Raw genomic sequence first — 144,179 nt, 5'->3', positions numbered from 1 at the left:
TTGTCATTAATTCCCCTCAAAAAATTCTCCCCTCGCTCCAAACACACTTATCCCATCGTTCTTGCCACTTTCTGAAGCAGTTCTGGAAGTCCTCTTTCATGAGTGTCTTTAGTTGTGCTGTCGTGGCTGCCTCAGTGTCCTAAATCAATTCAAAACATTTACCTTTCATTGTCATTTTCACTTTGGGGAAGAGCTAGAAATCGCATGGTGCCAGATTAGGTGAATAAGGTGGATGAGGACACACTGTAATGCTTTTATTTGATAGAAATTGCCGTACCAGAAGCGATGTGTGACACGGGGCCTTTTCATTGTGATCAACAAATATGGTGAATGCTGCTGCCAAGTTCCATCCAATGGAAAGGCAAGAATCTTCCATATGAAAAGCGGCGCATCAAACCATAGTAAGTGTGTGACAAGTTTCAACTTGTTCGGTGCAGTCAGTCAGGTGTGAGCTATGTTGACAGAAGGTGTGTTTTAAAGTGTACCATAAATCATGGATCACAAACAACGCATTAACATGAATTGGGCAAACGGTTTCATCCTCCATCATGACAACGCTCATGGGTTTTACTGTAATAAAATTTTTTTATTTACACATTTACCATATTGTTCGATCAAACCTCGTACTCTTCATGGAAAGACTCACCTGATCTCCAGGGTGATTCCATGGGTTTAGGAGGGCAGATGGTGGGGGTTGCCTGCTTCTTCTTGCTCCCAGCAGTTCCAATGACAATGCACCTGGATGTTGGATACCTATGAAAACCTGAACATGCCATCTCACACTGATGAGAACATTTGTAATCCACCGCTTCCTATAAGAGACATTTAGGCAATTGAGCCAATTGTCTAACACAGGCTAACCTTGGGACACCCGACACTGGGCAGCTTGCCGAAATTACTCCTCATTGAGGAAAAGCAGCAAATTGGTTCTGCAAAGCCACCAAGACTATTCTACCCTGGTGCTGTGACAGGGAATTATGACAAGGAAGAAAAGGCACAGAGTCACCTGCATTAGTTCAAGTAAGCCACTGGGTGCTCTAATGCATCATCTCATTAGAAATTGGTGCTGTTATCCCCATATTAGAAATGAGAAACTGAGGCTTTAAAAGCTCGGAGAGCTTGTCCAAAGTTACTCAGCCCAAATGGAGTGGAGCTGAGAGGCAAATATGACATTCCGTGTCCGCTGCACTCTGTTTGCTAGAAGGGCCACTAGATTCCACATACAATTGTGTTCTTACTTTTGGAAAGCAGCTCTTTGCCTGTAGTTGAGCATGTGGTACGCCTGTTCCAATGACACCCGATTGGTCAATTGAGTATGTATTACAGTAAAATAGGTCCCACGGAAGGCGCCAGAAATCACGGGTGTGGCACTCCCTTCAATGTGCACATTTGCTCCACCCCTTTCCCCCTTCCTTAATCTCTTTATTTTTCCTCGGACTTCCTGTCCCTTTCTCTCTCTATCTCGGGCTTGCAATGACAGCACTATTACCCTCAAAGCTAAATCCTGTGCCAAGTCCTGGCACTAACCAGCTTAATTTAATTAAGTCCTGGGACAGCCAAGTTCACTGCTGACATCATTTCTCAGAATCCGCAGGGCCTAGCCTTATTGGTCGTGATGCCTCAGGACACGATGTGAAGTCCAGGTGTACAGAGGCTGGCAGCTGGGCAAGTTAAGAAAACCTGGACTTGGGTGAGAGTTTCAGGCATCAGAAGTAGCTCTCGGGCTAGAGACCACATCTAGGGCCTCTGCTGTTAGGTTTTTCCTCACATCAATTAATTCCCCAATTCTCTAACACGAACTGAGGGTCCTACAATTCAATTTAATTCAATTCTGACACTACCTGGAGTCAGCGTCAGACTCCACAAGTTAAGGGCTCAGTCCCACAAGACTGCCCTCAGTTCAGAAACCAGTTGCAAGAATCAGGTCCCCAGGTTACCCACACTTCTGTCTGATGTGGCTGCAAAGTCAAGGGCTCCTACAATCCCCTCCTGCTCGCTTTTGATAATTTCCTAGAATGATTCACAGAACTCGAGAAAATGCTATATTTAATTACACAGTTGTAAAGAAAGAATGAAAATTAGAGAGAGAGAGAGACAGAAGAAGGAGAAGGAGAAGGAGAAAGAAAGGAAGGAAGGAAGGAAGGAAGGAAGGAAGGAAGGAAGGAAGGAAGGAAGGAAGAAAAGAAGGAAGGAAGGAAGGAAAGAAAGGCCAAAATGGAGTCCCTTTTGCTAAGCTACCTCACCAAACCAAAAGTTAATAACTAACCTAATTGCAGCTTCAGCTTCTCCCAGGAATGGAATTTTAAACCAATTAATCTGGAATCTCCTGATCAACACTAGCAAAATAATCTGCATGATAAAACCCCTGCCATTCCCTTCCACAAAAAAAGACCTGGATAAAAATAATCCTTTCTTTTATTTTACTAATACGTCCTCTGACACAACTTCTGCCTATAAAAACCTTCCATTTTGAACAACCCCCAGGATTGCTGGTTGCTAGATGGGATGCTGCATAATTCATGAATCGTTTAATAAAGCCTATTAGATCTTCAAACTTATTCAGTTGAATTTTGTTCTTTAACACAATTTATTATAAAAGATACAAATGAAGCCAAATGAAGAGATATATAGGGTGACATCCAGAAGAATTCAGAGGATAGGAGCTTCTGTTCTTGTGGAATTGGGGTGCACCATGCTCCCAGCATGTGGATGTGTTTGCCAACTCAGAAGCTCCCCAAACCCCATCATTTACAGGTTATTTTAGAGGTTTCTTTACGTAGGCATGGTGTGACCACTGGTGACTAACTCAGTCTCCAGCCTCTCTCTTTCTCCAGACGTGGGTCTGAAAATTCCAAGTTTCTAATCACGGCCGACTTCTCTAGCAAACAGCCCCCATCCGAAAGCTAGCAGCCCCTCAGACAAGAGCCATATCAGTAGCACACCAAAGACACTTATCACTCAGGAGATTCCAGGGATTTTAGGAGCTGTGTGTCAGCAACGAGACAAAGACCAAATATTTTTTATTCTACCACAGAGGCAAGTGTCCCGCTATCAGAATACAGGTCAGAACCACACTGGTGGCAAGGGTGATTTATAGCCATATGCTCCACTTGGGGCAGAGCCTCAGAAATCCCCATAGTCGAGAGAGTCAGGACCAGCTCTAGAGAAAAGGACAGAGGTGAGCCTCTAACACTAACACCGAGAGAATGTGGGAAAGAAAGATGCAGGTGCTTGACCAGCGATGAGAGACCAAGAAGAGGTACCTGGGAATGCCCTGTGCTGCTCTTTTTGCTTCTGAGCTCCTGCAGAGTTTTGATGGTCACCATGGCTTCTCTGCTTTCCCCAGATACTTTTTAAAAATCAACTTTAAAAAAGTTTAACTCACAGAAACAGAGAATAGAATAATGGTTGACAGGGCCTGAGGGTTGGGGGAAATAGAGAGAGGTTGGAAAAAGGATATAAACTTGCATCTATCAGATGAATACGGTCTGACGATGCAGTGTGTAACATGGTGACTATAGTTGACAACACTGGACTGTAGAATTGAAATTTGCTAAGAAAGTAGAACTTAAATGTTTCCACACACACACTCACACAAAAAGGTACATGTGTGAGGTGATGGATGTGTTTAACTAGGCAGGGGAATCCTTTCACAATGTGTATATATATCAAATCATCACTTTGTACACTTTAAGTATCTTTCAATTCTGTTGGTCAATTATACTTCAATAAAGCTGAAAAAAATCAACAATAATTATTTAGTTCCTTTAATTATGTGCTGGAATTATGGAGGATTAACTCTTAGAAGTAGTCCTTGCTTTCAAAGATTTTTTTATCCTATGAAACTAACATACATGAAATAGAGAATCGTAATACTTTGGTTCTAGTAGGAAATCCTCGATTTATTCTGGTTTCCTACTGCTGCTGGAATAAAGTACCACAAACTTTGTGGCTTAAAACCATCCAAATTTATCATTTTACAGTTCTGGAGGTCTGAAGTCTGAAACGGTTCTTACGGCCTAAAATCAAGGTGTTGGCACAGCTGCCTTTCTTCTGGAAGCTCCAGGGGAGAATCCGTTTCCTTTCCAGCTTCAAGAGGCCACCTGCATTCCTTGGCTCAAAGCCCCTTTTTCCATCTTCAAAGGACATCACTTCAACTTCTGCTTCCGTCCTCACATCTACTTCTGGTTCTGATTCTCCTGCCTCCCTCCTGGAAGGCCTCTTGTGATTACACAAGGCCCACCCACATAATCCAGGATAATCTCCACCTCTCAGGATTCCTAATTTAATCACATCTGCAAAATCCCTTTTGTCATGTACAGTAACATATTCACAGGCTTCAGGGATTAGGACTTTGAACATCTTTTGGGGGGCATCATTTTGCCTATCACGTAGCTCTTCTAATGTAGCTACCCTCCTTTTTCAGATGAGGACATTTAAGCACAGGGAGATAAATGACTGGCCTAGGGCCATGAATTTAGTTAGAACCCAGGATGTTTGATTCTGATTTTAGTTCCTAGGCAAGTGTCCTTTCTGCTACCTTAAACTGCCACAAAAATGAACAATATAAATCAGTATAATGGTAAGTGCAAAATACATTATGTATGTATAAATACACAGAATTACAGGGTCAGAGAGTTAGTGCTCAGAGGATCTCAGGAGTCTTCATGTCCAGCCAGTCTGATCCTGGCTACATCCATATATTTCATATCTCTACCTAGAAGAAACCCCACACCTGCCAAAGCAACGCACAGCCCATTTCTGAAAGTCCCCATTGTTAGCAAAGTGTTCCTTGAATAACTGCATTGCCCGGCTTCTGACTTTGGACTATCCACACTGTATTCCAGCCTCCCAGGAATGACAACCCTGGAAATCCCACAAGCCCAGATGGGCCAGAAGTCCAGGCCCCTTCCCTGGGAACTCCATCCTCTGATTCAGGCAACAAAACCGCTGGGACTTATCCCACCTCAAGGGCCTATCCAAGGTCCCTGCTAGCAAACACTGCTAGACATGTGTCCAAACACATGCTCTCCTTCCCAATTGACAGGATTGTAACAGACACATGATTAGACTACAGTTCTCAGACTCCCTTGCAGTTACTAGTTTTCACCAACAGAATATGAGTAGAAATAATGTGTACCACTTCATGGCCAGGCTTTATAAAATAGGTGTTTCTCCTTTGTTCTTTCTTTCCCCTTCTTCTACCTGAATATAAATGTCTCCAAGGGTCTAGATACAACACATTTTGATTTCTGAATCACTGCATGAAAGAGACACACCCACTGACCAGGTGTGGTCACTTTCGACTGCTATGTGAGCAAGAAATGAAGTTCTATAGCATTTGAGCCATTATATAATTTGGAGTCTAATTTGTTACAGCAGCTTAGCTTACCATAACTGAGATAATACCTCTTAAGACAGGAGTATTATGTACCTGCTACCTGCCCAGAGTCATTGCCACTGGTGATCACCAAAGGCAAGTTCGGATTTTTCCTGCCAGCCAGGAAACTATTGTTCTAGTATTGGAAGCCTTGGTAAGTGGGATGGGAAACACTGAGCGACCCCATAATCCCCATCCAAACCCCCATGCTTTGATAGAGACTACAGACATTTTCTTAATGTCATATAAGGTACTACACAATCCCACACACACTCTACTTTTCAATGATATGGTTGCCCAAAGCCACTTCCATGTGGAAATTCTGGACCCAGCACTGGTCACAACTGGTACTCAATTAGTCTGTAAAGGAATTTCTACTCACCATCACTGCCACTTGCATCACGTCATCAGCTCTGGTCACTTCGGAGCCATGTTGGTCATCTCTCCCACACCAGCATAGATCTCGGCTCAGTCATCAGAAGTTCTGCAAGCTATGAGTGCCAAGGGGCACCCCACTAAGTCATGATGCGGCTCTTCCCCACCCACAGGTATGAGCCTGATAGCAGAATGGCCAGTACAGGACAGGTCCAACTGGCCACCCCTCAGGAACCCAGAGGCACCGCTCCCTTTGGAACACCAGATACTATGCACAGGTCCGCCCTCTGACTTCATCTCTTCCGGTCATCACAGTGAGTTTATTGTAGACATCTCACGGTGGGCTTTCCTGCCACTGGGTCTATCTCAGAGCCACCTTTTCCACCCTGACAGCTTTCAACTGGAAAAGTTCCCAAGGTCAAACTTCTCTATCAAAAAAAAAAAAGAAAAGTTCCACCTCATTAGACATCCCACTACCCTCACTTGCACCTTCTGCCTTTTGGTAACTTCACCCATGGAATCCTGGTTTCACACAGGACTCTGGTCTGGAGCTATCCAGAACAAGAATGTCTCCACATGATAGTCCTCATAAAAACGAAGGATAACTTTCATAACCCCAAACAAAGTCACGTTTAGTTTGGGCCAACTATTTCTTTAACCAGAGAAATTAAGAAAAAATTGAGAAACTAAATAAGAAAAACCAACAAAAATAAAATGTAAGAGGAGTCACTTTGTGATCCCTTGAGCTCCCAACAAATGCTGGTCAACATTGAGGCTGCTGTTTGTAATCTTGGTTCCACTCACTGCCCTTGTCTCCCTCTGAACGCCCCACAGGAAGGGAGAACATGGAGGGGTGTGTTAGGGAGCAAAGGACCTCCTGCAGGAGGAGGAATTTGAGCTGGATTTTGAGGATGTATGTCATTTGGTTGCATGTGAGGAAGAGAACATGAGTAAAGGCAGAAGCAGGGAAGGTTCTGAGGGATGGTTAAGAGAGTTCTGCACTCAGTTCCACAGTTGGTACAGAGGGGGGTTCCCCACACACTAACAAGCAATACTCTGACACCAGCTGTGTGTCCTACAGTTCAGCTTAATTCTGACACTATCTGATGCTATCTACCTGGAGTTAGCATCAGATCCCACGGGTTAAGGGTTCAGTCCTACAAGATTGTCTCTCCCCCAGCTTCAGACACCAATCTCAAATCCAGGTTGTCACCTGTGCTTCTGACCAACAACGCCTTCCTTTTGTTCAATTAATTAGCTAGAGTGGCTCGCAGAACTCAGAGAAACATTTTACTTAGTAGATCACAGGTTTATTATAAAAGAATATAACTCAGGAACAGCCAGGTGGAAGAGATGTATAGGACAACCCCCATTTTCCTTATTTTTCTCACGCGTTTGATTTTAGCTAATGTTCTTAAATTCCTTTAAAAAAAAAAGAAGAAAAAGAATTACCTTTAAAGAAATGTCTTTTCAGAGGAGTACACATTTAGAATTAAAGCAATTGTAGATACATATATCCCAGCTCTCACATTTCTCCTCTCTCTCCTGCTTGAGCTCTGTGTGTGTGTGTGTGTCAGGGACTCCCCACTGAGCAATTTTGTGTGGGGAGTCAAGGGGCAGGAAGCCATTCCCTGCTGAGGATGGGAGCAGACAAGTCAGAAAATTGTGAGAACTTGGCCTTTGGACTTCGAGTGGGAAAGAAAAGACGAAAACAAAAAGAAAAAACCCAGCACTCAGTCTCCATAGATTTTTATTTATTTATTAACATTCTCTTTGTACAAATTACAGAGACATGAAAGGGGAGAATCGTTTTCACCTTGGTGGTGATTCTGCTGCAGAAAAGGTTGCTTTTTATCCTCCGGAGTTTGGATTCCAGTTTAGCAAGCGGTCAGCATTCTGCACAGTCAGCTGTTTGAGTCCTTCACACTCTTTCTACTTGTTACAGAAAAACAGGACTTGTTGGATCACTGCTGTGGTGATAACATCCCTGAGAAATTCCTGGCAATAGCATTAGCACTCATATTAAAGAGATCCGTATTCTGATTCACATTTTTCAAAAAGTCAATGAAAAAATGGTTTTGAAAACAGAAAGACTAGTCCTTGAGTTTTTCTCTCTCACAAAAAGAGTCCCTGGGATTTTTCAAGAGGCCATTATTATTGCATTCTCAATGAAATCCTTAGTAATCCACAATATACTTCAGTTAAGGTGATATGTTCTTCCATGACCAATCACAATTCTGAGTTTGTTTAAAGATATAAGAGGTTTCAATAATCATCACCATGAGTATCTATTTGGACTTTTTCCATTGAACATAATTTTTATGGATGAATTGTCTAGGCAAGAGTTCAGTTAAGGCACTGAAAACAAAATTTGTTTTTTACTCAGTGTTGCCTTTGCCCATTAAAAGAAAGATGTTCTTTCATCAAAACAGTGTCTCTCTACTAGAATGAAGACAGAACACGATTAGGAGGAATTATTGAATCTTAGATCCTACAACAGTGCTAGAAAGTATCCATCCACAAATTATAACTGGTCTGTTACAAGAAATTAAGAACGAGAGCCTAAATGCTTTTATCACAATTTGACATTGACACACAACATCCCAGCAATTTGTCTCGTTGAACAAGGCAGAGGCCCGCTTGAATGTCATCTCTCTGGTATGAAGAGTCACATGTGGTGTGAGCCACATAGTGGCAGTGGTCTGTGATGGACTGGAAATTTAAAAAATAATTATAGTACAGGACAGAAAGAAAGATAAAAAAAGAACTGGTCCTTCTCCACAGAGACTTTGAAAAGCACTGGCCTACAAAGATGTTGGTTAGATGTTCCTACTCTGATAGAGTCTGGAGCTTCCAGAATTTCAAAATACCTGAGTGAAACATTCAGAAAAGTTCAAAACCAAAAAAATAATTTGATGAAATATTTATTTCCTGGGAAACTGAGAAGCTGAAATTTTTAAAACCAAAAGAGTGAAAATAGTTGCTCCAGTGTTTTATTTGCGGAAATTTTTAGGGGATATAGATATTGTATTTTTGTATTACACTGCATGTAAAATAAGGGGAAATAAGTTATGTGCAGGGCAAAACAATGTATTCCCAAAGGAACTCATGGCAGCCTTGGTTTTAACAACATAAGACTGGAAATAACCTAAATGCCATCAATAAAGGACTGGTTAAACCAACTATGACAACATTATGCAACAAAACATTTTGTGGTTGTTAGAAAGATTGAGACATCTCTACGTGTCCAGAAGTGGCAAGATTCTAAGACACGTTATTAAGTTAAAAAAAAAAAAAAACGACAACAACAGAGAGAAGAACATCATATATGGTATGATACCTTCTGTATAAAAGTCAGAATACACACACATGTATGGATTACATTGAGAAGGAGAGGGTCCTTGCCTCCAGGGAAGTGAATAAGGAGAAGAAAGTTGTCTTACTTTTCACCTTTACCCTTTTTTTTGTGTGTCCTTAGATTTTTGTACTATGTGCAAGAAAAGCTAGTCCCAACAATATATTAAAAATATCAAAAACAAAAATGAGAAATAAATTATTCATGCTCAACCATATCCATAAACTGAAATGACATCTGCCCTTAAATCTCCATTGCAGGGTCTGGCACAATGCCCTTCATTCAATATTTGTTAAATTGTTGAACTAAAAGTAATAGCTCATACAGAATTTAACAACATACCAAAAAAAAAAAAAAAGGAAAAGATCATTCAATATTTATCACCTAAACTTGGTATGTTCTCAAAGAACTAAATCATTTTAGCCAAAATGAACAAACAGCATATTATGGAAACAGTTTAAACCTCCAAAACTGCTGAGAAATTCCAAAAATCAACTTTAGAATCAAAAGCTTCCTACAATGGGATAATTTACCTTAATAGATTTAATCAATAAATTAAGAAAATCGTGCATTTAAAACTACATTGTAATTTGACTGGGGAATATAGGAATTAGATGCCATCCAAGGATTGCTGTTCAATCTTTCATTAATTTGAGATAATTCCACAGATGTGGCAAGGCTATGACCTGTTTGTTTAGATTGAATCTGAAAAAAACAACATTATTTTGGGTGAAAATGAAGATAACAGTAAGAAATAAGGGAAATAGTAAGAAATCAGTATTAGGAGCTCCCTGAGGGAAGTGCAGGACTATGGTATTCAGAATCTAAAACGTCACTAATAACATAGAAACTGTTACAAGGTAACAAAATAAATACTAGACTGAACTTATTTCTCTGTTTTTTTCTTCCAGGTACATAGCTTGGCACATTTCGTTACACAATAATCAATTGTGATCTTACTATATTTGTGTTTGTTCTTTGTTAATTCTGTTCAGTCACACATCCCTCAAACAAGTTTGCATCCTCATTAGATATTTTCAAGATTCTCCTGAGAGGCTCAACTTTTCTCCCAGCAAAACTGCTTATTTATCCAGTCGTTCCATTTAGGGAATAGTAAAAGTGTTCAGCAAAAGTCTTCACGCAATTCTCCATCCCGACTCCCAAATCCACATGTGTTGCTATGGGTCATTCAATTCCCTTAATGAGGAAATAACATTAGGTCACTCTCAAAAGAATGAAGTGAGGGGTTATTTTAATTTAAAAATTACTACCCTTCACATAAAGACAAGGTTTTAAAACAGATTAAATAACCCTAAGCATGTGATGTCAACCCCAACACAAATACCTTAAGAGAAGTTCAAAATTTTAATGGAGAAAATTCACTCTTTATTCATGGAAACTCACTGTGCTCTTTTTCTAATCCAGAAAGCCCTTCCAGCATAGTAGAAACTTGCTACAGGATCTCACAGATTATATCATTTGACAGAGAAATATATACTAATCTGGCCAAGTCTCCCAATTCCCAGGTACCCAGGGAAGTGACAGAAATAAGGAACGCACTCATTTCAAACAATAAAAAAAAAAAAAATCCTTGAGGTTTATATGCATACAATCCATTCACAATATTAATACCCTCAAGAGAAAATCAGTGCCAGCCCCATGGGAAGGGTTTTTTTGCCCCCTTCACTTCTCATATGTCCCTCCCATAGCTCTTAATGAATGATCATTTTAACTTGATTTCACTCACGTAAAAATACTTGGTGTACCATTTAGCTGTCTCTGTGCAACAAACCACCAAAAACTCAGTGGCTTCAAACCACTCCAAAAAGTTCAGTGGCTTAAAATAATACCACTTATCATGGCTTAGGAGTCTACTGGCCAGCTGACCTTGGCTCATGCATCTGTGGTCAACTGGGGGTTGGAGGGTCTGGCTGGTTTTTTCACAATGGCAGTCTGAGAAAGGAAAAGGAAATACACAAGTGCCTCTTCAAGCTTCTACTTGTGTTGTTTGTTTTGTCCCATTGGCTAATGTCGCATCACCAGGCCCAGAATCAGAGTGGAAGGCTACTACCAAAGGGCTTGGATACAGGGGGATGCACAACATTGGGTCCATTTATGCAATCAATATACTATGCCTGGAGATAAGCAACACAGGGCAGGGTGCTTAGAAAGCCCTCAAAATGACCCCAGCCTTAAACCTTCTACTCCCATCACTTACCACTACGGTGTGGGGAAGTGGTTGAGTTGGCCACCAAGTGAGAACAAGTGCCAGCCTTGTTTAGCTGCAGTATGATTGGCTAGGGGTATAGGAGGGACAACCCCCTGCCACACCAAGGCTGGTAACTGGAGTCCAGGGGCAAGACCTTCCTCCCAGCAGATGGCGAGAGAAGCTCACTGCTCAATCTAGGAAACAATGAGCCAAATGGAGAGGAAAGATACACCCCAAGGGAGGAAAGCCACGGGGGTCAAGCTGCAAAGAAAGCTAGGAAGATAGCTTTGAGTTCTGTACAGCGTAGTGAAATTCAAAGTCCTTCTGATCCAGAGCCTGGGGAACCTGTCGAGTTTCCCAAGCTGAGGGTAGCTGCGACGAACTGAGTAAAAGCTTTACCTCTAGAAGCTGTACCGTGGAGGGAACAGAAAAATTACACTTAAGGAGCAAGTCACAGAGTCCCAAGGGTGGGACAGCTTATCCCTGGTGATGATCAGGACAGGGAAGAGGAACTCCTGCAGCAAACAAAAGAGGAGATCAAGGGACAATGACAGACACGTCGTGAAGTAACAACAGCACAGCGGAGGGGAAGAATGGGAGGAGGTGGTCAGAGGACAGTGTGTGAGCACACGTGAGATGCCCCTCGATGTTCTCTGAACGATGATCCTGGAGGCATTAGGGGGCTGAGTTTTAATTCAGCTGGTGAGGAATGAGCTAGACCAGTGCTTCTCAAACAATCTGTGCAAAACAATGAGTTTCTTCAGTTTCCAAACTGTTGTGGACTCAGATTTTTATAAATACTATAAAAACAAATTACCCTCCCCCAAAAAAAACTTAAAAAATGCATACATACAAACAAGACCAACCATTTTATCACTGATTCAACAGACATTAAATTGCTCTGTCAAATTGTCGAAGTTTCTAAACACTCAATTTCAATCCTTATGTCATTGGGGACTGGTAACAAACACCTAGCCAGCTGGCACAGATCCGTGGACTACACTTAGGGTAGCGTTGAGCTAGACAGCTGTCAGCTTTTATTTGATATGCAAAAATAATGGCTACCAAGTTTGGAACATCTATTGTGTTTCGAGCTCTGTACTCGGTTCTTCACATTTGTTATCTTTATTCTTTCAATGTTATTCTCATTTTAAAGAAAGGGGAACCAACGCCAGTGAGGCTAGGGACTTGCTCTAGACTCTAGAGCCAGTGTCAGTGACTGAGGTGAGCTTTTCTTTTGTTGATGGCCCGGTCCATAGAGTCTGAGTAAAGATGGGTACTGATTGGAGCACATACAGCACTCTGCACTCTCTAAGACTCAAGAAAGTGGAGGGGGTGCCCAGGAAAACCTTCAGAGTAACTGACTCTAAATTGTCTCTGACATTGGCTCATTTTTACAGCTGCCAATTTTTTTCCTCCCCAATGGCAGAGACAAGTTTTGCTGGATTCACAAGTCATCATCTCAGCTCAGGAGCCCATTCTGCTCTTACTCTTTACTGCAGTGTTGCCTCACAAATGCAGACGAGTGCCTCTGGCGCTGGGGAGTTTCAGGTCTTCTGGCTGGAATTGGCTTTGTGACCTTTGAAGTAGGTAGGATTAAACACAAGACCATCATATTAAGCTTTCCTCGCAGCTGTGACAGTCTGACACTGTTGCTTTAAGTTTAATGGAGGTATTCCAGCTACGTTCTGTTGTGTTCGTTTTCATTTATCTACTCAGCTGAGTAAGAGTGAGTCGGGTCTCATCAATTTAGCTCAGCCTGTCTACAAACTCAAGTTCTAGGATGCAGGGGGGAGTTGGGCTGGGGGAGTCTGGGCCTTGGACTTCCCCAAGGAGCACCTCGGTAGCAGAACCCTCCCCCTCAGTCTGCCCACTGGGGTTACAATAGCAGAAGGGGTTCTCAACACCAAGCCAGAGGAGAGCTAGTTCCGAGGGCTAGAGCCCACCACGAGATGAGGAAGTGGAGAACGGAACCACAGTTGGTGATTATATGGGTGGAGATAGACAAGACAGGAGATGCTGTCAGGTGCTCTACAATGCCTTTCTGACCCCCTCTACTAAGCGGCCCCTCCCCCATTGTGTTACTACCACAGCTTCAGTGTACCACCATGGAGTTTTTCTCAACGTGCAAGGCAACTGTGTATTTATATATTCAGCTTTCACATGAGTCTTTTACAGCCCGGGACTTCTCACTCCTTTGTGTGTCCTGTACTATGTCTGGCAAACTAGAGGCACTAAATAAGTGAGCTAAAGTGAACCCATGCCTGCTGAGTCTTATGAACACTAACCAGGGAGGTCCTCACTTGGGCAAAACAAGTTAAGAGTGCTATGGAAATCTGAATTCCATTTTAAGACCTAAAAGTAGAAATCAAGAGTTTAGGAAGCCTCTAAACTCTACATGTCAAAGGGATCTTGTCCCAGGAGTTCTTTTATGAGCTCAACAAAATAAACCTACATGGCTAGGATCCTCAATAAATCCCTCTTTCTGCTTCCATTGACTTGGAGTGGGTCTCTGTTACTTTCAATCATAGGGAACACGAACAAGTCACGAGTCCACCAACAAATCCATGGGTGTGTTCAAGGATCCAAAATCAAATAGGCTCTTGGTTCGTGGGAGAATGTTCAGATTGTTTTGGAGAAGGAAGTGATCTCACATCTGGAATTTTCACCAGACTTATTTCTGCATTATTCCAAAAGGACTGAGTTAAGGGCAAAGACAACTTCTTTCCACAAGAGACTTTAGTCTAGAAAATTACTAGACCAGATTACTAATTACTTTAGTCTGAGTAATTAGTCTAGAAAATTATGTATATGTTTAAATGCAAGTTTTACCCAAATATATCTGAAGTACCCAAAATAGGTACCAGACTTTTTTCTTAACCTAATACTAAAGTCATATGAGCAATCATTAATTTGACTTACTAAAATATATTGTTTGGGTTTGGGTTTTTTTTCATCATTATTATTTCTGGAGGGTCTCTTTTATTGTGATGGAGGAAACTTCACACCAACCTGTAATTCTAGTTCATCTCGTATCAGAAAAGGAAAGGCCAGTATAACTTGAGCATCAGTCTAACATGTATTAAAATTTTATTATAGGTTAGCTTTAGTTTTACATACCTGAGCAATAGGTAGTTCTTTTTTTTTTTAATTAAGGTCTAGTTGCCATATAATATTATATTAGTGTGTACAACATAACGATTTGATATTTGTATATGTTGTGAAATGATCATCACAGTAAGTCTAGTTAACATCGGTCACCATACAGTTACAAATTTTTTTACTTGTGATGAGAAAACTTTCTACTCCTTTGGCAACTTTCAAATATGCAATACAGTATTTTTAACTATAGATGGGTCTTGATGGCATGCATTTAGCTTGTTGATAATATAACCGGAAATTTATATCTTAGCACTTAAAAATGCTGTGTCTTTTTAGATCTCAATCTGCTTTTGCTTTTTGTTGTTGCTTTCTTTCCCGGACATTGGTGTTTCAGCTGGAATAGATTTGATTAGATGCTTCCTCCCATCTTTTGCTCACATGCTTTCTTTTAAGTGATGGCCATCCTGACCTCTTTAAAAGTCAAAAGTCTTTCTAAGGGGCCTCAGCTAAAAGTATGGATCTCTTAGGTCAGCAAAAACTCTTTCTCCCCCAAACTCCATATGGCTCTGCCCCATTAAGCTATTACGAGGCCATCTAGAGGTTGTATTCTTAACATCCTTAAGTAGAATGTACACGTGAAAAGTCAGGAGAGAGAATTGATATTGATTCTTCCTATTCTAATTTACAAAACATTCCTGAGTTTACAAAGACCCAGGCAGACACTGGCTTCCAAATACACCATTAGTCCTAAAAATTAATATTATGCCCTAAGTATTATCTTTGCATAGAGCTGCTACTGATTTATACAGTTAAGTGCAAATTAGAAAAAGTGTATTTGTGCAAATTAGAAAAGGCGCCACTGTAGGCAGACACTGCCCTCAGGTGCTGAGCTTGGCAAGTGGCCCAGGGACTGGATTCCAGCCTCCACTCTCCCTCTCAGCCACTTTATGGAGTGGATAAATAGCACAGCCATTGGCAATGAGTGACCTACCTTTGTGGTTTAAGAGCTATCTCTACCTATTTTTCAATGATGCACTTAAGAGAAATGCTGTAATACAAGTATACAATTGTTGCTAACCTGTGAACTTTGGAAAATAAAAAAGTTATGAACTTTTGAGATCATCAACTTTAAAGTTCTTTTCCAATGGACGCCTGGGAATAAGCACAGAAGACAAATAAGCAAGGAGCTGTATTATTAGCAGTTCTCTTTTGGGGACAGTTTTATACATACAGTAAAATGCAAAAAGTGTACTAATCCTAAGTCACACCTGGACAATTTTTTACATGTGTATACACTCAATAACAACAGCTCTGTTCAAGATACAGAACACATCTCGCAGCCTGCAAGGATTCGTCTTGCAGCTTCCCAGAAAATCACCCCCGCCCCACAACAATCACTTTCTGACTTTCATCACCTTTGATTTGTCTTATCTGTTCTTAGACTTGATGTATTACGTTGGTGCAAATGTAATTGCGGTTTAAAACATTAAAAAAAAAAAAATTCCAGAAACCGCAATTACTTTTGCACCAACCTAATAAATGGGTCATACAGTATGTACTCTTTTGTGTATAGGTGCTTCTACTCAACATGATGTTTGTGGGTCTTTCCCTGTTGTAGGATGTATCAGCAGTTTGATCTTTTTTGTTGCTGCGTAAAATTCTTTCATGATGATACCACAATTTATTAACTCTCTTCTTGGTGGATATTTGGGCTGTTTCTAATTTGGAACTATTATAAATACAAATTCAGTAGTTCTTTGAATCCAAGGAGTAGAAATTCATACTTTCACACATTTTACGCCACGAAAAGTTTATACAATAAAATAATGGTAAATAGAGAAACACAGAAAATTAAAATAAGGATCAAATATCAACGCCTGAGCAAATAAGCACAGTATGCTATCTGTCAGGTTTTTATAGTTGCAATAACTGGGTTTCAAGTTCAACTCTGAGCTTCCTGGAAGCCAAAACAAAAAGGGAAATATGGTGAGTTACGTAACTTTTATAATAGGAAAAAATCAGTTAGGAAAAGCAAAACTTCTATAGCCACTAAGTTCCAAAAAAAGTACTTCGCATGGAGCTTCATGGTAGGAATTATTGAGATGTAATAAATATCCTCAAAGCAGCTCTACAAGAAATACATGTACAGATTTTTAGATCACTATTTCTTATAGTGCCCATAAGATGTGACCCCAACCCAGCAGGTTATAAAATAGAATCATATTTTATGTGCATTGTATGTGGGTATGTGTTTTTTTAAGGGAAGAGTATATTAGAATATCATATATCCTAAGAGAGTGGTTGGCAAACTACAGCCCTACTGACCAAATGTGGCTTGCCACCTGTTCTTGTAAATAGCTTTATTGGAACAGCCACACCCTGTTTCACATTATCTGTGGCAGCTTTCCTGTGACAACAGCAGGGTTGAATGGCTGTGACAAAGACCATCTGGCCCACAAAGCCTAAAATATTTACTATCAGGCCCTTTACAGAAAAAGTTGGCCAACTCCTGTGAATTAGCAATAGGATAGGATGCCAGGTATTACATTCTGCTTGGTAATCATTCACGCCTTTATGTAGTCTCTACCCCATTAGTACAGGTGGGACCTGTGACTTGCTTCTAGCCAATAGAATATGGCAAAAGTGAAGGGATTTCTGCATATGTGATTAAAGTGCCAAATCAGTTGATTTTTATTTGATCAAAAGAGATTATCCTGATGGGCCTGACTTAATCAGGTGAAAGTCCTTAAAAGAGGGAAGGAGCCCTCACCACCATCAGAGACTCCTCTCCTTTACTGGCTTGAAAAATCACGTTGCATGTTGTGAGAGGCTCTCTGGAGAGGGCCATGTGGCAGGGAGCTGTGGGCGGCTTCTAGGAGCTGAGGGTCTCAGTTTCACAACCCACAAGGAACTGAATTCTGCCATAACCAAGTGAGCTTAAAAGAGGACCCTGAGCATGGGGTAAGATCACGGCCCTAGCCAACACCTTGATTACAGCCTGGTGAGACCCTACAGCAAAGAATCCATCTAAGCCATGCCTGGACTCCTGACCCATGGAAATAGTGAGATTTAAAAAAAAAAAAAAAAATTTCATGTGGTTTACACCCACTAAAGTTGTGGTAATTTGCTACACGGCAACTTACAAAGCTTATACAGATAGTCTCCCCAATTTTGTCTATAATATTCATATAATTCAAACATGAGAGGCAACCACAATTTTTATAAAGAATTCTTATTTTTTAGAAGCATGCTCTGAATTATCTAAGGATAAAATGATATGATGTCTGGGAATTGCTTCAAAAATATAGGGATGGGACAATGGACTGTTAGAGATGGGATGAGATTGGCCACACATTATTGGTAATTGTTAAAGCTGAATTGATAGATTCATGGGGGTTTATTATACTAATCCTTCCATTTCTGTATATGTTTGAGATTTTCCATAATAAAAAAAGTTTTTAAAAATTAGACTTGTACATACAGAATTAGCTAAAAGGATACAGGAGAACTAAACAATTTAAATGTCTACACAGGGAACTGGTTAAATTAATCACTGTAGATACACAGTATGTTTACATGCATCTTTAAAATTGATTGCATAGAATAATGACTTTGTTAACATTTTTCTGTGGTCTTATAATTTGATGTAAAATAAAAATATTTGTAAGCAACAAAAAAAACCACAAAGCTTATGTATTTGTAAGGAGTACATCTAAGTAAATTCTGTTCTGTCGGACAGTGATTGGATCCAGTCTAAGTGCGCTGGTGGCTGCCCTTGGTGGAAGGAGCGTAGTAGGGTTATCTACAGGAGGGGGGCACCTGTGAAACCACCCACTGACCCCCCTGCCCGTCACTGATCCCTCAGTCTTCTGCTGGGTAAGGTGCTCGTGGCCATATTGTGTTGAGGGTCTTCAATCCTTTGAACATCCAGAGGTGGGGAGGCAAGGAAGAGGGTGAAGTCACACGAGGAATTCGGAGTCTTAGTGCATCTTGAATAAATATAATCATGATTCTCAGGAAACACTTGGGCTACGACTACCATTAAGGACTCCCATTTTTTGCTCCCATTTTTACTTCAGCCCATATAGCCTCAAATTTGTATGACCACTGAGAGTGTTCTTCATTTTCCTAAAAACCGTAAGTTCCTCAGTACTGCCTGCTCTTATTTCTCCCAAATCCCTTTGTCAGTAAGATTAAGGGACAAGCTATATTGACCCAAAACGACTCTTGGACCCATTTTTTACAATCACTATTCCAGATCACTATAGGGCGGAATATTCAAAAGTCAGTGAAAATATGGTAAGTATTCTGCCACAATACAATCGTAAAATGCCAGAGATGAAAGTGCCCTTATAAATCATTTAAAGTTTCTTTATTTTACCAACCAGAGAGAGAGACAGAGAGAGAGAGAGAGGCCCAGAGACATAATGCAACCATGACCAAGGTTATAAGCACAGGCAGAGTATCTGAGAGTAGAACCCAGATATGCTAACTCTCAGGCCAGTACTTTCCTACTAGTGCTGGGTTCCCCTCTCTGACTTAGTTCTTTTCAACCTTAGTAAACAGCCTAAGTTCAGGCTAATACGTAGACTTACAGAGCAGTAGCACAAAACCTGAAATATGAGTGGCCAATGAGCATAGGAAGGAGAGAGACAGGGAGGAATGGAGAAAGAAGGAAAAAGAAAGATAGAAAATCCAAACGGCCAATAAACAATTAAAAGGTGCTCAAGCTCATTAGGCATCAGGGAACCACAAATCAAAATCACAGGAAGACAACACTCCCTACCCATCAGGGCAGCTAAAATTAAAAAGACTGACTGTATCAAGTGTGACACGCACACAGTGCAACAGGAGCTCTCATACATCGCATGTAGGGGTACAAGCATGGTACACTGCATGGTGCAATCACTGGAAAGCTGTTCAGCAGTCTCCACTAATATTAAAATTGTGTGCCTGCCTACCTGCTACGTCAGCAATTCCACCCCAAGGTCGAGTCCCGACAGACACGTATGTACATGTTCACCAAAAGAGATATACTAAAATGTTCATAGCAGCACTGTTTTTAATAGGCAAAACTAGAAAGTACCAACATATCCGTCAACAGTGGATGGATAAATAACGGTGGTTTATTCATATAACGGAATACAATGCAGAAATATGAATGAAGCACTGCTATAAGCAACAACATGGATGAATCTCAAAAAGAACGTGGAGTGAAAGAAGCCAGTCACCAAAGAATATATTTCCATTTACATGAGGTTCAAAAGCAGGCAAAACTAATTAACGGTGTCAGAAGTCAGGATCATTATCATCTGAGGGAGAAAAAAGTGGGGGTGATTAGGTGATGAAGACCATGAGTGGGGTCTCTGAAGGGCTGGTAGAGATCTGCATCTTTATCTGAGTGGGAATTACACACAAGTAGTCACATGCTGATCAGTTACTGGGCTGTATACTGAAAATTTGTGCACTTTCCTGAGCATATACTACCTTTCAATAAAATGGTTTGTTTATGAAGACATATTTAAAAAGAAAGTAGGAGGAGCTGTTATTGTAGAATTCTAAGGATCTTAAGATTCTTGATCAATGCAACCGTTTTGAACTTCCTAACACCACTGAAGGACGCGTGTTCACTGCGATCTCAAATGTCAGCTCCATTTTCATATAAAAAGAGACGTCTGCTAGACGGTGATACCAAGTAAATACCACAGATATCATATTAGATCACTAATAATCTCAAAATAAGAGAAGGGTAAAAAAAGAACTAATACTAAGCAACAGAGAAGTTACGAGCGGTACCCTGTACCTCACAGATGTTATCTCCAGTGATTCAGCAACCCCTCGCGCGAGTATCGTTATTAATGCTATTTTATAAAAGGAGGAACAAAGACTCGGTGGGCTTAAGCATGTTCCCAAGGTTGCTTTGCTCCAAACACCCAGAATTGTTCCATCACACCCCCCCATACGCTGAGTTATTAGTTATTGACTCGTACCAATAAAGCAACTTCATAAAACTTGTGCCCTCATAAATATCTCATATAAACAAAGTAGCCTGAGGTGATTTCCTAGGAATATGATTACATTATGCGCTGTTACCATTTATAACCCAGAAAATGTCCCACAGCCTTTACTCCTAATAAGGAAAAAAATGGAGGTTCAGGTGCCCTGGTTCCCGAGGAACATTTAACTGCCCAGGACACAGCCAGAGCAGAGCCACACGCTCCCTCCCACCCCCACGTAAAAGCCCTTCTGCAGAGGCGGAGCCACCTAGGCCAAGGTATTCTTTTAAAGCTGTTCTTATTGGAGCTGTTTTATTATTCATATACTTTTAATAGCATCTCCATGATTGTTTTATAGGCCTGCTATAGCTTAAGTTAATGCTAAAGACATTACAAGTAGCTCCTTTTAAATTTTTAACCAGAATTAAAGTTTACAAAAAGCACATATGTTCCTGAAACAGTAAGAGCTTGTATCCAAACAGAAATTGAGACAGTTTTACAAGGCAGCTTACAGATTTTACGGGGCCCCGCTGGTACTTGATGCCCATTAGAACTACAAAACTAAAGTCTCGGTGACGATCTACAGCCAAGTTTGTGATGTTTTCTGACTTAAAGGCCATTTCAGGAAGTCTCACAGAAGAAAAGGAAGAAAGAAAACATTCTAGTTTTCTCCGTTTCATTAGACGAGAAAACCAAATGTTTCCACAGCTGGGTGGGGGAGGCACTAAACAGGAGGACACGAGAAGTATCCACATTATGCAACTATTGAACCAATCTACTTAAACCTCCAAAGTTGATGGGTTTAGTTTAGAAGCAGTTAATGGTTGTCTTTTAGTGAAGGGGAAGGAGTTTTGTTAAATGTGTCTATAGTGCTAACCTATTAATAATTGAAGCGTAAATCTTTCCAGCTGTCCCATTGGACATATTCTATCATATACACAATGATGAAGTTAATGCTTCTGCTTTTATATATAGACGCCAATAGTGGAATCCCTCCCAAATCTAGATGATTGGGTTCCTGAAGAATTTTCCTCGTAGGACAATTCCCAGCTATAGAACAGTAACTTTATGAGAAAAGCAGGGTTGATGGAGTAAGATGCTGAATGAATCTTCGACAAATATTTTTATATTTACTAATATGCTATGATAAAGCCAGCACACTGTAGTCAATAATGACATTTTTATACATCTTAAATTAGCAATAATGACCTTTATATAATTCGTCTTCATTGCCTGTCTCTTGACTCCGTGGATAGTTATTAAGATCTCTTTCCGTCAAGTTTCAAAGGGATGCTAGTAAATTCATTGTATCTTTACAGTTAAACTACAGGCTAAGTGGCAGCTTTTCCTGTCTTTAGTTTTCCAGCTAAATGTCATCTTACCATTCAGATTTTACAACTCAGAGCTATGGCCACCCCCCCACCTTCCTACCTACCTGCTCCACCCAACTGAAATGACTACCAGCCTTGCGCTCAACAACGCACAAATTTGTTTTCAATAGAAAACATCACGTGATACTTGAATTGACCTAGGCATCCCAGCTGAGGAAAGTGTCCTTCATTCCTTCCCAATCGCGGAACGACGGCGCTGAGATCAGAAGACTCACTTCCCCTCCTGCATCCTCACCATACACAGTAATCCACCTCCAGATCGAGTTTTTCTTTCTCTCTGCCTGGCTGCAGACTCCAGCTTTACTTACTGTGATGGTTAGTTTTATGTATCCACTTGGCCAGGCTATAATACCCAGTTGGTCATTCAAACATGAATCTAGGTGTTGCACTGGAGGAGTTTTGCACATGTGGTTAACATCCACCATCAGTCGGCTTAAGGAGATTACCTGTGATAATGTGGGTGGTCCTCGTCGAATCAGTTGAAGATCTTAAGGGCGAAAACTAAAGCTTCCCAGAGAAGAAAACATTCTGCTTCAAGACTACAGCATCAGTTCCCAGCTGCATTTCCAGTCTGCCAGGCTGGACTGCAGATTTCACATTGCAACCTCACTAGCTCCCATCCCACAATTGTGTGAGCCAATTCCTTAAAATCAATCTGAGAGAGAAATGAGATAGAGAGAGAGAGAGAGAGACAGAGAGAATAGAAAATTGCTTCTATTTCTCTGGAAAGCCCTGACGGATACACCTGCCTTCCTACCTTCTCTGTCCCTGCTACTGCTAACCATCCCAAAAAAAGGGACTCATGAGTCACTCATCTTAGAAGTAGAATCGCAAGCTATTCCATAGTAAATTTTATATACTAGCATTTCATGGAAGAGGAACTTTAAGTTATGTAGAAGTTGCTATAATTTTCAAGCTGTCCTCTGACAAAGAGTCTTTGCTTGACCCAACTTCAGTCAGGCTCCTGAAACTTCTCCTAGGCCTATCTGGACACTTCCTTATAAAATCTGGTTCTGTCAAGAACCCTGCTAAGTCGATTTAACCAGAACCCGGCACCCTCCACCTCTGCTCACCCTCCACATCTGATCGGGTTCCTCGCCCTCTGCCATCCCCCAGGGCTGCCTGATCACCCCGGCCTGCTTTCAGCGAAGAATCTGGTAGGTCAGGTTAGCCAGAATCCCCCTTGTCCCTAACGTCGCCTCATAGTGATTTTCCACCCGTTGACCCCCACCTGCTCCTTAGCTGTGACGCCCCACTTGCCCACACTGTATTCGGAGTTGAGCCCAAACCCTCTCCTCTCCTGCAAAATCCCAGTATAGTGGTCCTTAGCCCTATTGCGATGGTCCTGAATAAAGGCCTCCTTTCCATCTTTAACAAGTGTCATTGAATATGTTTTCTTCAACCTTTCCAATTAGAACAAATTGCCTCATTAGTTCATTGTAAGCCAACATTGAGAAGACGTGTGTTACTCAGTGTAGAACGTGTGGCATTCAGCCAGAAACCTGTTTTCTCCCTCCAAAGCTCAGCACATCTGGGGACTCCAAACCAGCTTCCTCGACACAAAGAATAGTAGGAAAACCAGGCATAGCTCCAGGGCAGCCTGGCACAGGCCTGACTACACTGACAGTGAGGCATTACCTCTGGACCTTTGCCCCACACTCCGACCTTTGCAACAGAACTACCTCAGTACTCCTGAAAATCTTCCACGTGTTAGCCTAGGACCAGGTCACACGTGTGGGGCTATGTCCTACAAGAAAGGGCAGTTGCCAAGCACATCTTCAACTTACTCTCAGAAATCTACGTAACATATGGCTGGGCAAGTAAAGGCCTTATTTTCTTAGCCTTTGAAGGGGGGAAAAATTATAGATCTTTGAAACCTAAACCCCCAAAAAGCCTAAAGCCTTACTCAGAAGTTAAAGTATATCCTGTAGAGAAGAAAGAAAATAACCCAGAAATCTTATACTGCTTGAGATTCAAGCATTTATGGAACAGTTATTTTATTCCTAAGAAAGTCATTTTCTTCAAAATGGTTATGGCTGCTGATTGGAAGAGAAAGGACAACCAGAAAACTTGGCTTATTTCCAACAGAATAATGCTTACAAATAATCATTATTACCATGTCATTGGGATGGGTGGTTATTGATTTGAAAACTTACCAGTAAGAAATATTACTAATGAGACCACTTCCGCTACCACAGGACTTGTCAGGACTTGCAACCAGAAACTGTCATGAGTGTCCTTCTTGGGAAGAACCACCGGCCAACCCCAGTTGACTAAAGGATCCTTTGTGGAACAGGCCCAATTGAACCCTGGTGCCATTAATCGATGAATAATGAAGTGGACATTTTTAAAGTTCCTCAGATCCTTGGTAAGAACAAAATACCACAGAGAAACGGGGCAGAGGTGAAGGTCCTATAAACTTTCAGTCCCCTGAGAAAAGGACTGTCCATATCACTTACCAGCCACTCCTTTACCACAGCCTCACCAGCACCAAAAACTCCAACGCCATCCCACTTGAGATCACTCACCTTTACAGGTCCTTGACAAGTGGTATTTCTTGGCCCACAGCTGATGCCATTCCTGCCATCCTCTGACTATTGTGGCTACTACAGGAAAAGGAAGCACAACACTCCAACAGATGCTGACCTGTGAGTGCTAAGTCTCGGGTCTCGTGCAGCATTTACCTCCATCATTTATCACTGACTGGAAGACTCTCAATTAGGAACAGCTGAAGAATCAAACTGACTTGTGTGGGGCTGAAGAAACCACCCAGCAGGGATTAAATGCAATCTCATGTTTGCAAAGCCCTGGGCTTTTTGCAGTGCATGTAGAATGATTTATTTGAATAATTACTTTGAGTGAAATATTATGCTTTATTATATAAACATGAATGAGTGAAGGTCCCCAACCTCAGGGAGCTTATATCTGGTGGAGAAAACTGGCAGGTTCAGAGCTAAAAGATGAACGGTGAAATTTGCTTAATTGAGGGAGACAATCCTATAGAAATCCACAGGTGGAAACAATTAATTTTAACTAGGAAAATTGATATAGGCTGTCTAATAAATTAGCAGGAATTTGGGTGGTTTCCCCCAGAAGCTCAAAAGGAAGGAAATTTAGGGGATACTTGGAACTGAGGGAAGAAATAGACTGAAGTGACATAGAAAGAATGAACCCCAACAACATGGCAGCAGGAAGAGCCCCCAGGAAAATGAAAATACTTTTTCTGGGCTTATAGATTGACCTGTGTTCCCCTTCTGTTTTTCTTAAGTATTCAGTAGAAGTCTATAACACACAAGAATCCTTTATAGAGTGCTTGGGGACAAAGAAAGGGAATGCTTGGGGTCAGCAAGACAAACACAGCCCCTTCTCCTCCAGGACATGTAAATCTTGGAAACTGCATTTAGAAGATCGTGCTTGAATATTAAAGAAACAGAGACCAGAAGACTTGGCAACATTTGGGTTTCACACATAAAAATGGTAAAGAAATAAATTTTAAAATGACAGTGGGAGTGCAAAGGAAGGAAGTGATTTCACATTTTACAGCACTGAGCTAGTCAAATAACCCAATATTCATGCTTAACGTGCTCCCTTAACGTGCCTCCTTTTGGAAAAAAATTCTGATTCGTTTGGGCCAACTTAGGTACTCCTCCTATGCTCTCACACACTACCTCAATTAATTCCATTATCCAACTGTCTTACTTATTATTGGACAGTCTCCCCACTAAATGGTAAACTAGACTCAAGAATAAGAGCTGTTTGTCTTTTTATCTGTGTAGTTTTCAGTGCCTAACACATAAGCCAGCACATAGTTGGTGCTTAGTTAAAGTTTCTGTAACTAAAGGGAGGAAAGAAGAGATTTCAGGTAGACCGTCAGAATGGTTATAATATGATTAAACATAGACGAGGATCAAAGACTTTCTAAGCAAGGGGATCACAAGAAAGAGACAAAAGAGGGGTGGCCTGGTTAAACACGGTGGCCTGAATAAATGCATTTACTGCTATTCTCCTCTTCAATGCCCCTGAAATGCAAGAAATTTAAGGAAATTTTAAAAGAAAAAAAATTTAAACTATGAAGTCACAGGGCAAATAACATTACAATGTGAGCATATTTGGGGTAAATAGGAACTAGATGAGGAGTTACCATAGCTGAAAAGGATGAAGACCAAGTGCCTAGAGAGGGAGAAGCCAAAAAGCAACAGAAATGTATGCTTACCTGGGAAATGCTTACCTGGAAGAAGCATGATTGGGAGAGCCTGGATCGGAGGCCTGAGAACAGGGAGGTGAGTCAAATCTGAATACAAAGATTCCAGGCTTAGATCCCGCCTCCATCCAGTTCCATCAAGGTGCCACCATGGCAGACCACTAGAGGGTTGTTCTGTGGAGATTTTGAAGCAGCTCCTCCAGACCCTCAGTGGACATGCTGTCTTTCTTTGATATTCTTTGATGTGCTACATAGCAAATATACATGTGCCATATACGTCCAGCCCCTTGATACCAGACGCTTCAACAACTCTGACCTCAGATCCTAAGGTTCCCTCAGTGGAAAAGTGCAGTTTGGGGCCTGATCACCAGTAGAACCCACTGGTTGGCAGGTCCATTCTGGATAGAGAACTTTTAAATCACCTTTTTAGTGACTCATTATTAAAATTTTTGAAAGCCAATACTCTCACTTTATTTTCCCTTTTAGTACAATCTAACTTATGTATACCCTGCAGATGCCTAGTGTACGTTTAAAAAAATAATAATTTAAAGACTATAGCCAAACAGAGAAGATGTCTAGAGGAAACAAAGAAGCCAAATCCAAAACAATGTATTATGGGTCAAGCATCCCCAGAGAGGAACACAGAACTAGAGTCCCAGTTAGAGCAGAAGAGAGCTGAGTTTGTAATAGGAAATTATTGTAATTAAAAACCAGAGTTTACTTTCTAAATAGACTGAGATAACCTCTACAGAGACGACAAAGTGACTTCTGGGTAAAGATGTCAGACTGAGGCTGGATCAAAGATTTGTCCTTCTCTAATTCTAATAAAATAATATAGAAAATAGAAAAATAAAATAATTTTTTAATAAAAACAAAGTTTTACCCAAATTCGAATCAAGGAAAAGTGATATGATGTTCTGCCCTAAATTTCAAAAGTGGAAGCAAATGAAAGAAACTGAAGATTCTCAAAAGACCTAGGGAGTCTCTAAGATCAATGGAAAAAGATTCCTAGTTTTTTACTTCCTCCCATTGATAGACTTTGACATGCTTGTCCTTCACCATGCGATGTTGCTGGAGTTAGATTTGGCCATGTGACTTTTTTGGGTTTATAGGATGTGTTAGCGGTCATAATGCAAACAGAGGTTTGAAATGTACTTGTGTGACTCGACTTGGTTTTTGAGTCTGTTGGAGCACCCCTGAAAGAGGCTGGAAGCCTGGAGTCCAGCCTAGCACAGCCAAACCCACCCTAGATTAGACAAACCAGAGCTTCCTTGCAGATTCCTGAGCATAAAAATAAATATTTGTCATAAGCCACTGAGATTTTGAGATTAATTGTTGCACAGGAAAAAGAAAACTATTATGGGCTCCTAACTTAACCTCCATCTCTTAGAAGCCACTACAACAGGTCAGGACTCAAAAGATGCAAAAAAAATTAAAAAAGTACCAGGGCTAAATCAGGGATCTCTAAAGCCTGGGTCTTCCATGCCCTATGGGAGCAGAACAGGCCTGGGCAGAGTGATTCCTGGTGTAGGATAAAGCCAAGGGCTCCAAGAAAAGCTTCACACAGCCCAGCAGAACGTTCCTACACCGCTCCAGGCACACAGCTCCAACTCCACAGGTTCTGGTTATATAAAAGTAACAAGAGTGCACAGAAAGCAGTATTCAGTCTTCACACTGCGAGTCAGACAGAAAAACAAACTGTCTTAGATAAAGCAGAGTTTGGGAGAATTCATTATACATTATGTTGGCTAGAAAGTAAGCAGAGCAGTTCATGCCAAGCTGGATCAAGATAAAAAGAAATGGCATGGCAGCTAAGCAAACACTAAAGCACGAGAAAAAAAAATAAAAAGAAAGAGAGAGAGGGACAGAGGGAAAGAGGAAGAAAGGGAGGAGAGGCAGATAAAGGATACAATCAGAAAGAAGGAAAGATAATATAATCCAAGGAAGAGGAGACAAATCCCTGGTGAGTGCTTCTTGCTACAAAAGAATCTAAGCAAAACATGAATTTAATAAAGCAATAATTCAAAGTCCAAATGAATAAGTAATGGAGTAAAATGAAAGGGAGAATGAAATAAGAAAACAAAATAGGGATCAAAACATCACTATAGAAATAAGTAGAAATTATGAGAACAACAAAGTGTCAGATGGTGGCTAGACTTACCATGGTGATCACTTCTTTAGGTATATAAATGTTGAATAACTATGATGTGTACCTGAAACTAATATAATATTGTATGTTAGCTATATTTTTAATAAAAACCTTAAAATTTTTTTGAAAACTGGAGTTTTAAAGGCAAAAGGATCCCCAGGCTTTGCATCATCTTTCTTCCCCTTAATTTCAGAGGAACTATTTTAGGAATTTTCATCATCTGTGGTAAAAAACTGTTTATCTAGAGTCCAACAACTTCTGCAGTCTCCTTTCAATTCATTTCTTCTGTTAAATTGAATTGAATTTTTTTTATAAGAGTTTATTTGAGCCAAAATTGACAACATATGCTGGGGAGCAAGATCTTAAATGCTCTGAATTCTTTTTTTTAAACATAGCTTTCATTTTTGTAAAAGTGCTTCCATTTATATAACATTAGTTCTCTCTTTTTTCCTCTGTGGATATATTCACAAAGACACATGTAAGAAGGAATAAAAATGGTTTGGGAAATGATGTGCCGCTAATATAAATGAGAATTAATCTAGATGAGGGGTTAGTACAGCCCACAGGCCAGATCTGGCCCTAAATAAAGTTTTATTGGAACACAGTCACATATGGTCATTTACATATTTTCTATGGCTGTTTCCCTGCAACAATAGCAGAATTCAGCTGTAGTGACAGAGACCACTGAGCCTCCAAAGGTGAAAATATTTGCTGTCTAGACATTTGCAGAAAGTTTGGTGACACACGTACATAGATGGTGGAATTTGGGGATATGGAGTGTTTGGGTTTGGGTTTTTATTTTCTTTTTTGCTATTTGTTGTATTGAACAGAATTTTTAATGAATATTTTTTAATAAAGCAATGAAACCACTTTGTATTTAAAAAAAAAAAAGGACCACCCTTCACTTAGGATTTAGGCTAAGTGACCTTCTGGCTCAACTAGAGCTCCATCCGCCTTTTCTAGAGCAATGCACTTCCATCTGAGAGGCAGGCATTTCTATGGAGAAGACTCAACACAAAGTTGGTTGGCGGCCAGTTTGTCAGGTGCCCATCTGAAGAAGGCAGTTGTGTCACTGGTTTTGGCAAACAATTTGAGAACACTGTCCAAATAAGAAGAAGATGGGTAGGAGAAGGCAGAGGAGGAGAAATTTTTTTCTATTTAGCATTTGCCAAAATCATAACCTTCAGCAAATATCACATAACTCATTAAAAAAAATCCTCATTTACTGAAACTAAAATGGAAGTGGCCCAAGAATCAAAAGAAAAGCTAATCAGTCCTGCTCATGTGTTTAAAATCTCATTCTCAACTGCATGCTAATTTTCCTATTCCTAAATAAAGGCCTTTTCTCAAGGATTCGAATTATAAAATGTTTCAGAGTCCACACAAGCCAAAGAAGGGCGGTTAGAATCTGCAAAACACCATCTGATCAACTGGTGAGAGACGTTGTCATACCAACAGCTGCCAGAAGAAGGAAGAAGCTGCCCTTGACCTTCACTCTCTGGGCCACTTCTCTACAAAGCTTTTCCACTAGGAAAACCTCCCAGACGATTTAAGCAGCCAAAGCAATCCCAGCATGGGATGAATACCCGTTCCTGTTCTGTGTATCACTTCTCCCAGCATAAATTATTAATTAATCACAGAGCATTCCAAGGGCACAGAGGCATAATTCTGCAGGATGAGCTATCAGCCATTACCGTAGAAACAAGGAGAAAGATTAAGACCCATGAATTAGAGGTTTTATGATTCAAAATGTTGTCTCTCAAAATAATTAATAATGTTGATTTTATTCCCTCATTGAATAAATGTGCTTATTCTAAGAACAGTAAATCTCCCCAAGTTCAACAGCAACCAGGAAAAAAAAGGTCTCCAACAGAAACTTTCTGCTTCCTTCCTGATTAAAAAGCAACTTTATTTTTTTAGGGAAAGGAAAAATCTATTTTAAAGGCTGTTTTTACTAAAAATGCTAACGGGTCAAGTAACTATATCTAAAAACAGAAACTGCAGAAATTTTTCTTCAAACTTCTTCAGGTTTCATGCACAAGCAAAAGGTTTAAAAATCAGTTTCTATAGGTAAAAATTTAATTCGTTGGGAGTGCCACACAAGTTTTAGTTCGTTGTCTAAGAAAAATACTTATAAATTCTTGTTACAAATCAAAAAGCTAGAGGATGTTTTTCTTCTGGAGATTTTATAACTTTTGCTCAGATTTTACAGTTCCTCCCTATTTTATTATCAGTTTATCCAGATGCTCGGTAAAATCTAGGATACTCTCCCAAATATACATAAAATTCTCTGCCCTGTGTTGCCTCCACTACCATTCCCAATCCCCCCAAATCCCTCCTGGAAAAAAAAAAAAAAAAACCCTGAAAAACGTGACCATTCTTTTTAAAGAAGAAAGAAAGGTAACTCTTAGATATGTTTCAAAATCCCTCAACTGAGCCGCAATATGCTGAGGTTCACTTAGAAAGGCAGTCTACCCCCTGAGGCACATGTCTTCACAGCTGGGCAGGGCAGCCATCAGCCAAGACATTAAAAACAATTCGTAAGGGGGTTGGGGGTGGGAGATGAGGGTAAGGGGGATCAAATATGTGGTGATGGAAGGAGAACTGACTCTGGGTGGTGAACACACAATGGGATTTATAGATGATGTAATACAGAATTGTACCCCTGAAATCTATGTAATTTTACTAACAATCGTCACCCCAATAAATTTTTAAAAAAAAAAGCAATTCAAATACAAACAATGTGTGATTCTAGATGAGAAATCCAATCACAAGGGAAAGCCCAGACCTTGTATGCTCCATTAATCATTTAAGTTAAACTGAAATCATTTAAGTTAAACTGTAAGAGACTCTGAAGTTAAAGACTCTCTTTGGGGTATCAAATTATAAGGAAGGTCTGCATATTTAACTTTGCGTATCTAGACATCTTTCATTATATGCTGAACATTTTGAATGATATGTTGTATCATTCAAATTGTGTTGTCTTCTCCTAAGAAGTGTGACATTTTGTCCTGACAGGCATTTAAATTACTAACAGTTCATCTTCATCCTGCTGAGTCTTGGTTTGGCCTTGTTAAGGCAGATCTATTTTACCTTTGCTCTCAATCCTATGACATGTCCCTTATTCCTGGGACATAGTACTTCCTCCTGAGCCTTCGTGGAGTCTCAAACACGTGTCCAGCGCTACTTGGGCTGTATCAGAACTCCAACATCTCCTTAACATGTGCAATTTCTAAAATCACGCTCACCTCTCATTCCTCTAGAAGCTGTTCTCAGCTGACTTTGCAAAGTCTCCCTCAGTGCATACACAGCTAAAGACTTGGCAAAGAAGTTGAAGGAAACACCTACACAGATTTCTGAGGCTATTTCTCTTCAGCTGTCTCTGGTACCCACACCTGGCCACCCTGACCTTCTATCTTCATTTCCTCCACCCAGTCAGATTGCCTCTCTCTGCTTGGGCTCCACTTCCCTACAGTTCGACGAATGCCTCAGGTGAAAAGTCAGCATGAACGTGGACCTCATTCTGCGTGATTCCCTTCTCTCAGGAGCCACAGCCCTGTGACTCCCACTGCCTGATGCCTGACAATAGTTTTTCATATATTTTGCTCAGTTTTATAGCTGTTAATGGTAGAAAAGTAAACCTGTTACACTGTCGTGGCAAGAACTAGAACACCTATGTATTTTAACACATCAGTAATTTTTATTATTCTAAGAATAACGAAGACCTCTAAGCTAAACTCACCAACAACCAGTTTAAAATAAGCCCTGGGCTGGGAGTGAGGAGACCAGGTACTCCAGCAGTTCCTTCACTGCCTACGTGTCCTTTAAGCTCCCTAAACTCCAGTTTTCAATTCTGTAAAACAAGCTAAGCTACATGATCACTGATGTCTCTTTCAGCTCGAGCACATTATGCCCCTTCTACTCTCACTATGCACATTAGATTAATGAGATGTACTACTTCAGGAACCAAACCAACAGTTCTTTGTAAACGGAAAGTCCTTTCGGAAGCTCTTGGCTCATGAGAAACTCGCTGGGCCTCCAAGCTCTCCAGCTTCCTCTCTCTGTTTGAACGATGGTGCAGGGAGGTGCAGGTCAACACAGAGGACGCCAGCCTGTATGCACCGTGCAGTGAACCAAGTCACACTTCAGAGCCCAGTGACCCAACTGCCAAACTCCTTTACAGTGAGGCCCTGTCACTGCACAGTTCTCTGCACCTATTTCCTCCTCTGCAAGATGACTAAAATGACGCTACCTTGCAGAGCTATTCTGGGAATCAAATGAGATGATGTATATTTTTGGGAGGTAATCCACAGAAGAATTTTTTCACTGATAGGTTCCCAATGGCCTCTGAGAAATGGCAACTCATACATTAAGTTTTGAAATTTCTTCCCCACCACCCCGCTTTCAGTACTGCCGCTAACACTGCTGTCCCTATGCTGCACGCACAGGAAGCTATTAGTGGTCAGCAGCAACCCCCGACGAAGTGGCACCTTATCACCTATCCCTTTTCTGAGGAAGTAATCAGGTTGTTTTTTTCACTTTAGATGAAGAAGAATTGGGAAGGCTTTGATTGATTAACATTTTTTTCAAGAAGGGAATGGAATACATTTTTTTAGATTTTGAGGACTGCAAAGGAAAAGCATTCCAACCCTGGTCTCTTTTCAGGTCCTAGGAGAGGTCCCCTGAACCACTCATGGAGCATGGACCCCAAAGAATGACTGAGAACTAAGAACTGCTCCCCCAGCCCGAGAACCCACTGAGTAGCACTGTGGACTGAGTGAGGCCCAGGAGGAGGAAAAGCACATTCCTTTGAAGGGCACCCACTTCTTGGACTGGGTAATGGTGTAGACATCACAGGGACAAATGGATGGGGCACAATATGTGTTCAGCAGTGCCCCCACGTGGCAAGAAATAGTCACTACTGAGGACTGGAAAACAGGAATTATCCCCACTTGAAAATGCAAGTTGGGAGAAATTTCCTTTTAGACTGCAAATGTTTCCAAAGGTTCATAGACTACCTAGAAAGAAGAGGGAACCGCAAGACTGTGATAATGAGCTTTTTGCCAATCTAGTGAGTGGACATCTGAGCTTATGTGTTTGTTCTGTATCAGTTCACACCTATTACATGCATGAAGACCAGAACACATAACTATGCAATAAATTATTATTATGAATAAACGTGAGCTGAATTAAATAAGGACAAAGACATATATATGATGGAGGCAGGACTTATTAGCCAAAGTGATGGTCACTAAAACGTAAGCATCATAAAGATGGAATTGTTTGTTTCGTCTACTGCTGTATCCCCAGTATTTAGACCGTGCCTAGTGTGTACAGCTTAGTAAATATTTGTTAAACTGGATGTTAAATGAATCGAGGAGAGAGTGAGACATCTTGTAACATGTCACATGGCTGTGTCCCACTTCCTTTACTCTCCAGTATATTTACCAGCAGCTTGAGGAAAGACCTAGAAGACCTGCTTACCAAACTAGTCGACAACACCAAGCTGGGAAAAATGCTGATATGCCAATGATTTGGATCATATTACCGTGTCGAAATACCCAAAAAAAAAAAGATTCAAGCTAGAAAACTGGGCTGAAACCAAGATAAAATATAATTCATACACATAGAGGCTGAATAATCCCACAGAGAGACTGAAAAAAAGCAAATGTACAATTTCAGGGTGGAGAAGGTTTGGCTTCACAGCAGTCCCTAAGGAAAAGACTTGACAGTTTTAGTTGGCAGCAAGGCCTGTATTAGCAACATTCGACACTGTCAAAACACTCATGCAGTGACAGATGGCCTCCTTGGACGGGAGTATCCAGAATCAGGGCAGAGTAGTTCAATGGTGCCATGTATAGAATGTCACATTATTGTGGGGTATAACACAGGCCATGTGGAGGGGCCCACACAGGATAAATGGATAAAGTAATGACTGGGGAAGTGTGAAATGTATCATCTGAAGGACAACTGGAAACAAAAGAATGAGGGTTGGTTATAGAGAAGAAAAATCTCCTGGAAGATCCAGATAAGTTGTGTTGAAATACATGTAGAACTGCCCTTGGTTCTGTGTACCCCCAAAAGACAAAACTAGGGATAAGGGAAAGAAATTATAAAGAAGTTTCAGAAGAGCTTCTCATAATCTAGAGCTGTTTGGAAATGGAATCTTGTCCCTTGGGAAGTTGTGGCTCCTTATCATCGGAAGGGAAGAGAGGAGAATGAGAATTTATATTTATTGAGCACCTGCTATGTACCAGACACTAGACTAGAAGATTTATGTGATCTCATTTCTTCCCGTCTTCTAGGACAAGCATTTATTATTAATACAAAATCCTTATATCCAGCACTGTCTGCACTTGTAGATGGGTGATTAATTGAAAAAAAAATAAAGATTAAAGCAGGGAATCTTAAAGATGATACGTACACACCTTAAATATCTCATTTTAACTTAATATATATGAATGTTCTTTCATTCTCCAACCATAGTATTGACCCAAGGCCTTTCTCTGAGGATAGATCTGCTGATTGGACCCACGTTGATTTTCTTTCACAAACTCCACCTCTGTGTGTTGATTTCTAATTTTCATTTCTATAAAGTGGAGTAAGAACTTATACTCTCTTAAGAAGCAATCTGCAGTGAAGACTTTTTCCATTTTTTTATAATTTTCCCCAAGCCTTTACACCTGTCTCCTCTATACCTAATTCAAATGCCAGTTTCACCACTGGAATCCAGAAATTCTACTCCTGTGTATATACTCAAAAGAAATGAAATCACTACCTCGAAAAGATATCTGCATCCCCATGTTCACTGCATTATTACAATAGCCAAGACATGGAAACAACCTGTTTTGAGAGATAAATGGATAAAGAAAAGTAGTATACACATACACAATGGAATATTATTATTCGGCCATGGAAAAGGAAAATTCTGCCATGTGCAACAACATGGATGAGACTTAAGCGCATTATGCTAAGTGAAATGAGTCAGACAGAGATAGACAAATACTATATAATCTCATATATATGTGGAATCTAAAAAGCTGAACTCACAAAAGCAGAGAATATAATGGTGGTTGCCGGGGGGCTAGGGAATGGAGGGTACAAAGGGTTCAAACTTCCAGTCATAAGATGAATAGGTTCTGGGGAGATAATGTGCAGCCTGATGGCAACAGTTACCATACTGTATTGCATATTTGAAAGTGGCTATAAGAAGAGACCTTAAAAGCTCTCACCGCAAAAAAAAAAAAAAAAAAAAAAAAAAGTGACTATGTGAGGTGACGGATGTTAACTAAATTTATTGTGGTAATCATTTAAGAATATATACATAAATCATCATGTGGCACATCTTAAATGTAAACAGTGTTATATGTCAATTATATATCAATAAAGCTGGCGGTGGGGGGGAGCCAGCTTTTTTTCAAGTCTCCTGCTGCAAGTCTTTATATTGCATTCAATGGTTTCAGAGAAGGTGGACTCAATTCTGTTTCTTTTTGACATCCCTATTTCATCAATTTACACAATGTTTGACTAAATTATGTGAATATAATATTGAGTAGAGCTGGCATGGACAGATTTTATATTATGTTATATAAGACCTGGTCTTACATTATAGTAAAATAAGACCGGGTCTTATATTAATTTTTACTCCGAAAGACGCATTAGAGCTGATGGTTCAGCTAGGTCTTATTTGCAGGAAAACACGGTCTTAGGAAATAACATCAGAAATTTGGGTATGGACCAGGAATTAGATAATACCTAGAAGTTATTATTAACATATGATAATAGCATAGAAATTATGGAAAAAATTCCCCATACAGGGGATAAATGACTAGCTGCTTGGATTTTTCTTGAAAATATTTTATCGAAGACAAAGGCAAAAAAATATATATGAGTAGGTAAAACAACTATAGCAAAATTGTAATCATTGTTGAATCTAGGTAATGGATAAATAAGGACTCATGGTAGTCTTTACTTCTGTACTTGTTTACATTTTTTTCATAATAAAAAGCATTTAAATTCTAAACCTGATATCTGCATGGTTAAGAGGTGAGAACCCAAAGGCCCTCCTGGGGGCCATCACCCTACAAACGTAGTGGGAAAGTCTGGACTGGAGGAAGGACAAGCTTTACCAGACATCAAATCTGCTTCCTGCCCCAAGGAGGTCCTACATCTTGAGGAAATGAATGCAGACAAATCTCAGTAGTTTAAAGGAGTGGATTCCAGGGCCGTGTGTTTCACACAGAGTTATCACTTCCACAATCACACATTTCTCACGGGAAGGAACCAAAGAAAGCATTGCCAGATATTGGACTCTGGGTCCCCATGGGTTCTCCTGGGAGCTTATTAAACACTAGACTCCTGGGCTCCTGCCAGACCCACACAACAGACTGAGCAGCAGCAGGGCCCCAGAATCTGTTTAATTCACTTACGCAGTGATCCTGGGACAGCCCTGAACTGGGGCCCTGGAACCTCCAAAGTAGATCAGCATCCAATCTCACCAAAGAGGAACTTGACCTAAAAGGGTCCTAACACCTACCCAAGGTCATCACCCCTGAGACTTCCCCTCCCTTTTCACAGCCTTGACTTCTGTAAGTCTTGTGTGGGAGAAGTTGCCCTCTGAAAGACCCCCCACCCCCCCAAAAAAGAATGAGTTCTGGGGCTCTAGCTAGTAGGTGGAAGGCAAATTCCAAGCTCTGCATCAAAGCCAGTCACGATCTTAGGTTCTGGGAGGGTTTGCACTGTCCCGGCACCCTTGCCTGGTTAACTCGAACTCACTCTGCCTCCCCACCCTCACTTTTCAGTTAGGTCCAGATCAGCCCAGCTTCTCCCTCTGATTCTGTCTCTTGTCATATTGACCCCTTGCCTGCAGCTAAGGGACTGTTAGCCCAGAGATGTTCTAATAGAAAGAAGACAGGGAGGAGCCAGAGGATATCTGTTACAGCCACTATTTTCCACTCAGGATCCTATTTTGCATCTTTACTTGAGGCCCAGAAGTTGAATGTAGATGGAGGCCCTCCACGTCCCATCCCCCCACCCCACCCCCCGAAATTCGCAGTGGGGAGTTCATTTAAACGGAGACGGGCTGCCTTGGGCGGATCAAAGTGAAACACTGCCACCTCGTGGGTACTCTGAGTCATCACAGGCTGCCGCCCCCTTCCCTAGCGCCGCTTCCACCGTTCTAACCCAAGTTGGAATGAAGGAACATGTGGGTGCACACATCCCTTCCCCTCTTCTCATTAAAACAATGCTAATAGAAACACATTCACATGGTACACAACTCATAAGGTCCACAGGCTCTACAATGGAATGTAAATCTCTCCACCCTTGGCCCTCTAGGCATAACTGAGGACTTGTTGTGTAGCTTGCCGGACATACTCTAAGCACACACACACATATACAGAGGGTGCCAAAAAAAATATACACATTTTAGGAAAGGAAAAATGTATTAAAATTGTAATACACAATATATACCCATAACAAAAGATGAATACAAGTCACATTTGACTTCTGCAATTACAAGAGGTGCTCAAAGTGGTTTACCATCAGCGTCCAGACACTTCTGATTAAGGTGAACTACTGCTTGAGCAACGTTGACCAAAGTGTCCACTTGTATACGTTTTTTTTGGCTCTCCAGTATATTCTCATCATCTCTACACCAATGGGGAACTCTTGCCTGTGTGTTCACTGCTGTATCCCTGGCACATTGGAGACACTCTGACTGAATATAGGCCCTGTCGGTGCATTGATTTTTTTCACATTCTATATCTCACGCACAGTACCTTTCTCTTGTAATTCACAATATCCCATCTCTCACAGATACAGCAGGAGAAACCAGCAGATAACAGATAAGACACATGATTTTAGCCAAATTGCATTCCTGCCCACACAAAAATCAACTCACACCCATAGTACAATAACTCTTAGAAACTCCCTAGTCCAACCTTGTCATTTGACAGATAAGAAATCAGAGAGAAGGAATGCGACTTTCCGAGGTCACACAGCAGTTACCTCCTGGGCTTCTACAAGATTCAGCGGAATACTTCGTTGGGGATCTGTACCTCATCATTAACCCGATGCTTGCCTTCTCACCAGCATTGCCCCCTGTTCCCTGTCTTCAGGGTCCCAGTTCCCAAGTGACTTTCTTCCCATGGTTTACTAGAAATCTGAGTTGATTCCGCAGCATCCAAGGCCTGCTGCTAAATTCTGCAACTCCAAGGACGCTTCCTGGTCCTCAACAGCTCTGGGCACCAGCCCCTGGGTTGAGCCAGACTGAATTACCCTCTGAGAGCCCAGATGGTCCTGCAGCATGAGAAAGTTAGGCTGGGTGGACACAAAGACTTTCTAATGGGCAAAATTGTTACCACTCTGAAATGAGTGGCCAAGGAAACTAATAGAATCTCTTCTAAAGATCTTTACAATTGAATTAAGTTACAGAAGAATGCTGTGTAATAATGGATCTATAATGCCATAAAACACAAGAGAAAACACGAGAGCCCAAGGACTGCCTTGTATTTGAAAATCTCTTTCCAACATGCATTTTGCTATGAATATTTTATGAAATCATAAAAGATAGGCATACTACACACTAGTTTGGTGAACTAGTACCACACTTCACACTGCTTTTAACACAACGTTAACTCAAAGATTATCAAGCAAAATGTTTACATTTCCATCTCATGAAGAAAGGAACCCAATTATTAGTAGTTTTTTGCTTAATTGATTATTTCATAATTAATTGGGTACATGGCAAGTTTTAATATTTTGGCTTGTTAGAAATCACAGGAAATCATGTACTCTCTCTAAGCCTCAGTTTCCCCATCAGTAAAATAAGAAGGTTGGATGAGAGGACATCTATGATGCAACACTTTTCGCCAAATCCCCTCCCATACTCATAAAACTAAACGTTAAAGATGCATGAATCAGCGCACACATATTTGCAACATCATCTGTAAAGCAGAAACTAGCCACAGGCTCACAGCGTTTGTTGTCAGCAGGGACCCTCTCATCCACCACACTCTGTATTTCTCATTAATCAGGCTGCAGCTGTAATGCAATTTCCTCCACAGCTGTGCCTGACCCCACACCTCCTTCCCACCAGTGGGTCCAGGTTAGTAGTAAGAGGCACCGTTCTCAGTAGCGGGCTGAGTCACCCTTCCCAAATAATTTGCTTCTGGAGATATTTTGGAAATGCATTCCGGAGCACCTGCACTCAAATAGAATGACCCATAGTGTGGAATACAGCTGCCTCTGGGGAGGGGGAGAGTCAGGGCAGAGCCCATGCTGCCTTCCCACGGCCCACGAATGAACTCAAAGGTGAAGGCATGCCACTGGGTGGGTCCCAGTTCCCACTGGGTCAATGCCATCTTTTCTACAGTGACGACAGCCAGAGATATTTGGGGCAAGTTTAACCTCTGCCTAAGCCAGTCTGGCTGTGACATGGATACCTGGTAGGCTCCCAAGAAGAGACCAGTGGGTGTTTTACCAGCTTCCTGGCCCGCTACATATAAGCAAACACCCCTAAGTAATTCTGAGAGAGCCTGTTCCTTCTCACTCTCAGCATTTGAAGTAGACATCCTCCAAACTGCCACCACCTCCCCCTTGCCACTTTCCTCCCAGGTCCGCTACACACACACACACACACACACACACACACACACGCTCCTATGAGCCAGTGACTGAATGACGTGTTTATGGAAGCAACTGGCAAAGATGAAACACAGGAACAGGATGCTTTGGGAGGAGCCCTCTTTCTGCCATCAGAGGCAGGGTTATCGAAGGCCTCCAGTTTCTCTGCGGGAACAGGTATGTCAAGGTGAGTGCTCCCCAAGTTCTGATCAAGCCCAGAATAACACCTGAGTGCACCTATAGTCCCGCCCCACACGGAACAGGTCCCACCTTCTGGCAGACTTTTGCCATAAGTGGGGTGGGCAGTCTGGAGGTGGAAAACAGGAGAAAAGTGTACCACCCAGCCTGGGCGGGCGTGCAGAGGGTGAGGGTGTGCAACCAGCCACCACTCAGCTCCAATCCTTGGGACCTGGACAGGAGAGTGCACCTTTCAGCGAAGCAGCAACTTGGCTCTGCACAAAAGTGACTTCTGCTCCAAAGTTGTATATCCCAGGGCTGCAGTCACCTTTTCAAAATTTATCCATCAGGAAAGGGCATTTTCTCCCAAAATTTAAACACAGAGGCCCGCAGGGGCCTTCACTCTCTGGAGCGCTTCTTCCTCAAAACCCCAGATGTGTTCTACTCCGTTCTCCCTGTGAGCCTCACCGGAGCACTTTCTATGGAGTTTTTCTTGCAGGCTATGCAGGGCAAGGATTACTCCCCACTCTTCTTGAAGACCAGGGACACGGAACTGGAAGGAAAGTACACTGACGTGACAGCCCTGACCTTGAAGGACAGAGGGATATCTATATAGAACCACTGGGAAAAGGAAGTCCCAGAAAGGAGAAGTCGGAAGCACGAAAGGAAAAGTGAGGAGAGGCAATGGCTTTGCCTCAGCAGGACATGAGAATAGATGGGGGTTGAGAAGATGGGGGTGGAAAGACTGAGAGCAGGTCAGCCAGAATGTGCAGGGTGTGGAGTGCCAGACTCAGAAAGGCGTCTCCGGTCAGTGGGTAGAACTCAAGTGGTGATTAGGGGATAGAGAGAATTACAATCAGCTGTACTGTGATGATCAATTTTATGTGCCGATTTGACTGGGCCATAGGGTACTCAAACATTTGGTCTAACGTTATTCTGGGGTTTTCTGCTACAGTGTTTTTGGATGAGAGTAACATTTTAATAGGAACAATAAAGGAGATTGCCGTCCTTGATGTGTGTGGGCCTCATCCAATCAGTTGAAGGCCTGAATAGAACTAAAAGACTAACACTCCCCTGAGTAAGAAAAAAATTCTCCAGGGCACTGGCTCTGGACTTCATCTGTACCATCCACTCTCCTGGGGCTCAAGCCTGCCAGCCCACACTGCAAATCTGGACTTTCCAGCCTCCATAATCCCTTGAGCCAATTCCATACACACACACACACACGCACGCACGCACACACGCACGCACCCTGTTGGTTCTGTTTCTCTGGAGAACCCTGACTGTTATACATAACTCATGGTGTGGTTGCCTAGCACATACTCATACTAAGTATTAGTCTAAGGGATATAGATATGGATAAATTAAAAACATTTTTCATCTAAGAAGGTTGGTCATCATTTGAAGACCCCTCATCAGGAATCCACATACCAGAGATGTTCAGTTAGCAATAATCAGAAGACAATAATCATAAATCTATACATGGATGGATCTTGAGATTATAATGGTAAGTGAAATAAGTCAGAAAAAGTCAAGAACCATATGATTTCACTGATATGTGGGATATAAAACTGAAAACAACAAAGGAACAAGACAAACAAATGAGAAACAAAAACTCATAGACACAGGCAATAGTTTAGTGGTTACCAGAGGGTAAGGGGGGAGGGGAGTGGGAGATGAGGGTAAGGGGGTCAAATATATGGTGATGGAAGGAGAACTGACTGGGTGGTGAACACACAATGTGATATACAGATGATGTATTACAGAATTGTACACCTGAAACCAATGTAACTTTAAAGTAACAATTGTCACCCCAATAAACTTTAATTTAAAGAGAGAGAGAGAGAGAGAGAGAGAAGAGAGAGAAGAGAGAGAGAGAGAGAGAGAGAGAGAGAGAGAGAGAGAGAGAGAGAGAGAGAAAGAAAGAAAGAAAGAAAGAAAGAAAGAAAGAAAGAAAGAAAGAAAGAAAGAAAGAAAGAAAGAAAGAAAGAAAGAAAGAAAGAAAGAAAGAAAGAAAGAAAGAAAGAAAGAAAGAAAAGAAAGGGAGAAAGAAAAGCCAGTCACCACCTCATGAAAGGTAGACAGGTCATTGTTTCATGTTTTATATCATGCTAGAGCATTTCCCAATAAGCCTGCCTGACCCTTACCTGACACCCCCAGGGTTTGTCACAGCATATTTGGCTAACAATCCACAATACGACTTCAGGTAGTTTTTAGCCCTATAAGGTTAGAAGTTAACCTGCAGAAATTGATAAGTTGTTTTGACTGCATGACCCGGTAGGAAAGTGAGCCCTAGAACTATTGCAATTTCCCTGCACTGTACAAAATTAAAGTCATATATCTGACCTGGTCATCTGAGTGGGCGGGGACCCACTTCCCTAAGGACTCCACAAATCCTTCTCTTTCAAATGCTCTGAACCAGCACTTTGGTCTCTCTGTTAGTTCCCCCATTAAAGAATTAAATCAAACCTTGATGCTTGGCTGCTATCTTTTTGAAGGAGAATTATGTTTTTAACGCTTCAGAGGGAGGCAAATCTACACAGGGTTGGGGAGTCATGATTTCACATAAGAGATTTTGAAATAATGTCTTCATGGATGAAAAAGTGCTGTCAAGAACTGTGATTGGTACATTGTTTCTCAAACTTTTTTGTATTATTGTACCCCTTACGGAGACTTTTTAGACATTTTTGCCCCAATTACTCCCATCTCATGAAACTTTAGTACAACAGATACATCTGTTTATATACTGTGGCCCCTTGGAGAGCCCCAAACCACTGTAATATTTTTTCACACACCCCTCTAAGAACCCATGTGTTATAAGTGGGACGATATGGCCCCCAAAAGGGATTTAAAGCTAGCTCTGTGCCAACACCCATTTGATCTTGAGGAATTGACTTCCTCTCTCCTAGGGCAGTTGTGGGGTGCAGGGGCGAGGAAAGGGGGGAGAATCACTCTTCCCGGATGTATCTGTCAGGGCAAAGTCACTGGATTCAAGCCCCCTTTCATCCATCACTACTCCATTCTCCTACATATAGACACACCCATCCCACCCTGCTTTAGTGTTTGGGGGTCTTTTATTTGGGAGGTTTGGGGTGAGGTTTTGGGGGTGTTGTTTTATTGGCCCTTCAAGTCACAATGTATTGGAGCTCTCCTTTTTTTCTCTATTAAAAATATTGCCAACTATAAATTGTTTGTTGTTTATTTCAGTTTAACTCTGCTCCTTACAAAAAAACCAGCCAGCCTGTTTGGTTTCCCAGCTTCTGTGTCTGCTCCCTTTAACCCACTCTGTGAGCAATAACTTCTGTGCGGGACACCGTTTCTGTCCCACAAGGGAATATGCTAGAAAGATAGGAAGACCTACTAAAATAATACTTCTATCCCATACTTCCACTAAAATGATAATGGTAGTGATGAAGTCACAGGATTAAGGATAATCCTCATATAACTTAGTCAAAGTTATGTAAAAGTCATATGATTTTCAGACAACAGGTTAGTGGTTACCAGAGTGCAAGGGGGCAAAAGGGGTGGTAGAAGAGGAAAAGGGGGGGTCAAATATATGGTGACGGGAGGAGAATTGACTCTGGGTGAACACACAATGCAATATGCAGATAATTTTTTATATAAATGTACACTTGAAACCTATATAATTTTACTAACCAATATCACCCCAATAAATTTAATAATAAATAAATAAATAATATTGTGATTTTTTTTTTTTTTTTTTTTTTTTTTGTCCTTGGCATGTAAAACTTTTTCTCACTCCAGATTTAGAACCTCTGGCTTCACATGGCTGGAAGGACAAGATCCCTGCTAGATCCAGGCCTGCCATTCTGTGGAAACCCTGCTAGGACAAAGGTGATACCATCTCAGAGAAGGCAACTTGCCCGGAAATGGAAGAGCAAGAGGAAAATGAGCCCAGGGTGGCATCTGCAGAACAAAGGAAGGATGCAGGAGAGAACTCCTTTCTTATCCCAAGGTCATGAAAGAGATGCCCTTTCTCTTACTAGAGATCAAATCTCAAAAGTTTGGTCAAGAAAAACAAGGGAAAGTTTCAAATAGGGCATGAGTCAGTCAATTATTCAACCGGAAAGAAGCAAGAGTGTGACTAGTATAGCCAGCAGGGAGGTTTATATGACACTGAAAGGGAAAAAGTGGGGGAAATATCTTTTCTTGAAGTTTCAATCTAATCCAAGAAATAAAGGACAAAGAAGTTAATCCTCAGTTTCTCAGGCCAACCTACTCGGTTTTCTTCCCATTTCCGCAGTCCTTCACACCCAGGTGCCTTCTAAATGCTTTCACCATCTATTTGTTTCCTCCACATGATTGAATTTAAATCAGATCCACTTTAATACAGGGAATTTTCTTGAGCACCTAAGTCCACCAGTAATTTACATGCATTTCCAGCAAGAATTGGAAACTGGAACCAGATTTCTACAATCAGTAGAATTCTCTCCTTAGTATGAACAAAAGAAAATGCATAATGAGTGAAAAATTACAACAACTAACTGGGATCCAATGAAATAAAACCTTCCTGATATCCCAAAAAATAAACATTTTCTAAGTCATCTAGTGTAACAAAGTAGTTATTCCTGCATATTTATTACACTCACAAAGATGCATCAAATTCGTCAGCACACTTTCCCCAGAGCACAGCACATTTTGTAAGCTTCCTCCTACTGTCACCAAAAATGTATATTTTTCAGCTTAAGGTTAAATACAGTCAATTCTTGTTATGCATGGTAGATATGTTCTCTACATTCACAAACACTGAATTAGTGAATATTAAACCATTGCTTCTACAGGAAATACAGTTCTGTTCCTGTGAACCTCTGGTCAGAACATTTTGGTCAACCTATCAATACATAACTTTGTTTTATATGTGTTTCTGTTTAAAGATCCCTCATTTAATATACCAGAGGTGCCAAAAAATGTATACAAGTGGACACTTTGGTCAACGTTGCCCAAGCAGTAGTTCGCCGTAATCAGAAGTGTCTAGATGCTGATGGCAACCACTCTGATCACCTCTTGTAATTGCAGAAGTCAAACGTGACTTGTATTTATCTTTTTGTTATCGGTATATATTGAGTACTACAATTTTAATAGTTTTCATTTCTTAAAATGTGTATACATTTTTTTGGCACCATCCATGTATTGTTGATTCATTAATGTTAAACATACAGCCAACAGCACTATAACTCATGCCTGAAAACAACTTATCTAACACATATTTTCTCGGTAAAATGCCTCATCGCCTGTTCACCCTTGGCAACACTATGGTTGAGGGCAATTTTAAATAGTGAAATCATCAACAAAAAACACAAAAATGCAAACTGCGGCCCTAAAAAGACCAGGAAAAGGACACTTGTTTACAGTATGAGAGCTGAAACCAGGAGGCAGAGCGTCACCTTGTTTGACCTCAGCTGGGAACCTTGTACTCAAAGTTTTCTCCAATCCTCACATGTCCACAAATGACCAGAAAAGCATCATGAGTATTGATTTGGGGATTACAAATAAACTTTAGTGAGTAGATGAATTTTCAAATACAGAATCTGGGAATGATGAGGGTCTACTATATCTTTCTGTCTTCAGTTTGTATAGATTATATATAGATTATCAGGGCTGAGCGTGGGGAGTCTTCCAAATACATACAAATGTACTTTATACCCAATACAAGAACCCTTTCAATTCCATTCTGACTTTCTGCTTGCAACAGTCTAGTTCTCTTGGCCGTAAAGGGGAGCAGAATATGCTACTCCCAAATATGCCACTTTGGTATGTTGATTATTTTGAATTAAAGGTACTCAAGAAACAGCCAGTGCAAGAAGGACACTTTGACCCTCCTTTGACCCCCTGGAAATAGGAAATAAATCTCCCATGTGAAAGGTACCCTCCCTATACCAGGAGGACAGAAGGCATCCTCATCGCCAGACATAGGGAACGTAGAGAAGGCTGTGGAAACAAACCTAGTTACTTCTTCACCAATTTACTACCCCAAGCCCAAACCCCTTTGTCTTATCAATTCTTCACAACTTTATTGTTTGTCTAAAAAGTATAAGAGCTTCCTACTTCGGTCATTTCTTTGAGTCTCACTCATATTTTTATGGGGTTCCCATCATACACAATTAAATTTGTTTTTCTCCCTTTAATCTGTCTGGTATCAATTTAATTATTAGACCAGCCAAAGAACCTAGAAGGGAAGAAGAAAAAAATTTTCCACTTCTATAGCAGCGAATTTTACCTGTTAGAAAGTTCTTCCTCCCCTGGTAGGCCACTGAATCTAATGAATAGTTAAGAGTGGCCTCTGGAGCCTGACATCTGAATTTGTACCCCAGATCATCATTTATAAGGCTTGGCCTTCGGCACCTCAACCTCACTAAGCCCCAGGTTCCCTATCTTTAAAATGGGAATGATAAGAGTACTTATCTCATTGGGTTGTTGCAACGATGAAATTATACAATTAAGTTTAAAGCACTTAGCTCCATTCGGCATGCTCATTAGTCTTCAATAAGTGACTATTACATTAAGTTGAACACAACACACTTCCCACCGTAGTCACATAGAAAGTGATGCATGAAACACTACTTTCCTTCTGTTTTCCGAAGCTGTGAGCTGCACCGTCAACACTATGAGAGAGAAAATAAAATAGTGTCCTTAATAAATTCATTTTAATAGGATTCCCCCCTTTAATTCTTCAAGTGGATTTAATCTCAGAAAAAGGAGAAAAAGTGGATGCAAGGAACCAGTCCTAGACAAAAGACATTCCATGCGAGTTCTCCAGTGTTTTCCAGATCACAAGCTCTGCCTTGGTGAACAGTCTGCCTCTCTATAAAGCGAAGTTTCCTCAGTTTCCTTTTGTATAAAGTGATCATTTAATCAATGATCTCCAAAGACCAGAACAGAAATGTTGCAGCCCAGCCTAAGTTAGAACCACTTTTCCACTCCTCGTACCCTTGTCTCTCCAAGATGCTCCAGCTAAAACAGTCTTCCCAGTAACAAAACTGAAAGCAAAATTTCATAAGATGCTATTGTATCTTGAGTCTTTGTGACTGCAGTTGTTCTCAACCAGGAGCAATTTTGCCTCTCATGGGACATTTGGCAATGTCTGGAGACATTTCTGATTGTCACAAGGTGGGACAGGGGAGGTATTACTGGCATTTGGTGGGAGAAGCCACAGATGCTCCTAACACCTTACAATGCACAGGACACCCCAATGACACAGAATTAGCCAGCCCAAAATGTCACTGGTGCCAAAGCTGAGAAAGCCTGGTTTCTCTTAAAAGCTCAATGGATGATGATTTCACTGGGTTTGGAGATCCAAGAAAGTAGGAGCAAAGGGACTGCTTTGCATGTTGTTCTGGTCACCACCTGTGACTTCTTGCCAACTCTGAGAGGGTGTGCTCTGTAGCATTACTGGCTACTTGTACCCCCCACAAAGCTTAATCCTGCCCTAAACCTATGTTCCAATGGTCTGACTTTTTCCTACAGTAAGATCCGATTAAACTATTTTTAAAACCTGCAACTAAAACCTAGAAACATTTTTGAATTTGGTTAAGTCACAGACCTTCAATCTCAGTGGAAATAATTACACGGGACTACTTATCCTGATAAAGAGACAGCAGGTGGGAATGCTGGCAGCTGGAGTGGCTTTAATATGAATAACAGCTTCTCACTCCATCTCACTTACGCTTTCATGCTTCTGACATGGGGAGTGGGAAAGGAACCATTTTTAAATACAATAAAGCACTGTGTTCTTCTTACCAAGGCCTGCCCACAGGAGAAACTATTTTACCAGAGCCTAACCTGCTGGGGTTTTTAACAGAACCTAACTGACCTAACTCCAGCGCCCTCTAGTATTTCACGTGGAGCAAATGAAATCCATAACTCCAATTCATTCTAATCATCCTGTCCCACCTAAAGGGAGGAAAACTGAGAAGCACTTGTGAAGTTCACAGTCCAGGGGCACAGGATCATCAAAAGACTGAGACCTAATCAGAAGTCAACAGAATTCTTCCCCTCCTCACACCTTCCTACCAAATTACTGAACGTCGTTTATAACAGTTCCTCGTACCCAGTACATCATGTGTGGCTATCAAGAGAAAACACGGTTTGAAGAGACAGACCAAGTATTGTTAGCATAGACGCAACGGGTCTGGTTGCCTGCACGCATTTAAGCCAGCAAGGTCAGGAGCAGGAGTTCGCAGCAATGTACAGGTTTATTTAAGGAGTTGGCGTCAAGCCCAGAGACACAGTGTGTTGGTGCTCTCGGAAACCTGGCTCTCCGATGACCTCTAGTAGCTAGGTTACATACGGGAAATATCATTAATCATGGTTACTGTGGAAGTTGGGGTCGTGGGTTCAACTGACTGGTCGGGACGAAGGCAGGGAACAATTGATCATGGCTTCATGTCCTGGTGTCGGTCATGGCATTATTTGGTCTGGTTTCCAAGGGATGCGGTCTGTGGGGCAGTTCTGCTTTCATGAGTCTGGAGCTGAAACGTAACTGAGGCCAAGGTGTTATCTTTGTTTGAGCAAAACTTTATTCTAGTTTGAGGCTTAGTTATTATATCCTAGTCATGGTTGATAAACCTGAAGCTTTAGTCTTAAGTGAGTTTGACGCTGACCAGAAGCTAATGTCCTAAGGGCTTAATGATTAAAAGGAGTGGACGTACAGTATATGCACAGGTAGAAGGACCTGGGGAAAGAGTGCAAGTTGAGCCATAGTTCTATCGGCTACACAAAGCTAGCTTGGATTACAGCAGAACGCATGCTAAAGACATGAAGTTCATGTGCGGTTACAGTACCAGAACAAGACTCTGATATGGCAGGGACGTTAGAATTATCAGATCAGAACTTAAAACAACTATGATTAATATGCAAAGGACTCTAATAGATAAAGTAGACAGCGTGCAAGAACACGTAGACAATGTAAGCAGAGAGATTGAAAATCAAAGGAAAAAACAGAGAAATGCTAAAGCAAAAAACATTGTAACAGAAATGAGGAAAGCCTTTGATGGGCTTATTTATAGACTGGATATGGCTGAGGAAAGAATCCAAGCTTAAGGATATGTCAGTAAAAACCTCCAAAACTGAAAAGCAAAGAGAAAAAAAAAAGACTGGGTGGTGGGGGAAGCAGGACCAAATACCCAGGGACAATAGGAAAAATACCAAAAGGTATAATATAATATATACAAATGGAATGCCAGAAGGAGGAGAAAGAGAAAGGAACAAAATATTTGAAACAATGATACCTGGGATTTTCCCCAAATTAATGTCAGACACCAAATCACAAACCCAGAAAGCTCAGAGAACACCAGGCAGTATAAATGTTAAAAAAAAAAAAAAAAAAAAAAAAAAGCCTACAACTAAACACATTATATTCAAACTATGGAAAATCAAAGATAAAGAAAAAAATCCTGAAAGATGCCAGGGGTGGGGAAAACAACTTATCTATAGAGAAGCAATGATAAAAATTATGTCTGACTTCTCCTCAAGCCATGCAAGCAAGAAGAAAGCAAAATGAAATATTTAAAATCTTGAGAGAAAAAAATCACCAATCTGGAATTCTGTATCCCATGAAATTATTCTTCAAAACTGAAGGAGAGGGGTGTAAATGTCTAACTGTTATGTTGCTTTGTACACCTGAAACTAATAAAAAAAAAAGCGAAGGAGAAATTAAGACATTCTCAAACAAACAAAAATTGAGGGACTGTGTTGCCAGTACAACCACCTTGCAAATAATGTTAGAAGTTTTTTAGAGAGAAGGGAAATTATGTAGGTTATAAAACTCAGATCTACATAAGAAAGAAAAAAGCAATAGAGAAGGAATAAGTGAAAATAAAATGGAAACTTTTATTTTACTTACGCTTAATCTAATAGATAACAATTTGGGAAGCATTTGAGATTTTACAAATTTGTTTTAAATTGTTCCTGGCAATTATTGTCAGTTTTGGTTCAAATAAACTATTATTAATATTTAAAAAAAAAACACATAACAAAATAATAATAGCAACAACGTATTGAATTATGTATGTTTATGTGTATACATATATTTATATATATGCTTAATTATAAGTGAAATAAATGACAGCAATGAAATAAGAGCTGACAGGGAGGAAAGAAAGAATTGATAAACTGGACTTCATTAAAATTTAGTATTTCTACTCTATGGAAGACAATGTCAAGAGAATGAAAAGACAAGCCACAGACTCGAAGATAACATTTGCAAAAGACACATATGATAAAAGACTATGATACAAAACATTCAAAGAATTCTTAAAATTCAATAATAAAAAACAACCAACCTGATTAAAAAGTGGGCCAAAGACCTTAACAGACACCTCACCAAAGAGGAAAAACAGATGGCAAATAAGCATAAAAAATGACATAAGATGCTCCACATCATATGTCATCAGAGAAATACAAATTAAAACAATGAGACACCACTACACACCTATTAAAATGGCAAAAATCCAGAACACTGACAACATCAAATGCTGATGAGGATGTGATGGAACAGGAACCTCTTTGCTGGTGGAAATGCCAAATAGTACAGCCACCTTGGAAGACACTTCGGCAATTTCTTACAAAACTAAGCATACTCTTACCATTTGGTCCAGCAAACAGACTCCTTGTCCTTTATCTCTAATTTTCTAAAAGTTACTTTAACATATTTCTAGAGTTTGTGTAAAACACCACCAATAAAATTACTTGTGAGCATTGACTCCAAAGCGACATGAAGCATATTGTTGTTTTCCTCTATAGCTCTATACATTTGTGTTCTCATGAAACGTTAGGCTATATCATAAGCAGAGACATAATCCAGGCAGAATATGTGTCCAATAAGTGTTCATAAATAAAAGGTTTTAAATGAAAAAACAATTTATGTGCACACAGAAACCTGCACACAGATGATTATAATAGCAGCTTTATTCATTAACACAAAAACTTGGAAGAAACAAAATGTCTTTCAGTAGATGACTAAATAAACAAACTGTGGTATATCCAGACAGTGGAATATTATTTAGTGCTAAGAAGAAATAAGTTATCAAACTATGAAGAGACATGGAGGAACCTTAAATGCATATTACTAAGTGAAAAAGCCAATCTGTATGATTCCCCCATATGACATTCTGAAAGGGCAAAGTTATGGAGACAGTAAAAAGATCAGTAGTTGCCAAGGGTTAGAAGGAAAGAAGGAATGAATAGACAGAGCACAAAGGATGTTTAGGTCAGTGAAACTACTCTGATGGCTGCATGTCAATATACATTTGTCCAAACCCATAAACTGTAAAACACCCAGAGTGAACCCTAACACAAACTATGGATTCTAGGTGATAATGCTGTGTCATTGGAGGTTTCACCAAGGGTAACAGCTGTCTCACTCTGGTGGGGGATGTCGATCATGGGGGAGGTTGTGAATGTGTCGGGGCAGAGTACATATGGGAAATCTCTGAACGTTCCACTCAATTTTGCTGTGAACCTAAAACTGCTCTAAAAATAAAGTCTGTATTTTAAAAAAGAAAATTCCGCTCCTCCCCAGGCTATTCCCAGGGGACTCCCCCACCCCTCCAACAATGGCCCCTGTGACAGCCATGTTTGGAAACCATTGGTTTATGTGCCATTTAATAGCTCTGTAACCCTTTGACCTTGGGCAAATTCTTTCACCTCTGCTTTCAGTTTATTACCCATTAAATGGGGATAATCACTTCCTCATGGGATTGTCACGGGATTAAGTGAGGATTCTATGTAGGAAAAGTACCGACATTGTAATTCCTTTCCCTATGCCTAAGAAATTTGGGTTTTGGTCTAAGGGCATTTAGAAACTCACTTAATAATTTTAAGGAGGGGAGTGATGTGATTAGCTTTGTTTAGAAAAATCTCTGATTTAGAAACAAAGAAAACATTTAGTCAACACTGCGGAGATGGAAGGGAAGACGAGAGGACAGACCTGAGGCCCCAGGAAGAGTTAGTTGACAGATTCTTGCAGGGTTCAAGGTGAGACATAATAAGATCTGCGATAGTGGAATGGTAAAAGAAAGGCTACATACATTCAAGAAGTTGGGAGGTAGATTGGACAAGCTTTGGGGACCAGAGTCAGCCTTGACACTTGTCTTTCCTTCACATCTGCTCCAACAGCAAGTCTTACCTTCTCTACCACAGAGTAACCAGATCCTCTAGCCTCTCTACCGTACGCTGCTACTACTACCATCCACACTGCTCAGTCCCGTGTCTTGTATTGTTACAAAAGGCTCCTAGCGTTCTTCCTGTTTCCAACCCCAATCCATTCCCTATAGAACAGCCAGAAGGTTGTTTAGAAATGTCAATCAATTCTCATCCAGTCCCCACCTTAAATCCCTCTAGTTGGGTCCCACTACATTGAATAAAACAAAATTCTTTAACCTGCCTTTAGAATCTGGCAGGTTTCCCCTCCCACTTCACTGACCATTTCCCCTCCCTCACTGTGCTCCAGCCTTTCTGTTTTCCACCAGCTAAGCTCAAGCCCACCTTAGAGTGTCTGCAACTAACTGTTTCCTCTGCCTAGAAGTTCCCCCTGCCCTCCTATCTACTCACCCCACCTCATCCCTTTCCCCAACTTCCCACCTCACTCCCTCCATATTTGCTGGCTGGCTCTCAATGCAGATCTAAGCTGCAACGTGACCTTTTCAGAGAGGCCTTCCCTTTGTATGTTACTTTACACCTAGCACTTATCACCAGCTGCTATTTTCTCTTTTTCCTCTGTTGGTTAGTCATTTGCATTGTCTAACTGTCCTGACTGAAATGTTACCACTCCAAGAGCAGACACTGTCTGTCTTGTTCCTTACACTTTGGCCTGTAATAAATTTACAATAAAGACTGGTGAATAAGTGAGTCATGGTGAGTAGTCCCGTCCCAAGCCTATAACTTCTTTAGTGAGAGGTTTTAAGCCAGCCCTGTCCACTGTTCTTGTGCATCTACTTTAACACACCTTTGCAATGCCAGAAGTAATACCCCTGGAAGGGGTGGTAACCCTCAAGAGAGCACATAAGCTTGCTAACTGTCCTGTAATCCAATCCCTGCCTTGCTTTCTCCCACCTCCATCTAATCTTCCTTTTGTTCCCTCAAATGCCTAAAAGAAACTGCAACACTGTTCTTCTTGGGAGCATTTGGGTCTTGCTCCCTCGCGTATGTCATCAGTTCGATTCAAATAAACTCTTATAAAAATTCTCTACAGGTTTGGATGTTTCTTACATCAACAAATGAATGAATAAATACTTCTAAATTGAGGTTTTACTTCTTGTTGAGCGACCTTTTATTTCTTATGTAATAGCTTTCTGAATTCTTCCTCCTGGCATGGCTTTAAACTTTCTCTCTCTTCCTTCTACTTCCAGTTGAGACCCACTCACATTCAGCATTCAGCTGTCCTCATGTTTACTTGCCCCCCAAACTTTTCTCTCTTTCACTATATAATTTCTCTGAATTCTCTCACTTGTCTCTCCTCCACTCTTGTCCACTTTTACCTCTCCAGTGCTCCCCCATGCACCCTCTGAAGCAATGTTTCTCCAAGAATGGTCAGAATTAACTTCATTGTTCAAAACCATATTGCTGTGTCCCATCTCAGACCTAATGTATTGGACTTTCTAGAGTTGAGGTCAGAAAATATACATTTTTAAACTTTCCAAATGATTCTGAAGGAAACCAGAATATATCACCCCAAATCAAGCCTCTTGGACATAAAAATTATTTTGAGCTAAAGGCAATTAAGAAGCATTAAATACAGAAAAAGCTCCCTCTTTTCTGCCTAACAGCCAGAAATAAATTCTCCTTTGATTGGAGACAGACTCTTATCAGCCTAGAGCCAGCACCAGAGGAATCTGCCAATAAACTTTGGCAAGGTGACCCTTTCTAGCTAAGAAAGGGAAGGACTACCTAGCTTTAGGTGGACTACCCCTAGTCCAAACTCCTTGGTCTTGTCAATTCTTCACAAATGTATTGTTTATCTAAAAGGTATAAAAGTTTCCTGTTCTGGTCACTTCTTCATGTCTTCATTCTCTTATGAAAGCTCCCATGTACCTGTAAAAATTCGATAAATTTGTATGATTTTCTCTGTTAGTCTGTCTTTGTCAGTTTAATTTAGATTTAAAGTCATTCTTCTGTGTACAGAGAGATAGACACCTTTACAAGCGCAGATTTCTCTTATTCAATCATGTGCCACTTAACAACCAGGATACGTTCTGAGAAATTCATCATTGTGTGATTTCATCATTGTGTAATTTCGGGATGGCCAGTTAGCTCTGTTGGTTAGAGCATGATGCCAGTTCGATCCGCGCATGCGCCACTGTGAGCTGCACCCTCCTTAAAGAAAAAAAAAAAGAATCATTGTGCAATTTCATCATAGAGTGCTCTTACACAAACCTGGATGACGTAGCCTAATATTGTGATTGTATATGCTGTACTTTTATACGACTGGCAGGCCAGTAGGTGTGTTTTTGTTTACACCAGCATCATCACAAACACGTGAGTAATGCATTGTACTATGACTTCAGACTTTACAACATAACTAGGCAGTGGGAATTTTCAGCTGCATTACAATCTTTTGGGACCACCATCGTATATTCGGTCAGTCATAGACCAAAATGTCATTATGCAGCACATGACTGTAAATGTGAATGTCCCTTGCAGAAGGGGAACTTCTATTCTGTTTTCAGAGCTTCTCCTGTGTCTGCTGTTTCTCAAAAACAATCAGCCCTAAGAGACATATTTGGGGTGGCATATTCTGCTACACTTTGGAGGAGAAAAAGTAAATTAACAAGTTGTAAAAGAATACACACAGTAGGATACCATATTTGTAAATTTCCAAAAATCTGTAAAGGAAGGCAAATGTAGGAGTCACCTTAAAGGATGGGGTCGGACGGGAGGCAGGGTAATCGGACAGAGAGCTGTCCACAGAGAACATCAAGAGCAGCCTAATGCTGAGTAACTGGCTCAGAGGTGTTTATTTTGTATTATGTTTCATAACTTACACATAAATTTTATGTATTCTTTTGGAAGTATAAAACGTTTTATTGTTTTCAAATAAGGATAAAGGACGTAAATGATTTAGAGTAGAAAGCCTATCCCTTCTGCCCATCCCCAATCCCCAAAGGACACCATGTTTCTAGTAAATCCTTCCAGAGACATTCTAAGCATATACAATTATGGATGCATACACAGATGACCCTAAAATAATGCAGGGGTTAGGGGCGCCAACTCCCTGCAGTCAAAAATCTAAGTATAACTTATGATTCCCCCACAACTTACAACTCCAGTCCCTCGGTATTCACAGGGGAATGGTTTCAGGGTCACCTCAGCCCCCACCTCCCGCAGATAACAAAATCCTCGGATGCTCTAGTCCCTTATATAAAATGGCATAGAACGAGTCTTCATCTACAGGTTCCTAACTGTGGATGGAAAATATTGTTTTCCATCCACAGTTGGTTGAATCTGCAGATGCGAAACCCAGAGATTCAGAGGACCGACTGTATATTTATTGAAAAAAAAATCCACATATAAGTGGACCTATGCAATTCAAACCCATGTTGTTCAAGGGTCAATTATACACACCTTTTCCACAAATGGTCTTGTAATACACAGAGTTCTGTATTCTGTTTTGGATTGTTGCATTATATTAGACTGTCTCATTCTATATCCATCTCATTTTCCTATTGAGTTGTTGAGCTTTTCTCATTTATTTGTAGGAGCTCCTTTTATTTCTTTAAATAGCTCTTTTTCGTATGCAAATACATTTTCCTTGGTCTATTATCTTTTGATTTTTTTATGGTACTTTTCCAAGCAAAATTTTTAAGTTTTAATATTGCAAATTTATCAAACTTTTTGTATGTTATGGTTTTCTTCATGCTTACAAAGGTCTTTCCCATTCTAAGATTTTTAAAAATATGCCCATATTTTCCACTAATACTTTAATGGATTCATTTTTAATATGTAATGTTTTTATCCTTCTGCAATTTCTTTTGGCATATGAAATGAAATTGGGATCCCTTTTTTTTTCTAGATGGTCATGAGTTTTTCCAGCACTATGCAGTATGTAAGCCACATTTTCCCTGCAGATTTGATATGCCACCTTTTATGTAATAAATTCCTGTATAGAGAGGGTGCCAAAAAAGTGTATACACATTTTAAGAAAGGAAAAAACTATTAAAATTGTAATACTCAATATATAGTGATAACAAAAGATGAATGCAAGTCACGTTTGACTTCTGCAATTACAAGAGGTGCTCATCAGCGTCCAGACACTTCTGATTACGGCGAACTACTGCTTGAGCAACGTTGACCATAGTGTCCACTTGTATACATTTTTTTTGGCACCCCCGGTATATCTGGGTCTGATGAATCCATGCTTTCTCACCTGCTGAATTTCACCTGCTGTCAAAGGCAACCTATAGCTTTGGAACACAAAGCAAAGAAAACCTGTCCACTTTACTCCTCATCAGCTCTTTAATGTCACTGCTAAGGGAGCAAGTTAAAAGTGTTTGTAAATGTTAATGCAAAAGCCACCTAGAGATGGCCCAACCTTCTCTGGGTCCAGTCCATGATGATCAGAAAGCCCTTCCCACGTTGAGTTTCAATGATGTACAGCACAGACTGATCCTGGATTAACACAACACATCATCTCCAGACAACCAACGTGTTGTGGCTCGCCAGCATTTAGCAGCATTTTCATCTGTAAATGGGGATTTTGGTCTCATTACGCAAAGAACTCTGCTTCGAACCAGATGTAAGAGAACCCCGTCCTGATGTATCTTCACCTACAGGAGAATTTCTTTCTTCCCTTCCCGTGTGACTTAGCCTCGGAACAAATCCGAAAACTTTTTCAGATTTTCTGAGCAAATTTTGTTTTCAGTTAAATTCCATCACAATTATTATTAAAATAGCCTTCTCCTCGGCCAAAGGATGCAAGTAACCTTGAGACGTCAGTGCCAATGTCAGGCGTTCTGAGTATCATTGATGCCATCACACAGTTAGTCCATCCCTACTATGTATTAGGGGTTCTGCCAGGAACTATGGAGAAAATAAAGACAAATGTGGTTTTGTCTTATTACTCAAGGAGGTTATAACCCACCCAGTCAACAAATAACAAGAGTACAAATCATTACCTGATCAGAAACATTCATGCAGGGATGAGAAGCTTGGCCGGAGAGTCTTTGTGTATAAACTTTGGCATGTTAATTCTGGGTCACCCTTTTCTCATCTGAAAAATGGAATACAACCCATACATATATTGTCAATGAAAGGAATGAATGAAGCATACATGTAGAGAGTCTGCTATAGTGCCCGCTCTGTGGGCATTTGACAGCGTGAACCATTCCTAGCATTACAAAGTGCTATGAGAGTACGCTGAAGGGACCCATTCATTACATCGTGGGCCTTCAAGACGAATCAATTTCACAAAATTGGGGAGACTTAGAATTCAGTTAAAGGCAACAATTTGGAGACAGTATAGAGGCCAGTTAAGGGAATTCCAAGATGCGTGAAGGGTGCACTGCCTTCTTGAGATCAGTCTACAAAGGCAGTAGAGGACCAGAGAGGACCAAGAAGGACATGGTTAGGAATTCAGCCCTGATTCCATGTGCAAGGCGTCAGCTCCTGGATCCAGCCAGAGAACTCAGCAACCAGCCTGTGCCGAGTAAGGGCAACCAATCTTTTTCTAACCTAACCTTTTCCTTCTGACACTTTATCCCTTATATTTGAAATAGGAGCATCTCCAGGGCTCTGCCAGTCACTCCCCTACCTTCCCAGGCACACGATGCTAACCAGGTTCTCATTAGAAGACCATTTACCATCTTTCCATTTTTTTCAATAAGTACTAATACCCTCCTCTAGTCTGACATAATAAACAATTCAGTGCCACCTTGTTCTTCCAGCCACATAAATTCTATTTTGCTTCCTCTTTGAGTGACGGGGGTTAAGAAAATACAAATGAAAGTATGCCTTAATTATGCTGTCAGAATGCACATTTTCTAAGGTATTTATCAGGCCTACAGGGGTGGAAGAGAATAAACATGGGGGAAAGCTATGTGTTCAGATTGAAAGGTGCACAAAATTCATAATAAGAAACAGATGTACTGTAACTAATTAGAATGAAAGTTTTCTGAAAACCACAGTCCTAACTGGAACATCAAGTTTAAAGCTGAGGGCGACATGGGCCAAAAAATGAAGGTAAATGGGGGCTACTGGGGGAAAATAGGGATCTGACATCATCTATAACCACGTAGGACATGGCCAGTGTTTAGAATTCATTAGGTTTGCTTACCTTAATCAAAAGCAGAAGGTGGCCCTAGAAGCACATCAACTCAGAGGAGATGGCTTCAGTTAGTCTACTCTCAAAGGACAGCCAGTGATGCTTTGAAAATGTAAGTCAGATCATGTCATGCCCTATAGATCCTTCCCCAACTGCCTCTTCACCTTTCTGATCTCATCTTCAACCCCCTTTCCACCACACTGGGCAGCCTGCTTTTCTCCTAACACACCTTCACACTCCTACATTAGGGCACTTATTACAGCTTTTCTCAGTCCATTGACCAAACTTCTGCCAGGACACTGCTTGCACTGTTCTCAGTGAGGCCGGTCACTGAACACGCCTCCCCAGTGAGGCTGAATTGATACTGAAGCCGCCCTCCAGTCCCGTTACCACAAAGCCCCTTGCTCTGTTCAACTGTTTCCTTTTTTCCATAGCACTTACCACTTTCTCACATAATATAAGGAACATATTTCCTCTATTTGCTGTTTCTGTTCCATCTGTACCTCTTAGAATATAAGAACAGAAGGACAGGAATAGGTGGTGGAAGTGGTGGTTTACCCCAGAACAGTGTATAGCACATGGTTCGTGCTCAATAAATGTTGTGGGATCAATAGACGGCTTAGGTATTTCGATCGGTAAAGGTGTTGCTGTTTTTTTGTTTGTTTATTTCTAAACAGGAAACAAATGAAAACCCTGGTGTATTTTTATCACTTTGAAAACTATAGTTCAGCAGTTTGAGAAGTCTTGTGTCCATATCTCCAAGTTTGGGGAGCTAAGGGGAGGAGATAAACGTTGTATCTCTTATTTGTTAAAAGGAGAAGTCAAAAAGTTTGAGAATGGCATTCTTTGAGGCTACTAGAGGGGCATTTTGCCCTGGCTTTTCATTCACAAGTGGCAAAAGCGTCTGCAAAGAGAATGTTTCTTAGGACAGTTAAGAAATTCCTGAGTTTGAGGTTAACAGGGAGAAAAAAGAAAAAAGAAAAAAAATTCCCTTTGGACAACTACACTGACATTTGGAATTCATTTCATTTTGTTTTTTATGTAAAAAAAAAAAGTCACCCTTCATAAAGATTAGAAGAATACTACAATGCATACTTATATACCCTTCACCTAGATTCACCAACTATTAGCATTTTGCTACCTTTGCTTTTCTCTCTCTTGGAATTCTTCATTTGAGAATTTATTGTGGACATCAAGACTTCACCTCTAAATACTACAGTATGTGTCAGAATCCATTGCAATGAGCTTAAGGAGACAGCAAAATCAGTTGACCTTCTTGACTGCAGTGTGAATGGAAAGTGGCTACTAAGTGAATAGTGCAGAGAGCTGCAGAAAGCTGCAACTAAAAGGGAACTAACTAAAGGATCATCAGGTCCATACCTTCAGTTCATAGGCAAAAGCAAGAAGACCCCAAAGTCAAGGGTATCACATGACTCATTATGGGAGAGCCAGTAGGACCAAAGCCAGTCTGCAGGTGGTAAGATATGTCGGAAGCTGCAGAGGTGGGGAGAATGCATTTCAGGCATCATTAGCCCTTGATCTGGTTAAAGAAGATACAGAACTTATTGTAGACAACAGTTAATCACACAAGCTCTGTGCTTTTGTATGCTTGAAGACCTGAGACACTGGGTTTGAGGGTCATAGAAGGAAAAGAAGTATCAGAAAGGTGAAGACCGCACATATTTGAGGGTGTGTGTGATGTGTGTGACATACTAATGTTTGAATACTTTGCAAAATAATCATAATTTAAAGGGGCAGAGTTTGCAAAAGCTATGTTCTGGTTTGTTTTTTCCAAGATGAAAGTTAAGCATAGGAAATCAAAGCGAAGTCACTTAAAAACACTTTTATTTAGCCAAGGTTGAGGCATGTTGGCAGAGATCAGGTGCAAATGATCAGCCAGTTTTTATCCAAAAAGCCCCACTCCAGAGCTGTCTTGGCTACACAGAGCGCGTTCAATCCACCAGGGTTGGTGGATTAACATAATGAATGTCACAAATGGATTTTCATTGATAGAAAAAAGCAGTAGGCTTGTTAATCAGCCTAAGAGTTGTGAAAATGAGCTCTTATTTAAGGAAATTTATAGGACTCATGATAAGTGGGTTGGTTCAAATATTTCAGAGACTCTACCCAACCATTGCGCAAACAGAATGAACGAATCCAGTAAGATCTGTTGCCTGCAGTCTTAGGAACGATGGCAGGGCTCAACCCTAAGTGGCCCTGTGTGCCATCATGATCTCAGAATGTGCTGGTTGCCTGATATCAGTTTAATAAAATCCTACCTCGAGAACATGCTTTCTTAACTTAGGCACTATTGATATTTGGCCCAGATAATTCTTTTTTGTGGGGGACAGTCCTACACACTGTAGGATGTTTAGCAGCATCCCTGGCCTCTACCCACCAAATGCCAACAGCACCCAACTCTTTCTTTTGACAACCAAAAACAACCCCAGATGTTACAAAATATTCCCCAGGGAGCAACGTTACTCTTAAGGACGATTGTTCAACAGAACTTCCTGCGATGATGAAGATGTCCTGCATCTGCATGGGTCCATCACACGTAGCCACTAGCCACGTGTGCTTTAGTGACCCTTGAAAAGTGGTTCATGTGCCTGAGCAAGTGAATTTTAAATCTGATTTCATTTTAACTAAAGTTTAAATCTAAATAGCCACACCCAGCTAATGGTTAACACATTGGACAACACAGCTGGAGAATATTATCATATCTGCCCTGAGTAAACTCTTCATAGAAGGTGGTGATTAGATCACAAAAAAGGAGAGATCTGGGACTTCATTAAGGTGCCAAAATAAGTTGCATGAACTGTGTTTATGGCAGCTTGCTAACAAAATGCCTGTTTCATGGATTGAGAGGAAGAAAAGAAACACTCCAACCAGATCTGTCCATGGCAGTTTCTTCCCCTGTGTTTAGAAACAAGCTTATTATTTATGCACCTGTTTCCATCTAGTCACACCCCACACATAATCAAAATCCTGCAGAGATTTTTCCTTACACACAGGGGAAAAATGGAGCAAAAGGAGATAAGCACAAACTTTTTGAGATTTGTCAGACTTTTTACTTGGAAATAAATTTAAATCTTGCTTTTCTCTCATGTTCGTATTTTTTTCGATTCACATTTCTCTACTCCTTATTATCTAGGCTTGCAAAGTCTGTGCCTCAAAGCAATAAAACTATGGTCTAGCCTCTCATCTTTTATCAAAATCATCTTTCAGTATATTCAAATAATTATGCCAGATAAGCATAGGTATCAAAACAGTGTCTTGGATAAAGATTCTGACTCCTGCAGAGATAGAAACTAATGGGAACATTTACAGCAGTCATTCTGGAACTTTCAAAAAAATGGTTTTAAGGGGGAAGGTGGAAGTAGGCCAACAGAACAATGAATCATGTCTAGACAAGGATTATGACAATCCTCATATTGTGGATGAGACAAAGCTGAAGTCTAAAAAGGTTAAATGACTTGCCCAGGACTGGAAAATCACATCTGTAGAATGGACTTGAACTTGAGACTTCCCACCCCAGATTCAGTGTTGCTGCTGCTTCTGTTTTTAGACATATGATGGAAACAAGGGAATTTATGATTGGTTTTTTGGAATGTGCACTTTCCTGCATCCTTGGTAACTCAGCTGAAATCACAGAAATAATTTCATTTTAGAAATGAGATTATCATAACATTCAATTATGACATTTTATAAACGGGAATATCATAACATCCAAAATCTGAAAAGAGCACTTTGTTGATTTTATTACAATTGATCTTTGAAAAAGCAATTTTTAAAATCCTGGATAGTGCTAGGTTTCAAACTTTGGTCTGTGCCAAAATTACTTGTGCCATTTATTTAAAACACAGTGGGACATGGGTACCCCGAGCTTCCATTCTGAGTCAGAATGTCGGGGGTGGGGCCCATTCATCTATTTTTTTCTTTGTCAACAAAACACATAATTCTGATGCAGCTCAAAGTTTGAGAATTATTATACATATAGTGTAGAGGTGACAGACAAAGAGCAGCGCGGTAGGACAACGGTGGGTCATAGAAGCCAAAACAAAGTGATTCAAAAAGTGGAAAGGAGGTTGAGAGAGAGAGAAGAGATACAAAGAAGTAGCCACTGGACTTGGCAACATGGAGGCCATGCAGATTTTGACAAGAGCAGCTTCAGAGGAGAGGGGATGTAAGAATGTGTTTGGTACAGGATGGCAGGAGAATGAGGGGACTCAGAGGAGACAGAGTGACACTAGGCAAACAATTTTTTCGAGAGGTTGAGTTGTGAAAAGAGCAGAGAAATAGGGTTGAAATAGAGAGATAGGGAGGTGGTGGGTTAGGGAAAAATTTTAATTTATTTATTTTTTTATTTTCCAATTACAGTTGACATACGATATTATATTAGTTTCAGGTGTACAATATAGTGATTAGATATTTATATAACTTACAAAGTGATCACCCCGATAAGTCTAGTACCCATCTGACACCATACATAGTTATTACAATATTATTGACTATATTCCCTATGCTGTCCTTTACATCCCCATGACTATATTTATAACTGGTAATTTGTATTTCTTAATCGGGTCAGGGAGAATTTGAAATTTTTTATTTTTATTTTTTATGGAAGTAAGGTACTGGAGGATTCACTGATATACTGACTCACTAACAATATAAACCACAAGAGAGCAGGGCCTTTATTATATTTAAGATCTAGGGCTCAGGAGAAATAAACCCAAGCATATACCATCAGCTAATATTTGACAAGGGAGCCAAGAATACTCAATGGGGAAAGGACAGTCTCTTCAATAAATGGTGCTGGAAACTGGATATTCACATACGAAAAAAGGAAACTGGATTCCTATCTTATACTTACTCACAAAAATTAATTCAAAATGGATTGAAAGACTTAAATGTAAGACATGAAATTGTAAAACTCCTAGAAGAAAACAAAGGGAAAAAGATCTTAGATATTGGTATTGGCAATGATTTTATGGATATGATACAAAAAGCATAAGCAACAAAATCACAAGTAAACAAGTTGCACTACATAAAATTAAAATATTTCTGTACAGCAAAAGAAACAATCGACAAAATGAAAAGGCAGCCTAGGAATGGGAGAAAATATTTGCAAACTATGTATCTGATAAGGGGTTAATGTTGGAAATATATAAGAAACTCATGTATTTCAATAACCCCTCAAAAAAATCCAATTAAAAAATAGGCAAAGGACTTGGAACAGTTCTTGAATTTTTCCAAAAAGACATACAAATGACCAACAAGTACATGAAAAGGTGCTCAACATCACTAATCAAGGAAATGTAAATCAAAACCACAATGAGATATCATCTGTTAAGATGGCTATTATCAGAAAGACAACAGATAACAAATGCTGGGGATGATGTAGAGAAAAAACAACCCTTGTGCACTGTTGGTATGAGTAAATTAGTATCGCCATTGTGGAAAACAGTATGGAGGTTTCCCAAAAAAATTAAAAATAAGACTACCATATAATCCAGCAATCCTACTTCTGGGATATTTATGCGCTCCCCCCCCAAAAAAAAAAAGTGAAACCAGTATCTTGAAGAGATATCTGCACCCCCATGTTAAATGCAGCATTATTCACAATAGCCAAGACATGAAAATAACCTAAGTGTCACGGACAAAAGAATGGATAAAGAAAATGTAACGTACTATAAACTTGTATAAAATGGAATGTTATTCAGCCATAAAAAAGAAAGGAGTACTGCTTTTTGTGACAACACAGATAAACCTCGAAGGCATTATGCTAACAAGCAGAAAGACAACAGGATATCACTTATATGTGGAACCTAAAAAGGTTGAATTCATAGAAACAGAGAGTAGCCAGGGGATGGAGGGTGGGGAAAATGGGGAGATGTTGGACAAAGGGTACAAACTTTCAATTATAAGATAAGTAACTTCTAGGGAACTTCTACAGCATGGCACTATGGTTAACAATACATACTGTCTACTTGAAATTTGCTAAGATTAGATTCTTAATGTTCTTAACACACACACACACACACACACACACACACACACTGTAACTATGTGAAGTGATGGATATGTTAACTAACTTTATTATGGCAACATTTCACAACATATACATTTATTAAATCGTTACATTGTACACCTTAAACTTACACAATATTACATGTCAATTATATCTTAATAAAGCAGGAAACAAACAAAATTAAAAGAGAGAATTATAGACAACGTTTCAGACCTGAAAAAAAAAAAGGTCTAGGGCTCAGGAGCTAGGTCCAAATCCAGGCTCCATCCTTTCCATTGGATAAGCTATTTAACCTTTTCTGCCTTGATTTCATCTACTGAGTGGGAGTTATAATAAAAGAGTTGTTGTGAAAAGCAAATTCATGAAACTGAGTTGCTGTCACAAAGTAACTGGCCAAAAAAATTAAAAAATTAAAACAAAGTAACTGGCCATTATTGCTTTATTCCCAGACTTAGAACACTTTGCTTGATATACTGTTGGAGTTGGAAAAACATGAATGAATAAATGAATGAACAGTGGGAATGTCCCAGTATAGAGGAGCATAAAATGGTGTATATAGTAGGTCTCTGGAGAGACTATAGACAGTACAGATCCTTGGGTCCTGCCCCAGAGACATTTTCTTCTCTTGGCTTCTTGACTCTCCCCTCTCCTGGTTCCTCTCCTATCTCACCATCTGCACCTTCTCAATCTTTATGAGCCCCTCCTCCTTTGCTCAACCTCTTAACATCGGGACATACCTAGCAGACATTAGTCCTAAGAACCTGGTTCTTTTCCATATATACTCAATGATTTTATTGTGTTCTGTGGCTTTTAATACCATTCAGGGGACCCATGAACTCGGATGGGAAGAAACAACCTATTTTCACCACTCTCTACCTGAAATTTAATATTTCTTTCATTCATGAATAAAGGGATTTAAGTAGTATAGTAGTACCTGTGGTTTTGTCACCAATAGAAATCACAAACATTTCCATCTAAAGATATTTTTTTTATTACTTCGAAATTATGGTCACTAATTTCTCAGATCTGAAGTCATTTATTTAATAGATCTACGTACTAGATCTGTTATATAATGTTATTAATACCCGAGCATATTAGATTACTGTATTATAATTTTTTAAGCTTAATTATATTTTAATATGGTTTCCTTTGTAACCTTACGTATTTTATTTTAGGCATTTAGAAACATCATTCTGAAAAGGAGGTCTAGTGGCTTCACCAGACTGCCAAAGGGGTCCAGGACTTAAAAAAAATAATCACTCTTGATTTAAATGATGACAAGTCCTGAATTTCTATGTTCAGCTCTGACTTCGTTTGAGCTCCAGCCTCATAAATTCAGTGGTCTCTTTGACCCCCACCACCTGGGCATCCAGGAGGCAGCTCAATACCAACAAACAGCTCCGGGGTTCCACACTTGCTCCTCTCCCAGTCTTCTCAAATCTCCCCCCACTTGTTTAAGCCCAAATTCTAGGACCAATTTCGTGTACGGCACTTCCACTCATCTTGCAGAACAGCATCTGAAGTTCTCTAGTCAATAAGCTTCAGTACCACAGAAAGTACCACTAATACACCAGATGCCCCTCGGAAAAGGGAAACTGATTCTAATGTCGTGGTCAGAAATGTCCAAACCTGTGGAGAATTTTTATAAGAGTTTATTTGAGCCAAACTGACAGCATATGCCGAGGAGCAAGATATCAAATGACCCCAGAATAACAGTCTTGCAGCTTGTTTTATGCACTGGAGATTAAGGAAGGAACATAAGGAAGATTAGGGAAAGCAAGGCGGGGACAGTTAACAAGATTATGTGCTCTCTTGAGGGTTACCATCCCTTCCAGGGGTGTTACTTCTGGCATTGCAAAGGAGTGTTACAGTAGATGCACAAAACAAATGGACAGGGCTGGCTTAAAACCTCTCACTAAAGAAGTTATAGGCCTGGGGCGTGACTACTCACCATGACCTGCCCAGTTAGAAATTTATGATCAGATCAGCCTGTGAGGTTCCTTTCCAGAGAACTCCTTTTTTTTAGTCCATAAGGGGCATAATAGGACTGGAATAGCTAGAATTCAGCTCTACAGCAAATTTCCAAGCTAGAAATTTCCCTTAGTAGTTACTAGGGCTTAATATTTTTTTGCCCCTGGAGATGAAAATTAATAAGTTCATATTGTTTATCCTTTTGAGGTCTACCCTAGGGTAAGACAGATCAAGGTGAGGCAGAGCAGGTAGTGGAAACAAAAGATCCTTTAAAATGGGTTTATCCACGCCCAGACAGCAGGAGCTCAGAGGGCATTCTCCCAGGTGGGCTGGGGAGCGAACCGGTGCCTGGCCTTCCATCACACCCACCAGAGATGCCAGATCAGTGAATGTGGAGACTGTTCGCGGCTCCCATGTGAGTATAGAGCACAGAATTTCCTTCCTGAAATGCTTTGCTTTGTGTAACTCAACAAAGATGTGACGGCTTATATTCTGAAATAGCCCTGTGACCCTATTTGCATGTTTATCCTTAAAGCTAAGTCTGTTTGGGGGTTAAGTGTCGACACTCAGCTCATTTAACAAGTATTTCTTGAGTTGGAGGAAACTAACATTTAAAATATGTGACCTTATTTAATCCTCATAAAAAATGAGCTCTTGGGATTAATCCAGGACCGTTTCCTTATGTTCACCCTACCTGTATACCTGCTGTCTACTCACATTTCTAGCTACAGCTTGGCTTCTGAGGGCCACATTGGAACTAACTCAAATGTCTTTCACCACTTCTCTGCTTGGATGCCCCAAGAAAATCTCTAGCACTTCCAGGACTCTCCAGGCGTTGCTAAGCCACTCCACCCCTCCAAACTGCTATTCTAAACTTTCTCTCAACTCAGTAAAAATCTTTATCTTATCTCAGTAAATACCAGCCTAATTATCTTTAAAGGGGCCATAACTTTTCCAAATTTGCCATTACCCACAAGTTCTCCTTTACTCAAATCCTCCCGGAGGCTTCTCATAGTTCTTAGAATGCAGATGTTTTAAGGAGACACCTCCAAGATTTCTGCTTTGTTTCCTGCCACTTTCGCCACAAAGACCTTGCAGATTCCCGGTCCCTACCCACTTCAGAATCTTTATCTCCTCCACATCCTTAGAGATTGAACACGAGATTAGCCTTTAAATTGCTTATAATTTAATAATTTAAAGTGAGGCCCTATTATTTTTGTTTAGACATTGATACTTCTCAATAACTTTCAGCTTAGTCCAAGAAGCGTTTTTAATTTGGACACCCTGGTTTAAACCTTGATTTACATTTATATGCATGCTTCCTCTCAAACACACCCATAAACGGGATAACGGCACAAATATTGTTCAGCAACTTACTTTTTTTTTTTCTTTTACAGACTTTACAGAATCCTTTTCTATCAGTTTTTATGTGCCTTATTCTTCTAACTTCTTTATTCTCTCATGGTATGAATGTATCATAATTCATCATTTCCCTTATAAGTTGTTCTAATGTTTTTCATTTATTAAGCTCAAATGAATATCTTTGTACATTCATCCCTGAGAATGTGTGTATTTCTGTAAGATAGATTCCCAAAAGTGGAATGTGGGATCATATGAAAAGTGCATTGTTAAAGGTTCATCTGTTTTGTCTGGCTGCCCTAAACCAAGGAAAGGGTGGCAGATGTGCAGGGTGACTGCAGCTAAGGAGGGCCGAAATTCAGCATAAGGACAGCCCAGGGCTTGTGGTTTTGCAAGGAAAGGAGCTGCTGGTGATTTCAGTGGGTGGGAATTCTATAGGGTGATCAAGCACAGAGAATGGGGGGAAGTGACCTGCAGATGATGAAGTGGCTTTAGCAAGTATAGCCCCTTCTCTCACCCAGGGTCTCCTTAGGTCTGAGGTCATTCTTCACAGGTTGGCGCTGAGTGCCCTGCACACCGTACCTGCTTCTACCAGTGACAAACAGCCAGAAACGAATATTTCTTTAGACAGTTAAAGTCTCTTTAGAAATGAAAGTCAGTTTTAAGAATAGAAGACTTTGAAGAAAGAGTGAGGAGAGCTGAGAGGACAGTGAGTGGAGAAGAAAAACTAAAGGTACAAACAGAGAGATCTGAGTTACAAAGAATTATGACTTGGTCTATGTGGATTCATGAACTTCTTTTTTTCCTTTAAAGACTAAAATCTGAGTTGTTTTCCTATTTTACAGGTGTAATCAGAAGTTAATAAACTGGTTGGGGGGGAGTAATTTCAGTTAGAGGCAATATACAAATAAGATAATTTCCTCTCAGCAAAGAGAGCAGAAGTACATTTGGTTTACAAACTAATTAAAGGAGAAAATAACTATTCCTTTAAAAATATGCATGCATTTAAATAATCCACATCTGCAGTGAGGCTAATCCAGGGCACATGCAGGCAGCAAGAGTAATAATTGAAAGCTGGATGATAAGGGCAGCGAGGAAATATAATAATTTAAAAGAGAAAGGAAATAAAAAGTCATATTGTATGGAAAGATGTGAGAACAGCCTTGTGTCTTACTTCTTGGAATTTATGCTTCCTGTATATAAATTACTAATTCTTCCTAGAACCACACAAAAGGGCCCTTTTTATTTCCTGGGATGGAATCAAGGAAATGTTCTGGACGTTGTGGCTTCAGGGCTTCCTTCCACTTCTTGCTCATGGTCTGGGTGTCGAGGAAGTCTCCGGGCCTTAGCAGAACATCTTTGATCAAGATTGCAAGATTTCTAAGCAGTTAGAAAATCCCGTAAGTCCTTTTTGTTGGTTGATTTACAATGACTTATAAGTATATTCTTAGTCATAAGAACAGTAACAGCTACTGCTTCAATAGTTCTTACTACGCACCAAGCGTTAGCCTAAATGCTTTCTATATAAACTCACTCGATCTTCAAAACAGGAGAAAAAGGAGGTTGGCTGATTCATTGCCCAGGGCCACGCAAGTAACGAGTGACAGAGCTGGAACTGAACCCAAGTAATCTGTTCTCACCCACTATTACGCGTTCTAATCTATATACTCACCATACTCTAATCTATACACTCACTCCAGAAAATCCAGGAATGAAATAATAAACAATCGTGCTCCCACCAATCAGAACTGACCATTAACATTCAATCCAATTTGCTTTATAACATTTTTTTTAAAGAATCAAAATAATACATACAGATAAACAGCTCTGTCATGAAGGAACCCTGGGCCCCTGACCCAGCCTTCCTTCTCTTGCTCTAAGGAGGCACTCACGGTCACAAATTTAATGTATATTCTTCCAATCTGATCTGTAGTGATGCCATAGGGACTTCCAGGTAAAATGGTCCCCTTTATTGTTACTTGATTGCTACCTGTGCCCTGTCTGTTTAAGGGGCACTAGACCTCCTTCTCCTCAAAAACCCTACACTTGCTTACTGTGCTTGAAATACCATCTTTGAACCAGGGATTGAAATAAAACCTGCACTGAGGAGCAAGGACTCAAGGCTCCATTTGCAGAACAGGTTTCAATGCTGAGGCAAGGTTGTGTGGAAGAATATTCAGGTGGGGCAGGGAAGAAGCAAGAAGTGCTCCTAAAGAAGTTGAAAGAACTGGATTTCTTGTCTCTGCCTCCCAAGACTGCCCACCATACAGTCCCCATCTCAGGAGACAGCAACTCCATCCAAGAGCTCAGTGCAAAACATTTTATTTGATCTTCAAAGTTTTCCAGTCCTGTAGATCAGGTCAAGGATCTTTGTTCATTCACCGATGACGTCCAGGTGTCTAGCGTAGTGCCTGGCTCCTGACAGGCTCTCAGTAACTATTTGTGTGGAAGCTGGAGATGCCAAAAGCAGACAGGGGAACAGCAGGGAAAGCCCAAGCCTTCAAGGCAGACAGACTGGGAGGGGTTGTCTGGTTCTAGCAGGTTCTAGCTGTGGGACCCAGGGCACAGTGTTTAACTTCTGAGGCTCATGGTTTATTTGGGGCCCAGAGAGGGCAGGTGCTCCATCATGGTTCACTGAGTGGCACAACACTTTTTATCAGGCAATTCTGCCTGGGGTACACCCTACCCCATCTCTTACCAAGGTTTGTGCTAAGCATAGTCTCCACCCCACTGCTGGGAACTTGAGCCTCTCAGCATAGATAGGCTCCTTTGTGGTCAGCCAGGACCATTGAGCAGAAACAGAGAGGCAGGACTGGAAATCAGAATTCCTTCTCACTGTGTGACAAACACAGCAGAGGGAGGGTTTGGGGGAAACTCCAACATGCTGTGTAGAGTGCCACATATTCCACATACTTACTGCAGACCTCTCACCCGAGCTCTTAAACAGCTATGGCATTTCCCTGACTCCCAGCAGTCTTGGATGGAGACAAGTGAATATACACATTTTACAGGCTGTAGAATTAAGCCCCATATTTTATAAGAGCAATCAGTATCCAAGCTGATAATTTTGGCTCGATATGATGTCCAGCCCCCACCAACTGTTCGCCCAGTAATTTAAAACCAATTAATCATCTTAGCTCAAGAGGTCTCCAGATCATGCTTTTATGCAATCCTATCATTCTTTTTATATTTGCCGCTGGTATTATGTAAAGTTTCTCATCAACTGGGGCTATTTGGTTTCCTTGAAATACAATTCCTACTGGATGATATACAAATGCTTACTTTTCCCCGTAATTTTCACAGTAAGGAATTGAACCTCCTTAAGCGACAACAAATATTAGGGGATTTTTCTGGAGTTTTTTTAAGAATCATTATGGACTCATGACTTTTCATAATTTGATGTGTTTCAATCCACTGTGCACATTGTTCTATTTGATGCTAAAATTGTCTTGAGTGACTACTTTTGAAGCCTTCTTCAGATCACTCCTTTAGATAGAGCCTCGGGTTTGAAAATCTTAGGTGCACCTTTTCTGGTTCCTTTTGGAGGGATGGTATTTAGAAGCCAAGAACCAGGCCTTCAGAGTCCTACACAGCTATTCTTTCTGTGTGACTTTCAGGATTCTACGGCGCACAAGACAGTCCTCAACTAGAGATGGGCTGGTAGGAGAATTGAGTGGTCTGGGAACAAGCAATGAGAAAGAACTAGTCCAGGGGCCAGTCCAAGTTCAAGTGAAGATGCTCCAACACCAGAGTAGAGTCTGGAAGGCCGGGAAGAAGATTAGTGAGCAAGGAAGAGAGTAGAGCAGGGTGAGGTAAGGGCGGAGCCATCTGTCCTGTTCTTCTACTGGCAGAGAACAATGGTACACAATCTCTCAGTACATATAACCCTCAGAAGAGGAAGCTGGGAACAGGATGTTTTTTTCTTTTAGTAATGAAAATCTGGATTGAGTGAATGAATGGAAGTTACCCAAAGAATGATTAGTTTGGGTAAGTTTTGAATCACGTTAATGAATGCTAACAAAGCACATGATAAGTAACAAACTAATGTTAACAGAAAACTCAGAAACTGAGGTCACCTTGCTTAATCTTACATAGCTTTGTATATTATTTTATGGTAATTGTTACGTTGTATATGTAGGACGTAATCCTTTTCTGCTCATGAATTGATTCTAGCATAGTAGATTGAATACAATTAAATAGCAGTATTTCCCAATGTGCCCAAATAATACCACAACTTCCAGATGTTCTACCACCCAGTTCAAGAGCCCTGGCATTATCTCAGGCGTCCACCAGTATGTGAAATAACTGGGTAGAGATGGATGAGGCTGAAAATGTAAGCGAGCTCAAGACGTGGTTTAAACATGTACTTTCTTAAAGCAGCTTTTAAGGACAACTTATAACATTTGGGGTACATTCTTAAGTTCTTTAAATTTAATGTCACTGATAATTACATGGCATCTCTATAATTCTGAGCCTTAGTAGTATGACCTACTATTGGCAAAGCTTACTGTTTTATGGATATGTGAGAGGAAGCACCTATACCAAAAATCCTAACCCCCATCAATAGCAGAATTGTTTTTAATAAATCCACCCCAACTCTGAATTGAAATAATAAACTTTGTATGGAATCTTTATTTAACTGCATGGTGGGGGGAGGGGAGAATATGTGGGATAATGTATAGTTTCAGAGACTTAAAAAATATAAAATAGAGTTTCTGGGGCAGTGAGTGGCCTGGCCAGGTTGGGCACTGAGTGTACAGGGCGGCACTGGGCTGTGTCTGGTAGCCCCAGTCTTAAAAGTCTACTTCCTCCAAGGGGAATATGAGAGCTTCTGCTCAGAATATCCTGTTGCATGGATATAAAACCCATTTCACAAGAGAAGGTTGAAACCAAGAGAGCCATCACTAGCCAGTGTGGGACACCAGTACTCCGCAGCAGCCCTAGGCTGGCTTCTGAGCAGCGCGGCCCAGTTGCAATCCTCCCATTCCTCAACCTGGGAAGAGATTACCTTGCATGCAAGTGCGAGGTTCTCACCAACCTGCCCGTCACAGTCCTGCTGAATGTCTCAGTGGGACCTATGAGGCCTGTCCCGCCCACTTACACTACAAATGGATCCTCGCAGCTGACATTAGCTCCCACTTTCAAGAAACAATAGACTTTGTCAATGATATATCACATAAGGGGTTAATATCCAAAATTTATTAAAAAACTCATTCAACTCAACACCAAAAAAACAAACAACCCAATTGAAAAATGGGCAGAGGACATGAGGAGACATTTTTCTAAAAAGAACATACAGATGGCAAACAGACATATGAAAAAATGGTCAACCTCACTCATCATTAGAGAAATGTAAATAAAAACCACAACGAGATGCCACCTCACATCAGTCAGAATGACTATCATCAATAAATCAACAAACAACAAGTGCTGGCAAGGATGTAGAGAAATGGGAACCCTCGTGTGCTGCTGGTGGGATTGCAGATTGGTGCAGCCACTATGGAAATCAGTATGGAGGTTTCTCAAAAAACTGGTAATTGAACTACCTTATGACCCAGCAATTCCACTCCTAGGTATCTATCCAGAAAAATCCAAAACACTAATTCAAAAAAATTTATGCACCCCTAGGTTTATTGCAGCACTAATCACAATAGCCAAGACATGGAAACAACAGAAATGCCCATCAGTAGATGACTGGATTAAGAAACTGTGGTACATTTATACAATGGAGTATTATGCAGCCATAAAGAAGAATGAAATCTTAACAGTTTGCAACGATACGGATGGGACTAGAGAACATTATGCTAACTGAAATAAATCAGACAGAGAAAGACAAATACCGTATAATCTCATTTATATGCGAAATCTAAAGAATAAAATAAATGAACACACTAATCAGAAACAGTCTCAGAGATATAGAGGAAAAACTGAGGGGTGCTAGATGGGAGGGGGTGAGGATGAGGGAGAAGGTGAGGGGATTAGAAAGCACAGTCGGTAACCACAAGATGGCCACGGGGAGACGAAAGTCAGTTTGGGGAATAGAATCAATAACGTTGTAAAGATTTTGTAGGGTATCCGATGGACACTTGTCTTGTTAGAGAGACCACTTCATGGATGGTGTAGGTGCCTGATCACTGCACTGTACACCTGAAGCTGAAGCTGAAGCTGAATAATAATGAATGTCAACTATAATGTAATATATATATTTTATATATATATATATATATATATATATATATATATATAGAGAGAGAGAGAGAGAGAGAGAGAGAGAGAGAGAGAGAGAGAGAGAGAGTTACAAGAAGTGGAGTACAGCATAAGGAATAGAGACAGTGGAAATGTAACAGCTGTATGCAATGTCAGAGGGGTAGTAGATTGGGGGAGACTTTGTGAGGGGTGTAAATGATAAATGTCTAACTATTACATTGTTTTGTACACCTGAAACTAATTTAAAAAAAAGAAAGAAAGAAAGAAAGAAAGAAACAATAAGACTTACTTCACTGACTGCGTCAGGGAAAAAGAAGCAAGGACCTAGTCCGCTGTGAGGCTGGGATCTCCCGTTCGCCCACCATCTGCATGGCTCACCTCCTGATGACCGAGCAGTTCTGCCTGAAGGACGCCTTCGATTACATCAAGCAGAGGAGGAGTGGGATCTTGCCCAACTTTGGCTTCTTGGGCCAGCTCCTGCAATGTGAATCTGAGATCTTGCCTTCCATGCCCAGCCCCAGACCGTCCTGCCAAGGCGAGACAGCTGGAGCTTCATTTACAGCCCCCGGCAGACACTGAGGCCTGGTGAGCAGGGTCCCTGCCGCACATGCCCAACCTGCATGCTGCGCCAGTGCCCACCCACCCACGCCACGGTCCCGGTGCTCAACGGGAGCCCATGGCCACAGCCACGTCCTGCAAAAACTGGGAGGGGGAACAAGCCCAGCCCCAAGAGCAACTGCAATTGTGCCTTTTAAACTTGTGGACATTTCATACCTGTGCAATACCATCCCAGTGGGGTGGCGAGCAGTCACCAGGCTTATAGACCAACTTCAGACTGACCTTGGGGGTAGGTTCCGAGGACCGAAGGAAAGAAGGCCAAACCTAGGAGAGAGAGCAGAGAGAGGACTGACTTCTGTATCTAGATGCCCTGCCCTCTCAGGACTGCCCAGTCCTGGCACCTAGAAGTTCTCCTTTTCACTTCATGTGTAAGGTAATAAATACCTGTGGCCACAGGGGAGTAAACAGTTGCTAGACTGGGGGACAGGCAGTTACAAAGCCAATTTTATTTTGTAGGAAGCACAATTTGTTGTCATGATGGTCACAAAATGATGAAGAAAACATATTTGAGTATTCTCTTTTCCAGCAATTACATTTCTTTTTTTTTCAATAGCAGCTTTAGTTGGCTGACCATCCAAAACCACCTGCCATTCCCTCATAAACCATGTCCCGTGTTCTCATCCCTGGCAAGGGGCAAAGAGTGTTTCCCACACCAGAATGACCACCAGCACTCTGGTGCTTAAGAAGGAACACCTAAAGTGTTCACACCTTGGGCTGGGTCCAGGGACCTTTAAATCATGCAAGACTAACTCACCTGAGCACACCAGAAGAACACAGCTGGCACCATTGCTAACTCCTGTTATACGTGCAAACTGGGCAAAACTTATCCACAGACCCAGCCCAGCATGAAACTTTCCTGCAGTCTACTCACACAGCAGTCCTTTCTCTGACCATTGCAGATAGATACTAAGTAAAGAGGAAGATGTTTATGGAAATTTCATTGTCTCAGATTCAAGAATGGGCTTCCTGGAAAGTCCTTATTCATTCACAAGTATGTTGCTATTACCATAAGCCAGGATAACATCAATGTTTTTTCTTCACTTTATTTGCTAAACTTATTTGACTAGATGTAATGGTAACATACTTCTAGATACCTTCTGAGCCCTAGGAATCCCCTCTGGGTTGCCCTTTGGGGCCACTGCTGGCATATTTCCCCTGGAATCTTGAGCATATGGATTCTTACTACACAGTGCCAGACAACATTTCATGCAGTACCTCATGAAACCTTTACAGCAGCCCCATTGTAAGATAGGCGCAACTATTAACCTGGTTTTGCAGGTAACAACTGATGTTTGGCGAGATTACTGATAAGTACCTTGCCTGACATTGCAGTTTGTTAGTAAGAGACAACGCCTGGATTGGAAGCTGGACTGAGTCCAGAGCCTGCACTCGTAACTGCTACATTATACTCATCCAAAACAACCCCACAGACTGTTCTTGGCAGGGCCAGGAGCAGGGTGAGCTGGGCAAGGTGCCTAGGGAGAAAATTTAAGGAGGCCCTCACTATCAGTGTCATGCAAGTTCAGGGTCAGCACGTGAAAGCCTTAAAATTTGCAACCTAGGCTCTATGTATACTTCACCCTCCTCCCAGCCCTGGTTCTTGGGGCAGGCTGGGATTGTGAACTGGGCCTCCTAAACAACTCTTTATGCAACTCACACATATTCCTGGATTTCCGTTTTCCTCCCTTGGTGGATGGACAGCTATTCAGCCTTGAGCCTACTCTGTTCCAAGCACTATGCTAAGCACTGGGAAGAGAGCAAAGACTCAGCTGGGTACCCTGCAAGCCCTCCTGTCGCTTGCAGGTCCCACATTCATTTCCTATGGAATCAATATGACAGACCAATACTCATGCCTTCAAGAAAGCACTGGCAAATTTTTTGAGGATTTCAAAGTACACAGACAGATTCTACTCTGCTGTTCTGACAACCTCATTGTTTTTCCATTTTATTAGCCTTTTTACATTTACCTTGCATGTGGTTTGCTTTCCCCGCTAATAGAAAGCACTGTGGGGAACTAACTCAGTTGCACTTCCCCTGGGCTTTCTTTCTTTCCAGAACTTAGCTCTTCACAGGACTAGGTTTCAAAGGCATGGACTCAAATCATGGCTTTGCCACTTGTTAGTCGTGTTCTTGGAAAATTCACTTTGCCTTCCTGAGCCTCAGGCTTTTCATTTGTAAAATAGGGAAATGGACATTTCATTTGCAAAGTTGTGAACATGAAATGGAAAGAATATGAGTACCTAACAAGCACATGGCAGCACTAAGATGATGCTAGTTCTCTGGACTTTCTTTACTGGTCTATCCTTGCACCAAGGTCATCCTTCTCAGGATTCTAACTGAAATGATACAGACAGCCAAACTTCAACTACAGTTACCCAAGCAGCCGATTCTACGGCCAGTCTTTGGCTGCCCTTAGTGCTCTAGCTAGCCTTTCCTAGCACCTGCTATATTGTGGGAGTGCTAAAAAGCAAAATCTAACTGCAAAGATAATAGTGTTGGAAGAACAAATCCCAAAGTATTTTCTGTTTCAAATACATATTTTTATTGCTTTTTTTCCTCTTGGATAATCTGAATAATTGGAGTTGGCTAATTAGCTTAAGCTTTGTAAACCTCCCAGGATTACATTTTTAGTTCATTAAACTACATCAAGATAAACAAATGTTACTCTGTAACACATGAAATGTTCTTTGGGGGAGTACAGCAGGGAGGAGATAAAAATCATGTTGTGACACATACATCATTCTCAACATGGAACAAGAGTTTTGCACAATTTTTAAAAATTCATTTTACACCTTTTGGAAACAGTGACCTTAATATAGAAATACATGCATAAGGCAAGATCTATTGCCATGTATTTTAAATTTTAATAAATTTGGGGGTGCTCTGGTATTTTTGTTGTTGTTTTGCTTTTTTTTAATTCAAATTTATTGGGGTGACAATGGTTAGTAAAATTTCACAGGTTTCAAGTGTGAAGGTAAATGTGTTCCCATATATGGTGATGGAAGGAGAAGTGACTCCGGGTGGTGAACACACAATGTGATATGTAGATGATTATTACAGAATTATACACTTGAAACATATGTTGTTGTTTTTCTTTAACGAGCTTGTACATATACAGCTCATGGGTTCTCAGTTTATAAGCCAATGCTTGGGGAATGGATAGGATATAGAAATCATTTGGAAAAAAAAGCTCAGTGATTTGATTGCTACACAATGGCTTCAAAGTTTAAAACTGAGTTTGAGGGACACAGCAATGAAAATAGCTGACTCAGAGGAGTTAAGAGACGTTTCTTAGGTCTTGGCACAAGCTATTCCTTACAAATACTCATTTTGCATGACTATGGAATGATTTAAAATGTAGTCTTATAAAGTTGAAAGGGTCTTTCACCTCATTTTCTGATCACAATTTCTATTTCCAAATAGGGAAAAATGAACCATAGCTTCTACCAAGGTACACCATCATTTTAAGAGATAGCCCCATAAATCAAGTGAATTCGTGTGCTGCAAAGAAAGTCTGAATTTTCATTAGTTCTAAAGGCTTGTAGCTATAGGCTTCAGAGAGATAACATTTTTAAAGTTAAAACTTCGCTGCATATAACCATCACTTTTGCATTTTAGTATCATGGTTGTATGTGCCATTTACTCTAATTATGTCTCCATGTTTCCTTTTAGCTGATGTAGTTGGAGAATGGAAGGGACCGGTCCCTATCTTTTAATCACCACTGTACTGTGTTCTTGCCTGCACAGTGATGTGCTCTCTTCAAGCTTACTGAGTACAGCCAAGGGGCAGTAAAAACATTGGGTTGTTGCATAATTACAAAAGGTTCATATGCCTACAAGAATGTCAGGCTCTCAAGTCAAGTTTCTGTAGTTATAACCATAAATGGTAAAAATGAAGATTTTTCTTTTCCTCCTGAGAGTAAGTTTTCTCCATAACCTTAAACTACCGGTAGATTGAGTCTTGGGTTCATGAAAGTTATACGACCTGGTTGCAACAACTGGTTTGTTCCAACAGTTTTACATGGAAGTTTGCCACATTATCTACCTTCTATTTCGCTGCACCTCTCTTGATCACTCAGTTGGACTTTTTGCATTTGGTAACACGGTGACTGCTTATTGTGGCATATCACAAGAATGGGGAAAGAACTGATCAAAATTCCCAAGTCTGCATTCATCAGAGAATCAATAAAAAATCAAAAAAGAGATAAAGAATAAAGAAAGCATGGATGATGCTGACAAATGGGGAGGACTTGGAATAGGGGTCTGGGAACACAAAGTAAGCTAGAAGTCAGGGGTCATCTTTCCTGCAATGCCAACACAGTGGGGACTTGGGGAGAGACTGACCCGACCCCCAGTCCCGCAGAGAGGTGCTATGCTTTCCCGTGTAAATGCAACATAACACTTGCCCAACCATAGGTGTACCTGACTTCAGGTAGAAAGATGTACCTAAAACACATGCAAATCACTGTTTAGAGGTCATTGTGTTTTTAAAAAAAAAAAAAAAAAAAAACATTTTAAAAGAAGTATTATAACAACAAATTTACTATATGCCAGGCACTATTCCATGTGTTTTTAAGTATATTTGTCATCTCAATAATAGTGTAAAATGGGTACTATTATTCCCATTTTGTAAATAAAGAACCTGAGGCCCAGACAACACAGTAACTTGCCTGAATTCACATGGCTAGTAAGTCAGGGGTCATTACAGAATTTCTATAAAGGGCCAGCAAGTGAATATTTTAGCCTTTGAGCCACACAATGTCTGTTGTAACTACCCAGCCCTGCCTTTGTGGGACAACAGCAACCAAAACCAGTACATAAATGAATGGGTGTGTTTGTGTTCCCGTGAAATTTGATTGGTAGGTACTGAAATTTGAATTTCATATCGTTTGCATGTGCCATGAAATATTCATCCTTTTGATTTTTGCCCCAACCATTTAAAAATCTAAAAGTCATTCTTAAATCTCAGGTTGTAGTAAAAAGTCAGCAGGCTAGGTTTAGCTGTTGAGGTATAGTTTGCTACAGTAAGTGGTAGGGTCAGGACTTGAATTCAGGCAATATGGTTCCAGCAAACTTTTAACGTGTGTGTGTGTGTGTGTGTGTGTGTGTGTCTATACAGCCCATATCATGATAATAGTCATCAAGTGCTCTTTATAAAAAACCCAGCAAGTATAAAGGAGAAAATAACAACAACCCATAAAACCCAGAAATAACTACCAGTAATATTTGATATTTTCTTCCCTTCTTTTGTCCAGTGTATGAAGTATTCAATTTATTAATTGTAGTTTTTCACTTATCGTAGGCATTTTCCACATTTCCACATTGACCACACAATTATAACAATTAATAGATACATAATAGTTTATTCTAAATGTACTAGGGGGAATTGCTATTTTGAAAGACTCCTACAGCTAATAATTTCATAAAGCAAAGAATCCTTGTATTAAGTGAGCAGTTGGTCACCTTTCATTAATCTGTGGCATATTTGCGTTTCTAGGAGTTGGATTTTTAAAAGCAATCCAGTCTGCAGACAAGGATGGAATAAAAAGGTTTTGGAATTCACCAGACCTGAATTTGACTTCTCATTGTGCCTTTATTAGCAAATTGACCCTGAGCACCTCAGTTTTTCTTTGTGAAAGTAAACCAAGACCATCATCTATAAAGTACCAAGCATGTATCCGGCACGGTACAGTGGTCATTTGGTTGCAGCCAGGTCTACGTTCCCTGCCACCCCCACCACTCCTACTCCGCAGCACCATTCACTTAGAACTGTAAAGAAACTTTTTTTCTGTTTTGTGCAATACAACAGCTTTCTCCCCAGCGTGAAACTGGGCTGGCTGGAGCAATGGGGAGGATTAATGCAGTGGGTGGATCTGCACTGGAAGGCTCCACCCCACCCACCTGTCCGGCCCCACCCCAACCAGGGTCATTGAAATTTCCAAACTGAAGCGGTGCCCAGTTCCTTACAACAGCAAGTGGCATTCTGACATCAGCAGAGGCCGTGCTTGTTTTCACAGGGACAGTGAACCTCCAGACCAGACATCTGAACGGAATTCGGAGCCCAGCCAATTCCATGAGCAGCAAAGAGCTCATGGAGCTGGGGAGCGTGACCACCGGCAGAGCAGAGGGCTACAGAAACGCTGGCTTCCAGGTGAGCACAAGTTTCATCTTGTTTAAGACCAAGGAAATGGAAATAATACTCTTTCCTTGCCTCCTTGGCACGTTCTTTAACTAAAGCACTGAGATTATTGGAATCCAATAAGATTTTTAACGGCAGTCTTTAAACCCATTGTTTTTCCTTCTTGGGTTCTTCTTGGGTTGACAAACCTGAAAAGTCTCTTTTAAACGAACCTGTTTTGATCCCTGACTTGCCCTGTCACTTAGAAACAAAACTATCTTCTCTTGCTTTTGTCTCACTGGCTTGAGATAGGGACACGCTATTTCTCTGCAGACTGGGAAAGGGAGAGAAAAGAGGGGGGATTTCAGATGTAGTCACACCTCAGGGTTTCTTTCTCTTAAACCTGGTCCCAGAGCCCCTGTCAGATGGTGGCCTGGATGCCTGCACCAGTGCAGCTGGGTTATGCAAACCAGTCTCATGTCACCAACCAAAACTCACTGAGTGATTAATGCTGCTTGGCCCAGGGCTGGGTGACGCAGAGTTCAAGGAGTGGCGTCACTGGGGAACAGCAGGCTGTGCTGACTGGGTCTGGGCTGGGGATTTTTCGGGGCTGTTCCCATATGTGCTTCCTTTCCTGAGCTGACATTCAACATGGGAGCCCACATGAGCAGATGCCAGCAACTCCTTGGACTTCAGGGTGGCTAAACAGGCAAAACCAACTTTTAGGCACTAGCAAAGAAAGGAAGAAGGACGGTAAATGGGCTTTGACATGTGTCCTGACTTTTCCACCCCCAGTTATTGTGACGTCCCTGAGCCTCAGGTCAGCTGTCTGCACATTGGTCACAGTGATGCCCATCCCGTAGATTATCAGTGTAGGGGGAGGAGAAAAACTTTCCCTCTACCCTCTTAGCTTTCGTGCCTGAGGTCTGTGAATTAAACTGACAAATGATAGATTAACAAGAGAAAAGGCATACATTAATTTCATTAATATTTTTAATTTTACTTGCGCTAGGCTTTATAGAAAAGAAGTGAAAAACCCAAAGAAGCAGTAAGACTCAGGGGCTTATATACCATTTTAGCAAAGAACAATTAATTGTGAAAAAGTGATTGGACAAAGGAACAAGGAGTCGGGCTTCTAGGGCCAATAAATTGTGGGCAAGTGACTGGGAACTATATGGGGGAACTAACGGAAGTTAAATTTTGTTTATGCAGTCTGAGCTTGGTGTCATCTCCGTTTCCAATGATAAGGGTTGTTTACCTCTTTCTGGTATGGGAGAGGGGGACACCTGCCCAAGGGAAATTTGTGCCCTGTTTAGGGGGCAGATAGAGGAAAAGCAGAGCGCTCTTTCTGTGTCTGTTTTCTCTCAACTGCCTTCAACTCCAAAAAATTCTTACGCCAAAGTGGCATATTTTGGGGTAGCATACCCTGATCTCTTTCATAAAGGTTAAGTAAGAAAAAAGCATAAAGGAGAGGGCCTATTACAAGCCAAGATAATAAAAGGGATGGAATGGGATATAGAGTCAAAGTGAATATGGCAGGAAGACAAAGGTGTCAGCAAAGGAGAAAGGTCCATGTCACCAGCAATTGGCTGTTCAGTCAGTGAGGAAGACACACAGCTACCAACCATAGCCCTGTTTTCTATCCCTTACTCTGTTCTATCAAAACAGAACCTGTCAGGCTTCCGGGTACAGTGTAGGGCGTCTCAAACCCAGCAGAGCACCACACTAACACCCATCAGCAGTGACCAGGTTATTGATTCTAATGCTTGCTTTTCAACAAGAATTTCCAGAGGCATGTATTTACTCAGGAAAACCATTAACTGCCCTCTAGATGTGGCCACCACCAGGAAGAGATCCCAAGTCAAAAAGGAATATCACACTATTCTGGCCTCTAAGCAACAAGGCAGGCAGAAACAAATAAGCCCTTATAATATAATGTGACATAAAGCAAACAAAAATTGCTGGAGGTTGGCACCAAGTACATTGTAAATAAATGCAGGTGGAGGTGAGCTGACTGTAAGTCTGTGACAGCATCACAGAGGGAGCAAGAACATCACTGAGGGCTTACAAGGTAGGCAGGGATTTCCTGGTTGAACAGGGAGGGGTGTCAGAAGAGCATTGCACGCAAAAAGAACCAACTGTGCCCAGGCCCAGGGGCCTGAAAGAGCCTGTGTGCATGGAATGGAGCAGATGTGGAGGCAGGGAGATGTTGGAGAGTAGGGAAAGGGACAGGTCGGCTCCAGATCAGGTGGCCCCCATGTGTGCTAAGGCAATTGATCAGAATTTACAGTCGAATTCTTACTTTTTTAAAGAGTACTAGGCCTGTTGAAGGTGGACAGAAATGGAAAGAGATTTGTGTGTGGTTGGGACACCAGTTAGGAGATTAGTATAACAATCCGCACTAGGTTAGAGGCAGTGGAAACCCATGCAGGGTGGAAGTGCACGACTGATAAAGAGACCCTTCTGCAGTGGAATTCACAGGAGTCAGGATGATGGAGTAAGAGCTGCTGGCTCTGGAGATTTCAGTTTTCTCATCTGTAGGGAAAGATAATACCCTATGTCAAGGTTGTTGAGAGAAATAAAGGAGCTAATAATTTAAGTTTTTTAAATGTATGCTATATATGTTAAAAAAAGAAGAAGAAAAAAACAGTTCTGTCTTTGTCCATTCAGGCTGTATAACAAAATATCACAGACTGAGTGGCTTATGAACAGAAATTTGTTTCTCACAGTTCTGAGTCCCAGATTAAGGCACCAGCAGATTCCAGGTCTGGTAAAGACCCACTTCCTCAGAGACAGCCATCTTCTCACTTCTCATGTCTTCAGAAGGACAGAATGGGCACAGGAGCTTTTCTGGGGCCTCTTTATAAGGGCACTAATTCCATTCATGAGGGCTCTGCCCTCATGACATAATCATATCCCCAAGTGTCCACCTCCTAATACCATTACATTAGGCATTAGATTTTCAACATGAATTTGGGGGGGACAGAAATATTCAGACCATAACAAGTGCCTAGAATACAGAGTGAACATAATAATCGTAGCTGTTGGTAGGTTAGGGAGAGTGACATCAACCTTTCTAGCTTGAGATGTCAACCTGTAAGTGATTGCCTTTGTTTAGATAGGAAATCCAGGAATAGGACTGGAGCAAGGAAGAGAGTGAGGTCTTTTTAAGTCCTGTTGGTTGAAATTCAGGTGATTCTGAACATCTAGCTAAAGATGGATATGAAGAAGGAAGCTTATGCATCTATCTGGGGGCCCTGTGCACAGAGATGGGCCACAGGTGTGGATGAGACCACATGGGGGGAAAGCTGGGAAGCCCCAATGTTGAAGGATCGGGGACATTAGAGAAGGCAGAGGATGAAGCAGAGAGGCCACAGGGAGGGGAAGAAGAGAACCAGGAGAGGGAAGACTCAAGGAAAGCCGAAGGAAAGGAGAGCTACGGGGTCAGAAGCAAAGACTCCTCCATGAAGCACAGGATCCCATAGAATGAGAGAAGTTCATCTGAATTGCCAACTAAGAGTTACTGGTGACTCTGGGGGTGGGGAGGGGGGAGGGACAGGAGTTTGTGTGTGAACAGGAGTTAAGAGACTGGAGAAAATGAGGGCAGAACGGATATTCCCGGTGGCTGAGAGGAGAGGGTGGAAGAAAGACAGGCTCAGAGGAGGCATGAATGGGATCGTAGCAGAAGATGTTTTATTTTTTAAAATGTTTTTCATTGTGAAATATAACATACAATAAAACACACAAAACCAAATATACAACTTATTATGAAGCGCCTGCCGGGTTAAGAAACAGAATATTGCCGTCCCTCAGCCAGGAAGCTCCAATCCTGCACATTCTGTCACAACTGCGTCCCTTCTCCTGTGCCAACTTAATGGTAATGTCTTCCCTGCTTTCTTTACACCTTAAGTTCTAATTATGAAGCCCCAAGCCTTACCTTGGCCTGTATTCAAACTTTATATAAGTAGAAACATAGAAGAAACAACTATTTGCTTATTGTAAAATGTTTATATGGAATTCGGCAAGATGAATCATTTTATAACTGGCTTCTTTGCTTCAGTTCATCTTTATATTTCGAAGATTCAGCTGTGGTGTTATATGTAACTGGAGTTCATTCAATTTCATTGGTATACAGTATTCTCCATAAATATTACACAATTTATCTATTTTTACTGTTAGTAGACATTTGTGTTGTTAAGTTTGGAGCTTTTGGGAGCTTTTACAAACAACAAAGCTATGAATATTCTTGTACATGTCTCCTGGTACATATGTCATGAGTTTATTCTGGAGTTCTACCTAAGGAGTAGAATTGCTAGGTCACTGAGGATGTTTATGTATTTTCAACTTTAGTAATAAGGCAAAATGGGTTTCCTAAGTGGTTTTACTAATTTACACTGCCATCCACAGAGTGCGAGTTCCTATTACTCCACAGCCTCACCAATATCCATCTGGCTTTTTAATTGCAGGGATTCTGGTAGGAACAGAGTATATCACTGAGATTTAATTTTCATTTTCATATGTTATTAGCCAGTAGATGCCTCCTTTATCTTTATGTACAACATACTTGTTCAACTCTCCTGCCCACTTTCTTTATTGGATTTTGTCTCTTTCTTATTGATTTACAACTGTTCTTTAAATGTTCCAAATACAAATCCTTCCTCAGTTATATGGTTTACAAATGTCTTCTACCACTCTAAAGCTGTCTTTCACTCTTTAATATTTTAATGGACAAAGTTAATTACACTGTGTCCCATTTATCAGGTTTTTCTATTTTATATACCCTGTTTAAGAAGTCTTTTCCTAACCTGTAAAATCATGAAGATACCCTCCCATGTTTTTCAAAAGTTTGTCCTTGCCTTCTATATTGAGGCGTCTAGTCCCCTGAAATTGATTTTTATGCATACTGTAAATGGGAATCAATTTTTCTGTTTTACTACCTAGACATCCAATCATTTCAGCATCACTTTTTCTTTAACTCTTTCGCTGCATTAATTGATTTCAAGATTTTCTCAAAATGTGTCAGAAATCCACAAGAAACAAAAAGCTGATATTTTGACTATTTTATGTATTTAATGATAACAATTTGAGCTGCTTTGTACACATATGACATTATTATACGTATAAAAATTTGCTATTGTTATTCATTCTTGAAAAACACAAAAATATAGATCTGCTTTCCTAAACTTCCTTTCTGGAACACTGACAGGATTTTTTTATATTTTACTTTTGAGTGATAATTCTCAAAACAAGGAACAACACACATTGCTGGAATTTCCAGGACACATAGCACAATAATACGTGGTTTGTTTTCATTTGCAAACACCTTTCCCCTTTTCTGCACACTGGGAGGGCAGAATGCTGCACGCTCAGCAGTCAGGCTGCTTTTTCTCGTCCTCAAATTGCCTGGGAAAATGGCGCTCTGTCAACCTAACTTCTTTTAGTGCAGACATCCTGCAACCCCTCTTATTACCATCTTTTCTTGAAAAGCCATCCAATAAGCCCTCTACAACCTTTTCCCTGAATTTCCTCTGGCTCAATTTATTGTTAGGGTTTTGAATGTTGTAACATATATAGCCATTTACTAGAGACACTTCAATGAGAAAATGCCATATGGTTTGATACCACTTCTTAGACTTCCTATCAAGAGGAAGAATTGACGTGGCACAGAATTGATCAAAACAATCAATTCCACCCATGAATGAATTGTACAGAATTTGAATATTTGGTTTCCCTACAGTTCTCATTCCCTTTTTTGATCTTACATGCACTTCCCTGTCACTACCATTCCCAACAGTCATGTTAACTCTCCCTGTATCTTGCCAAGTGCAAGCAAGCATTGTTCATCATGATTTTTCCGCATCACCAGGAGGTCACCACGTTCCAGCTTGCAAATCCTCATATCTGAAGGTAGTGCTCTCCTATTGGCACTCACTGTACCACGTGCTCCAATTTTTTTCAATCTTAGGCTCTCAAAAAGTTCTACACTTGAATAAAAATTGTCTGTACAAACTACATCTCCCTTTCCTTCAAATCCATTCAGCAAGTTGGACACCACCCTTGCTCCCAACCAAATTTTACTATCTTGAGATCAATGTTCGCCTGTATATACATCAAACCACAACAAAAATCCTGTTCGTGAATCACAGAGCGACCAAATCTTTATGCCCCACTTTGTATTTGGTGTACTGGGAAGATATTGCTTGAAAAAAATAGACACCCTTTGAATTTCAACATGGATTCATTCACACACAATTCCTTATTGCTATTATAGGTGGAAATATATGTACCCTTCACTAAATCTATTATGGACTTGATTTTTGCAAGCCAATCAGTCTTTGAAAATTCATCATCATTACTGGAAAAATGAAGGAAGGATCTAATTAGTTAATATTCATCCCTTCTCAAAACAGTGTTAAAACCAGGAGTTTGAGTCAACCAATAGGTATCCTGAAAGTATGACTCTAATGTTGGCCTGCGTACCAACCCATCCCAATTTCAACAGCTACAAAGGCCTTAGGTGTTTCCTGTTCTTGCGCGTTGATGACAGCACTCACGGACTTCTGGTGCTGGATTCAAGTGCCTGAGAATATACTCAAACTCCATAGTAGAGGGAAAAGTTGTTTTGAGCTCATGGGGTAAATTAGAACAGCGCAGTCAGCGGATGGAAATATTTATTCGGATATATCCAACTGTTGCGGCAAAAGGGTTAAAAACCATCTTTTCCCCACTTGAAAAACATCACATTTGTCAAGTGTCCATATCTGGGATAAGTCTTTTTAGAATATGACAACCGAAAATTTTTTCCAAACTCAATGGAGCGGTAAGGATCCAAAGAAGAGGGAGGCATGAAAGTTGACAGCAAGAGAGGTCAGATAAAGCTCAGAATTTCTAAGGGTGAAAATTCAGGCAAGTTTTTGGAAGAACACTTTTACTGAAAGGTGTCCTTTAGAATCCCAATTCGAGTTTTTTCATGCACATGAGGAAGTCAGTCACTTAGGAAAGTCTTGAGACAGGACTAGAAGAGAAATGTGCACCCATCCTGCACACACACCCAGCAAGGTTGACCTACTCTCCAGGATTGCCTGGTAAGCCAGCCAAGTATGGAGAGTTTGTTAAATGGAGATCAAAATTTGAGAGGTCATATAAGGACTGAAACATTGGCATGGACTTCTAACCCAGATACTTTGAATATATAAGTAAAAGTCCTGAGGTTTTGTAATTAAGTAATTATGCAAAGTAAAGAGGAAGAGTATTATTTCTCCAACACACTAGTCAGGGAGATCAACATGAATCAAGCTCAGGTTATTAAGTAGGTTTTCACAAAGCTAAGGACAAGCGTGGCTGGAGCTATCTAGATGCTTTTCATTTTCCCATAAGTGAATTAAAACACAGAAAACACGTGACAATACAGTAATTTGCTTTTTTGAAGGAGGTTTAAAAAAATTGGGTTCTCTACTCTTTCCTCAAATCTGTATGATCATACCTATACTTACTTATATCTAAAGGAAAACAATCTAGAAGACTGTAACCCATGTCACTTCCATGACATCTCAGAGGGGATGGATTTAAGGATATTTTTTCCTCATTCAAGCATTCCTGAAATGATTCCCTTAAAATAACAACGACAACAACAAAAATGGGACTATTTACTCATGTTATCATTTCAACATGTGATCAATGTAAAGTTTTTGAGATACTTTATATTCTTTGTTTCACTCTCTAAAATGTGTTTCTTACACTTACAGTATGTGGCTATTTTAATGCTAAATTTTTATCAGAAATACTTGATCCACATTTAGATTTCATAAAATGTATACTTGAAAAAGTAGATTCATACCCAAGTTTCAAACATACTTAAATGTTTTCCATAAATAAATCTCTCATGTTCATTTTTTATATTGAAATTAGTTAAAATTTAAATAAAATTAACATTCAGGTTCTAAGTTGCACTAGTTACATTTCAAGTGCTTAGTAGACACATGTATTGATGACACAGGTAAGTTACATATTTTTTGGTTTTGGAGGATACAAACAATCTGATTATCCCTGTCCGTTAAGGACCTGACCACTAAATTATTTCACAAAGTTAAAAGTAAAGTTACAATGGTAGATTTGCCTGCTTTTAGTAGTTCATCTTTTTTTTTCACCTTGGTCTTTTTAAATTTTTTTCTGGACCTTTATTGGGAAGTTTGTGATCACTAAATCTGTCTCTTTACTTGTTATAGGTTTGAGATTTTTCTATTCTTCTTGAGTCATTTTAGGTAATTTGTGTGTTTCTAGGAATTTGCCCACTTCATGTAAGTTATTTCATTTGTTGGCATACAGTTGTTCATAGTAGTCCCTTCATGTCCTTTTTATTTCTGTAAAGTTGGTGATAACGGCCTGGAACCAACACATCTGCCATCTTTGCTGAGGGCTCTGTGTGCATGCTGGGAGCTTGCCTTCCGTGCTCAGGCAGGCACCTTATGGACCTGGATACAACTTTTTGTTCACCTGCGCTTCCTGCTTCTGCTGAGTCTCGAGATCTGCCTGAGATGAGAGCTTTGGTCCTTCTCAGGTCGTTCCCAGGCATGAACACAATGCTGGGTGTGTGCCTGGGCATCTAGATGACCAGGAATGGCAGGGCTTTTCAAAGCCCCTTATAGATAAATCATTCCCAGCTTTTTATTTAAATTATTGCTTAGTTTGTTGTTTTCTCCAATTATCACCACATCAGGCAGGTGCCTATATTAACAATTGCTCCCAGGGAAATAATGGTGGGTGAGCTCTGAATTAGATCAAATAAAGACAAGCCTTGTGAGCTTTTTCTAAAGGAACTGTATGACAGGTCAAATAATGGCAGTTATCTGGGAACTCGACCTGGGAGAGCTCCAACCCTGTTCTACCCACTCCACTGAATGGTAAGGTATGAGAGGCATGAGCAGGGAGAAAGGGTGGAAAAGAGAGGTACACAGGAATAGAGTTCTGATTTACCTCAAGGTACTTTGCTAATTTCAAAATCCTGGTCCCAATAATCCAAAACCAATGATAAGTTTAGGTTTAAAACCAAATTTCTATACACTGTGGACTCAGGAACATTCTAGAATAAACTAACCTGACAGATTATAAGGGGTTGTAAGTAAAGTAATGGTATAAACCCCTCTGTGAAACATGGTCAGAAAGCAACCCATTAATGTGAGGCAAGGCTCTTTGCACCATGGGAAAGTGTCAGTCGTACTCGTAGTCCAAGAAGGACCAAGACAGATATATGTGCTCTCCTTCTTGACTATCCAGTTGCCTTACTCTCCTGACCAAAGCTCCAAGCAGCACAATCTATAAAGTTGTGCAGTTGTCCACTGATGGCTCCTACTTCCCTGTCAGTGTGCCTCCCTTTCAATTATATCACTTTATATCTTTACTAGCTTTTAAAGAATTTTTATTTTCTAATTCAAGTTACTGCATCCTGAGTTTCTCATCCACCCGAGTCCATTGATTCAGGAACATCTGCAAGGAGGAAGTTGGTTAGGAAGAGATGACTTGATTACCTTGTGCAGCCATGGAGATTTGAAATAAAAAATTGCTTAATTGAGGGCCAGACCCATGCAGACAAAGCAGGGGGGAAACAAAGGTCTAGTTAATGGTATGTTGGATCTAGCAAGGAGGGGAAAATGGCAAAGGCACACAAAGCCAATAAAATGTGAGGCTTCCTGCTGACCCACATGTCCACTTCCTCATTCCCCTACAGAGGCCTTTAGGGAAGAGGAGCGAAGAGAGAAGCCTAGGAGAAAGAATTTAGAAAGCACAAGTAGGAGTAAGAGGTAGTCTGCAATGCTCCAAGCATCGACTACTGTATGTGGCCTTGACTTTGGCTGCAAATGACAAGGAAGTTAAGGAAGAAGTAGGAAAGGGAGGACAAGTGTAAGCTTCTGAAAAAAGCCAGATGGGGGGAAGGGAAGTTAGGGGTTGGTGACAGCCAGGCACAGATGCTGAGGCTAAAAGCCACATACTGAATGAATCATTACGAGGACAGGAAAAGTTTGATCCCTTCAGAGTACTGGAGATTTGCCTACTAAAAACAAACCAGAGAAGGCAATGATATGAAGAACACTCTTAGTTTTGATTGATAGGTTCAAAGGGATTATACCCTTGTTTTTTTTTATTCGTTTCCTCAACTGCAGGAAGAAGTTAATATGATCATTTCTAGTTCCCCCATGACTAAATGGGTTGTTGCATTGCCCGAATTTCAGACAGCCAAATTTATCCCAATTAACCTGGAGAAGCAGTATCTTGAACTTTTTAATAGTTCTTATTATGACTATAATTAGATAATCAATTGTATAATTTATTGTTGACAACTTTCTTCTAAACTCTCTAAGAACTGGAATCATATATACAACGCCCAGAAACCAGCCCATAGTAGGTGTACAGTAAATATTTGTTAGATGAATGAATGAGAATGCCTGGGACAGAGCCCCAAGGAACTGTATGTAGCATTAACAGTTGAATGAAAAGACTGATACAGTACAGGAAAGGGAGAAGTCTGGGAGGTAACTAGCAAAATATGATATCATAGAAGTCAGGGACAAGAGTATTTTAGGGAAGAAGTGGTCCACTGATAAAATGAGAACTGGATTTAGGGAAATGGAAACCATTTGATGACTTTAGCAAAGGTGATTTCCATAGTATGGTAGGAATGGAAGCCATATTGGAATGGATGGAAGAGTGAATATAAGAGTGAAAATGGAACCAGTCCATTTTGGCTGCTATAACAAAATATTACAGATTCAGTAATTTATAAACAATAGAAATTTATGTCACACAGTTCATGAAATCTTGGAAATCCGAGATCAAGATGTCAGCATGGCTGCATTCTCATGAAGGCCCTCTTCCTAATTCATAGCCAGTGCCTTCTCACTGTGTCTTCACATGGTGGAAGGAGCTAAGGGTCTCTGTAGGGTTTCTTTTATAAGGCACTAAGCCTTTTCATGAGCGTTCCATCTTCATGACTTAAGCAACTCCCAAAGACCCAACCATCTAATACCATCATCTTTCGGGGTTAGAATTTCAACAAATGAGTTTTGGAGGGACACAAACATTCAGACAGCAAGTAAGTGCGGATAGAAGATTGGTTTTTAATGGAAGGAAAAAGGAGGCTTTTCTGTGAATTCTTGGCTTCAGGGCAATAAAAAATTAATAAAGATGTAAACATTAGAGAATCAAGGGAAGGAGAGGTTGAAGAATGTAGTGCGTGGGAAAGCATGGAGCACTGTGCCTGTACCTGGCCCAGAATAAGGAGTCCAGGCATTGCCATTTCATCACTCTTGGCATTAGCTTCTCTATGGGTATTTTGACACTTCTCTGGGCTTCTCCCTCTCAAACATACAGAAGTTCTTATGGGAATATCTTTCTCTATTCAAACAAATCAGACTAAGTCAAAGAAAGTCAAGGAACAATAACAGGAAATTAGAACCAGGCTTAAAGGATCACACATTATCAAATACAAATTATCAACACAAATATCAAAAGCTATCATAAGAGTGGAGGCCACCTTGTTAGAGTAGGTTGTTGATGTTTTGGAGTGTACCATTCTATTTTTATATGACTTTTAGCTAGCTCCGGGCTCTAAAAACTGCATGTAAAAAATAACAATATTACTAATAAAGAAATACACATACGTGACTTGGGCGAAATTTAATTCCAGTATAGGTGATGACGGGTTAGGGTGGTGATGAGCAGACTACTCTATTATAAAGGTACACTTCTCTCTTTCTAATTAGAAAGTAATCTGTGGGGTGATACTTCAAAGCTGTGTGAATATCCAGTTCCCCAATGCAATTCACCCCATGGTTTTAGCATCCACTGATGACTCTTTTCTGAATCAATTATTATTTTTCAAGCTGGAAAACAGTGATCTCCACTTCTGCAATATTCCTTACCTCACATTCTCCTGAAAAGATTTTCCTTTTTTCATCTTGCTCTTTCTTTTTGAGTATCGTTATGGACTAACATTCTCTTTCTTTTATTCAATATTTTTAAATCAATTATCAACATTATTTGTTTCTCCCAACATTTAATTATGAAAATTTTCAAACACACAGAAAAGTTGAAAAAATTACATAGTAAGCACCTACATTCCCACCACCTACATTCTACAATTAATATTTTACTACACTTACTTTATCGTATATTTATTTATCTGTACTACCCTCTATCCACTCATCAATCCTTCTATCTTTGACACAAGTTGCAGACATTATTCATGTTTTTGATTTTTGGGTGTTCAATTTGTCCCATATTTGGCCAGCAATCTCAAAATGCTTTTGGACAAGGATTGAATTTATTTATTAGCTATAACCACACTAGACAATAGATAAAGTAAACATTTATATTATATAAAATTGAGACCATGGCTTACATTAATGCTTTTAATCAGGTTCCTGCTTCCAGAGCCAAGAGGCTGACACAATCAGAAGTGGGGCCAAGCATTGGCCTTCATGGCAGCTGTATCTTACAGCCTTGATGGAGTGGTGCCACCAAGTGGACATTTCATGCAACAATCACTACTGTCCAGCCTACACAAGCCTATCCAGTCTGGCACCAGAATTACATTGGAAGTTAATTTGCATTTCATCTTCTAAATATAACCTGGGACTCTGATGAATTCTGATGGAAAAAACAACCACTTTTAGAAAAATCATATGACATCAGCCTCAGAGACAATTAAGTGGAATGATTAAACATCCCTCATTTGCTGTTTATTTCAAGAATCTATATGAACATGATGCTAAGGCCTTTATCCCTGGGTATTATTTGATTTCCCCCACTAGCAGATTTATGGGCAGATCCAGAAGTAAAACCAAGATATCCAATTACAAATAATTAAAAAGAGCCACGTTCTCCCAAATGTATTCATTTATAGTTGCTTCATAACTAAGAGATATATTTGGGTGGGGAAGGGCGGGAAGACTTCCAAACGAACCTGAGGTGGAAAGGGACACATTCCATTCCACAGACCAAGAGGAAGTAGAATTCCTAGTTTGAAATGAACATGAAAGATGCAAAAGCACCCTCACTACATGCAGTTAATGCGTACAAGTAGTAAAAAGAATTCATATCTGTTGCAAATATCTCAATATGATTTATGTCCATAGCACTGTAATTATGGTCGTTATAAGAACTTCTCACTGGACCTTGTTGGGTTTTTCTTGTTTCTTAATGTGTTAATAAACATGCATATACACTATTCTATCACACATTTATTTTCAATAGAAATGCTTTCCTTTTAATCCTATATACTTAATTTTATGTATTTTAAAACATCCTGAAAGAGCTCTAGAGTCTCCACAACCTGTCCTGCTTTAGGACATTTCCCAGAAGTTGCATACAGCTTCAACTACACGGAAGAACTTAACTAGAACCACAGGGAGACTGGGAAATGTACCTTCATTCTGGGAAAGCTTAGGCTCTGCTAAAATTCAGGGTTCTACTTTTAAAGGAAATGGGGAAGAATAGGTATTAGAGACAACAAGCAGTCTTGGCCACAATATGTTTCCTATTCAGGTTATCGAGTTCAATAGATGCTAATCATATTCATATTATTCATGGTTATTTTGGCCTTCCTTATCCTTACCTTTACCCACTTGATCTGTCATAGACTAAAAGGCTTTCTCAAACTCTTCCCATATGTGTTTCTCCCTGTTGCCTTTATGTTAATCTATACCATCTGTACATAGATAACTATGCTTCCCAGAGTGTGAGATTGTACCCTAACCATTGCTTCTTTTTTGGACACATTAATTGCTTTTTTGTCTCGTATTCAGTCTTGGTAGATTAAGACTTTGAGCACTGCTTTTTTTTCCCCTTCTTTGAGTCATTTTCAGTGTATGGTTGTGTTTTGCTTGTTCTCTGACTCTATCACATCCACTGACTGATTTGCTAGATGTGTTCTTAGCTCCTCTTATCGTATTTTATGTTGTGCTTTTTAAAAATCTTTTCACTGTATGGTTTGCGTGTTCTTTATTTTCTTTATTTTTTATTGATTTCTTCTGAAGACTTGTATTTTTTTGTTTTAATGGTTCCTTTTATAACAAGCTGAAGACTATAAATAATACAAAATTACTTTGTTGTACACCTTCCATAATTTCTTTCCTTCTCTTTCACAACTTGATTTTAACTGAATATATATCTTTTAGTGTTTACCCTTTTATCTTAGACACAGCTATTTATAATCTCTTTCTGCTCCCAGAAATTAACATATGAGGAAAGTGGTCTACGTATCCTACCTTCTATCTTTTCTTTTCCTTTCCTTCAAGTAGTGTTCCGATAGTCTTTTCTCCATTATCAGGGGTATAATGTTTAAAATTGGGTCTGGAATCTGAATCCCTGGAGATGTTTTAGATTTTAATTCATTAATAGATTCAAAACATATTATTACTCCTTTTGCCATAGTTTTTCCATCTATCACTTGATTGGCTAAAGTTCTTTCTCTAGTAGTTTCTTTAAGAAAGTTCACGGAAACCATAATCTATGAGTACTTGCATACTTAAATTTATTTCTTGTTAATCTTTATTAAATGTATTGGTGTGACATTGGTTAGTAAAATTATATAGGTTTCAAATGTACACTTCTATAATACTTTATCTATATATTGCATTGTGTGTTCACCACCCAGAGTCAGTTCTCTTTCTATCACCATATATTTGGTGATAATATGGTCACCAAATATCTCTGTTTTCTCTCTTCTACCAGCCTCTCTCCCCTCTTACGCTCTGGTAACCACTAAGCTGTTGTCTGTGTCTATGATTTTTTTGTTTGTCTTGCTCGTTTGTTGCTTTCAGTTTTATATGCCACACTATGAGCGAAGTCATATGGTTCTTGACTTTCTCTGTCTGACTTATTTCACTTATTCCATTCATGTTGTCACAAATGGCAATATTTCATCTTTTTCTTATGGCTAATATTCCATTGTATATATGTTTCATATCTTCTTTATCCAATTATCTATCGAAGGACACTTTGTTTTTTTCCATGTCTTGGCCACAGTGAATAATGCTGCAATGAACATAGGGGTACATATATCTTTACAGATAAATGCTTTCAGATTTTTTGGGTAGATACCCAGAAAAGGGATTGCAGGGTCACGTGGTAATTCTATTTTTAACTTTTTGAAGACCCTCCATACTCTTTTCCATAGTGGCTATACCAATTTACATTGCCCCCAGCAGTTTATGAGGGTTCCTTTTTCTCCACAGCCTCTCTAACATTTGTTATTAATTGTCTTATTGATAATAGCTATTCTAACAGGTGTAAGGTGGTATCTCATTGTGGTTTTGATTTGCATTTCCCTAATAGTGAAGTTGAGCATTTTTTCATACATCTGCTGGCCATTTGTATGTCTTCCTGGGGGAAGTTTCTGTTCATGTCCTCTGCCCATTTTTTTTTTTAAAGATATTTTTATTGGGGAATGGGAACAGGACTTTTATTGGGGAACAGTGTGTACTTCCAGGACTTTTTTCCAAGTCAAGTTGTTGTCCTTTCAGTCTTAGTTGTGGAGGGCGCAGCTCAGCTCCAGGTCCAGTTGCGTTGCTAGTTGCAGGGGGTGCAGCCCAGCATCCCTTGCGGGAGTTGAACCGGCAACCTTGTGGTTGAGAGGCCACTGGCCCATGTGGGAATCGAACTGGCAGCCTTCGGAGTTAGGAGCAAGGAGCTCCAACTGCCTGAGCCACCAGGCCAGCCAATGCCCATTTTTTAAATTGGATTGTTTGTCTTTTTGTTGTTGAGTTGTATGAGTTCCTTATATATTTTGGATATTAGCCCTTTATCGGAGGCGTTTTTTACAAATATCTTCTCCCATTCGGTTTGTTGTCTCTTTGTTTTGTTGATGGTTTCTTTTGCTGTGCAGAAGCCTTCTAGTTTAATATAGTCCCATTTATTTATTTTTGCTTTTATTTCCCTTGCATTTAAGGTCAAATTCATAAAATCCTCTCTGAACCCAAGGTTCATAAGCTTAGTACCTATTCTTTCTTCTATGCAATTTATTGTTTCAGGTCTTATGTTTAGGTCTTTGATCCATTTTGAGTTCATTTTGGTATATGATGACAGATAGCACTCTAGTTTCATTCTTTTGCACGTGGCTTTCCAATTTTCCCAGCACCATTTATTGAACAGGCTTTCTTTTCTCCATTATGTTTTTGGCTCTTTTATCAAAAATTATATGTATATACTTATATATATGGGTTTATTTCTGTGTTCTCAGTTCTATGCCATTGGTCTGTGTGTCTGTTTTACTACCAATACCATGCTGTTTTATTATTGCTTTGTAGTGTAAATTGAAGTCAGGGATTGTGATACCTCCAGCCTTGTTCTTTTTTCTTAGGATTCCTTTGGCCATTCAGGGTCTTTTGTGATTCCATACAAATCTGATGATTTTTTGTTCTGTTTCCTTATAAATGCCATTGGGATTTTAATAGGGATTGCATTAAATCTGTATATTGATTTGGGTACTATGGCCATTTTAACTATGTTGATTCTTCCCATCCATGAACATGGAACATCTTTCTGTTTCTTTATGTCTTCTTAATATTATTTTAATAATGTCTTATTGTTTTCAGTGTATAGATCCTTCACATCCTTTGTTAAGCTTATTCCTAGGTATTTTATTCTTTTAGATGAAATTACAAAAGGTTGTTGTTTTTTATTTCTCTTTCTGAAATGTCATTGTTAGTATGTGGATTTTTGTATATTGATTTTGTATTCTGCAACTTTCTGTATTTGTTTATTGTTTCTAATATTTTTTTGGTGGAGTCTTTAGAGTTTTCTGTATAAAGAATCATGTCATCTGCAAAAAGTAACAATTTAACTTCTTCATTCCCAATTTGGATGCCGTTTATTTCTTTCTCTTGCCTGATTGCTCTGACTAGGACTTCCAATACTATTTTGAATAACAGTGGCAAGAGGGGCTATCCCTTTCTTGTTCCTGATCTTAGAGGAAAAGCTTTCAGTTTTTCACCATTGAGTACGGCACTAGCTGAGGGTTTGTCATATATGGTCTTTATTATATTGAGGTACTTTCTTTCTATACCCATTTTATTAAGTGTTTAAATTTATTTTTTTTAACCTGATGTTAGTAAACCTTTCATTTTCCTCCTTCAGGGACAGAACTCTGCCTCTTTCCCCTTTTCCTTCCATTCCTATACTTGAGGGTTTCCATTTGCCCTGGCTCACAAAGATCACAACGGGATCACAATTCAAAGCTCCCTTCCGAGCATGAAGAATTGCCAGAGAAGAGTGCCAATGAGCCCCAGGCTTACCAGGTGGTTCCTCCCACAGCACCGCTGCTCCTTACCCAGTCTGGAAACCCTCACAGGCTGGCAAGAAAAACAGGAACATCTCAGGAAGGAACAGTCTATCCAGTGCCCATTAACTCACATTAAGGATTATATAAACCCAGGACTTGAGCCGGAAGGTTACATGAGCCAAGAGGGTTACATGAGCCAAGAGGGTCAGGAGCAACAGGGAAAGGTCAAAGGCGTCTGGAATACTGCCTTTGAAAATGCAATCCTTCAAGGCAAAGCCCATACAATTTGGAGGAAAACATGATAGAGAAAGGGCCTTAAAATATATGTCATTTATGGACTTTGAACATAAATAAGCAAATAAATAAATAAATCGGGGGAAGAATGATCTCAAACAATTTGAAGAGATCAGAGTCACAAAACAGATGTTAACTTTTACAAGCCAAATTTTAATTATGGAGAACAATGTGACTGTCAACGCCCCAGAGCAAACAAGCAAGTAGCAACTAAACCATCGGCCTTACATGAAAGTCAATGAACTGTTACTATGTGTGGCACTGGAACAACCACACAGTCCCAGGAGGCAGGTAATGAATGCTACACTCCAATATAACATTCCCTTATAACAAGGTATGGGGCCTCAAAAAATTAAGGCCAGATTTGAACCCAGGTATGACCATGGAACCCAAGCTTTTTATCACAATGCAGCACCAATTAATACAGATAACTTATCAATATTCCAGAAAGCAGCCATCCTAAGGTTTATGTTGAGCTTCTTCCTACAATCTCTTTAGATTGCATTTTGCAATTTTTAAGTTACTATTTGAGGCAATTGCTCTAGTCTATTCTTACTCTATGTTCAGAGAAATGGATATAGAAAGGTTAGGTCACTTGAAGAAGCTCCAAAAAGCAACAGAAATTAAAGATGTATTTCTGACACCTTCCTTTGGACACCTAAGGTTTAGAATAGTAGAACATCAGATAACCTTTCTGGAGAAGTAGAGAAAGCAGTCCTGTACCGTTCGGTCTGTACTCAGTTGTAGCGACACTGTTTCAGCTACTGCTATAATCAGCTCAACAGGCCCTAGGAATACCTTTTCCATTCATTCAAACACAGTTATTAAACACTTGTATGTTTGGCCACATGGTATTCAGCAGAGAAGAATGGATAAAATATCTGGTTTCTTGGTGAAATATATAGATTTACACAGTCCCAAATTCAACTGACATCATATTCCCAATTTTGTCACAGATATTGGGAGTTTGACGTCCCTGGCAATATTTAAGGCATCTCTCCTTCTCAGAGTGCACTACACTGCCTGCTTCTAGGAAGATTGCTGTAAAGGTATACAGAGATGTGGAATTGATAAGAGATAGGTAGGTAGGTAGGTAGATAGATAGATAGATAGATAGATAGATAGATAGATAGATAGATAGATAAAATAAGCAATTTTGGCCACCAATCTAAATCTTTTATAAAGCCTTCCGGCCAAAGTATATAATCAAACACCACATAGAACTCACTGTGAAGTGCCAAGCCCTAAAACCAGTTAAAGAGCTTCATAGCAACTCCTCAGGGTCTGTGTCCACATCACATTTGCCTGCTGGGCTATTCCCGTCTTTCATAAACCTACAGGATCTATGTCCCACCAAAGGTCAGGATAAAAGTCTCCTTGGGGTGAAGGTTTCCATTCTCGCCCCAGCCTCAAGCCCAGCTGTGCCCCCTCAGCAAGGCCAGTCATACAGTCAGAGCAACATCAGGACAGAGCACTTTCTATAGAGAAGGTGGAAGGAAGGCTCTCCTGTCACAGTGACGTTGAGTCTGCAGCAGAGAAATCCCAGCCACAAAAACTGAGAAATGGAAGTCACGTTGTGAAATCAGGGCCACAGTGGGAGGGAGAGACCGAGTGAGTGGAGCAGACACATTTGGGAGAAAATTATCAAAGTAATCACAGAGACATGGCATGTCCACAAATGCAAGAGTGCCCGCTCATGTTACTGAAATAGAGTCTACTTAAAATCAGTCTGTGGGGTGGGGCTTGAAAAATTCTGGCTTGAGAAATGACCTCCAGAGCCTACACATAGTTTAAAAGCGGCCACCAGCATTTCTGGAATCTTCCACAACCTCTATCATTTGTACTCTTGTCTTTTATGTCTAGAATTCAAACCAAGCTTTCTTCATCGAAAGGGAATTTAATCTGGAGGTGTACTACTATGTCTTTAGATTTTCCCAAGGCCAAAGGTCTTGGCCCAAGGGCCAAACTCTACAGGTATGATATGGCCAGAGGTTGGACAGCCTAGGTTCAGATCCCATCTCAGCTATTTCTGGTTGTGTAACCCAAGTCAGGTGATTTACTTGTTTTTGCCTTAGTTTCCTACTCTGTAAAAAGGAGGATCACAGCACCCATTTCACAGGCTTCTTAGAATCAAATACAAAACTTTTAAAGTATGTCAGTCTGTCAGTCCAGGTGCAAATAAAAGCAGAAAGCAAAAGTAATAAGGGAGAAGTTTGTTTCCTGCAGATAAACATCAGGAAGTAGGTAGTACAGAGCTGGAATGGAAGCACTCAAGGTTTTCGGACACTCAAGTCCCCCTCACCCCAGCTCACCTCTCTCATATCACTAGGTTGGGCCCTGTGTTCATGGCCCAGGTGGAACTATCCACATACCTGGCAGCAGGACAAAGGAAAGGATCAAAGAGAGACAAAGAGTACCTGCCAGCCATCTCTCATGGAACCTCCCTGAACCACCCCACTCAGGGCACTACTTCTATTTACATTTCATTGGCCAGAATCTAGTTAAATGGGAATGTAGGAAACGTAGCCTTTATTTTAGGCAGCCATGTGTTCAGGTGAAATTCTATAGAAGGGGACACCACAAATTAATGGGAAGGAATGATTTCAGTAAGTTGCTATGTTCTAGAAGTTATAATATGGTTTAGAAACTGAATGAAAAGAAATTAATAAAAGGCCTCTGTCCACCTGTAACAGCCACTGTGGAGCTGTAGCTGCTTGAGCAGCATGGAAAGTTCAAGATCAAAGGGTAGGAAACGAACACCACGGACAATGTACCCCTGGCTCACGGATCTGCCCTTCAGAGGGGGCTCCATCTGTGATCATCACCCTTAGCATGCCCAGCAACTAATGCTAACCTGAGGAATAAAAATTGGCGTGCTGTAAACTAGAAATGCTCATACAAGCACCCACTCATTCAGTGGCGTGACAGCTTTGCTCTTAGAACACAGTCATGGTTGTCAGAGGCCAGTGGAGTACTAAGGTATCTAGCAATCTGAATTGCTAAATAGATAGAGGGGCAAACAAACCAAACACAAATGGGCTAAGAAGTAATTAGGAGCCACCTGTTACAGCCCCAAGACTCCAATTTGAAAAAAAGCGGAGAAGCACGTGTCTTAAGGGTCATTTTTCAGGCCCCAATCAACACCCACAACACCACCATTATTTCTGTTAAAAATCCTCAAATGAGAGGCATTGTTCTTCCTGAAGACGTTAAAAAACCAGGTGTGTCCTCTCCTGGGGGTAAAACTATCCCATTACATGTTACAAAATCGATTCAGAGTGCCGTCCTTTGTCGTCCTTTGTCGTCATTCATGCCCACGTTACATTCTCCCCCGACCTCGCCCACCGCTGGCAGCCCTCCCCACCTTCCCACACACACCCCTGCCTCTTTCATTATCTTTAAAAAGCCAGGCTCCATCGTTGTGTTTCACAAGGAAGTCTCAGAATCTGCCACCAGGTGGCAGGAATAATCAGCATCAAGAAGCTGAAGCTCCTCATGGAACCAGAGAATGTCAGGACATAAGAGATCATAAAAACACCAAACTGAAACTGTGTTGTATGGTCTAACCACTATGCTGTACACCTGAAACTAATACAAAATAATATTGAATGTCCACTGTAATTGAAAAATAAAAATTAATTTAAAATAAAATGGAGGTAATATTTAAAAAAAGAAGAAGAAACTGCTGTATAGATGGGTAGACTCAGGCTTAGAAAGATGTTCCCTGCCTACCATCACACATGTAATTTGAGACCCTGAGGACCAACCCTCTTAGTTGCCTGGGTCCTTTTTTTCCACCAACCCTGGGTGGGTTTTATTTCTAACGTTTTATTAAGGAAATTTTCAGTATCCATGAAAGTAAGAACAGTAAAATGAGTCCCTTTGTACCCATCAGCCAGCTTCAGCAATTAGCAAGACTTTGCCATTTTTCCATACTATATACATTGCCCCCCACCCATGAATTTTGATACAAAATACCCAGAGGTATTATATTGCTTACCAGTTAGTGCAAAATCACTGTGGTTCATTAATTCAACAAATAATTGTTAGTATCTGCTAAGTGCAAGGAACTGTGCTGCAGTCATGTATAAGCACAAAATGGCAGTTTGGCAATCGGACTTTTATGGATAAATCATGTGGTGCTGCAAGTGAGACTTTTCATGTTTGTACACTCTTGTGTTTCAACAAATGGAAAATGCAACACAAGTTGGAATTGCAATTTTTTCTAGATCCTTGGGGCCAGCCAGAGATCCAAAGTTAAAATCAAAGTTGTACACTTATTCTGTTTTCAAAGACAAGTTCACAGCCAACAAAGCTAGCAGGGGACATTTCCTAAAAAGATATAAGGACTTCCCTGACACTCTTTCTCCATTGGTTGCCTTACTTAGAATGAAGTGTCATGTAAAAAGACAAGCTGGGATGAGATGGGTGAAAGACTGGACCCCCCAAAGAAGGTAAAAAAGAAATGAGCCAGATGTTTGTCACATCTGGAAACAGTACTAAGGGGTCAGGAGACCCCCGAAAGAGCAAACCCTACTCAGTTCCTTAAAGTAAAACCAAGAGGGCCTCACAAAAGAAGCCATTTTTCTTTTTCTCATTACAACCAGACATTGCTTTAAATCAAACAAAACACATTTTAACATCTCATAAATCCAACATCTAAGGATAAAATTGTCCAGCCTATAGTTTTTATATATTTTGTTTTATTTTAGAAGTTAAAATCTTATGAGATGGAAAAGAGCCTGGAAGCCTGTCCCTTCGCCTCAGTTCTTCTAATTAGAAAGTAACACAGCCTAGACAAAGGCAATTGTCTTCCTTTCTCTCTTCCTAAAGTTGAACTACATCAATCTTTTCTACCAGATCAAAACAAAACAAAATTATCTATGTGTCTTTTTGAGCCAAGATTCACTGGTTCTGTCTTCAGTCAGCGAAATCATCTGAACACCTCATCTTTGCCACCCCACCCTCAAAAGTCTTCTAGGCATCATTCTTTGAAAGAACATTTATTTTTGGCTCTGAAATTTTACTTTTGCAATCTGTACTTTGTTTTTAGAATGAAGAAGACTTTCATGAAAACCAGAACACGTCAGGAAACGACAACTCGCTAAGGAATAGAGTTGTGCAAAACAGAGAACACGTAAACACCAAACAGGTATGGCTGGATATCGTTGCCTGAGTCTATTACCATGGTAACCACTGTGCAACAGCCACCTGAGAGCTACAGGGACAGAAAGCATGGCACTCAGCTGGCACTCAGAGGAGTGAGTTAAATGGTTATTGGACTGTGTAAGGCAGAATCACAAAGAAAACCTGTACGCCCAAAGGTTTTGTGTTTATACACCTGTCCTCAGAGTTCTCTGATGTGGAGAGTACCCAAGATGTCTCTGACATTTCACTATTACAGGTTTCAAGCTCCATGCTAAGGCAGAAAGCATTGGCATAAACAAAAAAATTTCAATTTTAAGGTAAATGAAGCTGACGAGAAAGGTTCTAACATATGATTGTAAAACTGTGTCTATCACGCCCTAGCGTGGAACACCTAAGTTACACAGCAGGCTGAGTGCTCTGTCACAACACCACTGTTATTTTTTTATATATATTGAATTCTGGGTAGGATCTCATTTGAAGAAAGCCTTCTACTGTTAAAAAGTGAGCAAATTATCCATGTAGATCATCCTTCTTTTTTATTTTTTATTTTTAGTAATTCTGGGTGCCCTCTATAGAGCCATTTATTGTGGGGAGTTATTCTAATGATTAAAAAAAAAAACCCTAACTTTTCGGAAGTAGAAAATTTGGAAAATTATTGCAGCAAAATTTGGACAAAAAAAAAAAGACCTATAATCATGCACGTGTTACCTATATTGGGATTGTTCTGCACATATTATTGTCTATTATCATTTGATATATTGTAAAGTAACCATTTCACTAAATATTATCAACAAAAAAAGAAAACAATACTTCTGTCCTCACAAAACCTGCACATGGAAGTTTATAGTAGCTTTATCCAGAATTGCCAAAACTTGGAAGCAACCAAGATGTCCTTTAGTAGGTGGATGGTTAAATGAACCATGGTACATCCAGACAATACAATATTCTTCAGCACCAAAAACAAATGGGCTGTCAAGCCATGAAAAGACATGGGGGAACATTAAATGCATATTACTAAGTTAAAGAAGTAATCTAAAATGGCTACATACCATATGATTTCAATTATATGACATTCTAGAAAAGGCAAAACTATGGAGATGGTAAAAAGATCAGTAGTTGCCAAGGGTTAGAAAGGAAGAAGGAATGAATAGGTGGACCACAGCAGACTTTCAGGGCAGTGGAAATACTCTGATACTGTAATGGTTTCTTGAAAATAGGGTTTATTGAGCTATATGCTAGCCAGAAAAAAGACCAGATCCTTTTTGGTTAGACTAGCAGCAGAGCTAGATGGAGAAGACAATATGTCTGCCATACTGGGGATGATGGAGCTCTTTTATGCAATGAGTTTGGGGAAGATATATGTGAATTGTTTTGAAAGAATTTACATTAGCTATAGACATGGGGGGCGAGAAGGTGAAGCAGAAAATGTTCTGGGATAGGTGCAAAGTCCATAACGAAGAAATGTTCTCTGCTTTTGGATTGGTTGTGGGCAACAGTCCAGACAACAAACAGTCCAGAAAGTTCAAGTAAACAGGATGTAGTGGTAATTGGTGGTCAGCTATTCTCTTTAGATAAGAGCTGAAATAACTGCCTGGAAGTTGATTCAAAGTTTCACATTCAGGAATGTGAACAGTCTTTTGTTGATGTCTGCTCTTGGCTCTGTTAACTGATTAACTTCTTGTCTCTTCTTCCCACCCTCCAGCCTGCTGTAATTTAATTTAGGACATCTCAGAATGTTTCTCTTGTCACCACCAAGTGTGAACCCTAATGTAAACTATGGACTTTGTAGGTTCACTGACTAAAGAGATGTACCACTCTGGTGGGAGAAGTCAATAATCAGAGGACAGTAGTGGGGAGGGGACAGAGGGTATATGGGAAATCTCTGTGCCTTCCCCTCAATTTTACTGTGAACCTAAAACTGCTCTAAAAAGTCTTCTTTAAAGTTGTCTCACAAAAAAAGTCAAAAACAAAAAAAAATTAGATACTTTACTATTGTAAACAGGAATATGAAGCGTGAGGAGTAGCTAATTAGATTCGCAGCAATGGGCCCCTGGGTGACCTTGGTAGACGCCATCTTGGTCACAGTCTGCTTATAGTGGGTTGAGTGAGCAGGATGTGAGGCAGTTGTCACCAAAAGTAAAGGCAACTCTTTCAAGTGGTTTGGCGGTGAAAGGAAGGAGGAAGGATAGATGTCCCATGACTGTGGAGTCAAAAAGATTTTGTTGTTGCTTTGTTCTGGTTTGGTTTGGTTTGTTTGGGTTTGTTTTAAAAGACAGGAAAAGGTTGGGTGGGGGTGAAGAAAACAATAGTACTACTAGACATTCCACAAATAGTAGGTAAGTTGGGATAATTTCACTGTAAAAAAAATTATTATGATCATTTAAATCAAATATTTGCCACAGTTTAACTATTGACCAAGTTAGGTGTTAGATGGGGGAAAAAATGAAGAAGGCTCATCTCTACCCCGTCCTCAGCCTCTGCAGCTTGGACTCAGCGGGTCTCGCTTGCAATTACTATCCTCTCACCTTTCTAGTTTCTGGAGTCCAGCCAGAAAATGAGTCCAGCCAGAAGTACAGTGTAGTTTGACATCAAAGAATGACATGATCCTTGTGGATTCTTTCAGCTCAGAGACATACCAATGTCTTATTTCTATGAGTTCTGTTAAAGAGAATCAATGGCCATATGGGATATGACAGGAAACAAAAGCTGAGATTTAGCCGTGTACCACTTAGTGTGTGTTCAAAATCACTCCACACCTGCATACTTCCTCCTCACCTTCCCTCGCTATTGCTTATGATAGCTGAGCTATTTAAGACATCATTGAAGGATGGAGGAAGGAAATCTTGTACACCATCCCAAGAACAGGATGGGACATGGAGGCTGAAGAGCTCAAACGGTACCTGGAAAGATCTCCATGAAAGATTGCCCAGGTATATACTTCACTCATTAATTAGAGCAAGGGCTGGCTGAGGAAGAGAAATACTTCCCTTTAGACCAACTGATAGAAGGACCCTCGTTCCCAAGGGGAGGTTTATAAGCTCTTAAAGATGCTGAGCTAGTGTTTACATCTGCAGAACAAGCCTTAGGCTGCCAGGAACATAAAACCAGCTTTGGTCTCCATTTTTGGAAACAATGACAGGCAGAGTATAAAGGGAGATTTATGCAGCCTCTGGTATTAACTTCATTTAGCACGTGCCTAAAAACAGAGCTAGGGTTGAATGATTGCACTAGAGACAGAAACAAAAAAGCTGAGATCTGAGCCTGTTCCCTAAAGAAAGGGAGACAATATCAACAGCTCCTTTGGAAGAAAAGGGAAAGATAAGTATGATCCTGGATTTTTTGTGATAAGGAGGAAAACACCTGTGTAAGTATTATAGATAACAGGAGTTATCTTCTTGCATAATAATTTGAAAAGACCTTTTGAAAGTTCTTTGCCAAAATTCTGAGCAAAGAAAATCAGGGTCCAATATTCCCAGGATTCTTATTATTCCATCTTTGTTCCAATGTTGATTTCCAGGGTGAAGGACAGGTCACCATTGAGCAGGATTCTCCAAGAAACAAAGAAGATGAGGAGGAGGATCAAGAGACACATCAAAAAGGGTACAGGCTTAAACCAGAGAAATAACTACACCTATTTCCTAAACAAAATGGTTTTGCTACTTTGCTTTCTCCTCACCTAATTTTCAAAATTTATTATTATTTATTAATAATAATACCACGAATACCCCTTCCCCACGATCCCCCAACACCATTTTCAGAAAAATTAATGGAGCTCTAGGATAATCAACATGGTAAATTCAAACTGCTGATGTCCTGGGAACCCTGGAACCCTAAGACAGTTTTTTAATTACAGGTGTAAATTACCAACTAATTGCTCCAGTCCATACAAAAGTAGTTAATTCTTCCTCTTAGTGTCACTCAATAAGCAATTGGTTTCTCGAAACCCGATCCATTTAAAATCCCAACAAACTTGCTATTACCTTGTGGTATCCTGAAGGTATTCCAAGCCTTTATCACCCCACGATGTAGGAGAGGCAAATTGTATTATCTTTTTTTCAACCAGGAAAATGAAGCTCACAGAAGTGACTTACTCAAGGTTAGTCAACTAGAGAGGAACAAAAGCTAGCTTAACAATTTCAGCTTCTGATTCCTAGTCCAAGATTGTATGGTACTCTATCATAACACTAAAAGGTTTGTCAATTTTCTAAATCCCTAAATAAATTTAACTTTAGTTCCTAAATCTCTGAGGAACTTTGTTTTCATGTATCAGAGGACATCTCTGGAGTTGATCAGAATTAGGATTGAAAGATCTTGTCACATATACATCAGGAAGAATATTTACCACCTCGGAAACCTGAGCTTTGTTCCATCCTTCATTGTACTTCATGAATCTCTGACTCTGGAGACTCAGACTCTCCAGGGTGCTGAGAGGTACTCAGGTTTCACTAATGTCAGTGGGGCCAAAACAACCGAGGAGGCTGGGAGTGGCTCAGCCTGGATAACCAAATGGCAGAAGCTTCTACTTCTAGTTACTTTATTTTACACTGTGTCAGGTTGCTGTAATGGACTACATGCATTCTCTGCAATTAGAAAAACCTGATAAATCCAGCCTAAAGGAGATGGATGTGCCCTATTAAATGTTACCCTCCACCACTGCTGCTTTTTAACACTATATCCACAACTGAGGATAATGCAGCATCTGCGGTTCCTAAATTAGACCACGAAAAACTTAGTCTTTACTACACTCATATTCCCTCAATATCTCCTAGAACAATGTTTCTAATTCTCAGGACACACATTCACACACATGCATAATGACAGAAGTTTCATGCAATAATCCCTATCTCACTATGTGATACACGTGTCCTATTCTTTCTTTTAGTGATGGTTATCAAATTCACATCCCACTAATGGGTCCCAACCCACAGCTGCAAAATACTGTTCCAAAAAAGCAATATACACTCCCATTTCATTTATCTAGTAATTCAACCAATAACCTGCCAACCACCCTTAAGTCCAAGGTGCGGGTGCCGTAGGGCTCACAGAGATCTATTCTCCGGGACGTCAGTCAGTCAAGGCCTCATAACAAAACACAATAAAAAAGAAGTAGAAGTATAGAGGAATGCCTCTGTCTGAGGGGATGAAGAAGGCTTTATAGAAGTGAAGGACTTGCTGTGCCGTGAAACTTGAAGGGGGCTGAGCCTTCAAGGACATGTGGGCATGACTGCTGGAAGGAAGGGAACTGGAGGAATTCACTGAGGGGAGGGAGGTCCCAGCAGAGGGCTAAGTCATTTGGGAATCTTCTATGCAGGATGAGAAATAGTTGTTTTAGAAATGCTATCCGGGAAGTGGCAATGGTTAAATGTGCAAGTAAATTCCTTCCACCCGGCCTCAAGTGGGAGAAGGAGAGGCCCCTGCTAGATGTGACATTGAGAAAAGAGGCACCTGCGGGGCAGCCAGTTTTTAGAGCAGGTGTGGAGGCACCAGAAGCATCCCAGGAGAAGCAGAGGACAGTTGTTGTGGGACCAGCCCTGTGGCCTCTCCAATCTCACTCACTGGTGGACATGATCTTCTCTGCAAAAAGTGACCACAAGCACACATTACCCACCACCCCGTAACAAAGCTCTGGACAGAAACGAAGACATGCCAACAATTCCAGAACTTTCTAAGAAAGCTATATGACAGCCCACTGGTTAATAGCTCTCAAATCCATGAAATCCTACTTTACATTCCACGCACCGAGTGAAGTCTGTCAGCTTCCCACTGAAAAGTATAGTGAGTGATGACAGGGAACCTCCATCTTACTCAAATTTCTTGGAACCAGAGGGATGAGAGTTCATTGGATATTTTTTTTTAAATCAACATTTAATAACTGGCTTAAAAGATAATAGAAGACCTCATATTCCAGTGAGAAACACTCTCATCCTATGATTTATTTTCAGCTTTTTGTTATTCATCTCCCCCATTCTATTTCCAGGAGCATGTTTTCTGCATCTCTGTAATAGCTCTGAGCTTGGCACATCCATTCAGCAGAGGTTGATCCAGGCCATGGCTGAGTTTAGACTAAAATGAAATGAGTTTCCCATTTCAATTTTGTAGAACATATACTTCATGAATTTGTTTGTTTACTTGCATTATTTACAAAGCCTCATCTAGCCATATCATGCCAGTTTATTTCATGTTTTTAGCGTTTACTTCCGTATGCTGTTTTGTTTTTGCGTTGTTACAGGTATCTGGCAAGGAAGTACGGTACAGTTTGTGATTTTTGTCGGAAACACAAAACCACCATTCGGTACATCATCTGGGGCATCTTATTAGCAGGTAAATAACAAAAGGGGATAAAATACCAGTGTCTCTCTTCTAGGGTCCTCCAAATATTATGCTGAACTTTCTGTGGAAAGAAAATAAATCTTCCCTTTCCCTTGCACTTCACTGAATCATCCAACGAGGCAGGGAAATAATCAAGAAGGCCCTGAGTTTCGGGTCTCAGCTTGGGTACCTATGCAGATTGTCTCCGGATCCAGTTTATGCAGCCAGTAGCTAATTTTTCAGGTTACCCACTTTCGCAGCCCTCGTTATTATGATGTGGATTTGAGAGTTGGTTAATATAAATTGAGGTAATAGAAAACATGGTGGTAATCACAGGGCCAGAACCTAATTGCAGGGGGAAATATAAGCAATTAATACTTTATATGGATATCACATTACGAGTCATCTATGGTCACATGGCCCATTCCTCTTGCCTGAAGGCAGAACCGTACTATCTACAGTGGACCCTTGAACAACAAGGGAGTTAGGGGCACCACTTCCCACCCCAGCACACAAAAATCCATGTATCTCTTTTAATTCCCCCAAAACTTTACGAATAGCCTATTGCTGACTGGAAGCCTTACCAATAAGACAACCAGTCAAGTAACAAATACTTTGTATTTGATACTGTATTATACACTGTATTCTTCCAATAAAGTAAGCTAGAGAAAAGAAAATGTTATTCAGAAGATCTTAAGGAAAAGAAAAAAACATTTACAGTATTTGTTGAAAAAAAAAACCCTGCAGATAAGTGGACCCATGCAGTTCAAACCTGTGTTGTTCAAGGGTCGACTGGACACAGAAAAGCACTCCCCCCAGAGCAAAGGGTCCACCCACTTGAAAGAGCAATCTTGTCCATAGAATGTGAAGCCTCCCACCCAAGTCCACAGATATAAATTCAAGACTGCTGCACCTCCAACGTCAGTGGTTTTGCTGGTACTCACACAGGTGGAACAGGGAATAGCAGGGTTGTAAGTTTTCTCTGTACTGGGCCAGATAGCATTTTGCTGGCCATATGTCAAAACCACGCAACTCTGCCATTGTAGCACAAATGTGAACAGACAGGTATGGCTGTATTCCAATATGACTTCATTTGTAGAATACAAATACAAATATACAAATACAAATGCACTTGCCACCTACAAAAACAAGTGGCCAGCCAAATTTAACTTGCAAACCAAGCAGTGTTTGCTGGCCTTAAATGAGAAACCTTGAATCTCCTCTTCCAAAGTCCCTTCCACTTTCCTTTAGAGACTCTGTGACACAGAGATTTTCCTACTCAAGCTTACGCCAAATCTGAACTGTCACCCAGGAGAACCAATACCTTTTGCCAGTGGTTTCTCCAACACCTGGGCTTTTCTCTAATAGAAGCTTACACGCTGCGTCTGGATACCAGAAAAAGTTGGTTAGTACTAAGAGGCCCAATGGTCAAGCATTGTGATTCAAGAACTCACAAGGTTCTATAAGAAAAGAGACCTAGCAGCCTGTCCTCCTAGCATTCGCGGTGAGACTGTTAGGGATTTATAATCAGAGGAGCCAATAGCCCCACATCAAGAATATCAAGAGCATTCCTGTATTCAATAGCTTGTTAATTGAACCTGCCCTTGGCTGTGCCAGATCAGTGCTGGACACTGGTCTCCAGCTGGTGTTGGTGTTGTTCACTGTCTGCCTTTGCATCCTGGACAGGTTACCTGGCAATGGTGATTGCGGCCTGTGTGCTGAACTTTCACAGAGCCCTTCCTCTTTTCGTGATCACTGTGGCTGCCATCTTCTTTGTGGTCTGGGATCACTTTATGGCCAAATATGAACATCAGATTGATGAGTTCCTCTCTCCTGGCAGAAGGCTTCTGGACAACCATTGGTTCTGGCTGAAGTGGTAAATGCAGTTGGTTCTCTTATTGCAGTTGAGAGGGATATTAGTTTCTTCCAACACTGTTCCAAAAATTTGTTCTGAAATTGCTGCCTAATTTATGAGCTACTGTAAGCTAGAAACAACCTAGGGGATAATCTGTTAAAATACCTTCATTTTACAAGCAGGAAATCAAGGCTTAGATAAGGCAATGACTCATTTGAAATGTGTTCAAATGTCCCTATAAACTGCCGAATTTCAAGTGCTACCAGTGATAGAATGTTGTCCAAAACATGTGACAGTTCTGACTTGGGGAGGTAGCTTCCTCCTGTGGCCTCCTTGGGAGGAAGAGCCTGTGCATTATTAAAGCCAACCTTTTCCTGTAGGACCCAGAGCTATGCAGGTAACCGCTTAGGGCTTTTCCCTCAGTCTCTGTCTGTGGGAACTCCTCTTTCTCCAGGCGGGTAGGACCAGTTTTTCCCAGCATGGCCCACATGGCGTCTACCAGGAAACTTCACACATCCTTGGCGAAGCAAACCAGGATTGTGCAATCCCAACACAGCACCATCTCTGATCCTGCCATCCAAGTCATGAGTCAGTCTTGTCATGCCTGCCAAATTCCCCAGGGAGTCAGAGCCCAGTCTAAAGTCTGACTTGGCTTGCTGAGGCTCAGGTGAGGTCCTCCAACTGCAGAGAGCACATCTCAAGTTCTCCCTTACAAGGAAGAAGGTCACACCTCACCCATCTCCCAACACAGAGGTGAGGACTCCCAATAGATTTCTCTCAGAAATCACCAGACTTCCCTCTCCAAACTTCCTTTCCCCTCTCTGACCCCTTCATATATCCCTGAACCAGCAAAGAGCCCCAGAGCTGTGGAGTGAGAGAGACACATTGCTTAATTTTTTGGCTATTTGCCTTTATAGCCACAACCAAAGAAGGTCTGCTGCAATATCTAGAAGCACAACTTCCTGGTGCCAGGATGTGTTACTCTTATCAATATTTTTTGTTTGGTAGTTTAAGCCTGATTAAGATGTTGCAGTTAGCACAGCAAATGATGCCAGTGCTTCCTTTCTCTTAGGGTGATTTGGAGCTCACTGGTGCTGGGGGTTATTTTCTGGCTGATCTTTGACACCGCCAAACTGGGCCAACAGCAGCTGGTATCCTTCGGTGGGGTCATCATGTATATTCTCCTGCTATTTCTGTTTTCCAAGTACCCAACCAAAGTAAGTAGGAAACTGATCTTTTGGGGGATTTTTTTCCCCTGTTTTTCTCATGTGTAAATTGCTCAAACTAATGAGTGTGAGAGACGTTAACTGTTATTCAATATTTGTCTTACCTTACTATGATATTTTAAGTAGCTAGGGGCGCCCTTCTTCCCAAATATTCATAATACAGTTACTCTGTCATTTCTCATTCTCAGTAATTTTCCAGTAACACAACCAGTGAGATGTTCTCCTGTCAAGTCCAATTTCTACTCATGTCCCCAATTTCTACTCGTGTCCCCCCAATTTCTACTCGTGTCCCCACCTATCCCCATGAAACACATATACAAAAAAAAAAAAAAAAAACTCATCCCTTTGATCAAGATTTACTCAGACCAGCAAATAATGTAATATTCTATCACTGGATTCTGCAGTTTATCAAACTTACATTTGAAATTTCAGCTTTTTTACTCCAAAACTTTGTCCTAAGCAGTTTTGTTCACATGGAATTCAATTCTTATCCTAGTTCTGTCAGCCTGAAACCCATTAAATGAGCAAGAATTCTGAGACATTGAAGCTTTCACATATGACTCATAATGTCAAACTCTGGAAGAGTTTACTGGCTGAAAGTTTGACCCAAGAAGTAAAAGTCACCTAATATGATCCAAATCTTTTGTCCTGTTCTGGTGAATATCTCCGCTGTGTTCTATGCCTCCAACCCCATAGTTCTTTGCAGGCCACTTGTGTCTGCACCAAAAGTGAAAGCAGATGGTTGTCCATTACTGCTGCACTCTCTGGGTCTGCATCAGAGTTAATTGGTTCCTTTTATAGAGAAATGAGAGCCCCTCAACAGGGTGGAAATTCACTTAATTCACTTACAAATTATCAGATCAACAAACCTTGGGCACACAGAGAAATCATGTTCTGTATTTCCATTTTCCAGATGGGGGAAAGAATGGCATGTATCCAATATTTACAGCACGACTAGGAAGGCCAGTTCCTTACTCTTTTACCAGCCCTTCTAGGACTACTCTTGTGTCTGTTATTTTATCATGCCATAATGGTTACATACTCTTGCAGGACTGAAATCCTCAAACTCAGCATTAGAAACAGGGAATGCAGCCTTGAGATGTTTGGGTGTGATTCTATCAAGGGATTCTCTACTCACGACTTCTTTGGCCTCCCAAAGAAGGCAAGTCATAGGCCACATGTGAGAAGCTTCCCAGGAAAGAGTGATCCTCTGGGCATCGATGCTGAGTTCAGCACTAAATTTCTAATACAATATATCTCTTCATCTTTTATCTAGGTTTACTGGAGGCCGGTCTTTTGGGGAATTGGGTTACAGTTTCTTCTTGGGCTCTTAATACTAAGGACTGAGCCTGGATTTATAGCTTTTGAGTGGTTAGGCAAACAAGTTCAGGTAAGTTGGGTTCAAATGAACACCTTGTCTTTATAGTGCTTTTAACATTTGAATATAATCCTCAAGACATGTCAGAAATAGATTTATCTGTCTGCATTAGTTGCCCAAATTTTAATTCTGTAGCATGAGTTAGACAAATAATTTTGTGGGTGTAGAGTATGTTAATCTGTCTAGTCTGTTAATACTATGGTTGTCCCTTATCCATATCACCTACTACATCACTCCCTATCCTGACTGCCCCTTTCATTCTATCCAAAGGGTGTCACACTTTTAAGATGGTTTTACAGAGAAACAGGCTTTCTTTGCCCCTAGTGGTGACTAGTACCATCTATGTGCCATCTGTGGCTTGCCGGGACCAATTACCACACCTGGCTCATTCTTGAGCATCTTAGAGTCAGATTGAATGTCAGAAATGACAGGAAATCTATATGCAGGTATAGGTCAAAAATACACTTCCACGCCTCCCAGTGGAGGGGGAAACACTGAGAAAATTAACTTTCCAAGTCTGTTCAACACGTTTGCTGGGTCCCCAGCTTCTGCAGAGCCTGGTAGGTACTGTGGATTGTAATCACCACTTCAGTGGTCGTAGTGATCTGCTCTTTTCCTTTCTTCAACTCAGACATTCTTGGAGTACACTAACGCTGGTTCTTCATTTGTCTTCGGTGAGAAATACACAGACCACTTCTTTGCATTTAAGGTAAAGCCAGACTCCTTTTCTATGTAGTCACTGTCTTTGCAGTAACTCCTCCGTCTTCGTTAATGTTCAGATAGAACCTAACTGACGAGAAACCAGTCATATATATCCGCCAGGCATGTTGTAGGTACCTAACACATTACTGCCCTTGTTCATTTACAATTATATCTGAAGTCAGTGGACTGCAAACATTTTATTTTGTTACTTTGGCATTAAGAGAAACATCTAGAGGAAGTCAGAAATATTCAAATCCTTTGCTGGGGGGCTTGTAGCATTGCCTAAGATACTTACAAAAATCACATGGAGTAATAGTATCTGAGATTTCTGGGGAAAGATTAGTAGGCACCTGGCAATGAATAGGCATATGGTCACTAATGGCTTCCAGGTTCAGGAATGGTGACAGCTCTGAACTCAGGAAATCTCTCAGTCCAAGGCTAAACAGGACAGCTAGTCACCCATATCAACCTCTGTCCTTCCAGAGCCATCCCCCATGCTAAATCTTCTCCATCTTTCCTTCAGCACAGCCTTTGCCTGGGCAGGCCTAGAGGCCGGACCTTCTCCCAGCCAAAGGAGGGACATTATTCTACAGGAGAAAGGCAACCTGGCCCCATGCTCAAGCCTAGTATGTTCCCTCCCAAGGCCCCCACAAGCCTCAGGAAGCTCACTTCCTCTGGGAATTCCCTATAAATACTTGTTGATGAGTCAGAAAAATCCATATGGCTTTTTATTCAGCTTTCCTTTTTGTGATGTGTTATTGCTCCTGCACTTCTACATTGCTCACTTAGGGATTCCAAATTACCCCTGCCTCAGTTAGGCCAAGTGTGAATGGTGAATCCATGTTTTAAAAAAGAACTGTTGATCTGATGTTTAAAACTGTTGATCTGATGTTTGGTCTGAGATAACTAAGCCTTCTTATAAACAAGATGAAATGTTTATATGTTGAGATTGAAATATGCTCATATCATTAATTTAATTCAGAACGGGGAAAAATAAAGTCACAAGGAAAGAGTACCTTGCTGCCCAGACTGTCTGAGTGTCTTCAGATCTCGTCCCCCGGGGGAGGGACCTTCATCCTTTCTGCCAAAGCAGATTCCCTGTGGGAACATTTGAGAGATGAGCCCCTCTAGCTCCCTGAAGCTTTCAGGAAGGTTCTGCCTGCCCATTAAAGCCAATAAAAGCACATTAAGTAAGTGAGCTCTCAATAATGGCACAGAATGTCTTTTAATATATATTATTAATAGACTTTTTTTCCAAATTAGATCTTGCACAAATTGTCCTTGGTCATTCTGTGCCTCTGGTGGCAGCTTGTCCCTGGCCATTTAGCTGGGGAACAAGGAGTAGGAGTGCAGAGGGACACAGACTACAGCTGTGTGTGACCTCTGCAGAGTAGAAACTGTTCCCTGTAGACACACAGGCTGCATTGAACGCACCCAAAGAGCATTAGGAAAATAGGATCTAGAAAAAGACAATTTTGTTAACACAGAAGTAAACTAGTTTCCCAAGGTTAATCATTTTAGTGATTCAAAAATCTGTAAGTAAACTAATTTTACGTGAAAAGCTAAACTAATGTGTGCTTACTCTGTAGGAGGCACTGTGTATAAGCACCTACCACGCTGTTTCTGATCTGTGTAGCCACTATGAATAAGGATCTGAGGTTGCTCACATTTAGTCTCCACCCAGGTAACACTGCTAATGAGTGGTGATGCCCATGTCTGTTTCATATCAGAGCAAGAATATCTGCCATTAGCCTTCAGTTGGTTAATCCAGTTATTACAAATTCCCCCAAAACTTCATTCCTTCTCCGAGAAACTAAAGTAAGAAAAGTTCATCATAGCAGAGAAAAAAAAAAAAGTCAAGTTTCCTATATAATATGCTTATCCAGAACAAATTAGAATAAGAGACTGTGGATGGGGAAGCCACCCAATAAAAGTGTTGTTTAGTTCAAGAGGAGTTTCCAGTACTTTTATGATGTCTCAGAAAAGGAAGCAGAAAGAAGAGTGATCTGAAACATACTAATGCTAGCAGGGCCAACATTAACCTGTGACCACCTTCATCCCCGTCCCACCCCCAGGTCCTGCCAATCGTGGTTTTCTTCAGCACTGTAATTTCCATGCTCTACTATCTTGGATTGATGCAATGGATCATTCAAAAGGTACCAGGACTGCAAGGGATTGGGTGACAGGTGTAGAGCTGATTATTTCAGGGACAAAGTCTTAAATGCCTTTTATTCAGGTTTTTCCAAAGTACCTTTCTCTTAGTACGAAGATCCACCACCCAAGTTATTAGACTGAAACCCCAAAAACTCCTACATGTGTCCATAGAGGGAATTTTATCTCAGGGACTTCTAATAGGGCTTTGACTTGCAACCCACTGGATATCTTCATGAAACTTTAGCAATTACTTCTTTAGCCACAGACTTGACTCCAACAAGTCAGACAGCTGCCAAGGAAAGCAGCACTGTTCCCTTCATCTTGGCCATCCAGCTGTGCTTCACACAGAGTCACTGCTTATCCTCAGGAGGTCACGATAGTGGGCACTCCTGGTGCAGGAGTTGCTAGAGCATTAAAGCAAGTCAGAGGAAAGCGGGCACTGCTTTCCGTTCCAGGGGGAGTTTTATAAGCACACAAATTTAAAAAATAAAGTCTGAAGAATTAGTCTCAGTCCTGCTGCCCCAGCACCTGTCAATCCTACACTCATATGTTAGACCACAAAACTAGGAAATTTGTAAGATAGTTTGAATGCACATGACAGCAAGGCAGTACATACAGGGCCTGGGCACAGACAAAGCCCTCCTTTGATCTCTGTAAGTAAATAAAATGGAGAGAGGGAGAGAGAGAGAGAGAGAGAGAGAGAGAGAGAGAGAGAGAGAGAGAGAGAGAACCAGTCAACAAATTCAGAATTTCAGCAAGAGTGCCAAGGCTCATCATTTTCTGATTGTCTATTTAAACATTCAGAATTACTGTGCTCATGTCTAAGCATAAAGAAAGGAGAGAAAATGCAACAGAAAGTCCTCATCCTGGGGTAGCCCCACCATCTCTGGTTGGAAGTAACAGTACAAAAGTGGGACTATAAACTATGTTCATTTGAATTAACTAGAAAGGCCAAACTTCAACTACACGCCACTACTTATTAGTTGGGTAATCTTTGACAAAACAACTAAACTGTTCTATGCCTTGATTTCCTCTTCTATAAAATGGGCATAATTATAGGACCTCCCTCAAAGGGTTATTGTGAGGATTAAACGCATTACTAGAATCAAGGGCTTGAAAAGTGCCTGGAATGCAGTACAGCCTGCATGACTGTTTACAATATTTCAACAGAAATTCATTTGTATAATGTTCAAAGTATATACAATGACTCAGACTTACCACTCAAGGAGGATTTAATCAGCCTGCTCTATGGCCTAGATATGATATACTCACATGTAGCACCGGCACTGCCTGCCAACAATTGTTGAAGTCTGCAGTATTTTCCTCCAGTTTAAAGATCTTTATCCCTACTTTGAAGTTTTGTGTATACAAATAGTTCTTCATTGGCTTTTCCCATTTAGGTTGGATGGCTAATGCTAGTTACTATGGGATCATCTCCTATTGAGTCTGTAGTTGCTGCTGGCAATATATTCATTGGACAGGTAAGTTGTAATATCAAAAAAATAAAACAAAGCAAAAGACCTGCTGAAGTGAATACTCTTCCCAGAAAGTGGAATAAAAAAATGACTGTTATTTCTTTCCGTGTAGGGGAAGCATGGCAAAAACACGGAATATTTAGTATTGACAACATCCAGATTCTAGAGAGAGAGAGAGAGAGAGAGAGAGAGAGAGAGAGAGAGAGAGAGAGAGAGACAGAGAGAGAGAGACACACCAAGAGTCTTGGTGCATTAATGTGGGATTTGGGTTCTTGAAAATTATGGAGAGGAAGAGAGATTGAATCATTTTATCAAAGCACTGGGCTTCTCATGTATAGATTCTCAACAAATCTTTTCTGACTTAATTGAACTGTGAAGGACTCTGGCTCCCCTTCAGAGGCTAACAGCTCATGCACTCAAATGGAGTTCACCATTTCTCTTGGAGCTGCAGACATGCAAAGGCAGTCTTACACTCGGTAGTATAAAGCTCGTAGTAATGAAAGAGACCAGGAAAGGCTTTTGACCAACAACCATGCAGCTGTATACATACTTGAGCTCATTTTTACTTGGCGGAACTGGCTAACAGTCTCTTCTTTGCCGAGCCTGAAGAAAAATGCTGATGAACAAAAAAGCATTTTCACTTCTCTGATCTATCACATGGATAAATCATGGATAAATATTCTTTTGTTTAATGTCCATTTAAGCAAAAAATAAAAATAAAAATGACACCTCTATCCCTTAAAACAGCAGCATTCCTAAGGGGTAGCTAAGTAAGAAATGGCAATGATCGTTCTCACACTCAGGATTGTAGCTTCAGGCAGAATGGCATCACACACCATGGAAACCAAGTGTGAATGCTTGCTAGCATGACTGCCCAAGGAAATTGGATTTGAAGCAAAAATCAAGTCACCCAGAAAAACACACGGCCCCAAATCCTAGGCGTACAGATGCTCCAGGCAGGCTTCTTATTGGGAAGCGCAGCTTACTAGCCTGAAGCACAGTCTTTGCAGCAGGGCCCATACTTCCTTCCCTAGGAGTTGCAATTATAATAATTATAGTCATAAAGTCTCTCAGGACTAATTAGGGCACCATCTTGAGTTGATTACTCCTACCTGCGGGGTAAGAGGGCTCATGTACTAAGTTTTATTTAGTCCATAAATTGAAGCTCAACACATTCAATCTTGTAGAACAATTAGAAATAATGAGGGGAAAATTGTAAAATTGCACACATGCTTCTATGGTGCTCCATTTGATACTTAATATGCTAAAAGTACAGCTATTACTTATGGAGAGCCCCACACTGCAGGCAGCCTGCCCTCCTTAATGGGATTCAAACCCTTACAACTACACCCTCTCCAAGTTCTTTCCGCCCAAGCAGAAGAGAGGGGTCTCTGATTCTCAATGAGAAAAGGGCCAGTGGGCCCTTGTCCTTGTATTGCTGGTATTTTTATATATATTGGGGGTGCCAAAAAAATGTATATGCATTTTCAGAGACGTTATCTTAAAATGTGTATATATTTTTTGGGCACCCTCTGTATACATACTTGTCTCTCTAGTTCCCTGTGGTGTCAGCAAAGAGGTTTAGGATCTGTCGAATGAAGCTGAAAAATGAGAAGTCACAGAGGCTTGGGAATCACAATTCAAAAAGCCAGGCCACTGGGTGGAGTTACTTGGCCAGTGATGTTCCCACCTTACAGAAGTGTACACAGACATCAGAATCAAATCCTAGGCTAGGTGGGGGACTTATGTGAACTGGCCTTGTGAATTGCTCCAACTTCACACATGACTCTGTACTGTAAGCACACTGTCCTGGAGTTCAAATGACCCAGATATCTACAGTGTGGGTCCTTAAACTTGAGTATGCATCTTGAGAACCACCTGGAGGTCTTTTCTGCTTCAGTAAGTCTGAGAATTTGCATGTCTTCGGAGTCCACTCTTAGAAATACTGCTTTTAGAGAATGGAAATTTGAGAAATTGGCATAAATTCCCCAGATTTAAAAGGGAACATTTAATCCAGTTGCTCTTTTTTTCTAGTCAGAGTCTCCACTGCTGGTCCGACCGTATTTACCATACATCACCAGGTCCGAACTCCACGCAATTATGGCTGCTGGGTTTGCTACCATTGCTGGAAGTGTCTTAGGTGCATACATTTCTTTTGGGGTAAGAAAGTTTGGGGATTAATTTATGGAAAATACATCCTCTTCTGTCTTTGCTATTGTTATTTCTTTTTTTTTCCCATTGCAGCTAGATAAGGAGGCCAAAAGAGTGTCCTTTGTGCTGTATAGTTGGTCACAGTTTCTTTGGCATTTGAATGGAGTGACCCCAAGGAGCTTTGGGGCTTCATTTTCATATCTGTGCCACCTAAAGGTGAATTACATGCAACCATAACAAAACAAAATCATACGATGAGGTTACTTAGGCTGAAAATTTAAATTGTCTAAAAATAAATAAATGACACTATTATATTAGTAAAGGTAATCTAATCCAGAGGCCAGCAAACTATGGCCCATGGGCCAAATTTGAGTCACTCCCTTTTTCTTTTATAATCATAGTTTTTTTGGAAACCAGCTACTTCCATTCATTTCTCTATGGCAGCCTTTATGCTACAGACTTGAATAGTTGTGGCCCCAAAAGTCAAAAATACTTATTCCCTGGCCCTTTAGAGAAAATGCTTTCCGACCCCAGGCCTAGAGCAGTGGTTCTCAAACCTTACTGCACATTAGAATCACCCAGGAGCATTTAGAAGTCCTACTGCCAGGCCCATACCCCAGAGTAATTAAACCAGAATTTCTTGGGATAAGACCCAGGCATCAATAGTTTGTTGTTGTTTTTTTAAAGTCCCCAGTTTCCAACGTACAACCTACTTTGAGAGCTGGTGACCTATGGCATGGGGCTGGAGAACGTTATAACTGGTGCATGTGCCCAAGCACAGAGCTTACAAGCCACACATAGATACAACCCACAGTGGAGAGAGAGAATAACAGCTGTGTGACCTAGGTGGTTAGGAACTCTTACAAGATAGCCAAGTTTCATTCCACGACTTCAGGGAGGATGCGAAGGGCCAATCAGTGGGAAGACGGAAGAAGAAAGGGGCAAGGAGACCTCAGGAATAGCAATTTGACCAGATCTCCCAATAGGAGAAGAGAGAGGTGCTGATTCTGGAATTCTGAAAATACAGGGATGAGAATCCAGAAATCTGGAATCTCCTGTGGGGAGGAAAGGGAAAAGAGTTTAAGTAGACCAGTAGTGAGGAAAACGGAAATAGTTTACAGACTAAAGGGACTCTGGATAAAGGAATATTATGCAAAGACACAAAGGATTTCAGGAAAACAAAAGGAAGATGGAAAGGGGTGTATCTATGTCTGTACCCCCAGACATCCCCTATCTAAATTGATGAGGTAATGAAATATGGGCTTTAGGGCGTATTTGAACATTTACAAGGACAACGGAGAGTTTTCTTTGAAAGCTCCTACAGCACAGGATTAATTATTTTCTGAAATGATCTGATTTTAGTTTTGTGCTCCTCCTGGAGGAGATGATTCATTGACACAAATTCCTGCCTTCTCCCTCTGACTCTCAACGTGATGCTGACTTGGCTACTTGAGCTCTTCCAAGTCTCCAAAGAAACATTGTTTTCTGGCATAAAATCAGTTCCTGCCCATCTTTTCCTTTATAAGGCTTTTGTGTCATTTATTCTGAGCACAACAGAAAAGCTGTACCTAAGTTGGCCTTTTTTGTCCTGAAATTGCAGGTTTCGTCCACCCACTTGTTAACTGCTTCAGTTATGTCCGCGCCCGCATCACTGGCTGTTGCTAAACTCTTTTGGCCTGAGACAGAAACACCTAAAATAACCCTGAAGAGTGCCATGAAAATGGAAAATGGGTAAGTGGAACACGTTCACCTAGTTAGTGACTGCACAAGCCGACTGGGGGACGGGGGGAGGCATCCAAATTCAAAGTACAGCACAGAGTTGATAACCAGAGGGCACAGTGAATGGTGGCAGTACACTGAATTTAATTTCCCGGTGACTATACTTCACCCAAAAAATCTTGATTCAACATTTGAGGACAACCTTTCTAAATCCCTGAATGTCAATACCTTTCCTTAACTCTTCGATGTAGACATTTCACTTTAAATATGGCATAGGTTCATTGAGCTTTGGTTTAAGACCATTGGAAAGCCATAGGATAACCATTTCTAGAATTTTCTTACATAACAGGGAAGACACAGGATAAGGTAATCCTTAACCCCTCATCAGTTCATTTTCTTTGGCCCGGTGCAAAACGAAAAAAAGAGTGGAAGAGACTAAGGGATTTAGGATGTGCAAAAGTATTTCATGAAATAAAATTAATCAACTAACAGGTTTTCGAGATTCATCCCTTGTTTGTATATAGATAAAGTCATAACCATGAAGTGAAAAACAAGTTGTCAAAGAATATACGGAATATGTGTGAATCCATTTATAATTTTAGCAAATGTGTAAACCTACACAGCATATTATTTAGGGATACAGACAAGTAGGAAAATTGAAAAGAAAGGGAATGACAAGCAAATTTTAAGGGAGCCAGGTACCTCTGAGATTAGAGAGAAGAGAATGAGATTGAGAAAGTGCTGAAGGGGCAGGAGGGTGGAACTCAAAGGTGACAGTGACATTCCATATCTTAAATGAGGTGATGGTTATTCAGGCCTTGAATTGTTAGTTCTTTTACCACAAACATTTTATAAATCTTCTCTGGTAGGTACTCTTAATTAAATATCATTTTTAAAACCTGTAATATGTTTATCTTTTCCCAATTTTTTAATTATAAATGACCTCCATATAAAAGAGTTGTAGAACAGTTAGACATCCATCATCTACACTCAACGATTATAAGCGCCATCATGATTGCAGGGGATTCAAGTGAATATTTTGACTCAGGCTTGGGCCTGCGAGTTGGTCTCTCCCCCTGAGTGAGCTCTGATAAGGCCACTTCCATACCTGGGATGTCCAACCACCAACAACTCCTCGGTAATTCTGGGATTACTATTTTTTCATAAAGTGATTCAAGGAATCTCCTAGAAGCCGCAACACAGGGAGCCTCCTCATCCATCTCCCTGGTGGCCAGCATCGCTGTGAATATGATTGCCTTCCTTGCCCTGCTGTCTTTTGTGAACTCAGCCCTGTCCTGGTTTGGAAACATGTTTGACTACCCACAGCTGAGTTTTGAGGTATAAGTCTACCATGTTTCTCCTCCATTTTGTTTCCGCCTATCTTTGTTTAAATATAAAAGGTTTGTGAACAACCTTCCCTAACTGCCTGTAGTACACTCTTACCCAGTGTACACATTTATCGTGTGTTCCCCACCTCCCCACCCCCTCTGTTCCTATCACCCTCCTCCCCGCAACATTCAGTCATTCTCTCCTGATCCCATCCAAGAATCCAGATTACTTCAAATGACCCAATTCCAACCTTGACTCCCAGTGGATAAAGAGGAGCAAGGATGTGTGAAAGGATTTCTATGCCTAAAGGAAACACACAAAGGGCAAGTACAGTCTTGCCACAGGGGGTGAGGCAGAAGCTAATCACTACTCTAATAAAGTGTCTATTTTTGGTTTTTGTAGCTAATATGCTCCTACATCTTCATGCCCCTTTCCTTCATGATGGGCGTGGATTGGCAAGACAGTTTTATGGTTGCCAAGCTCATAGGATATAAGACATTCTTCAATGAATTTGTGGCTTATGAACACCTCTCAAAATTGATCAATTTAAGGAAAAAAGCTGGACCCAAATTTGTGAATGGTGTGCAGCAGTATATGTCGGTGAGTAAATATTGTGATTTTCAGTACACTTTTTCATCACATATATACAAGGTCTGACAATTAAGTTCACGAACTTGTTGCACCAATGTTGCTAACTTTTTTTGATATCAGAGGGATTATTCATTATGAATTTGTACCAACTGGACAGTTAACCAAGTTTACTATTTGGAAGTGCTGAAAAGGCTGCGTGAAAAAGTTAGACGACCTGAACTTTTCGCCAACAATTCATGGCTCTTGCATCACAACAATACATCAGCTCACACAGCACTGTCTGTGAGGGAGTTTTTAGCCAGTAAACAAATAACTGTATTGGAACACCCTTCCTAATCATCTGATCTGGCCCCCAATGACATCTTTCTTTACCAAGGATAAAGGAAATATTGAAAGGAAGACATTTTGATGACACTCAGTACACCAAGGGTAATACGATGACAGCTCTGATGGCCATTCCAGAAAAAATTTCAAAATTGCTTTGAAGGGTGGACTAGGCACTGGCGTTGATGCATAGCTTCCCCAGGGGAGTACTTCGAAAGTGACCATAGTGATATTCAGCAACGAGGAATGTAGCACTTTTTCTGAGATGAGTTCGCGAACTTAATTGTCGGACCTGGTCCATTCATCAGATAGTTACTGGTGCCTCTGTGTGTCAGATACCATGCAAGACTCTCGGGAAACACAAGAGAAGAAAAGAGACTAAAAATCCCTGGTCTCTTGGAGCTCATTATGTATATAGCACCTCACAGTTTTCAGTGATGTTGAATTAATCAGTGTGCATGTTTGTGCACATGTATGTAGAGAGAAACACAACTAATCCTTACCACTGCAATCTCTTGCTTTTCAGCACTATGGATCCAAACCCAGAGTCTTATGAGCTGGGACTGGAATCAATCAATCAACAAATATTTATTGAATACCTTCTGCATCCAGCTTACTTAGGTACTTAGGTATTTGTTCACAGCCCTGAACAAATGACAGGGCCTCTGCCCTAATGGGGCTCATAGTCTAATGACCAGGAAGGCCTCTTTCTTCCAGCTGAAAGAATTCTATAAACTCTGAGAAACCACCTAAAAGCAACATAGAACCGGACATCCTAAACCAATAGTGAGACACAGTTGCTACTCTCCAAGTGGATGAGAGAGAGTAGAAGCTCAGAGTCTGTGGTCTGAACCTTTGAAACAAGCATCCTGTAACTATGTCAGGGCTTCAGGTCAATAAGCTGCAAGGAGATGCTCGTGTCTGATTGGCCTTGGATGGGATAAGAGAACCCAAGTGAAGCCATTACTTAGGTCATATTTGCAGCTGAGTATCCAACTTTTACTTTCCTGAAGAACAAAACTGTCACACATGAAAACTCAGGGAAATAGTAAATATTTCTGACCACCACCATTATTCATTGAAACAATCCATTTGGAATTAATATCCTAGGCATATGTTTGGCTTTAAAAAGAAAGGAGAAGAAAAACATGCTTCCCAAGGTTCTCATAGAGACTGCCTACCTCTGAACACCACCACAGCCTTTCCCAGCCTCCCAAAGGCCAAACATGCAAATGCCCTCCCACATATTAAGAGATTTCAGGAGAGTATTGATTTGTGTTTTACCGTCAAGGCAGTTTGACCCACACGTCTGATATGAATAGTGGCTCTGTAGGTCTCCTGTTTTTCAAATGTTCATTCTTCATTGACCGGATGATGGAAGTTGGCCCAATGTCCTCACTGTTTGGATATCACCACTAACCAGCTTACTTCCCTGCCAAAAGTAAACAGTAGGCTAGATTAAGTGAAATGTTTTCCATCCCCAGCTGCCAGCTGCCAGGAGAAATTGCTTTTGTTAATGAGCAAAGCACGCTCCCAGTTGTGGCAGTGCTAAGCAGATTTGTGAACATGTTATTAAGAGGATAAAGACAAGAACAGTAGAGATGATTTGGGTTGGGGATGAGCCCAACTCCAGAGACAGGCGCACAGAGGACATTTGGACACATAAGCTCAACGGCTTCTGCTAGTGTTGAGTCATGATGGGGAAAGCATTTTTATTTTTCCAGATTTCTTATTTCCAGTCAACAAAATGAGTCCCCGCAATTTCTTGTTTACCAACCAAGAAGTGGTAGGGGTGTCCCAACCATCTTTTAGGAAATGTACCAAGTAACTGAAGTATAAGATCTGGGTGCATGAGGCAAAACCCCAATGTAATCTATTGAATTATGCCCACTGCTGACCTCCATCTAAGATAAGACATCAGAACATTTATGTAGCACCCACATACCCAGAATGAGGTTTTATTGCTCCATCATATTCTCTTCCTTAACGATAATACCCTATATGCTGACATGTAATATATACCATGATACATAATCAAAAGGTACAAAAAGATGCAGAGGGAAAAGTGACTCCTCCTATTTCTCTGCTGCTCAGCCCCTTTTCCTTTACCATATGCTCACTGTTCTAACCTGTTCTTTGCACTTAATGACATGTCTCGGATGCCTTTCTATATCATTGTCTGTGGCATACCCTGTTTCCCTGAAAATAAGACCTAGCTGGACCATCAGCTCTAATGCATCTTTTGAGCAAAAATTAATATAAGACCCGGTATTATATTATATTATATTATATTATATTATATTATATTATATTATAAAGATTTGGTCTTATAGTAAAATAAGACTAGGTCTTATATTCATTTTTGCTCCAAAAGATGCATTCGAGCCGATGGTCCGGCTAGGTCTTATTTTGGGGGAAACACGGTAGTATTCTATTGGATGAGCACACCATAATTTATTTTAACCAGTCCCTTGTTGTTCACAAACACTGTTACCAATTTTTTGCTGTTGGAGGTAGTACTACAATGACTGTCCTTATACATATGACATTTTGGCTCATATGCAGGGAGAATTGTAGGATGTATTATTATTTATTTCATAGTGCAGTGCAGCTCTTTCCATCATGTAATCTTGCACATTTATGAGAAAAGGCAAAGTGGTATCATTTCAGCCTTCTTTTCCTCTAATTATAAAACTCTACGTGGCCACATCTGTGTATCCCTTCCCCACAGTTCCCCAGAAAGGAGAGAGAGGAATCTCAAGTGCTTTGTGCCATCTCCCTTCCCATGGTCTCTTAATAGGCTTGCCTGATTTGAAGCCAATTGAACTAAATGAAAAGCACCAAAGAGAGCAGGGGACGAGAATGAGCTATTTCAGAAAGAGTGGACTGCTCAAATACTTGAAATATTTTTTCCTGCCTGTTATATGCACACTGAAAATCAACAAAGGGGTTCTCAGAAACCATGAAAAAGAAGAGGGGTCTTATAATCAACAAAAACTTACCATGACCACTTAATTCTTGAATGTAAGCTTTAAAAAAATCCAGTTAGTGAAAGGAAAAAAAAAAAAAAAATACAGGCACCACTACTTCGAATGTAGCACTGGCCTGGTTTGTTCTTTGAACCAAATCAAAAATTTGTCAGGATTTGGGAACAGAAAATCATTGTCTCAATTGTGTGGGTGCCTTTACCAGGTTGGATATGCCTTCGGTGAACAACAAAGAGCCTTTGTCAGTTCCTCAACCTGAGAAAGAATTATCTGGCCTGAGCAGCACCTCTGAACAATCAGAATAGAGGTGGGGAGGACCATGATTATGGTTTTAAAAATTCACCTTCCATCTTCTCACTGCCCTGTGAGAAGGATTATTAATTCTCCCACTTGTAAGCAGCCACCTAATATCCGGATAGTCAGAGCTGAGGAACAAAGAAAGGCAAGCATACACCACAGCCAGACCGAAAGGAATATCTCCTGTGATATCTGTGAGCTTCCGTTTTACTACGTAGTATAATTCCTTTTAAATTATATCCTCTTTACTGAACTATAATTTGATATAAAAAGGCCCAATTTTGGTATACATGAGCTTTGACAAATGTGTCACCATGACCACCATCAAGATATTGAACCTTTCCATCACACGTAAAAAGTTTCCCTCATGTCCGATTGCAGTCAACTCCCGCCTTCCCCAGTCCCGATAGCCAATCATCTTTCTTTCGCTGTAGATTACTTTTCCTTATTCTAGAATGTCATATAAATGGATTCACTTAGCATTCATGTTGCTGCATATATTAGTTATTTTTATTTTTATTGCAGAGTAGTATTCTATTTTATGGATATCACAATTTGTTTATCCATTTGCTGTCAAAGGACATTTGCACTATTTCCAGTTTGGGGCTACTATGAATAAAACTATGATAAATATTCATGTATAGTTTTCTTATGGGCATATGTTTTTATTTCTCTTCGGAAAATTCCTAGGAGTGGGATTGCTGGGTCATATAGGCAGTGTATGTTAACTTGATAAGAAACTGCCAAAGTGTGTTTGTATTTTACAAACAGGCTATGTCAGCTTACATTCCCACCAATAATATACAAGAGTTCCAACTGTTCCACATCCTCGTTAACATTTAATATTGTCCATCTTTTTTTTTTTAGCCATTTTAGTATATGTGTAGTGGTATCTCATTGTTTTAATTTACATTTCCCTGAGGACTAATGATGTCAAACACCTTCTCATGTTCTTATTAGCTATTTACATGTCTTTTGTGAAATCTCTTTGTCCGTCTTTTATTGGGTGCTTGTCTTCTTACTACTGAGTTGTAACAGTTCTCTATACATTTTGAATGAGTCCTTTTGTCAAATAAATGTAATGTGAATATTTTCTGGGACCAATATTGAATCTTCAGTAGCTAGTACTCTGCCTGGCACATTATAACAGGTGGCCAGGTCTTATTGAATGTTAGAAGTTATCATTAAGCAGAAAGTAGCAATTTGTAGAGGCCACGACTACCAATCCCAAGTCCTACATAGAGAATCTCTGAATCCATACAGCCCCTTTCCCTGCCTCAAAATTCAAGGGGAGCTGGAAAAGAGTCTAGGAAGCAACGAGTGTTGGACATCATGCATTGTGCATTCAATACTGATTCCATAGTCACAATAGTCACAATAGGAAGCCCAATTAGGATGTCAGATTTATAAGCTGGGTCACCCCGTATATACATCAGTATGTTTATGCTTATTTACAGATGCGTTCTGAGACAATTGCCACTTATGCTCTCTGTGGTTTTGCCAATTTCGGTTCCCTAGGAATAATGGTCGGCTCACTCAGTAAGTGAAAAGAATATTGTTCAACAACAGATGTGATGTAAACATGCTTCAAGTCTCTATTTTGCTCTCTAACATTATTCATAACAGGAAAAAAAAGGCCTTGCAACAGCAGGAAATCCTTTGGGGTCAATTTTTTATGCCTGTTTTTCAAGGTAGTTTTCCTATATATACCCAAGGTAACCTGAGGAAGAATTTGGTCAAATGGACAGGTGCTTTTCCACCCAGGGATGACATAGGTTTCACTTTGCGTGCCAGTTCTAGGAGATTTGTAATGTCTACCTGAAGAAGCATTCTGAGGTCCAGTGGAAGTTCAGTGGGAAAATGCTGTGATTAAATTCTTATGTCTGCTATGGGCATAGTAGATAGTTATGAGTTGCAAATATTTGGAATCTGTCCTTGCAACCCATTTGCCTTGCCACACCCCCACACCCCATTCCAGGAGCCTTTTGGATGAAACTGAAGAGTTGTTTCTTTGTGTGGACAAACTTCTTCCCTTCCTCACTCCAGATGTGGAGCTTCTCCAGATGTGGAGCTCATCACTAAGTTCTTGAACCTTGAATTTCCAGCTAAAATACTTTTTTAAGGTCAATTGACCTGAGACCCCAGCCCAAGAACAATTCTCAGAGGCTGGGACTTTGGAATTCTAATCAATAGTCTCAATATTAATCTCTCGTGCTTGCTTCCATGTTTCCCAGCATCCATGGCTCCTTCCAGAAAGCGTGACATCGCCTCCGGGGCAATAAGAGCTCTGATTTCAGGGACCGTAGCCTGCTTCATGACAGCCTGCATTGCAGGTACTGCATTCAGTCCTTTGTGTCCTAGCTCCCCATACCACAGGATGGAAGCTTTCTGGGGGGCAGTGCCTCCAACCAGCATATGCAGCATATGCTGCTGCAGAAAGCTGAGAAGCAGAGCTGCCGTTAAGCATGTTATAAAGTGAAATGTGTGGAGCACTGTGGAGGAGCTAAGAACAGAAAAAGAGTTCAGGGACTTTGTTAATTAATAAAATCAATGATACTCTGTTCCACTTCCAGGCATGCTCTCTGGCACTCCTGTAGACATCAACTGCCTTGACATTTTAGAGAATACCTTCAACTCAAGTTTACCTACAAACACAACCAATGTAATATCCTGTTGCCAGAGTCTATTGAGCAGGTATTGTATTCTTGATTATAACTTCTTTATATCCATTTGAGACTACCCCATCCACTTATTTTTATAACTTCATGACTCTTACTTTATCTAAATATAAGAATGTGTGTGGCAATTCTAACCAGCTTTCATTTTCACTTTTTTCACTAAGACTAGGAGCCATAATACTAGTCAGTGCTGCTCAAGCATGTAATATGCCCCCACATGTGTATTAGGCATGAATTAGCACACTTAAACTTTGCAATCACTGTATAAGTTAAGTACTCTTCCTTTGCTAAGCATTAGATAAAATCAGGGCTTGGAGAGACTACATCACTTGCCAAAGCAAAATGAGTGCATGCACAATCAAGACAGAAAGACACAAGAAGAGCCGATGTCCTTAACTAGTAGCCACTGTTACTTACTAGGTACGGCCTCCCTTTCGAGGGGATCAAGCAATGCAGGCTGTCCTGACAACATGGCGATGGGCTATGGAGGATGCGGGGGTCATGCCAGCCCCCCCACCCTGTACAGTTTCTATTGACAAAATGAATATCCCTACCCTATCTGCCCTTCTTAATATGCAAGTGTTCTATAAGGATTGATTCAATCCTTTCTTTGATTATTCTTGAGGAAATAGGGGAAGTCCTTGAGACCAACTAGGATTTGCGAGTCAAAACTAATTCTCCGGTGCCCCTGTTCTTAACCCATGCTAACCAGAATGTGAGGGAGGAAATCAGGTTCCCGCCCTGCGCTGTGTTTTCATGTGTCATCATCTACTCATCTGTTTCCGTCTTCTAAGGTTCAACTTAACTGTTTCATTCCACTTTCCACTAGAACTGTTGCCAAGGGTCCCGGCAAGGTCATCCCAGGAGGGAACCACAGCCTGTATTCTTTGAAGAACTGCTGCCAATTGTTGAGTCCCTCAACATTGAACTGCAGCTGGATCCCTACTGCATTTTGAGTTCACCCACTTCTCCAACAGAAGGTCCTGAATTTTCTGCTTTGGGGAGAAAAAAAAAAAAGGCTATTGTCCACAGACTGACACTTCCATCATGGAATCAGCTTTAATGGGAAAGAAGAAAAGCAAGAGTGAACCCTTCAGATCTACAGAATCTTCCTCCCCTTCCCCCACCTCGTCAGCCCCTTCCCCATTGAGAACTATTATGGCATCCCAAAGTGAAGTGTTGTCTCCAGTCCCCAAAATGTTTTCTTACCTTACAATTTCAGAACATTTAACCAGAATACAGGTATAAATGACAGCTCACAACAACTGCACTATGACTCAGCCACTCACTTAGTGCAAATCTCTAAGTAGTCCAGAGTGGCTTGTTTTAAACATTTCAGGTGAGATCACTCTGCATTCACACTGGCTCCCCTGAAATAGCCTGAACTTGAATCTCACATGGAGGAGGACCAATCATCAGTGTCACCCACTCATTATCTGCCCTTAGGAAGTCCTGGAGAAATTAGGAATCCTTCAGAAGAACACCTAGACTATCCCAAAATAGGTTTTACATCCTATGTGCTTAGAGGATTATACCAGTCAGCCTAAGTTCAATTGTGCTGCAATAACAAGTAAGCCAAAAATCTTAGTGGCTTACAAATTTATCTTTCACTCACATTATATGTTTATGGAAGGTCAATTTTGGCCGTACTCAATGTTATCTTCATTTCCAGGACCCAAGCTAAAGAAGCAGGCCCTATGTGAGGCATGTTGGCCTTATGAGAGAGGGAAAAGAAAGGTGGGGACCACATGATGGCCCTTAAAACTTCTGCTAGGAAGTGACATCTTTCACATCTACAGTCCATTATTCAAAGCTAACCATATGACAAGCCTAATGTCAATGGCCAGGGATGAATTATCCTGTCACAGGGAGGGACAGTGATTCTTTTGAAGAAATAATATGATAGACCACATGGATGTATAATATCTATGTCTCCCTTTAAGGAGTCAGCCTATTATTATAGGGTATAGCAGTACACCTATTCATATACAAATTTGGTTATGTTCCTAGTGACAGGACTGGAAAATGTCACTACACTTGAGTTAAAAAGCCATGGAAGGACCATTTGAGGAAGATAAATAAGTCCTGGTTGAGAGCTGAAAACCTTCCATTGATACATCCACTGACCGGGAAAGCATCAGCATTAAAACTTGCTTCCTTAATGGGTGCTGAGGCTTAATGTGTCCCAGGAGAAAATTCCAGAGACAATGGTGGGTGCTCTTTAACGAAATGCTCATTACCAGTGCCCTTCATACCATGTTTGTTGAGAAAACACAATTAAAAGGTGATTCACACAAAAGAAAGAATGTGAAAAAGATTTTGAAATACCTTAACTAATTTATTTATTTTTTCCTTTTTGTTCATGTACAAGAGTAATTTTTTAAATCTATGAGTAAACAGTTGATTTTTTTTGTGGTGGTGGTGGTGATGGTGATGGTGGTAAAGGAGCAAGCTAAGTGCCCAAAGGACTCTTTATCTCTGAAATATAATATACCAGGATGTTTCTAGTTATTGATCATTTGTATCAAATTTTTCTTGGAACTCAATGTTCCCTTTTAGTACATAGACTTTATTTTATGAAAACATATTTCTATGTCAATTCCCTCTGTTCTTTATGTTCTGGTGTCAATCTTCATAAAAGCCTTTGGTTTAGTGTGTCAGGGATGCCAATTATTCATATGTTCTCCTTCATCTGCTATTATTTTTCTCTCTTTCTGCTCTTTTTAACTCTTTGCATTTTTCTATTCTGTTTCATTTTTAAGAATCTCTAACAGAATCTCTTTGCTGTTTCTAGTCTGCCTTTCTAACCAAATAATTTTCAAATTCTTTCTGTTGCCATTACTATTCCTTGGATGTTTGTAGCTCTCAGCTCTTTTATTATTTCAAGGAAAACCATTACTGCCTTTTTTTTTTAAGTATTTTTCTTTTTCAAATTACAAAAAGTAATGTCAATTTGTAATTTTAAAATGACTATGTTACAGATGCTCCTCAACTTACGATGGGTTACATCCCGATAAACTCATCATACTCATAAGTTGAAAATATCATTAGTTGAAAGTGCATGTAATACACCTAACCTACCAAACATCATAGTTTAACCTAGCCTACTGTAAACATGCTCAGAAAACTTACATTAGCCTACAGGTGGGCATTAACTTGTGTTTTATCTCAAGAGTAATTGCTTTCCTCTTTTTCTCGCCAGAAGTAGGAGACACAGATGGGCATTTTGTAGATATGGGGATGGGAAAACAAAGCCAATATCCAAAAAATGCTGGCAACATAGTACACTGTAGAGTATCAGTTGTTTGTTTACCCTTGAGGTCACATGGCTGACCAGGAGCTGTGGCTCACTGTCACTGCCTGGCAGCACGAGACAGTATCTTTTACCACATATCACTAGCACAGGAAAAGATCAAAATTCAAAATTTGAAGTTCGGTTTCTAATGAATGTATATCACTTTCGCATCATCATAAAGTAAAAAATCGTAAGTCAAACGATTGTATGTCGGGAATCATCTGCATACACACACATATCTTTCTCCCCCCACGCTCCCCAACCCCAGCTCTTTCCAGTACCACACCCCTGAGATTATTATTGTTTCATTGCAACCATATGCACCTTTCTCCAAACATATAAGAATGTGGGAAATTTGTTGTTTCTATACAAATAGAATGAGTCTATTTACATATCACCTTCAACTACTTTTCACTTGGCAATATACCTTGGAAATCCTATAAGGCACTTATAATTCTAGCTCTATCCTTCCCTTCCCAGTATGGTCTGTGAGTGTGCGCACAATTCACATAAATGAGACAATATGCTACATGCTCCTAATGAAACCACTTAATGGAGGTTTTGTGGTGCATGGTGATGTCTTCACTCTTCTTTAGCAGACATAGAAGCTGAAGCGCTGCTTGTTCCCCCCAGTTTATCCTCTACCCACCCACCTATAGTCTTCTAAGATGGTGTGTAAGTTTCCTATGTGTTTGCTCAGTTGTCTGAAGTCACTAAGTGCTGACGGCATGCTGCGGTCAGCCTCTGCACGCTGATCTGATTTCAAGCCAATGCTGTGACATATATTCTTCACTCTGCCTAGTCTGCCCAAGAAATTGAAGCCCTCAGCCTTCTCTCTGAGTCTGTCTTCACACTAGTACAGTGTTCACTAATCTGAAAGTCCTTTTTCAAAGACAGTATCATGAGTCCAGATATGAATGTTTCCTAATTTCAATGAAGATGGAAGTTTGCTTTACTGCTTATTCCTTATTGTTTTCCACTGGTTTGCAAAAGCAGTAGGGGACAGAAGTGTCATTTCTCTCCCCAGTGCAGAAACGATGGTTATAGACAAATTCTCTGACCCTATAGAGACCGTAGGGTCTCAGCCAAGATAAGATTGGAGTCATGGAATATAGAGAATTTTCTTTGATTTTTTGCCCCCACTGGTAAAATCAGAACATCCAAGCAATTAATTAGATTTGAGTGGCAGGGTCTCTGTAACTACACAGATTACTAACATGCATTCCTTTTGCAAATGCCCCCAACTAATTGCTTTTATATTTCTGTAGTTTAATTAGGCTGGTGGGCCACTGTGAAGGGCTTGAGACATGCACTTGCCCAGTGAGGCTGACTTCCAATTACAGAACAATTCTGAAATCAGGCATGCTTATAAAGGAGGCATTAAAGGACACGATGTACCAGGAAGGATAACTACTCTGAACGTACTGGAGCGGAGAAAGGGGAGGCAATCATTCACATTTAAACAGGCAGGAGCACAGGACTTGAGGAAGAGATGTCTGATACAGGCTCACCATATGGTGCTAAGGAACCATATGGTCCTGAGCGTAGCTACTTGTTACAACCTGTTACTTAATTTAAAAAACAACAACAACAACAACAACTTTGTTTTAAGTTTAAGCAGGAAGGGAATTATATACACCTACCGATTCTCCTTCTGGATCGGAAGACAGCACAAGCTTACGATGATAATTACGTTTTCCTTTATGTTATTATATAAAGGCAATATGACTGCCCCCTGGGTGTAGAGTGAGTACTTTCAATCCTGGTTATTATTGGGCTACTTGACATTTTTATATCAAAAGACTCTTGAAAGTAAACAATGAATCTGCACCAAGTCAGCCCCTCTTACCCTAATTATGCCTTTTGCAAAATGGGAAGACAGTGACTAATATTGAGAAAGGTACAGACCTGTAGCCACGGAACAGAGAAAAGCACTCAAATGACAACCTTGAAATTTAGTCCTCTGGCAACGGACAACCAACCACTTTACCATGAGAAACGAGGATTAGAAACAAAAACTGTCTTACAAGTCATGTTAACATGCAGCATCAGCCCTATATCTTTCACGTACTGGCCATACTTCTGGTAATATTCATAAAGGATTGTAGAACCCTAGATGGTTCAGAAATGCTTCAAGTCCTCTTGCCACGCCCCCATCCCAGAGAAAGCCACCACACCCATGGCTAAAAGCAAAGTTGGGGCAGTATTTCCTGGTCTAATCTAAATCCCTTCACGTGCAGAGTACCTACCTCATTCCATAATTGTTTTCTCACACGTCTGACCATTAGACTACTAATTATTAGGGATCTCTAGTCCCTAGTATCTGGCTTCTAGTAGACATTTGGCAAATGTTTATTCAGTGAATGAATGAATGAATATTGCAAAGTGGCTAACCGTCACATAAACAGAAAGAGTTACCTGGGTCACTGATAAAAACTTTAAAAATCTCATAAAAAATGAATACTCACAAAAATTGCAAAGGACAGGCAAGTGTATAATTGAGAAATTGGACATTTTCTCCCACCTCAATCTCATTCGCCTATAGTTGGCCACAGTTAACACTGCTAATTTTTCTCTCTCTATAATAAACAATACCATAAGTTATAACTATCAAACTGGAGTGGATGTGTCTTCTTTCAAGCCCAATGCCTAAATCACTTTCACCTTCCATTTTCTGGCAACGTCAGGCACATGATTTTGCTTGTCTTACATTAACTGTGTTGTACAGTGATTAGCAAACAAAGTATCAGGAGAGTAGCCTTCCTGATATAATGCGCAAGGACAGTCTGCAATTTAGTAGGATTGTCTATGTTGAAGCTAAATGGATCCCAATACCCAACATAACTAGGCATATTTAAGTAATCAGATTCTTTGTGCTTTATATGAGCAATTTTCCTATTACCACGTTTGGAAAAGCTCTTACAGGAAATGGAAAACTACAAACTGGTTGCTACTTCCGGCAGGCTTGGTAGTATTATTCAGCAGCTAAGAGTTCAGCTCTGGAGCTGAACTGCCAGTGTTCCAGACGTTAGCCCCATTACCTTAGATATTCATGTAACCTCTCTGTGCCTCAGTTTCCCCATCTGTAAAATACAAATAAACCTATCACCTCTACCATATTTTTGTGAGAATTAAATAACATAAACCATGTAAAGCATTTATAAGAATGCCACACAGACAAAGGCTAGAAAACACACTTTTTCTTCATTGAGGAATAATTTATAAAGAGTAAATACACAGATTTTAAGTGTACAGTTTGATGAGTTGTGACACCCATGTGACTATCACCACCCTGAAGATGAAGCACATTTCCCTCATTTCAGAAAGTTCCCTGCTGCCCCTTCCCAGTCAATCTTACCCTCCATCCTCCCAGGTTAGCCTGATTTTCTTTCCCCTAGAGATTGGTTCAGATAAATGGTTCAGATAGAACTTCACGTAAAATGAAACATACAGCGCTTGCTCTTTTGACTCTGGCTCTTCTCACTCAGCATAATGTATTCAAATTTTACCTAGTAGGTCACTCTGTTTTTATTGCTGAGTATTATTCCATTGTATGAATTTTTCACCATTTATGCATCCATACTACTCCTGATGGACATTTAGATTGTTTTCAGTTTTTGCAGAATATTAGTGTTTGAAAGAAATTTCTATTTGCTGCACACACTGCTTATGTAGTTCAGGATATTCTAAGCTTAGGAAATATAAATTGGTTCACCCACAGGGAGGTTTGCTCCTTAACGCCCTTTCTCTCCCTCAGAATCTTGCAGAATCTCTTTACTATATGTTGTTTTTCCCAAGGATTTTCAAGATTGTTGCCTTCAGACCACAAACTGGAAGATCAGTGTGACTGAGCCTCACAGGAAGAACAGGGAAGCTGGAGCACCATAGGTCACTCTTGGTGGAAAAGAAGGTTGATTAGTCTACTCCTACACACTACATAATGGCACTTCCATTGGACAGCGTTTTGAGAAAAATCATTTGGCTTCTCTAAGGCTCCGATAAAAGTAAGAATTACGTTACCATTTGATCTCATAGGGCTCTAGTGCAAGAACATGAATTTTTAAAAATGCAAGAAATGTAAGAAAACACTTTGTAGTTTGAAGGTATTGTAGGAAAGCCTGACACCCACGTGAGATGAGCTCCCATCAGACCATAACAGATTTTGGCTCCAGCAGCTTGCAAGGTACACAAGCATCCGTCAGGTGAAAATTTGTTACTTAGGAGCAATTATGAATGTAATCCTATTTTGGGAAAACGGCCAGTTCTTAAAAGCACTTGTGTGAAACAAAGACTAATTCCCATTACAATTCAGCCATCAAAAGTCAACCTGCCCTTTCTGAGAGGGACATCTCAAACACTTGAAAATTATTTGCTCTCTTTGATCAACTCTTCATCAATGTCTGGCCATAAAAAGCAGGTTATCCAGAAAGTGAAGCTTTCTGCGTCTACTTAAACCAAACAAAAGGAAACAACATGTTCTTGGTGGCTCTGGGGAGGCTCTCCTGTTAGTCTGACTTGACTCTGGTTTCCATAGCAACAAACTCCAGAGTTCTCAAACGAGTGCCAAGGGCTCACAGGAGGCTGCAGCTGGACACCCAGAAAGTTCTTTCTCAAAAGCTACTGAAGTATTCAGAAAGAATTCAATCAAAATTTCATCTAAAATTGGCAGGGGTGGGGGTTGCTTCTAGATGACCTAAAGATAAAATAAATTTCTTAAATGCTCTCTCCTCCCTCTTACCAGTAATACCAGGAATATGCTTGATGGGAATTGTATTCAGGTTGTAGTTTTTTATAAGTGCCTCTGCTCAGGTGGATAGCCCCAGACACTGTCCAGACATCAATAGTAAGGAACAGGGCAGAGATCCAGAGGCTTCCCCCAGCAACTGGCCAGAGCCCGCATGGACCTGGGAGGACAGGCAAGAGATTCCGGCTCTGGAGGTGACTCTCTGCATGACCCTGCTGCCGCTGGTTCAGGAAAGGCACTCAGAGGCATTCTTGTCTCTACTCCTCATAATAGCTTTCACAAGATGCTTTATTGCAAAAATAATCATGTTTGTTGTAGAAAAATATTCATAATCTTAAGGAAAAAATTAAAATTTTACCTATATCCCATTACAAAAATACAATAAATAGTAATAATTTGTAGTGTATAATCATTAACTATGTACATGTGTGGATAATAGTTTTAAAATGAGATCACTATTGTAATATATTTTGAGGCGAGCTTCCTCCCCTTAATATATCATGAGCACTTTTGCATATTGTCAAATATTTTCCTACATTATCATTTTTAAATGGCTGCAAAGCATCCCATTATATAAACTGTACTATAATATAACTTACCTCCTATGGTGGGTCATGATGGCTTTTTCCCCTTTTTCACGATTATTAACACATCTGCAGTAACCATTCTTTTCGTCAAATCTTTGCACAAATTCATGATTCATTCCTTACAAGGCATACTAAAATGCTAGAGCCAGAGATTTACCTCCCAACAGAACGTCTTCCATCTTATGCTAAGCCTCAGGGCAAATGCAGATGATCAATCTTTGAATGGACAACACATTTCCGGTACAAAGTCAGTCTCCTGTAATCAAAATTGGAGCTTCTGCTGGCATTTAAGAAGGTAGTTGAAACATGACAGCAAGCCTGGGCTTGGGTAGGATTTCGTACACTAACCACTGACATCACTTTGTAACAACCCTTGGTAAATGACATACCAGGTTATCTTCATCTGATTAAAGATGAAGTTTCTATTAATAGTTCCAAAATTGGAACTGAAAGTGGTTTCTCTGCTTCTCCAGTGGGCTTTTATCCTGCCAACACATATTTATCAGGTATGAATTAAAACAAAAGTGAAGTATGAATGGTAACTCCCAACCATCCATATAGACCCAGCCCAGAAGGAAAGAAGTCCTATTCCATAAAGAATAAAAAAATATGGTTCCCACCAGTGCAGTTGGACACAGGGCATGCAGACAGCTGGGGAAGGGAAAGCACGGCATAGGTCCCTGAGGATCTGGTTCTGTTCATCCAGTTAGGGGAGGGCCAGCAATTTCACCAGCAAGAGCGGGATCCAGGACTGTATCCTGTCCCATCTCCTCAGGTTGCCCAGGAGAGCAGAATGGGTTCTCCTTTGTGGGCCGAGGGGGTCAACTCTCCGTACTCATGATTCACAAGTGGTGGCATACGATACACTGTTCTGGACCTCGCTCTTTTTCACTTAATAATATATTCTAGGGCTCTTTCTAAATCACTACATAAAGATATCATTCTTTTGTATACATCATATGGATTTACTATAATTTATTAAGTAGTCTTCTATTTATGTTATATCCCGTTTTTTCCCCAAAAAATGCTGCAGTAAATAACCTCTACATGTGTCACTTCACACATGTGTAAGAATACTGGTAGGAGAAATTTCTAGAAATGGAATTGCTAAAACTTAGGGCATGTATATTTATAATTTTGAAAGATATTGACAAACTGCCCTCCATGGAGATTAGACTGAGTGATATTCTCACCAGCCAAATACAGACCAGTATTTTATTAAACTTTTGGATTTTTGCAAAATGCAAAGGAAATGGCATCTCAGTGTTGTTTTAATTTACATTTCTCTTGTTCAATGAGGCTGAGTATCTTTTTGAATATTTAAGAGCCATTTTTATTTCTTCTTCTACAAATAGTCTATTCCTATCTTTTATCCATTTTCTCTATTGGGTAAATTGTCTTTTATAGGTGCTAGTTATTTATTAGGGAGCATAACCCTTTGTCTGTGATGTAAGTTGCTAATATTTCCCCCCTTATTGTCATTTGTATTTTTACTTTTTTGTGGTGCTTTTTTGCCATGCAGAAGTTGTCCAACATCATCTATTGAACACTGGTAGTTTTGATTTTCCCCATTTATTTGAGATGCCACTTTTATCACATAACAAAGCTCTATGTATTGGGGTGTATATGGACTTTCTGTTCAGTTCCATTGATCTGTCTGTGTATTCCAGTGAGGATCAACTCTTTGATCTTGAAGGAGATCAAAGTGTCCTTCCCCAAAAGATTCCATTTTGGTATGAGGATTATTCTAAGCTGAAAGCAAGTAACTCTCTGCCTCTGCCCCTTTTCTCTCTAAAAGCAGGGCATAAATTTTCATTTGTAAAGGTGTGTGTCTCTCTCCAGTAACAGGAAATGAGGACAACTCAAGCACAGGAGACTATTCTTATTAAGGAAGAAGGTACCAACTTGAGTCTGTATAACAAATCTTACTAAATATTTCTTTTATTCCATTAGTTTCCCCCATATATTTACCTTCCCACAATTTAGTGTCCCTAGAATCACAATATACTTCCCACAATTTACTCCCTTTTTTTTCCTCTAGTTATTTCACAATTTATCACTTTGTTAAAATGGTATATAAACCCCCACATCTAACCACAATGGGTTTTCATTTCTTTCTTATGAAGCCACCATATGCATGTGATATAAACTGTTTCTCTTGTTAATCTATCTTCCATTATTTTAATTTGTAGGCCTCAGTCACAGAACCTAAGAGGGTAGAAAAAATATCCTTTCCCTCCCCTACAATCTCTAAAATGGAAATTATAATATCTACTCTAGAGAATTAGCTTTAAGCATTAAATGAATGTGAAATGTTTGGCCCATAGAAGAATTCAATATATTTCAGCAATGATGATAAAGAGAAGGAAAGCATTGCCTACTTCATTCCTGTGCAAAGAAATATAAATACCCAGAGGGTTCACAGATAATGACTATTGAAAGATTAGCCTTTCCATTGCATCTGAACTAAAGACTTCTTTACATGCAGAAAATTATATTACCAATGATCTTGATAATAGGTTTGAGATGATTTTAGTGAATTTTTTTTCACTAATGCAGTTTAAAAGGAAGTCTCTAGTGCTGTTATTTCCCCCCTGAAACTGGCCTGCCAAGGCAAAATGTCAGATAAGATCAGATTTGAATTCCAGTTTAGCCACTCTCCTCTAAGACTCCATGAAAAGAGGGATAATTTTACCTCTTTCTCATTTTAACAAGTAATGAGATAGTAATTTTTAAAATTGGCTAGCCCTATGCTTGTCATATATGTTCAATAAATGGTAGTTATTTTTGTTATTATCATCTTGCTCTTTGTTGTAATCTTTAAATATAATGGTTATGAGTAGATGAGGACAAAAGGAGGGAAATAAATGCCAGAATTAGAAGGAAAGAAGAAGAAAATAAACAGAATATTAAAATCAAGGCTATCCAAAAAAGTAAGATGTATTGAAGGAGGTAGAGGAATATACAGATGAATAAAATGTGATAAAGTGGTAAAATAAAATGTTAAGAGTAGAATCTAAGTAGTATGTTTCACTATAAATTCTTTCAAGTTCGTTGTATATTTGAAAATTTTTTTATAGTAAAATGTTGGGGAAAATTCAAGGCTATAATCCCTCTCTCCTCCTAGTCCTAATTTTACTGTAAGCCCCCACAAATACTCAAAAACAAAGATGATTGTTTTTCCTTGTGTCTTGTTATTTCATGTAGAGTGAAGAACTGATAATTCACCACCGGGCCTACATTTCACGCTGTCTTTGTGAATGTGATTCATTCCCTTCCCCTAAGATTCATTCATACCACTTATTTCCTTCTGGTCCAGCTCCAATCCACACACATCTGCCACCAATATCACTGATGTCCCAGAATCCCCCCTCCCACTCTGTTTCTCTCAAGCCCGCAACTCCCAGAGTCCAAACAGCTTTGCAACTGGAAACTGCAGAGAAGTAGAGGCCTGGGATTGAAAGCCATGTTTCCAGTGCATGTGGATCACCAAAGTCAGCTGCAGCTTTTTCCTGTTGCTATAACACATGTGACCCTGTAGAGTTGCCAGCCTGGAAACTGACAAACGGATCAGTGTGCACTGGTTGCCATGGTGAGGGGGGACCTAAGGATGCTTTCTCCTTGCACTTTGGTTCCTGGCATGTCAGGTGCTCAGAGCTGCAGGAGAGTGCTAAAAGCCCCTCATTAAATCATTAACATTTAGGCAAGAATTGAATTGTGTACAATTAGTCTGAGAGCCATGCTTCACAAAAGAGATTGTAAGAGGGAGGAGAACTTCTGGACCCTTCAGAAACCTAGAAAATGTAGTATTTAAAGCAAATTCTTTATTTTTTTAATGACTTGGTCATGTTCTTTTTTGAAGAAAAGTTTAATTAACTCCATTTAGAAATGTTTAACTTTGAACTGCCAGCATTCTCTAGTCCAGTATTTATCAAAATGCTGTTTCCAAACTATTGAATTAGAATCTCTTTGGATGGGGCCCAGGTAACTGCAGTTTTAACAATGTCATTAAGGTCCTTAGCACACTAAAGTTTGAAAAATACTGCTCTAGTGTAGCTATATAACTTGAAAGTCTCGTGACAGAACAATTCTAGCCAGCAGCACCCAAATTTTCACTATTCTGGATCCTTTTTGTCACGTTCCTCCATCCCACAAAGGGAACAAGAGTCATAGTTTTTGAAGGATATTTGTCAACCAAACAAATTGCATGTATTGAATAATAATAATTTCCCTCCCTCCTTTTATCTAAGATTTATATAACCCCAACCTGATTGACAGAGAGCAGTGTTAAGATATTACGTTGATAAAAATTCAGTTCAGATGGAAGGAGAACTGACTCTGGGTGGTGAACACAAAATGTGATCTATAGATGATGTCATACAGAATTGTACTCCTGAAATCTATGTAACTTTACTAACAATTGTCACCCCAATAAACTTAAATTGAAAAAAAGAAAAAAGAAAAAAAATACAATAAAAATATTTTTTAAAAAATTCAGTTCAAATCAAGGAAGTGTATCTTCCTGTATAGCTCAGCTCAGATGAGTATACATTGCTCATTAGGCTTTTAGAGATAAATAGTCCACGCTCACCAGTAGTACTTTTGCTGGCACTTAGTCATCTGAGCTTCCCAAATTGGGATCTGCAGAAACTGGGGAAGAACTCCATGGCATCATATAGCCGGTTCTGAGATTCTGACTCAATCACAGGATCCATCCTGCTTCTAAAGAATGCAAACTTATTTTATTCTTTCACTTACTTAAAACTGCTCCATGCTTAGTATGGAGAGACTTCAAAGTTATTCCCAAAGATCCATTAAATAATCTAAATTACAGACTCACCACAGCCTGCTACTTGTTTCCTAATGGCCCATCTCCCCTTCCTGCTCAGTACTGACTCCTCATTCTTAGCTGAAATACATGGCTACTGCCTACATTTCCCAGCTGTCCTTATAGCTAGTGAAGCCATGTGACTAAGATAAGGTCATTGGGACGTAAATGGAAGTTGTGTTTGCAACTTCTAAGAAGTATCCTTAAAAGGAGGATTGATTTGTGTCCCTTTTCTCTCCTAGTCTCCTTCCTGCTGACTGGATGTAGACATGATGGTGAGAGCAGGAGCAGCCAT

General features: G+C 40.3%; 1 protein-coding gene and 1 pseudogene across 1 annotated transcript; both read left to right on the top strand.

Annotated features, from left to right (window-relative positions):
* Nucleotides 1–57,459: 57,459 nt before the first annotated feature.
* On the top strand, nt 57,460–74,625 carry LOC117031532 (dual specificity protein phosphatase 5-like; annotated as a pseudogene).
* Nucleotides 74,626–80,384: 5,759 nt separating this feature from the next.
* Nucleotides 80,385–131,403, top strand: SLC28A3 (solute carrier family 28 member 3). The gene is made up of 18 exons (XM_033123257.1): nt 80,385–80,571; nt 103,161–103,259; nt 106,773–106,855; nt 109,485–109,576; nt 111,251–111,440; nt 112,492–112,636; nt 113,922–114,035; nt 114,655–114,732; nt 116,801–116,881; nt 118,280–118,360; nt 120,389–120,514; nt 122,106–122,236; nt 123,394–123,562; nt 123,956–124,153; nt 129,210–129,291; nt 129,987–130,085; nt 130,326–130,446; nt 131,260–131,403. Exons 1-18 carry the CDS (start codon nt 80,494–80,496, stop codon nt 131,384–131,386), a joined length of 2,094 nt encoding a protein of 697 aa, XP_032979148.1. The 5' UTR covers nt 80,385–80,493; the 3' UTR covers nt 131,387–131,403.
* Nucleotides 131,404–144,179: the final 12,776 nt, after the last annotated feature.

The sequence above is a fragment of the Rhinolophus ferrumequinum genome, chromosome 12 (assembly GCF_004115265.2).
Source record: "Rhinolophus ferrumequinum isolate MPI-CBG mRhiFer1 chromosome 12, mRhiFer1_v1.p, whole genome shotgun sequence".
Taxonomy (NCBI): domain Eukaryota; kingdom Metazoa; phylum Chordata; class Mammalia; order Chiroptera; family Rhinolophidae; genus Rhinolophus; species Rhinolophus ferrumequinum.
Note: the sequence above shows the minus strand (reverse complement) of the source record. Positions and strands in the feature narration are given on the sequence as shown.

Bases quoted from the DNA above. Each gene is read 5' to 3' on its own strand.
- SLC28A3 (XM_033123257.1), top strand. From the start codon at position 80,494: ATGAGCAGCAAAGAGCTCATGGAGCTGGGGAGCGTGACCACCGGCAGA. The intron at 80,572-103,160 runs GTGAGCACAAGT...CTTTGTTTTTAG, and splicing joins ACAGAAACGCTGGCTTCCAG to AATGAAGAAGACTTTCATGA. The intron at 114,036-114,654 runs GTAAGTTGGGTT...TCTTCAACTCAG, and splicing joins GGTTAGGCAAACAAGTTCAG to ACATTCTTGGAGTACACTAA.